This window comes from Xiphophorus hellerii, chromosome 12 (assembly GCF_003331165.1).
Source record: "Xiphophorus hellerii strain 12219 chromosome 12, Xiphophorus_hellerii-4.1, whole genome shotgun sequence".
In the NCBI taxonomy this organism is placed as follows: domain Eukaryota; kingdom Metazoa; phylum Chordata; class Actinopteri; order Cyprinodontiformes; family Poeciliidae; genus Xiphophorus; species Xiphophorus hellerii.
The window spans coordinates 33,301,874-33,446,052 of record NC_045683.1 but is presented as its reverse complement, the minus strand read 5'-3'; the positions used below and the strand labels follow the sequence as shown (position 1 = coordinate 33,446,052).

Below are 144,179 nucleotides of genomic sequence, written 5' to 3'. Positions count from 1 at the left end.
AATGTTAGTGCATTAACCTGAGAGAAAAAGATAATACAGGCTAATATTATTGCACCGCGTATGGCGGTGCACTAACCTGAGAACAATATTGAGGCTTTTATTTTGAAATTTTCAGTAAGATTCATTTTAAATGGCCAAACTAATCCAATGTGTAACAGTGGTTGGGTTAAATCAGTTATACCAGTGGTCCCCAACCACCGGGCCGCGGACCGGTACCGGGCCGCGTGACTAAAAAGGTTGGGGACCGCTGAGTTATACAATGCCCAAAATATTCTGCCATGTCTGTAGTTCTAACATTCTGCTCAGCCTCCTTCTGTAGTAACTCAGAGTTCCATCATTGTAGCTTTTAATTGCCACCTCAATCCTCCTGTGTAGTAAGTGAGAGTTCCAACATCTCTGTAGTTCTGACATTCAATCATGGACCGTACCACAGGGGCCGCGTTTCATTGGCTGATGCCCATTCTATTTTTAGCGTGGCTACCACGTGCGTGGCCGTCTCACAAACACACGCTTCCCGTTAGCCAAGTACAGCATAATGCCAGTACTGATACAACTTCTACACCTTGAAGCCTGTCTGCTACACAGTCTTACATTAGCTAAACAGATCAATATGCAATGTGTACTGTATCTGACATACACTAAAGATTTTATTTTAGCAGAAAAGGTTTTGGACTAAACCCATGTTACTCATGTTAGCCACTCTAGCACCAAGTACAGTGTATCAGGCCTAGACACACTCAAACATTTGCCAACAAACCACAGGAATCACCCACTGATTTCAAAAGTAGCCTACAAAACGATGAATGCCCGACTTACCCAGCCTTGCAAGAACAATAGGCATCAGTGATCTTGTCCGCAACTATATTGATGTAGAGGGTGTGTGGATCTGCCGTTTTCCTCATCGAGCGTAAGCATTTTGCTGTGATGTACACAATGTTGGAGGCATCACGTGGCTCAAACACCTTGATCTCATCCAAAAAAGATGACATGAACTTGTTAGTTCCTCTGTCCATTGTAGTAGCTGATACTGTATATTGTGAAAATCCAGTAGAAATGATGCACTAATCGAGTCAGAAATGCACTGCAGAGAATCAGTCGAAGTGGAAGATGCCATGTTTACTTAGAAACAACGCGCGCGAGGCTTTGTTTGTGAGACTTGTGGCCACGTGGGATTTTCTAGGTCAGTTGTGGGCGGAGCTTGGTAAGGTCCATTGTAGTTCTAAAGTGGAGCTCAGCTCTCAGCCAACTCAGTCGCGTGTGTGTGAGACAGAGAGCTGGAGAAAGATTTCTATTTTTGTGAGACACAAAGTCAGTTTTTCTGAAAAAAGCAGTCCGAACAACTCCTTCCCGTTCAGGAACCATGAGACGTATTCTAAAACCGTTTGAAGCATATTGGAGGGCTATTTCTCGTCTCCGCGATTCATATCTGTAGCTCTCTCTGAGAAAAAGATAACAAAGGCCTGAGAGGAATATTCAGGCTTTTATTTTGAAATTATCAGTAAGCTTTATTTTAAAGGGCTACACTAATCTTATGAGTAACAGTGTTTGGGTTAAATCAGTTATATACTGCCCAAAACAGCAAGTAGTTCTAAATGCCAGCTCAGTCCTCCTCTGTTTTAACTGAGTGTTCTGCCATAGTTAGAACTACAGTGATGGCGTATTTGTAGTCCTAAGCAGCAGCTCTCCCCTGCTCTGTGTTCTGTTGCTGTGGTAATTAATCCTCTCTGCCAACTGTGAGTGAGACACACAGTGGGAGACAGAATTCTATCTGTTTGAGCCAGCCAGTTTCACTAAAAAAAGCAGTCCGAACAACTCCTTCCCATTCGGGAACTGTGATATGTACTCGAAAACTGTTTGAAGCGTGTGAGAGGGCTATTTGTCATCTCCGATAGTACCGCGATTCATATCTGTACCTCACTCACAGTAATAGCAGTGATGAGAGAAAGATGGTGTACGCTGAACTCTGAAATGTTTCAGAAATGTATGGAAATCAATGGCTGAGAGCTTGAGCTTATCCTGTCGCATGACTTTGCTCTGAAGCACCTTGACAGAAAACCGTAAGCCCTAGATAAATTTCGAAAACATTTTACCGGAGCAGGCATGCGTATCACTGTCATGACCGACTTTGATACCAATAGAGCGATATTTGTGGGCATGAGGACGAGTTAAAAAATGTTTTGGGGTCAAAATAGCACTCCGTCTCTCACTCTAGTGGAGTGTCAGTTACACTCTAATTTTACGAAAAATCAAAAACTTAGGTGCGCTTAGAGACAAGTTGTGGACAAACCGTAATTCGTATCAATGTGCTGTCTTCACTTCTGAACAGAGCTTGGACATACTGTATCTACAAAGTGAAATTTGAATGGCATTTCTGCGTGAATTCATGACGACACAGAAAATCCTCAAAAATAGGTATTTTGAGGATTTTTTTTTTTCATCGCTCCATTAACTTACAATGGGATTTTGGGGCGTCATTTTTCGCAATTTATGTTGCCATGGTAACTCCGAATTTCACTAAAAGTCATAGCTCCCTTCTCGGCATCGAGCCGCACGTTTTGATGCCACTTTTGTGAGGGTGCATGCAGTGGTACGAGCCGCATTAATGGTGACGGAGGTGACTTCCATGTAATAGAACAATAGGTGCCTTCCATGCATTGCTATGGCAGGCCCCAAATACACTATTTTTGAGCTATGTCCCATCAGGTTTGTTTACTAGCTGAAGATCGCCTTCTTCTGCGCTTCCTGTGGGGTAACCTACAACATGAGGAACCACCTGCAGTGTACGAGTGGCAGGGGTTACCCCTCGGCACCACCTGATGTTGTGCCACATTTGCTCTGCAACTCCATGCCAAAGACCACAGTCAGCTAGGAGAAGAGGTGAGAACTTCCACAGACAGATGTTTTTATGTGGATAACTGTCTTCACAGTGTGCCAACAGCCACCAAGGCCAGAGAAGTAGTGGACTAACTAAGAGCTCTACTATCTTCGGCTGGATTTGTCCATCAGCAATGGGCCAGCAACGAGTCATGTGCCGTCAGTCACCTACCAGAAGATCGATCAGACAGAGCTGAGCTCTGGCTTGCAGAGAGTAAGATGGAGAGCTTGGCAGACATACTTGGCTATAAGGACTGTCCAGTCCAGTATGCAGCTCCTACCATGCGCACCATCTACAGCACAAGTGTCAAACTACAGTCCTGGAGGGCCGCTGCCCTGCAACTTTAAATGTGCCTCTGCTGCACCATACCTGAATAGAATAATTAGGCAAGACTCTTATCTACACAAGAAGGAGGTAATTAAGCAATTTCATTGCAGTGTTTTCTACCTGTGGCACATCTAAAAACTGCAGTACAGTGGCCCTTGACTGAGGACTGGAGTTCGACACCCCTGAAATGGTACTGGCCACTGAGTACGATCCATTGGGGTTCATACCATCACACACCACCAAAGCTAAGATGTTAGTCAGACGTCTGTTGGATAAGAATAGGGGCTGGGACGACCCCCAGAGTTTTTCAGCATTGCTTAATGTCCCCAATTATTTCCGATACTTCATTTCTTTTTGTAACTGCATAAATACAAACATGAACCGGATGTGAGCTTTTACTCTGAAAGGAACTAGTAAATTAGGGTGCCGTAACGTCTTGTGCCGTGGCTCAAAATCGAGTGGGGGCTGGCTTTACTGTCATCTTCGAAGAGGCGGCTAGCTTTACTGAAGTCATAAACGTCTATGGTCCTTCTCGCTTCCCAGTGATGCCATTTTTCTGCTAGTGTTGTTTATGGCGGTTTTCAAAAAAACTGAAGGTGCACATTACTGCTACTATCTGGTATGGAATGTGAACTGGGCATAGGAACCGGGGGGAGGGAGGGACGTGTCCCCCCCCCAATATTGGAGACAGTCGCATTTGTCCCAACCAATAATTTCACTGCAGTTGCGAAGAATTTTGAAATCTACCTCTTGCGTGCTTTTATATTCAAGGCGCACCACAGTGCCTTCAGCACAGCCTTCCTCCCTCCTCCCCCCTCTGAACGGCTCAGAGTGCTTAAAGGCAGAAGGAGGCAGCGGGAGTGAGAAACTCCGTATGAATGAGGTAAACAGTCTGTAGGGGATGTTGCCATGAATATCGCTTGTTTATAACATCTTGTCAGTTTACTTTCATATATAGAACTAAATCTTTTTGGTTAAGCCGTTTTAATTCTGGAATAGTCACATGTCTAAAGTTTTACTGCTAACTTTGTCTAAAAGTTAGCTACTCTAGCCACAATGTTTTATTTTATCAGAATGAACCTGAAACAACAGCAAAATGAGCCTTTTTATTATTTAAAGTGAGCAATGGCTACACAACACCTGATCATACTCGACCACTTAACATGTATATTATATTATATATTCGGCAGAATGGCAGTACTAGAATGATGTTGAAGAAATGTGAAGAAGCTCTGGTGAGGTCTTAATTTAGTTTATTGAAATATGTATTAACCGGTTTTAATTTTTAAATAAACTAAACTATTTTATTACGAGAAGGCATAGGAGAGCCAGGTGGAGTTTAAAGATATAAAAATTATATTAATTATAATAGAACCAGAAAGGACAACAGGTGAGGACTGAAGATAAAAGACAGTCAGGTTGATTTCTTTCAACGTTTCAATATTTTTTTCATTATTTCCACGCTATAAGGGTAATGGTTAGGAGACATGAAAAGAAAAGCGCTTGAGGAGAGGTTTAAAAATAAATGAGTGAAAAGTTTTGCTATCAGAAATGGGTTACACAGTAAATAGAGTTGAGATGTATAATAATATATACATCTGAAAATTGTTAAATTGCTTAAATTCTCATTCTGTATGATGAAAACATACTTTTTTAAAAATCTTTAGTTAATTCACATTCTGATACTGTACATTACGATAGTTTCTGTAAATACATGAGTCCATGCAGGGACATGAGAGTCAGAGGGAGGCAGAGACAGAAACACTAAGATATTTTAGATAAATATTTGTGGCTGAAAATGACAGGAAAAAAAAACATTTTGGATTTTTGCCTCAGTGTTTTTATGGCTCATGTTTGGTAAGTTATTGAATGCAGGGCTGGAAAGTGAGACTGGGTTATCAGTGAGGAGCTAAGGTGTCGGTTAGATGTGAAAAGTATCATTTTATTTTTTTTGTAGATCAAACTGTTGCACTGATGTAGAGAGTTGTTCAGGAAAAACAAAACTTGTTTTTTAAATTTTATTTTTGTTGTTCAAACTGCTGTATTGAGTTTAAAACTGCTGAGTCCTATTTTATGAGCTGTTTTAGAAAGAGGCAGAACCTGTTCAATTGCCATTTAACTTGCATCAATGTATTTTGACCAATAAAATATGTCAGAATCTGGTAGCTTGTGTGTGCTACCAGAGTATTTAGCTTGCTAGTTGTGAGGCAAATGATAAAGTGAGTGTTCAGTCCTGGAATGACAGTCATTATGCTATGTGGATGCATAACTAATCTGATTATTGGATTGTAAATAGTAACGTGTTGGAATGCTTGTTACTGAAACAAGGGGCCAGATTAGAGTAACGCGTTACTGACGTGTTGATGGCACAATTGTTTATGACATTTCTGCTCAACCTATTTACTGATCTGTCCCCCTCCATGACAGACTCATTCCTATGCCCTCGGAACTGGAGCTAATATGCTGTTCACATAGAATTTATGTCTAAAAATGGATTCTCTGTGTAAAGACAGCTTCTGTGTTTTAGTTAAAGAACTGAGAAAAACAGATCATATTAGGAGAAATCCTGAATGGATCAGGAGAGGAACCGCAGATCCGTCAGAACCTAAAGAACCAGACACCAGAGTCTCTTCATCCTCAATCATCTCCTGAGCCTGATATGGTACAGAACATTTTATGATTGATCAGTTTTTTTATTGAGCTTTTAGTAGACTACAATGGTTTGATTATTTGCTTAGAACGTTGAGTTTGGATGATACTTTACTTAATATGTAATAGCATTAGCCAAAATAATAAGCCCAGAACAAATCATGCTAATAGATTATCAGTACATACATATTTCCAACATTAAAAACGTTTGTTAGGACTTTCTTTGTGTTTTATTCAGAAATGTTTATATATTTTATGAATATGTAACGGTGACAAACAATCAAAAGAGATATTGAGATTGAGTCCGCAACATTTTAATTTAATAATTGTTACAAAGTAACTCCGTTAGCGGTCTCGTTTCTAACAGCCGTTAGAAAAAAAAGCATATTCACCACTGTTCCACAACCGTCGTTACCTAGCAACGGCGGAGTGATATTGACCCCCTCCGCAACCACGTCAACCTGCGACACCACTAGTAAATAACACACAACGAAACACAAAACAGTATTAATAAACACAAAACAGTATTAATTTACCTCGACTATTCCATCAAAATGGCCTGTATGCCACACTCTCCCCCTCATTAAAAAAAAAATGTCCTATGACATTTTAAAGACCTTTTACTGGAAGTGATGTTATAAGTAAGGTACTTAACATGACATTCATTACATACATACATTACATATTATTATAATAGTGTCCACCACTAACAGAGGATATTGTCACTTTAGATTACAAATGTCCAGTTACAAATACTTCTAAATATGTTCAGATCATCTCTCTAGTGTAACAGAACCTTAATTTCAGCCACAGTTTTTTTTTCTGATACCAGTCTTTTGTCTTGAAAGCACAGTCAATAAACTGTCTTTTGAGAATTCAAGTATAGTCTTTTTCTTTTGAATGTAGTTCTTAAACCTATATACAGTGTGTCTTTAACTCTGTACTTTAACACCTGGAACTACCCAGGGTCGCCAAAGTTCTTTACCGGTTGGGATCATACTCACAGGTAGTTCTTTAATGCCTAATTCCACCATGGTTGGCTCACCCAAAGCACAATAGGTCAGCATCCTCGGACGGCAACGCTCTCTCTTTGGGTAGCTGAATGCAGGTGGTGGAACAGCTGCATCCTCTTCTTCCTCAGAAGCTGTTTCTGCAGATGGCTCAGGGAGATCCTGGTGTAGCTCCATGTCTTGGCCTCCATCTTCTTCTTCTGGTATGTTGTTCATCCAATTAGCCTGAGATTCATTCACTTTCGGTGCGTTGTCTTGGTCAGGCAGGTCTGGTGTAAATGGTTCAGCATCTGGGTTTAAGCTGACAGCTCGGTGACCACTGTGCTGAGCAGGAGGAAACTGGCACACTAGCTCCATTTCTTCATCCCTCTCACTGTCTGAAGATTCTTCTCGTTGACAAAGATGACATGGAGATGTATTCGACTTAGTCTTTTTAGTCCTTTTTGTCATTTTTGAGTCTATTTCTGGGTTGTCGATTGGCAGACTGTCACAAGGGAGCAGGAGGTTCCTATGCAGCACACGTCTTTTGCCACCTCCTTCTGGTACTACTTCATATACTGGGCTGATATCACTTCTTCTCTTCGTGATGATGTGTACTTTATCTTCCCAAAAGGATCTGAGCTTACCAGGACCTCCTCTCTCTGATAAGTTGCGTACAAGAACACGCCCCCCCAGGCTGCAGGTCAGCTCCATAAACTCTTTTGTCATATCCTTTTTTTCCTCTGTTCGATTCACGGGTGGCAGTTTTGGTTGCGATCTTGTAGGCTTGCTGCATCCTGCTTTGCCAATCTTTGACATACTCAGCATAGCTTTGCTGTGTTTCATTTGGCTGTATGTTAAACAGGAGATCTATCGGCAGACGTGGGGATCGCCCATAGAGTAGATAATATGGAGCAAAGCCGGTGGTGTCACTGCGGGTGCAGTTATATGCGTGCACCATCTTACATAACGACTTTTTCCAGTCAGACTTTTGCGCACTTGTGAGCGTACGGAGCATAGACAGCAGGGTTCTGTTAAATCGCTCCACTTGTCCGTTACCCTGTGGGTGGTAGCAGGTAGTGTGGGACCCTCGCACGTGACAACACCTCTGCAGTTGAGCCATCAACTGGTTTTCAAATTCCTTCCCCATGTCGTGGTGGATTTTCTCCGGAAAGCCAAAGCGAAGGGCAAAGTCATCAAATAGCTTTTCCACAACTGTTTTTGCGGATTTGTTTTTTGTGGGGTAGGCCTGTGCAAAGCGAGTGTAGTGATCCATTATAACCAGAATATACTCATAGCCTTGCTTACAGGCCTCTAGATGCAGGAAATCAATTGAAACCAGTTCGAATGGACGTGTTGTCACAATTGGCATCAGTGGTGCTCTGGCTGCTCTCTGTGGTCGTTTTGACTTTAGACACTCACACACTTGGGTCACAAAATGTTCTGTGTCCTGCTGCATTCTGACCCAATAAAACCTGTCTCGGATCAGATTCAGAGTCCTTTCGACCCCCAGATGACCCATCTCTTTGTGTAATTCTTGAAACACTAACGGATAATGTTCTTTTGGCAAAACTAGCTGAGATGTATGTCCTGCTTTTCTGTATAAGATCCCATCATCGCTGATATACAGTTTTCGCCACTGCCTCAAGAGCACTCTAACATCTGCAGGCTCGGTTTTCACCACTCCTCTGGGGGGGAATTGATCTTGGCTTTTATAATGCATGACTCGCTTGATGAGAGGGTCTTTTTTTTGACTTTCTCTGATCTGTTCTGGTGTTAGTGGGGCAGGCAATGAAGGTGAAGAGGCATCCCTTACTAAGTCCAGTGTATTGATGTGAGCTGTGGTTATCCAGACAGATGGGGCATCTTGAAGCACAGTCACTCCCTGAATTGAAGCACTAATCACATCCTGAGTCACTTCTTCTGTACATTGCTGCAATAAGTCATTTATGTCCAGTGGCATGCGAGAGAGGCCATCTGCGTCTGTATTGTGTTTGCCTGGTCGATATTTAATGGTGAAATTGAAATCTGCAAGTTGGGCAACCCACCTGTGACCTGTGGCATTCAACTTGGCTGTGGTGAGAATGTAGGTCAGGGGGTTATTATCTGTATATACAGTGAAATGAGGTGCATGGTACAAATAATCTCTAAACCTTTCACATATTGCCCACTTGAGTGCTAGAAATTCCAATTTTCCTGAATGCATGTGATAATTTTTCTCAGGTGGGGTCAGTGTTCTAGATCCATACCCGATGACAACCATTTTGTTATTCTGTCTCTGATACAGAACTGCTCCCAACCCTTCCTGGGAAGCATCAACATGCAGAATAAATGGTTGGGTGAGATCTGGATACCCAAGGATGGGAGGCTCTGTGAGTTTGTCAATAAGTGTGTTTATTGTCTCTTGATGGTTCTGTGTCCAGTGAATGGGAGTGTTTGATGGGAGGTTACCTTTATTTCTTGCAGTGTTGATGTTCCGTCTGTCTTTTTGCTTTCCTGATGGTGGATTTTCAGGTTGATTTTCCGGTGGACTAGCCAGAAGCTGGTAGAGGGGCTTAGCTATTCTGGAGAAGTTTGGTATATATGTTCGATAATAGGAGAGAAATCCCAGCATTTTTCTCAGATCTCCTACAGTTGTGGGGGTTCTCTCCTTCAAAGCTTGAACTGGTGCCACTTCTGCTGGATCCATCGTGTAGCCCTCACCAGAGACAAGACGTCCCAGAAATCTCACTCTTCTTTTGAACACCTCACACTTCTTTGGGCTCAGCTTCACTCCATGCTTCTGGTATCTTTGCAACACAGTTCTCATGTGGTTGAGATGATCCTCAAAACTTGGGCTGTGAACTAAATTGTCATCCAGATAGGGCTGGTATATCACATCTCTTAAACCAATCAGACATTCCTCCATGCTTCTTTGGAACTCTGCTGGGGCAGCACTCAAACCGAAGGGGATTCTGATCCACTGGTACAAACCCCATGGTGTTATGAAAGCAGTTAAGGGCTGACTTTTTTCATCCAGAAACCCTTGATGGTATGCCTTCCCCTGATCTAATACAGAGAACCAGGAGCTGCCAGTTAGAGAATCAAGCATGTCTTGGATTCGGGGAATAGGGTGGCGGTCAGGGACAGATTTTTTGTTTAATTCCTGGTAGTCACAGCACAACCTCAGACCCCCATCTTTCTTTCTCACACATACCACTGGTGATGCATATGGAGAACGTGACTGAGTTATCCAGCCTCTATTCAGTAGATCTTGAAGGTATTCTTTAACTTCCTGATGTAATGGCTTGGGAACTGACATATATGTTTTCTTCACTGGAGTGGTGTCATGCAGAGTGATTTGAAGTTTCAAAGAGGGAATTAAACCTATGTCATCTTCATCATAGGCGAATGCATGACACTCTTCTCTCAGGATCTGTCTCACAGTCTGTCTTTGGCTTTCCGTTAAGTGGCTGAGGTCAACTGGAGGATCCCACTGTGTTGGCTTCCGTTTTTCTGCTTTGCTGTTGATAATCAGGGACTGAGCTGCAGCTGGCTTTGTTCTGGGTGAAGGGTCATCTTGTTGTTCACCAACAGTGATGTTCAACTGTTGTGCATTTACAGTATAAGCTGTCTTTACTGCTTCTAGGTGCCCCAGGACTGCACGCTGATGTAGAGTAACATTATACTTATTGGTGTTGGAAATTGGGATTGATACGAATCCTGAGCTTTTTGTAGGAACTGTCATGAGACCCTCCTGAACACTGACACCTTCTGGCAGCACCGAGTCCTCCGAGGGAACAAAAAGAAGATCCTCTCCTCTGAACTGAGTTCCAGTATTAACATGGATGATGGTGATTTGTTCAGCTGCTAATTTGATTCGACTTCTCCCTGTGTGCACAAGACCCACATCAACCTGACTATCTGATGTCTGAATTAGTTTGACAATTGTCTGTGCAGTTTGGACAGTGACAGCAAAGGCTCCACACACATTTTGGATGACTTCAGGTTTCCTGTGTTTAAGTGTGTTGTCTCCTAGCACTTCCTCTATAACATTGTAGCCAATTATTGGTTGTTGTGCCACACTGGAGTCACTTGACACAAGTACTAGTACCAACAGGGGTTCTGCTGAGAGTGAATCTTTGCCCAGTCTAAATTCCACTTCCACCCAGCCCAGAAAAGGAATTTGTGTCTGATTTGCTGCAAGCCCAATAAGTGTATCCACCTCCAGTAGTTCATTCAGAGGTCTAACTCGCTGGTGTGGTAAGTGTAATTGTCTCCATTCTTCATTAATGAGACATGCCTGGGCACCAGTGTCCCATAATGCTTCTACTGGAGTGGCATCCATCCAACAATGAACAATGCATCTCTTACCTATGAGGTTCAGAAGTTTCTGTCTGCTCCGTGGATTCATGTAGTGAGCTGTTGGGATAGATGAAAGTTCTGTATGGGAGCCTGGTTTGTTTGTGGTGGGACTGAGTGTTTTGTGTGGGGCTACTGAGGGTCCCGGCCCAGCAGCCCTGTCCAGTTTCCCTGCTGTCCCCTGTTCTGACGGCAGCCTCTGGCAAGGTGTCCTCCTTGACCACACTTATAACAGTGAGTGCACATCTCCCCTGACTGTGCTTCTAGACAGGCTGGGCAACCTCTGGGTTTGCGGTAGCTGTGTGTGGTAGCTCTCTCTGTCTGATGTTTCTTAGTAATCTCCACTGTTTCCAACACCAGTTTCTTTAGTTCTAACATTTCAGCCTTCAGTCCTTCGATGAGTTTAGTTGTTCCTGCTTCCTGTTCTGTGTTTCGATTTTTCTTGGCCCCTCTCAGTACATCTTTGGTCATTACTGTGTCCCCTATCTCACTTGTGGTTGCAGCTTCTTCCATGGAAGGAGGTTGAAACTCATGTATGCCTCCTTCAGCTCTCAGTTCATTTATTTTTGGGAACCTACTCACTGCACTTTTTCTCAGTTTTTTTTGTCTTTCTTGCTCTAAGTTTGCAGCTTCACTCACCCGCTCAATTAGGACCTCATCTGATACTGCAGGATTAGTCAGGTAAGGTTTTAGTTGGAATTTTACTGCATCGCTTAGCAGTCCTGTGTCTATGGAACGCAGAAATTTCCTTTGTATCAGTTCTGGGCTGAATTGTTCGCTTTCATCCTCTTCTTTTGATTTCCAGAGCATTTTTTCTTTCAGTTCTATAGCTCTAAATAAGAAATTCTGTGCAGATTCTTTTGGATCTTGTGAGATGTTCATCAGCTGATGAAGGAGGTCAGAGGAAGAGTCCACTTTAAAATGGCTTTTTAGGATAATTTTCAGAGTGGACAGTGTCAGTCCTCTTTTGATTTCCAGCATCTCTCTCAGGTGAAGCCCTGGGCTTATGGCCTGTACGACTGCTTCCAGGATCTCAGTCTCTGAATATCCTTTCCTCTGCCCAGATTCAATTTGGTTGATCAGGCTCGTATAGGACAATTTATCCCTCTGACCAGCTTCTCCAATCTGCCCACAAATCCGAAACTCCCGCCTGAGGGTCACTTCTGGTATGTGAGGTGATGGAGCACAGTGTGGTTCAGTCTCCTCCATATGCATTGTCATGCTCAGTTTCTTCTCTAAAACCCCAATTTCCTCCTCTATGCGCTGTCGGGCTTTGTTATGTTCTTCCTGGAATTCCTTATACTTGACTTTTAGTGAGTTTAATTCACCTTCGTCAGCTTGTGTCTGTTCTGGTGTTCTGGGATCATCCAACGTCCAAGATTCCATGAAGGTGATTAAATTCTGGAGAAACTGTTGAAACGATTCAGGTTCTTCCTCATTTCCGATATCGTCCAGTGTTGTCTCTGCTAGTCTGATGAGGGAACGCCGAGTTTGGCCAGTAAACCCTCCTGGAAACAAACTAAAATTAGCTCTGACTTCTCTAGCATCAGCAGCGTTCTGCTCACTTCGTCTTGAAGCTGCTCCATCGGTAGTTTCTCCTCCGTCTTCGGTTCGTCTCGTTTGGATTAGTTACTTTTAGCTGAAACTCCTCCTGGCTGGCTCGCCAAAAATGTAACGGTGACAAACAATCAAAAGAGATATTGAGATTGAGTCCGCAACATTTTAATTTAATAATTGTTACAAAGTAACTCCGTTAGCGGTCTCGTTTCTAACAGCCGTTAGAAAAAAAAGCACATTCACCACCGTTCCACAACCGTCGTTACCTAGCAACGGCGGAGTGATATTGACCCCTTCCGCAACCACGTCAACCTGCGACACCACTAGTAAATAACACACAACGAAACACAAAACAGTATTAATAAATACAAAACAGTATTAATTTACCTCGACTATTCCATCAAAATGGCCTGTATGCCACAAATACATTGGTCAGTGGTCATTTAATGTATTATTTCATTAATATTTTATTAACGTGGTTTACCTGTTTGGATAACCTGACTTCCTATCAATGAAGAAAAAACATGCTAACCAAAAATGAACCAGACACAGACCTGCAGCTCAGGGGCGGTTCTGGGATTAGGACAGGGATTAAGTTTAGTACTGACGATAAGTGAAATTTTATCCATAACCTCCTTCCAAAAATTCTGAACCTCAGGACATTCCCAAAAGCAGTGAATCAAATTGCCTTTATCTCCACATTTAGCACATGTATCCGGAATGTTGGAATTAAATTTATTTAGTAATATTGGAGTAACATATGTTCTCATCAACCATTTGTATTGGATTAACTTAAATTGAGTATTAATAGTGTGTCTGTGCCTTCAGACAGGCCCTCTGCCATTCCTCTACTGATGTATTACATTTCAAGTCTTCACACCAGGCCATTCTTTTGTGTTCTGAGGATGTCTGGGAGCTGTCTTTGAGGATGTTATAAAAGCGGGATATTAGGCCCTTTTTCAAAGGGTAATTTGTTGCCAGTTCTTCTATAGAAGTAAGAGTAGGTAATGTTAGAGACTTTTGAGTACCCAAGACAAAACTAAGATTTGCATAAACTTAAAAAAATGTTTAGTTGGAATGTCAAATTTCTGTGTCAAATCTTCAAAACTCATCATAATCCCTTTATCAAATAAATCTGAAATTTTGCATAAACTTTTAGCATACCATGTTTTAAAACCCATGTCTTTCCTACCTGGTTCAAATGTCATATTGCCCCAGATTGGGGAGAATTGGGATAGTGTTGGTATTTCATTTTTGAATTTATGTACATCATACCATACTTGTATAGTGTTTTTAACAAATAGGCTTGAAGTATTTTTTAATAACTCTTTGCATTTCCTTGAGTATAGATATGAATTTAGGGATAAGAGAATGGTGTTTTTATTTTCTATATTTACCCACGACAGAACAGTTGCTGAAAACCAGCAGGATGCACTAGAGAGCTGAGCAGCAAAATAACACCATTTGAAATTTGGAACACCTCCTCTGTCATATGGAAATATAATAATGATAAACGTAATCTGGTTCCAAATTAAGTTATTTAGGATTGTTTGAATTTTTGTAAAAAAAAACCCCAAAAACGTAGGGAGGATTAAGAGGGATAGCCTGGAAAAGATATAGGAATTTAGGGAGTACGTTCATTTTGAGAATATTTATACGGCCAATCATAGATACAGCGAACCCTCGTTTTTCGCGGGGGTTACGTTCCAAAAAGAACCCGCGATAGGCGAAATCCGCGAAGTAGGAACCTTTATTTTTTTTACAATTATTATACAGTACAATGAAATACTCCATAATACTTTGAAACCAAAGAACAAAACCTTTTTACAGGCCCAAACATTTGTACATTGTACTGTAAAATAATTAACTGAAAGCGGATTCCCGTGCCCGAATTGCGGAGATCAGCACCGCCTCACCGCAACCTGAGTCATTGGATTAGAACGGGAGAAAATAAAAAATGATTATGAAAAAAAAAAAAAAAGTACAGTAGGACAAATAGTGACTCACGTGTATTTCACTGCTCTTCTGACTGAGCCGCTGCATCCTGACTCCGCTCTGTAGAGGTTTTTTTTCTTTTCTTCTAAAACCCGCGGTGCAGGTGTGTTTTTTCGAGAGAAGAACATAGTTATCGGTAGTTGTTGTCGCTCTTTTTTCTTCTGGGCAGAAGAATTCTTATAAACCGACATGCCACCATCGATTATGTTAAATTTGGCAAGCTGTTTTACGTATGTGTACATATTAAACCGCAACGTTGCTGACACACAGGTAGAGAAGAAGCGGAGAGACTGTTTAGCCAATCAGAATGCAGAACACAATGCACGATGCAAATCCGCGAAGCAGCGAGACCGTGAAAGGTGAACCGCGATATAGCGAAGGTTCACTGTATAGGCAAGGCAGACCATCTATCAAGTGATTCCATTATTGAATCAACCACCAGCGTGTAGTTTGCCTGAACCAGATCATCTATGTTTGGAGTAATTTTTATATCTAAGTAAGTAAGGCTGTCTTTTGCCACCTGAAATGTTGTGTGAATTGGTGGATTGTTTCTTTCAGGCCGTTTTTAAAATAGGATGGCGGATTTAGATTCTTTGAGTTTATAACCGGAAATATAACTAAACTTATTGATAGTTTTAAGTAGTTGGGGGGGATTGAGCAATTTAGATTGGACAACATTAAAATAATATAATTGGCAAATAGTCCAATTTTAGATTCAATATTTTTTATTCTGACACGATGTTCACTGCCTGGCCAATAAAAAAGTCGCCACCTGGATTTAACTAAGCAAATAGGTACAAGCCTCCTATTGGATAAGTACTGCATAGGCGATTATCTTTCAGCTGGCAACAAGTTATTTAACCCCAGCTGATGCAATGAGTAACTCCTCATTTCTTAAACAACCATGGCAAAAGACACATCCTGTGGTCGTGGAAAAGACGTTAGTCTGTTTAAGAAGGGTCAAATCATTGGCATGCATCAAGCAGAGAAAACATCTAAGGAGATTGCAGAAACTACTAGAATTGGGTTAAGAACTGTCCAACGCATCATTAAAAACTGGAAGGATGGTGGGGAACCATCGTCTTCCAGGATGAAATGTGGTCGGAAAAAAATCCTGAATGATCGTGATCGGCGATTACTTAAACGTTTGGTCAAATCAAATCGAAGAAAAACAACAGCAGAACTCAGGAGTATGTTTAATTGTGAACGCAAAAGCATTTCCACACGCACAATGCGAAGGGAACTCAAGGGGTTGGGATTGAACAGCTGTGTAGCCGTAAGAAAACCTCTAATCAGTAAGGCTAACCAGAAAAAAAGGCTTCAGTTTGCTAGGGAGCATAAAGATTGGACTCTGGAGGAATGGAAGAGGGTCATGTGGTCTGATGAGTCCAGATTTACCCTGTTCCAGAGTGATGGGCGCATCAGGGTAAGAAGAGAGGCAGGTGAAGTGATGCACCCATCATGCCTAGTACCTACTGTACAAGCCTGTGGGGGCAGTGCTATGATCTGGGGTTGCTGCAGTTGGTCAGGTCTAGGTTCAGCAACATTGTGTGCCCAAAGAATGAGGTCAGCTGACTACCTGAATATACTGAATGACCAGGTTATTCCATCAATGGATTTTGTCTTCCCAAATGGAACGGGCATATTCCAAGATGACAATGCCAGGATTCATCAGGCTCACATTGTGAAAGAGTGGTTCAGGGAGCATGAGACATCTTTTTCACACATGGATTGGCCACCACAGAGTCCAGACCTTAACCCCATTGAGAATCTTTGGAATGTGCTGGAGAAGGCTTTGCGCAGTGGTCAGACTCTCCCATCATCAATACAAGATCTTGGTGAAAGATTAATGCAACACTGGATGGAAATAAATCTTGTGACACTGCAGAAGCTTATTGAAACAATGCCACAGCGAATGCGGGCTGTAATCAAAGCTAAAGGCGGTCCAACAAAATATTAGAGAGTGTGACCATTTTTTGGTGGTGACTTTTTTTTTTGGCCAGGCAGTGTATGTTTTGATTATTCCTTATGGCAATAGCCAATGGCTCAATTCCCAGAATAAAGAGGAGGGGTGAGAGGGGACAGCCTTGACTTGTACCCCTAGCTAGATTAAATGATTTAGATACAATGATATTAGTTATAACTGAGGCAGAGGGTTTATTATAAATTATTTTAATCCATTTTATGAAATAACTACCGAAACCGAATTGAGAGAGAACTTTGTAGAGATAATTATGTTCCACTCTATCGAATGCTTTTTCTGCATGAAGTGAAAGCAAAGCTGTATCAGGATGTTCATATTTTGCATGAATTATATTCAGTACATGACGGATACTGTGGTGAGCTTGCCGCCCCTTTATAAATCCGTTCTGATCAGGGTCAGAAAGGGATGGTAAAAATTTCTCAAGTCTAATTGCTAGTACTTTAAATATTATTTTGGCATCAGAATTTATAAGTGAGATTGGTCGGAAGGATTTGCATCTAGTGGGAGATTTCCCAGGTTTAGGTAGAACTGTTATGATCGCATTTCGCAAGGAAGGAGGTAATTCTTTAATGATATAACTTTCCAATAGCATATCATAGAGGGGCTGCAGTAATTTGTTTTTAAATATTTTATATAGGTCCAAAGGAATCTCATCTGGACCAGGTGGTTTTCCTGATTTTAATTTATCTATTGCATTTGAGAGTTCATCTGCAGATATTGGCATATCCAGTTCTGATTTAGCTTTTCACTAAGTGTGGGGATGTTTATTAAGAAAAGGAGTCAAGTGATGCTTGTGGTATGTGGCCTTTAGACGTATAAAATTTTGAGTAATGATCTTTAAAGAGATCATTCATTTTTTTGAGGATCAGTAGTGTTTTCATTTGCAGTTGTAATTTCATTTATTGCCCTCTCATTCTGCAAAGTTTTAATGTGCCACGCTAGAAGTTTTCCTGCCCTCTCTCCCTGATCGTAGTAGGATTTTCAATCTGAACATCTCTGATGAAGCTTTGTTAGTAGATAGTTTGTCATATCTTGCTCTCAATATTAGCAGTTCTTGTTGCTTTTCTTTAGAACCCTTTAGATTTATCTCAAGCTCAGTCTCTTTTATTTGTTCAAGTTTTATTAGCATTATTTTTGGTGTAGCTTATCATCTGATCCCGTATAAAAGCCTTAAAAGCTTCCCATCTAATAGATGCTGTAGTCTCACATTTATTAAGGCTGAAATAATCATCAATATTTATCTCAATATATTTCAGAAATTTGGGCATTTGCAACCAGTGGGGTTTTAATCGCCAAATAGGATTATGTCTAAACGCAATTAAGGGTGAAAATTTAAACATGCATAGTGAGTGGTCGGAGATCAATATGCTTTTGTAGGCACAACTCTTAATTCTGGTAACCAAAGAGTTTGAAATTAGGAAATAATCTAATTTCCTAATAGCCGTATAACTATATAGCCGTATAATAGTTATACAGCTATTATGGGTAGTTGAGTGGCAAGAATATTTTTTCTTTGTTGGATTCTGTATTCCATATATCTCTTAAGTTTAGTTCAGACATAAAATGTTGTATAACCCGTCTACTTTTAGGGTGGGACAAATCTAAACCTGATGATGGGTCGCGATTAGGATCTAAAGTACAGTTAAAATCTCCACCAAAGATCACATCACTGTGGAAAGCTGTAATTATTGTAAAAATCAGGGTCATCTATATTAGGACCATACAGGTTAACCAAAATTAATTTAATTAATTCATCAGTGAGGCTTGGATTATTATTCTCATTGCATCTATTGCATGCCTGGAGTACAGCAGCTTTTCTCCTCCCGGAGCTGCTGGTTCAGAGCGAACGGTGGGGACAAGCACGGTGGGATTATTTATACAGGTGAGCAGATAGACAACACTGCGGGCGCCTTTAGATGCGTAGCTTCTTCTTCGTGTGAGAGGAGGGTGTGTGCGGAAGAAGAGCGAGAGAGCGATTGATCGTATATTTTTCTATCTTTGTTTTTTTCTTACTGTTTTTCACTGGGTGTTTATCTTACTTGTTTAATTGTGATTTTGTGTTAGTTTTTGTCACGTTTTAAGGGGTTTTATGGGTTCGGGTGTGGCCGTCAGGCCGGCGTCTGAGGACGCCATGGTGGTCGGTGGCGGGGCTTTCTCCACACTGACGCGGAAGAACGGCATCAAGGTGGGTGCTGGTTCTCCGTGCAGCGTGGAGGAGAACCAGCTGCACGGAGCTGGTGTTTTAAACGGAGGAAGTTTGTTTGGCCGTGGGTGAGGTGACTGGACATGGGCCAATCAAGTCGGCAGCTCGTATGAATGGAGCTGTCGTCTTGTTTGTTGAGAAAATTGAGCAGGCTCAACAGTTAGTGGAGGCTGTTGTTGCGCAACACCCCCCTCTTCTGTCTCTACTGTCTCACTCTCTGCTTCCTCTTCTGAGAGGGGAGATGTGCTACCAGCTCTCCTTCTAACGGGTTAATTGAGTTTCCTAAATCTGCTGGGATTTACCCTGTCCAGAACTGAAGTAAACTCTGTTTAAGCTGGTTTCGAGAAACGATTCGCCTGGTTTTCTGACGGCCTACATCCAGGTGTCCCACCCTTCTTCCCCCTGTGAATTAGCCAGACTGAGCAGCCTACAGCCAACTAGTTTCACAGAGCACACCTGTTAACGGTCGCTCGTTCTCTATTTTACAACTTGCATTTGTTATTGAACCAGGTAGGTTTTAGTGACTCGGGCGAGTCCCAAGGATGACGTTTTTTACATTTGGGCTACCAGCAACCTAAAAACATTTTAAACTTTTTCCTCTCCAGAATCAAACATCATAGCTATTTTACAACCATCAAAGAACTTTAAGGTGACTCATTAACTGAATGTCCACAACATCTTTTAGATTTTCTTTATGCTAAATATTTTATTAGTAAGGCATTTTTGCAAGGGTCAGTACAGCTTAATTCAGTAGCAGAAATAATCAAATAAGTAAAATCAATCATCTAGTCTATCTTTCCCTACTGCTGACACTGAGAACTAAAAAAGGGAACCTTTGAGAGAGACGGACGGAGTTTGGCGTTTCGAACCCCAGACCTGGCTTGATGATGAAGAAGGTGTTGCAGCAGGAGGAAGACGCCGATCGATGAAGGCCAGGATCTCCGCAGGTCTGATGAGCCTCCTCTCCGCATGGATGGTGAGGTTACACAGGACTTGGTGCTGGCAGGAAAAAAGGCACCAGTTCTTCTTCTTTGTCTTTGCCTTTGTCTTCATCTTTGTCTTTGGGGTCTGAACCCAGCCAATGAGAGAAGTGCGATTTGAAGCCACAGGTTGTGGGCCTGACGGGTTGGTCTCCATGAGAAGGACAGTCTTCAGCTCCGTGGCCCCGGCTCTTCTTCAGCTGCAGAGTTCTTTGTCCATCTCGATCTTGGCTCGAAGCTGCCCGGAGGATCCAACGAACGGTTCCTCTTTTGCACCCACCTTTTATAGGGTTTATCCACCTTTTGGTGCGTTTTCATTGGCTGTCTGCTTAGACAGATGATCTCATATCCATCACTGTCTTACAGACATCTCCTGATGTCTGTGCTAATGTCAGGGTTGCTCAACCTCCTATGTCCATTGCCTGCACGACCTTTTCTCTAAATAAGGCGTTGATCATCTCTGCTCTCCTGTTAGTTCCCCTTTTTCCCTTAACCGTTCACCTTTCACCTACTATCTACCTACAACATATCAGTGATGTTTAATTGCAGCTACACCTTTTACACCATTTCAAGTTCAATGTCAAAATCACATTTATATCACATTTATTTTCTTTAGCTTCTCTGATTTAGCATTCATTTATGATTTTATAACCAAAACTTATTAGTTACTCTTATTATGATCTTAATGTGAGTTATTACAGATGTTTTTCTGAAAAGAAACCAAGAATAATCCATGATTCTAATTATTTGATACCAAAATTACAGTTACTTGTTTTTCTTGTAAGTGTTCCCACAAATGTACGTGTAAATATTATTACAAGTAAACCAATATTAATATAAGTATTTTACTTTGAATCTTATCAAATTACTCAAATGTTTAGATTTCATTCTTTAAAACTTTCATGATTTAAAATAAGGAATAGTCTCAGCTATTTTTATAAATCTGCAGGCTGGAAACTTCCTCTTTTTCCAGGAAACCTGCTTTTCCTGTTTAATGACTCTCTCTGACTGACTATGATTTCTTATGATTAGATAGAAAAAAGTAGAATTAAAGCAAAGTTTGCATGAGACAAAAACAACACACACAACCAGATTTATTTTATTGACACTTAAGTCTACTGTTGGGCCTAGATGTCACTTGAGTGATTCATTTTAAAGATAACTTTATTTATTATTACTGTTAAACTAAAATCTCCAGCATGGGGAAGTGGGATGAGCTCGGATTTTCTTGACAAGGCAGGTGTTTCCGTGGACGGCTTGCTTTTACAGGTGTCGCCGCTCATGCTACCAGCAACAAAAATAACGCTGTCAAATTGCCATTTTTTATAAGTGACGAGTTTTTAGTAAGATAACTGTCTCGACATGGTAAGGTGGTGTCACCAATTAAAAAAGTTCCATCTGGGTGCAAATCACCATTGTTAAAACACGTTGTCAAACAAGCGTGACGAAGAACTCAACTTACGGTTTCATGTTAGAATGGATGACTTTGATTATGTTCTTTTTTGCAACATCGTCTATCATTAAGTGTTTAGAGTGCGGTCAGGAGGACCACATAATAAAAATGTGTCCCGGCCGGGCCGGCCCTGCCGGTGGGTAGGGTCCCCACCTAGTGAGGCTAGGGCAGCGGAGGAGTCCGCTGCTGCTGCGGGGGAACCTGCGGCCCCTGTGGGGGAGGCCTTGGGGGCTGCAGAAGAACCCGCGCTGATGGTGGAAGAGAAAGCTGCAAAAGAGCTGGTGAAAGGTATAGTTGAGAGTGAGAAAGTTTTGAAAATGAGTGAATGTGTGGGTATGGATGGGAACACAGTGTTGTGTGGTGATGGGGAGAATGGTAGTGAAAGTGAAATGGGAGAGAGGGACGGTGTGCAGGGAGAGCAGGAGGAAGTGAGGGGCGATGAGGAGCATTTAGTGGTTGGAGATCAGGGAGGGAAAGGATAGGTGGAGGTAGACGGACAGAATGAAGGAAAGAACAGTGTAGAAACGTATTTTGGAGCTGGAGTGGAGGGTGAGACAAAGAAGGTGATGGAGTTGGAGGCTTCAGCCCCGATAAAGAGGCAAAGCAAAAGGAAGAATGTGGTGGCTCCTCTCTGCAGCACGCTGGCTGCAGAGAGGAGGGAGGAGTCAGATAGCAGTGACAATGAGAGCTGGTTCTCTGACACCAGTGAGGCATCTGTGTCACAGACTAGTATTAAAGAACCTAGGTACCCTGTAGAATCTTACAGAACCTTTTTACAACAAACTAAAGGATTGAGAGGAGTAAAAATTGAAAGTTATTTTCCTGATTTGAGATTATTTTATTTCTCCTCAAGATATCACATCAGGAACAAGGAGGTATCAGGTTTAACAGATACGGAAGTTTTTAGACTAAAGAAAATAATGTCCAAAGCAAGAAAACAATTTTGAGTAAAATGATGCACAGTAGCATTATATAGCCTATATATTTTTTTTTTGTATAAGTTTTTGGTGTGATGTTTTTAGCTTCTTACCCAATATGGGTTCTTTTAAAATAGCATCATTGAATCTTAACGGGGTGAGGGAGGCTGAAAAACGTGCTTTGATTTATCAAACGTTGAACCAAAAAAGAATTGATTTATAATAATGTTTTGTGCACCATTTCTGCTCAGGGAGAACTACAATATAATAATAAGCTGCTAATGGAAATATTGTGTTTTTTGTAAGATCTTTGACCTGAGTATGTAACGTTTTTATTGTTGTCTTATTGTGTAATAAATGTTTTGTTAAAAATCAAAAATCTTCTTCTTGTTCTTGTTGTTGTTGTTCTTCTACTATTATTATGGCGGATGGCAAGCAACTTTGATGCGTAGCTTTACGGACGAACCGGAAAATAAATTTCATATCATCCCGGTCGCCACTAGTGGGTGGAGTTACATACCTGGTAGATGTGTTTCTGTGTGTGACGAATGAAGGTGCCAAATCCCTTCGCTATTATTGCTGAACACAAAGCTATAAATGTCTGGGCAAGGTGAGAGTTCATCTATTAAACTGACTGAAGATGAATACATAAACGCTGGAGTATAGAATTTTTTTATAAGCGTATTTGTGAGCTTGCCTCTTTATTGAATAGTATATAATTTCAGAATTTTGTATAACGTTTCTTCAGGTTAACTTGGAAAGTGATCTATTATTGTTGCACGTTAATTTTCTAAACTACATAAAAGTTATTGTTAGGAAAACTCAAATGTGAAAAATTGGACTGATGTTGATATGCAATAGTAATACTGCTGTTATGTTAGATTTACCTATGTTTTTTTTTATCCGATTACTCGATTAATCGTAAGAATAATCGATAGATTACTCGATTACTAAAATATTCATTTACGACAGCTATAGATAGGATCACATTTTCCATCTGCTAGGTCAGGGATCTGCAACCTGAGTCTCTAGAGACACAAGTGACTTTTTCATTTCATTGACTTAATATATTTATATACATCATCGTATATTGCTATGCTTTTTGTGTAATTCTTTTTTAAGTGTTCCCCATTAAACACACTGACTACAATGTCCCCTGTGGTAAATTTGGTCTAGAACCACCCTCTAAAGAAAACAGTAAAGACCATTATATAGATTTTTTTATAACCAGCTACAAGGGGGCAGACTTGTATCAGCAGCGCCTTTATTCAGATGGCAACTTGTAATGCAAAATATTATGCTTAGCGATTTTTTTGCAATGGGCAGTTTTAAATGGTAATGCAATACTTAATTAATTTAGAATTGTTTTTGTGATATTTATGAATGGAAATTGTGTACAGCATTGGCTTTATTTATTTGAATATTATTTTGTAGTTCAGTACAAAATGTATGTGTGCAAAATATTTGGATAAATAATGGGTTAGTCTGATCTTGGTACTTAACCTTGTTAATTACTCTTGTTGCTCTTTTTTGAAGTTTGATTAGTGACTGCTGTGTTGTTTTGTAATTAATTCCCCAGATCTCTCTGGACTCACTTAAATAAGGTAAAACTAAAGAACAGCACAGAATGTTAGGGTTAGGCTGTTTCTTTGCGAAGAAAAAGGTGCTTTGTCCTGAAACTATGCTTGGCCCACTTCATGAACTGTGAACTGAAATATCGAGGACTCAAGGTCTCCAAACATGGGTCGCGCTATCCCCTACGACACCATGGCATGACCCTCTTTTTTTTTTTTAATATATATATAAATTTTATTTTAAGTTTTCAAAGTTTAGAACATACAGATAAACAAACAGCATAGCATTTTAAGTGCAAAGCATAAAAGCAATGTTTTATGCTTTGCACAGGTCAAAGCATAAAACACTGCAGTTGACATATGGTGTACACACACAACAAATATATACATAGTCGCATACAAGAGTATACATACACACACTAGAGGGTGACTGAGGGGAGAGTTCATGGAAGAGTTTGTTCAGCTTAGTCTGGTCTTTGAAAAGTGTTCCAGGAAGGGATTCCAGTAACACAAAAAATGTCTTAGGAGCCTTTACGAAGTTTTTCCATCTGTATCATGGACATCATGTCCGTCACCCACAAGTGGAAGGAAGGAGGAACAGAGGACCTCCAGTCTCTCAAGATTAGTCTCTTGGCAACAATGAGTCCCAGTTCCAGTGGCTGCCTCATTGCGGCAGGTATAGTCCCCGGCACCTGAGGGCATCAGAAGATTATAAGTCCTTGTTCAGGTTGTAAGGGAGTCTTGTATGCCTTGGAGTACCAATCGAATATTTTCAATCAAAGACCAGTTAGTGAAGGGCAAGACCAAAAAGCATGAGACAGAGGGGTAAATTTTGTGCAATCTGACTTTTGAGTAGTGTAACCGATGTGTAATTTTAAACTGAATTAATTGATGCCTGCTGTTTATTGAGCAAGAACGGATTTTAGAAAGGCACCTGTTAAACAAAGGTCCAGGGATTGTTATCCCCAGCTTCTTTCCCCAGGCCTCCCTGATTTTTGTGGTGTGTGCCACAGTGCGGTCACCAAATAGATATATAATTCTTGTAATAAGATGCCTAGAGTCAGGGGGGTTCCCCAGGATGTCCAAAACGTTGTGCTCCAACAGAAGATTATCAAAGTTCTCAATCTTTGACTTAATGTAATGCCTGACCTACAGATATCAAAAGAAATGTGAATCAGGCAGATTGTATTTTTTTTCAATAGGCTGAATGATGCAAACTTGTTGCCAATATACATGTCCTTAATTGACACCAACCCCTTTTCCCTCCAGTTGTGATAAGCTTTGTCCTGCCAAGGAGGCAAAAAACTGTGGTTAAAACATAACGGCGTCTGTTCTGATGTACAGTATTTGGTAGTGCAAGGAAACTCCTGATCTGATTTAGGATTCTTACTACATGTTTTAACACAAACCTCAAATTTCGATAGGCTTCTGGTTTTTCAAGGCAGGCAAACAACATAGCTTGTAGGGAGGAACTATTCACCAGGTTGGATTCCATCTTGAGCCACAAAGGAGTATCGAACGCTGGGTTACCCGGGAACCCCTGCTGCCAGAGCATTAGTGCTCTGATGTTGGCAGCCCAATAATAGTGTTTAAATACAGGTAGGCCCAGCCCTCCCTCCTCCCTTGGTTTCTGTAAATGCACTTTAGAAATTCTAGCATTTTCCCCATTACATATGTAGGATGGAATGATTGAATATAAGTCTTTAAAGAAGACTGCTGTAAGATAAATAGGAAAATTTTGACATAAATACAAGAACCTAGGGAGGGAGATCATTTTAACTGAATTAATGCATCCAATCATTAACAGAGGCCAAGTTTTCCGGTACTCGATGTTTTGCTTTATTCCTGATATAAACTCTGCAAAGTTTAGTTTGAATATAAGTTTTGAGTCTTTGGGTATAGTAAGACCTAGATAGGTAAGATGGCTCTCAACCACTCTGAATGGGACTTTTTGTAAAAATCCAGATGGGTACGTATTGGAAAGAGGCATCAACTCACTCTTTGACCAATTGATTGTATACCCAGACATTTTACTGAAAGATATAATCAAGCTGAGGAGGAAGGGAACAGATTTTACTGTCATGTAAATATAATATCACATCATCGGCGTATAAACTAATAAGTGTTTCAACACCACCAACTTGAAGGCCTTCAACGTGCGGGTGCTCCCTTATTGCCACAGCAATTGCCACTGCAATAGAAAAAAGTGCTGGTGACAGCGGGGAGCCCTGCTGAACTGAGCGCTGCAGGCGAAATGGAGCTGATCGAGCATTATTTGTCAGGATGGAGCACATGGGTTCTTGATATATCAGTTTCACCCAGAAGATGAAAGTCTCGCCGAACCCAAACCTGCGCAATGATTCAAACATATACGGCCAATCGACCTGATCAAATGCTTTATGTGCATCAAGGGCCAGAATAAAGGCATTGGTATTTTTATGGTCAAGGTATAGAGTATTAAGTAATTGTCTTACATTGAAAAAAGACAATCTGCCTGGGATACTCCTGTTTGATCAAGATGGATAATAGATGCTAAGCATTTATTCAGTCTAGTGGCCAAAGTTTTTGTGATTATCTTGCAATCAACATTTTGCAGTGCAATTGGCCTAAAGCTAGCAGGACCGGTTTTATCCCTTCCCTTTTTAGGAAAAAGAGAAATGTTAGCCTTGTAAAGAGTCCCTGTCAGATTTATTCGGTTTAGTCAGCAGCAATCTAATTTTAACGATTGAAAGAAATTGTTAAAAATACATTGTGTTGCATTATTCTCTGAAGAATATAGCTTGGCGTAGCTCTCTGAATCTCAGCAATGTATAGTCAATGTCGGCAAGGTTGGTTAAGAGAATGCCAGTTTTTGACTTGATGCTATAAATTGATCTTGTGGCTTGGGCACCCTTAAGTTGTAGCGCTAACAGTTTACCAGGCTCATCTCCAAGCTCAAAATTCTTTTGTCGTAGTTTCCAAAGCAAGTTACTAACCTGGCCTCTCACAATTCCGTTATATTCATTTGCTTATAGTTGTCAGGTGATTCAGAGATTTGGTACTTTCTTCAAAGTCAAATTTCTTTTAAGTCATTTTTGATGTATACAACATTTTTATAACAACTAAATAGTTACTAGATTGTGCTATAAAATGGTACTGAGCCTGGAAAATACATAATACTGCCCCTTTAACACTTGAGTGTTTACGTATAAAGAATGAGCAGAGCAGTCAAGCACAAGTTAACAATGACAAATTTAATTTCCACAGAGCATGGCTGGCTTTGTTGAGTATCAATCGTATTAGAGACACATACAGAACACACAGCAGCAAGTGTCTGGGAAATGTCAACAAATCCCCAACATCCCCTCCCTAACAAGACAGCCCACTATTATGCAGTCAATTTTGTTCAAACAGTTACTGGGTTGGTAAGGGTTTTATTCCCAGTAGGCATGATGATGTGAACTTTACTCAGAGTCTGCACATCTGAATGCTTCAGGGAAATGGAGTGGTTTGTCTTTTGCAAAAGGGTTATTTTAAAATTATATCATCTGATAAGAGCAAATGTTGAGGATGGCAAAGAAAGTGCAGGAAGTCAGCAATACCATTCCTTTTTTTACATCCTGATATTTTTTAAAGAGTCCAAATAAGTTCTAAAGATAAAAGCTTAATGAATGCCCCCTTAAAGTCCACTATTATTCCAAATTCAATTTTTGAATGTTTCTGTACTTCCATTTGGGCAGGGCTGTGCAGAGACTTTTAAAGAGGTAGGGGCTCAAAGTTAAAAAGCGGCACATTGAACAAGATCTTAAAACACCATACATCAACATAGCAACAACCCATACTAATCAAGAATCTAATAATTAACTGGATCATATTATATCATTGTCATCATGTGTGGACAATGCAAAGCAAATGTAGTCTGTTTTTCCCGATGGGTATAATGTTGCTGAGGGGTTTCTTCTGCTGACAGAGCTGGAGAGCTGTGATGATCTGAGACTGTAGTTTTTAAACAGACCATAGGAGAGAAGGTTACTGGTTTGAAGTTATGAAATAAGCAAATTTCATAACTGCTGTTTTACTAAATAAACCCTAATAATATCTGACTGTTTAGCCTCTATAGAAACTTGGCTGCAGATTGCTCTAAAAATTGAAAAAGCTCAGAGGGATTAACTACATATAATTTTTCAATGCTATCACCTCAGATAGATCTACAATTGTAAGGTTGAGAGCTAAATTATTTTCATTAGATTTTGTCATTCTAGAAGATCTTGAGAAACATCCATGCATTTAAGCTCAGTTGATTACTGTGAGAGTGTCTTCATATTTCTGCCTAGAAAATATATCAAACTTCTACTGAAGGTCTATAGGCTACAATCTGATTATATCTGTATTCTTGGTATTTCAGCTGGGTTTTTTCACAAATACGTCACAGTAAATAATACCCAATAACAGATTGATTTTAAGCTGACCAATTAACGTGGGCCCTCTATCACAGAGTTCACTAAATCTATATTCAATCACTGCTAGTGATACTGATGTTCTTAGTAGGAAGAGGAGCTCTAAATCAGATTCTGCCTAAGACCCCATATTACCTTGGGCCTGCCCTGAGTTAGAGCTGCTCCCCTGCGCTGTGCACTTCTCTCCTGGATGCAAGAGAGGAGAGACCAATAGGGAGGTTTAATTTATGTGGCACTACTAGGGACAGACTATGAGGCTTTTCTGTTTTGTGACTGTTGAGCCACAGAGGCTGTTTTGGTTGCCGGGACTTTGAGGTGCGTTGTGGTGACAGACACAGTACCGTTTCTCTATATCAGGATATCTGATTCTGACCCACAGTGATGGGACCGACTCAGGCTGCCTGCAGCGAACTGGGCATTTAGTCCAGCACTGGGGCAGCCTGATAAAATTAAAGTCAGAAGTTTTCTTTGCAGCCAAATCATCTGTGTTGGGGGGATTGGAGGGGGCTTTCCAGCTATTACAAGGACAATTACAAAAATAAACAGAAACAGTTTTTCTAACTTCCACACCAGACCTACGGTTTTATTCACAAACAAGTGTATGTTGGAAAAAAAATATTCTTGCCCATAATTTGATAGTTAGAGTTCCGCCCCCCTCTTTCTCACCATGGCCCTGGTGTCTTAGCAACATATAGAGGCAAGGGCACTGAGAATCGGTTCAGTCATTATTAGACCAAGGGGAGCGAGACTCATTTATTTAGCTGAATTGTTATTTTTAGCTAAATACTATTTTTGAAGCCTGTTTGTGCCCCTCTAGATAAAAACTAAAATAAAAATCAATAAATTATTGAAAGAGAAAAAAAGGAGACTCAAAATGGGCACTTAGAGCATCAAAGGGGCAGGGGCTCAGTAATCAACAACCTTTTTGATCAATTAAACTACCTCACTTTCAGGCCCAACTCCTTTCTAATTACCTGAAGCCAACTGTTGGAGAATGGAATATCATAACCATAAATGCCACAAAAAATATCAATTGACTATACCCGCTCATCCCTGTAGGGTCGCCAGGGAAAAGGTTTATATTACTTCTGAAATCAGCTAGTATGTTTTGTTCTCTTATGTTTTTATTGTGGGGCCACTGCTTTCTATAGAGTATACTCTGATAGAAAATTTAAGTAGATATCAAAATTTTCTGAAGTTTGAATAAAGCACTGACCTTTGTTTAATAACTACTACCTATCAAACTCTTACCTCTGACTTTATTGTCTAAAATCCAAGCCTCTTGCTGATTCTGCTCGTCAGATGATCATGTTTTATCTCTTTCCTTCTTGTTTATCATTGTTGCTATGAGCCACTAGACCAGTAGGGCTGTATACATCCAGCATGCATTGGGTGAGCAGTGAGGCATACCCTGCAACAGCTCACTAGTCCATCACAGGGTAACACAGAGCACATATGAGAGAGCAATTCAAAGTAGCTAATTAACCTAAGAGAGATGATGGTTTCTACAATTAGAAAACTCTCATGAATGCCAAACACAAGTGCTTTCTCTCAGCAGGGCTTTTTGCTCTTCTACATTTTCACTCTGTTTTATACCAGCTGTCTCTTGTACCTTTTGATAGTTTGATTGCATGACAGTGTTTTCTCTTGTTTATGTTTGTCTTTCTCTGTATCTTCTGTCAGGTATCTCTGGCTCCAGAGCAGCATGTGTACTCTGCAGTAACTGGCCCGAGAACTGTTTATTGGTTTTTGTTGTCTCTTTTTCTTTCATCCAGTTTGTTTTTCCTCTTAGTGTCCTCTCATTTCAACGAGCAGAGGCAGATGTCTGTTTTCCCTTAGTTTGGCTTCATCAAGGATTTCCTTTGTTTTAAATTGATTTAACATCATTTGGTGAATATAAACAGGATTGCTGGGTTGATCAAAGCACAAAAGATTACAACAGCATGTCGTAACATACGCCTAGTGATTAATGACCATAGGTCTATTTTGCTGATTAGAGCTTGCAATATTAGTATTTTTTATAACTACAGAATCAAGACAAGAATTTGTCATATCTGCCTTATCAATGCTCAAATTTATGAACAAACATATCAAGGCATGTTGCGATAGGCAGAATGAAGGTAAAACTCTAAGGTATGTAAAGGACTTAGAGAAAGGAAGAGTAAAGCAAAGACGGAAGGAAGCCATTTTTCCCAAAGCTGAAAGAGGATGCATTCCATTGCAGCTTGACCATGAACAGTGTGAGATCTGATAAGTTTTTGACGTCAGGCAAATCAGCAGTTGATGGCTATGTGGATAATGTCCAAATCAGCATCATAACACGGTAGTGAGGAAATGACTGTACTCAGCTTTCTTTGTTAAAGCTGAGATTGAGTGACTTCCTTTTGTGATGTTTACAACAGTCTTACATCAGATATCCCCAAATTCTCTGGGGACGCCTCTTTCCTCTCATGCAACAGTACAAGTTCAACATTATTATCTATTTCTCCAAAGCTCAACATGGCTTGTTTTCAAGAAATGTTTCAGAAAAGTGCTGACAAGCACATTTGGAAGCTAATCACAGCTGTAGATTTATCACCTTAATTTTTTTTGTTTTTTCAATATATTGACTCAGAAAATCAACTAAGTTAATTGATAAAAGTAGAGAGTAACAAAGTGCATTTGAAATATTTTAGTAATGGTTACATAAAACATTGTGTCATGTTACTTAATTCTGTACCTTTATGACTTACAATGTTTATCGCAGGTCTTGCTACATGTCTTTCATTTGTCTTGGGTGAGTAGCTGAGCATTTAGCATAGCGTAGAATAAAACAGAAATGCTAAAACAGAATAAAACAGAAATGTTACGACAAAGTTGGTCCTAGAGGGCCAGGATCCGGCACGTTTTAGTTCTCTCCCTGGTGGTAGTAACAACCGTTTCAGCATGTCAATGTTCTTCTTAGGCCTTCTAATGAGCCATCATTGAATCCAGGTGCATTAAACCAGGGAGAGAACTAAAACGTGCAAGTTGCCGGCCCTTAAGGACCGACTTTGGGCACCCCTGCTCTAAACGTTTCTCACTGTGCTTGTGCCGAAGTGGCAAATACATTAGTTCAGTGGAAATCGGTGGCATATCTCAGCACTTCCTTATAATATTCCACAATTATTTTTAGACATATTGTGCATTTTTGAGCGGTAAAGGAGTCTAAGTGGTCTGATAAACGACCATTGGGTGGTGGAATGGTTCGCTGGCTGGAAAAATAGGCAGGCAAATCAAGAAGCAAGACAGAGCGTCCCGGTGGTCTGCCCTCAGAAGTAAGTAGAAGCTAATGCAGGCTTTGCTGTCCGATTATAATGAGACATGGAGTAATTATAAATAATTTCAGATTACGTTTTATATGGCTGGTATTTTGATACTCTGCCCTCCTCATATGTTTCTGTTAGCGGGAGCTAATGTTTATGTGAGCTATTATAATAGTTGTAAAAAGGATCAATAACGTCACACTGGAATCAGAATCTGTGTCAGTTTATTCCTATAAGACAGTGTGGGACACACTCAACCACCGGGTATGGTACACACAGTCACAGTCAGATCCCAGCAGCTCAGTTAGGCAGCTTCTCCCTTTTTATATTAACAACAAATGGAATAAAGAAAAATAAAATCATGTACAAATCAGTATCAATGAAATATGTTAATACATAAAGCAAATTAATATAAATAAAAATCAAAAATATAATACAAAACTTAAAATTCTTTCTTTATGTAAAAGAATGCATAAAGGACCTATTCTGTAATTAAATTAAAAGTAATGAGAAATTAAAAGTAATTAAATGAAAAGATATAAAACTACGACAGAAAACTGTGTATTCATCACATACCTATAAGACACAGTGTGGGACACACTCAATCACCGGGTATGGTACACACAGTCACAGTCAGATACCTGCGGCCCAACAAACACATTTTGGAGGGAAAACTTCAGACAAACTTTATAAGAGTAACAGTTTAATTTTAACCAAACCCAAAGTTTTTAAAACACTTAAAGACACTTAACATTATATTTTTATGCGGCACAAAAACTGTGAGAACTATTTGTAACGTTATAAACATTACTGAGAGTGAGAGGTAGCATTAGCACACATCTTACCAGCAGCTCAGTTAGGCAGCTTTTGCCTGGCTGCTGCATCTACGTTACAGTACCTTACTTTGTGCAACACTAATAACCGTCCTCCCAGAACAATATTTACAGTAGGAACCAAAAATAAACGCAGTTTAAACAGAAATAGGCTGCAGCAGTGCAAAAGCGATAACTGACAGGTCAATTCAACAAAAAGGTGTTTTGAGAAAGTTCATAAGAAAAATAAAAAATAAATAAATAAAATTAACTCATCTACACTATGCTACTTTAGCTGTCCCCAGCTAAGTCCGTGTATTTTTAATGTCACACTCAGCACAGTGCGAGTCTTTCATCCATAAAAATTCTCTGGGTGGTTCTTACAGTATCCGTTTTGCCCAACAGGTTCCAATCAAATTCCTAAATCATGTTTCTGACTGATATTTGTATTTATAGTTTGTGAGATATTCTGATTTGCCTTTTACTTTATTCACTAAGTGAATATAATTAAGTGAAATAAATTGCCTTTCGATTCTAATTTATTGAATTTCTATGTGTATAAATAACATTTTATATTTATCTCTACACAGGACGAAACGGCTGACTGATGGTGGTCTGGTGTTATTTTACTTACTGGAGGATCAGAAGCTTTCAGATCTCAACACACTGATCCTCTAACGGGATCCTCAGATCCAGGCATTGATTTCTGGTTTCCTGCAACATTTAGATACGTTCTGGTCCAACACAACTGAATTAAATGGCTGCTTAGAGGAGTCAAGTTCTCCAGAGTCGTGCTAATGACCTCTGACCTCATGATTTGACTCAGGTGCGTTAAAGAAGAGACATCTAAAGGGTGGAGGACACTGACCCTCCTGAACTGGAGCTAAAGCCCTGCTGTACAATTTTCACTCAATTATAATCACATTTACTTATATACAGTGGAAACTTTACCTGTGTTGAGGTAGACGAGGAGTATTCACAGTGTTTTTACTTTAAAACCTTTTTGGTTTCCATTTGTTGAAAGTGAATTACAAACATTTACCCATAGTTTGACCACTGCTTTATGGCAGAAAAAAGTTTGATGTCACAAATATATGATTTTAATAGAGGCATCATTCGATTTATAATGTAGAAAGAAGATGACAAAAGTGTTTCCTGAATTAACTTTAATGTTCACCTCATTGCAGAAAGGACAGATTAAATATTTAAGATTGCAACAAATCTGTTGAATCTTTAACAAAATAGGTTCAGATCAACATGGGTGGTTTCACAGCAACCTAAAGTTAACAATGAAATGTCTTAAAACTTACATAGATGTTCAAATATTTACTATAATCAATTAACAAAAGAAAACACCATAAAGCTGTGTATTCAAAGACAACCAAGGACAGTCTGTACAGATTAAGAATAAACCATAATGTCTACCAACAGAGCACGTTAACTACTGTAGTTGTTTGAAAGGCGTCTTGGTCCAGTTGACGGCTCAATTTGAAGCTTGAGGTTTTGGTGTTGAAACTCCCAGACTCTCAGCTGTTGCAGATTGTCTGAAGATGCAGAGAAAAGAACAAATAGTTAGTGTTAGAAAAAATGTGTTGATTTTCCTGAACAGCTGATGCACTGACAAACCTGACTTTGACAGAACATTACTGAACCTGAAAATTATTTGAATCATCACAATGTATGTAGAAATCTTTCTTTTTATGTTGATCAAATGTTTATGCATTAAATGTTTTGCTGAGGAGGCTATTTTTGCAGTGGTGCTTTAAATAAATGCATAAAATATAAATTTTTTTTAAGTATGTGTTTATTAGCTGTTAATTGTGTCAAACTAGAAATTTACTGCTTATGAAAATCTAAACCATCTGAGTACATTTTACCATCTGCATTAATCAACTTGAAATGAAGACAAACAGGAACAGCAGGTTTGCAGATGAGGTATATATTTGTTTAAGGGGCGATGAAATGGAGTCTCTGTGGATTTCAGAGATCGAGACACAAACACAATTTAATCTGAAGATTCTGTAGGATGTGTGAATAGGTCTGTCACGATGAAAAATTTTACTGTATGATAAATTGTTCCAGAAGTTCTCAAATGATAATATTGTTCTTTTGAGACCATTTTTTAAGTAATAAAATGGTAAGGACAAAATAATAATGCAAGAACACACTCTCAAAGGTCATTAAACTTTAAATTCAACACTGGAACTGGAAGACATTTTTAATATCCAAAATAAATATGTTGGGTCTATTTTAGTTCCCAACCTGCAAGGAATCAACCAGAGACACAAGTTACTCTTCTGCCGAAGAGGAGAGAGAAGCCAGACACTGAGAACCGCAGTCAAACAACTGTCTGGGATCAACTCCCCCAGCTCTCACCTCTCAGCTGCTTTTTATTACAGCCTGTCCCTCATTCAATGTCCATGTTGTCCACAAATGAAACAAGCGTCAAATAGTTCAGTTTGTTATCTTTGTCTCTGAAGCACATTATCCTTCCCTTCTCCACGCTGATGTCAGGGAGTAGATCAGCGGAGGTTGTAAGAGTTCAGTTGCATCCAAACACAGGGACGTAGTCTTGATTGCTGTCATTGGCTGGTGATGAGGGAGGGACATCATCTGGTCCATGGCAGGACAGGTTTGAGTTGAGATCAAACGGTGCGGTGCGTCTGACCTCTGCGTCAGAGGTCAGACACACCGCAGCGAAGCTCAGACAGAGGAAAAGGAAGGAAGCAAATAGAAGTCAATTAGGGTTCGTCTTTCTTTCTGTGTTTTTTAATTTTTTTTTATAAATGTGTCTTTTCTCTCGTTATTGTATAGTTTCAGCCACTTTAGCCAGCCAGGCAGTGAGCTGCGTGTCAGCCCACTGCACAGGCTGTGTCCACTTTCACTTCCTCCTCCCTTTTTTGCATGTTTCTCAGTGCCATGTGCATATTCCATTAGCTCCTGAACGGTGGAGGCGTTAAATGTCACTAGATGTTTTCTGATCCATTTAGTGATAGGTGGGTGGAAATCTGACATTAGCATATTTTTAAGTTGTTGTTTGTAAGGGGAGTTATTTCGGTCATCATATGGGATGCCGCTGTGGAATCTATATTCTTTTTCAAAGCGGATTTTGAAATCATCTACATCCTCCCCGGACTTTTGTTTTACTGAGCCAAGGTGGGAATAATCCGAGTGTCTAGCATATACTTCCTTAACCCTTTGCTGTAATCCATCCTACTGATTTTGTTGTTCACTACACATGGGACCCTGGTGTGGGAGTACCTTCGTTGGGTCACGGGAGGAGTGTCCAGTATAATTGCCCCGGACTTTTGCCCAGTCTTTCCCTAAGGAAGATTGCAAGGTTTGGCCAAATTCATGAGACGGGCCTTGTGTCGCCTGTTTTTTTTCTTTTTTGGCAGGCCAGCCTGTTGGCATAACCCCTGATGCCTCGGGAGCGTCCTCCCTTGGGTCTACGTCAGAGGTTGGGGATGGGGGTCGTTGTGCACGCGCTCGAGTTCGGGGTTGAGTTTCGTTATCTTCCGATCTGACAAACATAGCTTCTGTTTTTTGACCTGATTTATTTTTAGTGCGCGCAGTTTGTTTATTTTGTGCTTGTGTTAGATAGCTACGTACAACTTTTAATTTTTTGTACTTTCAATTTTTTCTGTTGTCTGGTACCAGTCTTTGAACTAGCGCTTGTTTTCAACCTACACACCACGTTTTTCCATTGTCCTATTTTCAACACGCCAGTTACACCATACTTCTTAAGACCTCCCTCCTTGCCTTGTGAAGAACCCATTTTTCAGTGTTTTAGCCCCGTTCTTTACACACCTTGGGTGGTCTATACGGAACGGGAATATGAGAGCGGGGTGACGGTCAAGTTCTTATTGTGGCAATTCTCACTTCGACTCAACAGTTAATTGAGTGGAGTATTGACGACAACAAGCCGTCACTTACTTTCCCACTGCTTTTAGGCTTCACCCTTTTAAAGCTTTCCCTTCGTAGCTCCAATACTTAACCAGTTGCTTTCTTTACTTATAGGTGAAAAAAGAGTAAAAATACCCACTATCTACCTATTAGATAGTTGCTTTCTTTACTTAAAGGTGAAAAAAGAGTAAAAATACCCACTATCTACCTTTTAGTTAGTTGCTATCTTTACTTATAGGTGAAAAAAGAGTAAAAATACCCACTATCTACCTTTTAGTTAGTTGCTATCTTTACTTATAGGTGAAAAAAGAGTAAAAATACCCACTATCTACCTATTAGATAGTTGCTTTCTTTACTTAAAGGTGAAAAAAGAGTAAAAATACCCACTATCTACCTTTTAGTTAGTTGCTATCTTTACTTAAAGGTGAAAAAAAGAGTAAAAATACCCACTATCTACCTTTTTAGATAGTTGCTTTCCCTTGACGTTTAAACGGTGGACTCAAACCTCCCGTACCATTCACTTACTTGGTTGATCCCTGCTCTGTCCCGGTTTGGATCCTGTCAATCTGCTGTTGCCGGAAGGAGGTGACCTAAGACGCTAGCCCAGCGAGCAAGTTACACGCCGGGACTTTCAGACCCTGACTACCGGCAGATTTCACCGCGTCGTACTCCCTCCGTCAGCGGGCGGGTATATTGGGATCCCGGACGAGCCCCCAAGATGTTGTGTCTGTTTTAGTTCCCAACCTGCAAGGAATCAACCAGAGACACAAGTTACTCTTCTGCCGAAGAGGGGAGAGAAGCCAGACACTGAGAACCGCAGTCAAACAACTGTCTGGGATCAACTCCCCCAGCTCTCACCTGCTTTTTATTATCACGTCAAGGAAAAGAGGGTTGGGTTTCTTCACATAGTCACACAGATAGTTTCGTCAGAGGATGTTCTGGGACACTCTTACAATACACAAAGCTGACTCGTCTAAGACAGGCAGTTTGATAACACCAGAAGAGTGAGTGAGCATTTCTAATCTCCAAATAAACATTGATAAAACAAGAAGAGTGTGTAGCATTTCTAATCTTCAAGCAAACATCCAAAGAACAGTTAATAATGTACCATAAAAGAAAAGGGGTCAAAGAAGAAACACAAAAGAATAATAATATGAAAACATATAAACTCATAATTTAAATAAACTTAGATAATAATTTTTCCAACAAAAAAAAACAACTAATGAATTTTGAAGTCTTTGTAAACAAAATTGCTTTTCAAAATAAGGGCTAGTCGAGACCAAAGTACCAAACTGAAGGCTTTTATCATCCAGTTTTTGGTAGAAAGAAAGAAAAAAAGAGAAACGATAAATCAGGTCAATGGAAATGATTGAGTTTGTTTTAATTTATCATCTGATTAATTGATTATTGTGACAGGCCTATGTGTGAACATTAGACTAAATCCTTAAATATGTTGAGAAGTCAACATAAATGAAGTACCTTTCAGTTTGTTCTGGTGAATAAAGTCTAGCACCAGATGATGTTCCTGCAGGTCCAGGTCTACCTTCAATACAGCTGAAGCAAGAAAATACGGTTTCAGTGATAGTGACCAACATCCAACTGCCATAATCTCCTGAAGATGCTTGCTGACTTCGGCATGATAAAACTAGATCAACCTGGGTTAAAGTTAAGACTGAAGATAGACTCACACTGTGCTGAGTGTGACACTAAAAATACATGGATTTAGCTGCGAACAGCTGAAGTAGCATAGCTCACATAAACATTAGCTCCTGCTAACAGAAACATATGAGGAGGGCAGAGTATCAAAATACCAGCCATATAAAACGTAATCTGAAATTATTTATAATTACTCCATGTCTCATTATAATCGGAGAGCAAAGCCTGCATTAGCTTCTACTTACTTCTGAGAGCAGACCATCAAGAAGTTTTGCTTCTTGATTTGCCTGCCTATTTTTCCGGCCAGCGAACCATTTCGCCATCCAGTGGTCGTTTATCAGACCACTTAGTCTCCTGTACCGCTCAAAAATGCACAATATGTGAATAAATAATTTTGGGATATTTTTGGGAAGTGCTAGGGTTTCCGTTTTCCACCGAACTAACGTATTTGCCACTTCGGCCACAGTGAGAAACGTTTAGAGCAGTGGTTCTTAACCTTTTTAGAGGTACACCAGTTTCATATGCGCATTCACTGAACCCTTCTTTAGTGATAAGTAAAATATTTGTTTTTCAAATTTAAGACATAGGTATATGTTGGGGTTTTTTTTACTGGTGCACAAAATGAGCCATGCATGAACGTCACCTTGCTCAAAGAACAAAACCAACAATGCATGAACTCACAACAAATTACGGTATTACTTTATCCTCCCCCCCAAAAAATATTTCGGCCCCATAAAAGAATTTAAGCCCCCAAAAATATTTTTTTTACTATTATGCTAATTAAAAATAAAATTGGATTTTTTGAAGAATTTAAAAAATTTTTAATAACTTAATTTTTTAAATTATTTTAAATGTAGTTTGTTTTTTGTCATTTTGAATCCACAAAATACTTTTTTTGGGGCCAGAATAAAGCATTGACCAAATTTACATACCTGCAAATCAGTGTGACTTCTGCTGTTGTTTTTGGGAGACTGTCAGGATCTGTGTTTTCTGTGTTCATTTAGAGTTTTTTGTGTCCTTGAGTCTCTTCGTTGTCCTTGTCCTCCCCTTGATTGTTCCCAGGTGTGTCTCGTTCTGTCATTACCCTCCCATGTATTTAACTCCACCTGTGTTCCTTGTTCCTCGTCGGGTCCTCGTCAATGTCTCGTCTATTCGTCGTCAGTGTGTCCATGTGCCTGCTGCTCGTTGTTTGGACTGTGCTCCCATCATTAAATTCACCATTTACCTTACCTGGGTCTGCTGCGTCTGCCTCACCATCCCCTACACCCCACCGTTCCATGACAGAGAACAGTTCAGATAGGCGTTGCTTACCTTGGCAAGTGCTACTCTCATGTCATCTTCACAGCAAAATCTGTTCATTTTCTTCTGTTTTTGCTCGACATATTTAGTATGGATTAAAATATTAAGAAAGAAACCACACGACGTACAACTACGACAGCCGTTGAATACTGCGGTCACTATATTTTCCGCAGCACTGATTGGCCAAGCAATGTAATATGATCCTCTGCGGCAAGTGATGGCCAAGCGGGGCGTGTCATCACGACTTTACACAAGTGTGTCTTTACCTCCGCGGCAGAGGCTCCTCCGAACCCTTGAGACCGACTCATTGAACCCCTAGGGTTCGATAGAACCCAGGTTAAGAACCACCGGTTTAGAGGATAAAAACACTAGATTGAGTAAAACTCAGATGACCCAGCTTTCTACTAGCATTTAAACGCACCATCTACACACAAATCTGGGAGCTCCCGAAGCGTGAAATGAGTCTCAAAAATACTCGTGCACTCGTAACCGGATCTGTGTGTAAATGCAGTTTTGTGTGTGTGTGTACCAGGTGACCTGTGCGTACTTTTTCAACATTTGTAGTTGTAAGAGAAGGTTTAATTTATTTTTAAGGCTTACAAATCATGTCTCACAGACACAACGATCCAAAGCTACACACAAAGATGCTTACAGGAGTTACAAATCCAGTATTACACACACACAAATATTTTTACAAACGCACAGATATTTTTACACATGCACACAGATATTTTGAGACTATTTTCACTCCATAGAAGACGAGATAACAACGAGCAACAGGTAGCAAATATATCTCGTTTTCTCAACAACCATTAAACATAGCAATTAAGACAATGTGCTAATGGTGAACAACATTTCGGGGTGCAAGTGGCTCTTTGCACCTCAGCTTCCACGTTCGGGGAAAAGCGGCTCAATCGTTTCCGATCTATTGAAAAAGGCACTTTACACTGGGTGTTTGCAGGGCTTGTCCAAGGTAACAGCTAATGATGTACATCGATCCGAAGCCCCGACAAGTAAGCTGGAGAAAGGTTTTAAGATGTTCACCTCAGATACGAAGATATGAAGGTGAGTTTTACTTTCTTTAAACTTTGTGGCTAACATTAGCTTTAGCTTATGCTAGACATTTTTCTTGTAAAAATGTGCTATTTAAGTATCTAAACATTTTTCATCCATTCTAACGGACAATGTTTTTACCTTGTTTTCAAGTATATTACGTGCGTTTATTGTCGTTAGTGTCAGAGACCAAGTAACGGGGATTTTACGGTTCAGGCTTTTTGCTTCGGAAGCCTGAGGAACAACAAGCCCATAGCTTAACAGTAGAGCAGCTCTGGTGTCGGAGTTCTAGTTCAGCTGACGGTTCAGGTTCAGAGTTGTTGCTTTCAGAAAAATATGGCCGTGTTCCTTAAGGTTTCCGTGTTACTTCGCTTTATTAGTTTTGCATGCTTCTTGTGAAGCAGGACGGTGTTTACAGCAGTGTGTACAGGCGGATCAGTTGTTCTGCTGTCTGGCTCTGGTCTGCTCTCTCGTTCCCGTACACTCGCTCTTTCAGGCTGAATACAGAAGTGATTCCATGGAAATAACACAGGAGGCTCCTTTACCTTCTTCTTTAGGCTGAAGAAGTTGATCCGGAGTAAAGTGAAGGCTGCAAACTTTGCTGTGTGGCGTTAGCTTTAACTGGTAGCGACGATAATTCAAGACCGCTTGGAAATCCATGAAAACTTAAAAGCCCATTATATTTGGAAGACAGCAATGTTCATAGTATTGTTTTATTTGCGTCTGAAATAAGACTTTGTCTTTTCTAGCTGTCACGGTAACTCAAAAAAAGAGAGCCGCATTTGCGCATGCTGTTATGACGTCAGCACGGCAGGTGCAAAGAGCCCATTCAGCAGGGGGGAATGTAACAGTGTTTAGATTAGGTTAGGTCAGTGCAATGGGGAAATAGCGCCACCCTCTCTGTGTGGCTGGTTATAGGTTGCTGGCCCCTGTACTCAGTGCCAGTCTGAGAAAGCTGCACGAGAGGTGAGTTGCATTCTTCAGCACACAGTATAGAAAAGTGTTAGCAACACATAAAACATATTTTTTATTAACTTAGACAGATAGTGTGTAATGACTATTTACTAGATGTGTGCCTGGCACCAATTTTTGTATTTTTAGTTTTGTTAATATTATAAAACACTTCATGTGCTAAGTTATAAGCTAACAGAATGCTCTGTTGTAGTGTGCTGAATGAAGCTGAGCCGTTGCACTAATTCGAACCCCGATATGTTCTCATTCAGGAAATAAACTGCCTGATCACCCAGATACTCCTTGTCTTAATTAAAAAACTACACAACGCAGAGTCGAGGGGTTACTTAGGCCGGCCTGGTACAGTGGAGTGAAGCAGAACCCAGTTACACATGGATACTTTTGACTTTTACTCCACTGCATTTTACAGTAAATATCTTTCTACTAAACTACATTTCTACAAAACCGTCACGTTACTCGCATTGCGCTTTTTTTCCGTTAAATGTTAAGTTCAGGGACGCTGTAAAATCCAAGCAATAACGTGACTTACTAATTACGTGTGTCTGTTACCCACCGCCTCCTCTTTTCACTCGCACGCGGAGCTCCAAGACATGCGCAGTGGTTTTCTCTGAGCGGGAGAAGATGTCTGTCTAATCGTCAGTAGTAGAATACCGCTACATAAATCATAAGATTTCACGACATGTAAAATCAGCAGCGCTTCGCTTTCACAGACGGTGAGGACTTCGTCCAACGTTTAGCGTCACTTGTAAAGGAGGCTTAACGAAAGGTAAGTTATGTGGACGTGATGTTAGCAAAGCTAGCTGTACAGAGACACATATGTTGCATCTGCAATGAAAAAAAGTTGTCACTCATGCGCTGAATGGACCTTACCAAGCTCCACCCACAACCGACCCACGTGACCGCAAGTCTCACAAACAAAGCCTCGCAGGGTTGTTTCTATGTAAACTGGACTCGATTAGTGCATAATTTCTACCGGATTTTCACAATATATCAGCTACTACAATGGACAGAGGAACTAACAAGTTCATATCATCATCTGGGAGGAGGTTACTGGTTTCTCAGTCACAAGCTGGTTGCAAACCTGAGGCCAGCAGGTGTCAGTCAGTTATGATAGATCTGAAATTTGGTTTGATGACTGAAATATGAGAAGCTACAGACTGATAGGAGGAACCAAAGAGCTCTGTAAAGGTAAAGGCAAATCTTCTGAAGTTGGGATATAATTAATTTAATTTCACATAATTACCAGGGTAGAACCCATTTGTTGTGTATGAAATATATTTGTTCTATTTGATGTTTGAATGACGCATACTCACAAACGAATGAGGTAATTAGTCCAACGTTTAGAAACTACAGCGGCTGTAATGCGCCACAGCAAAGGTAAAATAACCCGAACAGGTGATCAACTCAAAACCACTCCTACCTTTTTACTCTCTCTCTCTCTTTGTAGTTTAAGCACACCTGTTACCGTGGCAATTGCCTACGCCCCGCAAGACGAGCAAAGATTACGTTAAAAACATAACATTCAGTCCGTTACGATATCAAGTTTCCAGGCTTGATATTTATTTCTCGATTATTAATCAACGCTTTCATGAACTCAGCGATGGTTGATTGACTAGCTGTACTTGGTGCTAGAGTGGCTAACACGAGTAACAGTTTAGTCCAAAGCCTTTTCTGCTAAAATAAAATCTTTAGTGTATGTCAGATACAGTACACATTGCATATTGATCTGTTTAGCTAACGTAAGACTGTGTAGCAGACATGCTTCAGGGTGTAGAAGTTGTATCAGTACTGCCATTATGCTGTACTTAGCTAACGGGAAGCGTGTGTTTGTGAGATGGCTACGCACGTGACCACGTAGAATGGGCATCAGCCAATGAAAGCGGCCCCTCTGGTAAGGTCCATTATTGTGCGGAGGTGTTGACTGAGGTGTCGCATATATGGGACAAGCTGTGACCAAAGTCTGCTATATAGTGATATAACAGTCATGAACGATCCAATTCTTCTGGACGAATCTTTACTAGGTTCTATAGGACTGAAGCCTCACTGAGAGCCGTTTTTTGTTCTTTTGATGCTCTGCATACACTGCAGTCGCTATTAATATTTAATTAAAATATATATAGATTTATTTAATTGGGGAATAAAACAAGAACGTAAGAACGCAGAGCATGTTCATTGCTCTTTGATTGTTTTCATCACCTGTCATGGTGGCAAGACAGGGTGAGAACACTCATGGTCAGTGTTGTATAGTAACGAAGTAAAAATACTTCACTACTTTACTTAAGTATATTTTGGAGTACTTCATACTTTCCTCGAGTATGAACATGTTTGATGACTTTCACTTTTACTTCACTATATTTCCGAACTTAATCGCATACTTTTACTCCGATATATTTTCAATGTGTGGTTTAGTTACTCGTTACAAAAAAGCGAGAGAGAGAAACGCAAGTGTTTTGACCCCACCTACTGATTGACTGCAACAAAGTCGGTAGCCTGCTTGCCTGGGCTTGTTCATCACCTCCAATAGGATACACCTGTTTCGCTTCTCCCATTAAACACAAAGCAAGTCTCGCAATCAGCAGCAGCCACATGGAGGAGGAGACGGAGACCACAACACGGTCCAGGGGAACCACCAGCTGGTGATGAGAGCCCATGGCCTTATTTAAACACAATACACTCTTTCGTGGGTGTTAAAGATTCGTCGTACCGCATGCAGTGTATGTTATTCCTGCCCGAAGATGTGGAAATTCTATCTTACAAAAACTCCCCGTCCAACTTGAAGAAACACATCGAGGTAACTTCTTATGAAATGGTTATAATCCTCCTGTTTCAGTAACTATAGCTTGGTCACTAGGCACTATTGTGAAATCTTGAGCATAACGTTACCTGTATAAATGAACTTTGTTTGGCATTGTTTCAGTTCCACACGTGGTATATTTAGCTTAGGCCTAATGTTGACTGTAGCAGGCTACCTAGACTCCTCTGTTCAAGGGGGGACGGAAGCCATAGCGATAGCAATTTAGACTGAATTGAACAAATATAGGAAAGGCATGCAAGTTCAAAACCACAAACCATTAACATGTGCTACTCTTTAAAACTGGAACAATTTATTAGCAGGTTTAATTTTGCCTGCACATGGTTGTGTACATTATTTTAAGTGTATTTGACAAGTTTACCAAAATATGAAAAATGTCATTCAAACTGCATTTGCCTTGTTTTACTTTTTACTTATACTTTTCATTACATTACTTGAGTACATCCATTTTTACAGCAATTTCCATACTTAAGTACAAGACGTTTCAGATACTTTAAGACTTTAACTCAAGTAACATTTCAGTCAGTGACTTGGACTTTTACCAAAGTCATATTTTGGAGAGGTACCTATACTTTTACTTGACTCTGAGATTTCAGTACTTTATACAACACTGCTCATGGTGCTCCTTCAGCGTGGTTACTTCTTGCTTGTTGCGCCTTGGAAAGTGTTCATAGTTGAGCATTGTTTACCGTTAATGCATTGCCTTAATTGCTATGTTTAATGGTGCAGACAATTGTGGTTTCTGACATGGGCAACCGCCCAGGGCGTTATCTATTGGCAGGAGACTTCTGCGGATTGTGGCAGAGAGATGGAAGCAAAGCAGAATGTAGAATTTGAATTGAGAATGATACTGGTTAAATTTATTTCAGCTCTAAGTATTTAATATCTAGGTGTTTTTATGGGAATGTGGATTTTTCAGATCAATTTGAGAAGCAATTTTGATAGGTACACTTCATTTTATTGTGTCATGTAGCGCGGGGTGCTGGTCTTGGTCTTGACTTGGTCTCGGGTTAGGTGGTCTTGACTACAACACTGCTACATGGCTCCTTGGTTGCATGTCCTCCCCCATCCACATTCTTTTCATCCTCTTTCTGTTGGATTTCTTTCAAAATAAATGCCTCTAGTGGCAAAAAAAGTGAAGTTCATGCTATATTAGGACAGGAGACAAGATGTTTCCATCCCTGAAATTATGATGCATAGAATCACAAATCTAAGTCTAAACTATGTTATAGAGAGTAAACACAATAACAACATGCTTTTGTCTGTGGCATTGTTCGTTAAAATGGCACATCACTGATGTAGTAAAATTAAATGTGATAGGTACACTTAATGATATTGTATTAGCGATTAGGTAATGCATTCAGTAAGTACTTTTACTTTAATACTTAAGTATTTACAAAAGCCAGTACTTTTTTTACTTTTACTCAAGTAAAAATTTTAATGTTGTACTTTTACTTTTACTAGAGTACATTTTTGTCTGTGTATTTGTACTTTTACTTAAGTGCATTTTTTTGAGTACTTTCTCCACCACTGGGAAACACCCAGAGACGGTGACATGACATCCTGCTGCTATATGATCGGCTGGGCAGAACCTATAAAAGGAAGCCAGAATCCACTATTAGTCAGAGCACTTGACAGACTCCTTTGACTCTGTATTTCTCTTGTCACCTTGCAAAGTTTTAATAAATTTCTTATTTCTTCTCATCCAGACTCTTGTTAAAGAAATTTCTTCCATGACAGTCTGTAAAAGATTTGAGACTGGGGTGTAGGTTCACCCTAAGCATAAAGCCAGGGCTATAGAATTGTTTAAAACAAAACATATGCATGTGTTAGAATGGTCCAGTCAAAGTCCAGACCTAAACTCAATCGACAATCTGTGGAAAGATCTGAAAACTTCTGTCCACTAACATTCTTCATCTAATCTGACTGACCTGGAACTTATTTTCAAAAAGAATGCGCAAAGCTGGGAGAGAAAAACCCTGAAAGACTTTCTGCTGTATTAGCAGCAAAAGGTGGTTCCACAAAGTATTGACTCAGGAGCACTGAAAACATTTGCATACCACACTTTTCAGTTTTTTATTTGTAAAAACTGTCTTGAATCATGTATAAGTTTATGAACTATATTTATGTTTGTAATTGTAATGTGACAAAATATGGAAAGGTTCAAGGGGTATGAATACTTTTGCAAACCACAAAGAAAAACCGAGTAATTTACACACAATAATCAGTTATATACAAAACGCTATATTTGATTACTTGTACCATTCCTCCATCATTTAGCCTTTTTTCACCACATTTTTGAGTCACAAATTTATTATGTGTGACTCAAAAATAACTCTTCAGAGAGGTTTGTTAGGGCTGGGGTTTAGGTGACTGGGGTCATTTTAACTGTAAGTGAATCATAGTTTAACAGGAGCAACCGGAGAACACTCAAACAAGCTTTGGAGAATCAATAAATGCCACTCTCTGAAATTGAAGCTAATAACACTCATACTGTGAGACCACACAACTACTGCATAATTTTCTCTTTGTACAAACCACAATTTCCTAAATTTTTATTTCTAGAATGGCAATTTTTGTGCTGCTGTATCTGTAGTTTAGGGCATCTGTCTAACTGTTGGATCAGCAAAGCAAAAAAAAAAAAAAAGAAAAGAAAAGAAAAAAGCAAAAGAAAAGAAATTACTTGTTCCTTGCTTGGTGACATTGGGTCGGTTGTGGGCGGAGCTTGGTAAGGTCCATAAAGTAACCAAGTTAGTTCCAATACAGTTTTAGTATAAGCAAATAAATAAATATAGACATTTTGTAGTTTGAAACAGGCAGTGTAATTTTAATTTAATAAACAGTCAGTTGAAGAGAATAAATCTGTGTATTATAAAATATATTTCAGGAGCAATACACCAGAATAAGAGAGAGAAAGAAATTCTAATAATATCATAAACTGAAAACCTGAGCAATGGAAAACACACACATACACAAAAGGAAAACCTTTTTTCATAGAGCACTCTTCAGTACACAAACTTTATCTTTGTGTGTTTAAGGACAGTCTAAGGTGACTGTGGTGTGTACCTGTTAAAACAGTCCCAGGTTCTAAGAAGTAAATCTGTCCTAAATACAGCAAGAAATGTCAAATTGCAGCGGATATGGAATCACTGAAAAATACAGTAAAAACTTTATCCACATTCACATATATAATCTTCTGTCAGGACTCATCCTTAATGTGAATTAAGCTGCTGAGAAGTTTGATCTTATGGAGTCCTCTCGTAACTGATGGTGCTTCATGGATTCAGGCTCTTCAACACGTGTACGCCGCTGAATAGTTATCCTGTAGTTTTTTCTGCAGAACCAGGCAAAACAAATTTGATTATTTATTATGTTTCTATGCTGGTTTAAACATGATGTAATGAAATGCTTTAAAAAAATGTCAAGCTAAAGCCACAAGGTAAAAGAGGTTTTTGCTTCAGTTGGTTTTCTTTGTTTGAGATGCCACTGCCCACAGAGTGTTTAAAAATAAAGTGGTGCAATGCTGTCCTTTTATAAATTCAACACAAGGTGTGTAACTTGGCTGCTTTGTGCTTAGCACAAAATATGAAGACATAATTTAAAAAGTTGAAATACTGTGCTTTCATTCTGTCTACACAAAAGCTTTTAATAGTAAATATTGCTTTAAATTCCATGGCATTGCAAAGTGTTGCAGTTTTCATTCTAGTCAATGAGAGCATTTGCACTATGTCCGAAATTATGTAGTGTATTTTTGTAGGACGACAGAGCAAGTGTGGAGTCGCTCTTCAATGATTATACTGCTCCAACAAGAAGATGCAGAAGCACAGTATCCGTATTTTCAAAGTAATTCACCAAAACAGACTAGATTTACTTGAAATACTAGCTATATTAAAGAAAATATGGGTATATTTATACATATTTATTGCGGTCAGCATGTATAACATGTTATAGCTGTGTATGCTCAAAGCCTGTGCTATCCAGCTCTTCATGTTGAAGACGTCCAGCATGTCGTCAACATCAGCCTGCATCTACAGAGGGTTCCTGTGATGTGGAAAACATCCTGTATTGTTCTGGTACCAAAGACCTGTGACTCCAAGGTCTACTGGCCTGTGGCGCTGACGTCCCACATCATGAAGACCCTGGAGAAACTCATCTTGGAGCAGCTCCGGCCTCCAAGATGTTGGTCCAACCACACTTGGACCTCTTGCAGTTTGCCTACCAGCCCAAACTTGGAGTTGAGGATGCCATCATCTTCTTCTGATCCGCGCATACGCTCACCTGGACCAGCCGGCGAGCACTGTGAGAATTATGTTTTTTGACTTCTCCAGTTCATTCAACACCATCCGTCCGACTCTACTGGGTAAGAAACTGACGGCGATGCAGGTGGATTCCCCCTGGTATCCTGTATTGTGGACTATCTAACTGGCACACCACAGTTCGTGCATGGCGCCTATGGCACTGTGTGTCGGACAGTGTTGTCAGCAACACAGGGGCATCACAAGGACTGTCCTCTCTCCCTTCCTCTTCACGCTCTATACATCCAACTTCAGCTATTGCACTGAAACCTGTCATCTCCAGAAGTTCTCAGATGACTCAGATGTGGTTGGTTGTATTAGTGAGGGTGATGAGGTTGAATACAGGGCTGCTGTGGACAACTTTGTCATATGGTGACAAATATGCTGTGTACAAGAAGGGCCAAAGTCGCCACTACTTTCTGAGGCGGGTGAGGTCCTTCAACATCTGCTGGACCTTGCTCAGGATGTTTAATGAATCCGTGGTTACCATTGCCATCCTGTACGCTGTGGTGTGCTGGGGCAGCAGGCTGAAAGTGGAGAACACCAACAGACTGAACAGACTGATCACCAAGGCCAGCGGCGTGGTTGGAGTGCAGCTGGACTCTCTTACTGTGGTGTCAGTGACTGTTGTGAGAGAAGGATTCAGGTCATCTTGGACGACTAGTCTCATCCATTTCATGATGCACTGACTGGTTACAGGAGCACCTTCAGCCAGAGACTTATTTTACCAAAGTGCACCACAGAGCGACACAGAAAATCCTTTCTGCCTGTTGCCATTAGGCTTTACAATGCCCAAGTCTGAGCTATTTATTATTTATTGAATAATAAATAATCTATAATTCTTTTTATTTATTTTTTCCCCAAGATGGCGGCGCACGCAGTTGCAGCGGCTCATTGCTCTCTCGGTCGGTGCTATGTTTGGCTGCTTGTGTACGTGTTGATTTGTGTTCCGTACTCGTCATGTCGGACAAACAAAATATACAGTCGGGACGATCTCCTGATGATCGGTGCCCGCTACGAACTAGATGTTACAGCTGATTTTCAATGCTTGTTCAATATTCCGGGGGACATAGCGAGGAGCCCCGGCGCACCGTGGATTACCATCACAGCAGGGAGGAAGCGTCGGCGGCGTAGAGAGAGAAGGCAGAAGCGGGGCTGCAGGGCCGGCGTGCTAGCTAGGCTACGGAGGCAACCACACAAACCACCGCTCCCCAGCCTGTTTCTCTCGAACGCCAGATCCCTTGCAAACAAGATGGATGAACTGAGACTACAGGCTGCATCTCACAGTGCAGTGAAGGACAGCTGTATTCTTCTGATCACGGAGACCTGGCTGCCTCCAGACGTAGCGGACTCTGCCATCGAGCTAGCAGGCTACACAGTACAGCGCCACGACAGAACGAAAGACTCCGGTAAGAGCAGAGGAGGGGGGCTCTGTGTGTACGTGAACAACACCTGGTGTACTAACACAGCGACTGTCATCAGCCATTGCTCCCCAGACCTGGGGTATGTGACTGTTAGATGTAGACCAATATACCTCCCCAGAGAGTTCACCGTAGTCATGGTAACCGCTGTTTACATACCACCGGATGCTAATGCTAAAACAGCTATTGGACTTTTGCATGGCAGCATTAGCCATCTGCAGAGCATCTATCCAGATGCTGTGCACATCATAGCGGGGGACTTCAACCATGCAAATTCTTCAACCTCAACCTCCCCAAATTCCACCAGCATGTAAAGTGTGCTACAAGAGAGGCTAACACTCTGGACAAAGTCTACTCCAACATCAAGCTAGGCTACAGGGCTAGACCACTTCCTCACCTGGGTCAGTCCGATCACCTGTCCCTGCATTTAATTCCTGCTTATGCCCCCCTCAGGAAAACTGCTCCAACCATCACCAAAACCATCAAATCCTGGCCCGAGGATGCGACACAGCAGCTGCAGGACTGTTTCGACAGGACAAACTGGGATGTTTTTGAACATCAGGACCTGGAGGTTTTTACAGACAGTGTACTGTGCTATATCAAGAACTGTATTGACACTGTAGCTGTGGATAAACGCATCCGGGTATTCCCAAACCAGAAGCCCTGGATGACTCAGGAGGTCCAGCGACTGCTAAAGACCAGGAATACCGCCTTCAGGTCTGGGGACAGGACCGTCTACAGTACAGCCCGAGCTAACTTGAAGAGCGGCATCAGAATGACCAAATCTGACTACAGGAGGAGGATAGAGGGCTACCTTGACAGCAACAACAGCAGGCAGGTGTGGCAGGGAATCCAGCATCTCACCAACTACAGGACCAACCTCGCAGCTGCGGAAGGCGACGCCACACTGGCTGAGAAGCTGAACCTCTTCTTTGCCCGCTTTGAGGTGAAGCCAACAGAGGCAGCCACACTACACCAAGTGACCCACAACACCACACTCCTCGTTGTAGAGGAGCACGAGGTGAGGCGCACACTGTGGGCTGTCAACCCAAGGAAGGCTGCTGGACCTGATGGCGTCCCTGGACGTGTCCTGAAAGACTGCGCCGATCAGCTGGCTGGAGTCTTCACCAGGATCTTCAACCAGTCCCTAGCCCTGTCTACAGTCCCATCCTGCCTGAAATCTTCCACCATAGTCCCCATACCCAAGAAACCTCACATCTCTTGCCTCAACAACTACCGGCCAGTGGCACTAACCCCTGTGGTGACGAAGTGTTTTGAAAAACTGGTCCGGGGTCACATCACAGCACTTCTCCCTCCTGGCTTTGACCCCCACCAGTTCGCCTACAGAGCCAACAGATCCACAGAGGACGCTGTGATCACAGCCCTCCATGCTGCTCTGTCACATCTGGAGCAGCAGGGGAGCTATGTGCGGATGCTCTTTGTAGACTACAGCTCTGCTTTTAATACTATCCTCCCTCACAGACTGGTGGACAAATTGGGGGACCTGGGCCTCCCTCACTCCACCTGCATGTGGATTCTGAGCTTACTGACCAACCGACAGCAGAGAGTTAGGGTGACAAAACATACATCCACTGCCCTCAGCCTTAGTACTGGCTCTCCACAGGGCTGTGTGCTGAGCCCCCTGCTCTATTGTCTGTACACATATGACTGCATCTCTGCCCACCATCATCATCAAGTTTGCTGATGACACCACAGTGGTGGGGCTCATCTCAGGAGGCGACGAGTCCGCCTACAGGGGTGAGGTGGAGCGGCTGTTAATGTGGTGCAGGGAGAACAATCTGCTCCTCAACAACTCAAAGACAAAAGAACTCATAATAGATTACAGGAGGAATAAAACGGACATTACACCACTAACCATTGGGGGAAAATGTGTGGAGAGGGTAGCTGATTTCCGTTTCCTCGGGGTCCACATTGAGCAGGGCCTCACATGGAACATGAACACCTTCGAGCTGATAAAAAAGGCCCAGCAAAGACTGAACTTCCTGAGGGTTCTCAGGAGGAACAACATCAAGGAGAAGCTGCTGGTGTCTTTCTGCAAGTGCTCCATAGAGAGCATACTGACTTATTGTATCTGCGTATGGTTTAACAGCAGCACTACGGCTCAAAGGAAAGCTCTCCAAAGGGTTGTGAATACAGCCCAAAAAATCATTGGCTGCCCTCTCCCCTCACGGGATGACCTGCACAGCGACCACTGTCTAAGAAAAGCACAACACATCACAAAGGACACTTCTCACCCCGGACATTCTCTGTTCACACTGCTGCCTTCAGGCAGAAGATACAGAGTAATCAGAACAAGAACCAACCGTCTCAGAGACAGTTTCTACCCGATAGTAAATACAAAACTAAATGCAATCAAAAACAACCATTAATCATCATGAATGATGTATGTGAGAATGTGGGTGTTCTTATTTATTAGGTTTTTTTGTTTTTTTCCCCCAGTTATTTGTTAATTCTTACATTGTGTGTGAATTGTGAGACAGTTGCTTTTTGTTTTTAAGCATATGCACTGACTGATGGCACCTTTTAAATTTCATTGTTCTTGTGACAATGACAATAAAGATCTATCTATCTATCTATCTATCTATCTATCTATCTATCTATCTATCTATCTATCTATCTATCTATCTATCTATTCAATTTTTTATTGAATAATAAATAATCTATAAATGTTCATGCTTGTTATTTATTTATATTTAGTCATATTTAACTATCTCATCATTTTTAGTTATATATATATATATATATATATATATATATATATATAAAATAAACTTTGTCTCATATGGTTATATTTGTATTACTGATATTTAATACCTCAGATGGAGTAGCTTGTCAATGAATAAGCAATTTCCCCTTGGGGATTAATAAAGTTTATTCTATGTATACACCTGCGATGGACTGGCGACCTGTCCAGGGTGTAGCCCGCCTCTCGCCTGAAATGTTTCGCTCTAGATAGGCACCAGCACCCCTCACGACCCTACTAGGGACAAGGGTGTAAAGAAAATGGATGGATTTATACACACAAAACATGATGATTTAATTCTGATACCTACATGTATAAGTCAAGTGTCATATGAAGTGGGAGAGCAATGGATGGAAAATATTAATTTTGGACGTTGTGAACTATTATTATATGTATTTACAATAATAGTAAATACATACTTTACTGCGTGATCTCTCATTTCCCGCACATGTGACTTGATACACCTTTGCGGTTCACAGTGGAGCAGAGCACAGCCCGATGCAGTGTAAATTAGGGTAACAGTGGCCAAACACTGCAATACTCTTTGAAAACTATTATCTATTTTTATTTTGCCCTCCAGAAAAAATTAACTTGAACAATGTGATATTCCCTGTAGTCAAAATGAATGCTATTTGTGACCAAAATAAGTAGAAATGATCATATTTTATTTGTGCTAAATATGCTAAATATGAATTTCATTTTATATGTGTAGCCCTGTGGTAAACTGAGGTTACTGTAATGACTGTATGTTAAGGTTAATAGAAATCTTACATAGTTCAAGACAGGACACAAAGATATAAAAGCAAACTTTTATTTACTATTGCATAGCATTGGTGAAAGCTATGGATTTCATATTCTTGTTTCTGAAAGAAATACACTAGTATTTTTCTTTACTTTAATATCTAAATAATATAAAAGGTAAAGGTAGCTATTAAGTAATTTGCTTACTTAGTAATTAAAACTGTATTGTTTGTAAATCGACTAAGAGCATTATTTTACGTAAACATCGCAATTGAAAGAAGCATTAGTGTGATGTAAGACGCACTGTATATTTTATTTGATTTTGCCATTTGATTGGTCACTGAGACAGTCAGGAGGGAGGAAGAAGGAGAGGAGAAACGTGATGTGCAGAATGGAGGGTGAGACGAGCGGACAAGGAGTGAAAAAATACTGTAAATACTAACACTTTACTTAGTAAGTCATTACTCTAATCTGACCCCTCGTTTTTTTAGTACCAAGGACTCTCAGGGGTTACTTTCTATAATCCAATAATCAGATTAAAGTGACTTATCCAAGTCACTTTGCATTGCTATATTTGTCATTTTACTTAGATTTTGATGTATTTTATTTGTCAAAATACATCTAACTATTGGTCAAACCTGCATTTACATACGTAGGTTGACTGGCAATTTAACTGGTTTTACCTTTTTCTAAAACCTTAAATTAAAAACAGCTAGTAAAATTTGACTCAGTAGTTTTAAATTGAATACAGTAGTTTGACCAACAAAAACAAAGTCTAAAAAACAAGTTTTGTTCTTCTTGAACTCTTCTTGATTTTCCTGTGTTTATTTAGTTTCTGTGTTCTGTTGAGTTTTCATGTTGTCCCGTCTACCCCTGATTCCTCCCAGCTGTGTCTTCTGTGTATTTAAATCCACCTGTGTCTCTTGTTTCCTTGTCTTGTCTATTCTGCCGTTTGTTTCCAGTTGCCTTCTGCTCACCTGTGCTGCCTGGATTGTGTGCTTTATTCATCATTAAATCATGTCATTCTACAAACCTGGGTCTACTGCGTCTACCTTACCACTCTACCACTGCCAAATCGTGACAATAACTCAGCGCCACCTCACTTTCCAGCCCTGAATTCAATAACTTGCCATGCATGAGCCATGTCTCTCAAAAGGTTGAAAAACTCTGACTGGGGCAAAAGAGTTTTTTTTCTCCTTTCATTTTCAGCCACAAACTTTTCAATTAAAATATCTACTGTTATGTGCTCCTGTCTCACCTTCTGGTCTTCTCCCATTGCTCCCTCACTTTGACTCTCCGCATCAAGTGGATAGCATAACATTAATATATTTACAACAGACGCTACATGTAGCAGTGTACAATATCACAATATGAACTAACTAAAGATAAAATAAGTATCATACTTGAGAATTTTAACAACTGATTTGCAGATGTATACATTATACATCTCATACAATATCAACTCTATTTACTGCATAACCTGCTCCTTACAGTAAAAGTTTTCACTAATTTATTTTAAAACCACTCTTCAAGCTCTGTACCATCCTTTCATTTTCATGTCTCCTATTTGCTGCTCCTAAACTTACAAAATGTAAAATGACTTCAGAGATGAACAGCTAAGGCATAGACATTAATACGTAGATGCCTTATTGAGTGGGTCGGCTTGTTCCTGTGATATGTCACAGCGTCCACCATATTGAATGTGGCACATCTGCCAGTAAGCTAATACAAATAAACAAACCGAACCTCATGAAGCACCTTTTGTTGGGAACTGGGGTTTTGGGATCTGTGAGGGGTTTCCATATCCTTTCAAACCAGTTCATGGTGCCACAGTCTTCACAAAACTTGACCTCCAGTAAGCACCCTCTCTTCGTCCTCCAGGGGGATGAATAGAAGACTGCTTTTAAAACTCCTATTGGACATTTTGAATACTTCGTTATGCCCTTCGGCCTTTGCAACGCCCCAACCTTCTTTCAAGCCCCTGTAAATGACGTTCTATGTGATTTTCTGAATGTTTTTGTGTTTGTTTACCTGGACAACATTTTCATATACGTATTCTAAGTCCCAGTCAGAACATAAGGAACACATCTGCCAACATTTCCTCGAAAACAGACTATATGTCAATGCAGAGAAGTTCGAGTTCCACAAACCTTCTGTCACCTTTTTGGGTTACATCCTTGAGGGTAGACAGGTGCGACCTACCCCAGATAAGGTCCAAGAAGTTCTCCACTGGCCCATTCCTCAAACCCTCAATGTTGAATTTATTATTATTTAAGTTCATTTAAATAATGAGTTTGTCTGAAAGGTTATGCTTTCATATTATTCTTTCATGTTTTTTCTGTTCTTTGGCCCCTTTTCTTTAATGGTACATTATTAACTTCTTTGGATGTTTGCTTGGAGATTAGAAACGCTACACACTCTTCTTGTTTTATCAATGTTTGCTCGAAGATTAGAAACGCTTACTCACTCTTCTTGTGTTATCAAACTACCTGATTTAAACTGGTCAGCCTTGTGCCTTTGAAAGGATGTTCTGGGACATCCTGTGGTAGAAGTCTCTGACAAAACTGCCTGTGTGACTATGTGAAGAAAAGCAATTTATGCCTCTGGTTGATTCCTTGCAGGTTGGGAACAAAAATACTCAAGCAGCTCCAAAGATTTTCAGGATTCACCAACTTCTACTGCCGATTCATCTGACATTACAGTCAGACAGCAGCACCATTAACTGCCCTTACCTCCACCAAGATCCTTTTCACATGGACTGCCAAAGCTGATGCTGCCTTTCTCAGTCTCAAGATCTGGTTCTCCCAATCACCCATCGTCATCCAGCTCGACTCCAGTAAACACTTTATTGTGGAAGTTGATGCTTATTTCTTCCCTAAACCAGTTATTTTCATAATAAAATTGTTTTGTTCTTATTTACAATGTAACTGGTTAATACATATTTCGCTAAGCTAATTCAAGACCTCTCCTGAGCTTCTTCAGTCTCTCAGTCTCATTGTGATGAAATAACAAAACACGTTAGTGAAGACCTGAGCTGGAATGCTAACTCCACTTGAGTCTGTTGTGCCTGAAGAAGGCACAACAGAGGCAATAAAGGGCAATAAAGTCAAGGACAAACAGACTAAAAAACAGTTTCTAACCAAGAGCTGTTGTACTGAATACAGCCAATTTATTTATTTATGTATTTGTTTGTTTTCCTTAACATCCCAGTTGTTTCTGTGTTTTTCTACTATATTCTTGAGATATACTTATTATTTTATTCAATTATTTAACTTACCTTCGACAGTTGCTATTTTTAAATTTTTGTTGTGCACAATGACAATAAAAGATTCCTCGAAAACAGACTATATGTTGGTTGACAGCATCTTCAGATAGCTTAAAAACTATCTGTGATTCCTTAAATATCACCCAGTTAATTAACTACCCCACCCGACCTAATAACAAATGTCCTCTAAAATCATGTCTCCTAGACTTAATTATGATAAACGCTCCGCATAAATATATGGGGATAGAAGTTTTTGCAAATGACCTTAGTGATCATTGTGCAGTAGGTACAGTTAGAAACCTTAAGTTACTAAAACCCAAGCCACATATCTTGTTCAAAAGAGATCTAAAACACTTAAATGAACAAGCTTTTGTTCATGATTTGCTACTTTTTAACTGGAATAGGGTTTCTCTTTTTGATAATGTAGACCTTGCTTGGCAGTATTTTTATGAAGAGTTTTCAAGACTAATAAATAAACATGCTCCTAAACGTAAAATTAGGGTGAAGGGGAGAAATAATCCTTGGTTTTCACCAGCTATTGGGACTCTGCTTAATCAAAGAGATGCAGCCTGGGCTAGGGCAAGAAAAAACAATGCTGAGGAGAGCTGGCTTTGGTTTAGGAAATTGAGGAATAAATGTACCTCATTAATCAAGAAAGCTAAGTCAGACTATTTCCTTGTCGAAATTACAAAAAATTTAAATGATCCAAAGAAATTTTGGAAATCAGTTAAATCAGCTACTGAGCAAGCACCACTGAGTGACTTTCCAAATTTTGTTTGGAAAAAAAGTAAAATGGTGTCTGATAAATTAGAAATTTTAAATTATTTTAATGAGCATTTTATTTCTGTAGGATCTCTATTTGATGATTTAAATTCATTTACCCAAAATGTAAATACTGATTAACTGTTTTTGAATAATGAGTGTAACTCCACCATTCTTAACTTTTTCCCTATTTGTACAGCTGAGGTTCTCAGAGAACTGAAAAACATAGACACCAGAAAATCAGCGGGGCCAGATAATCTGGATCCTTTTTTTTGTAAAATTGGCTGCAGAGTTTATAGCAGAGCCATTATCTCATATTTTTAATCTAAGTCTAATCTCTAATAAAATCCCTAGTGTATGGAAATCAACATTTGTTTTGCCTCTATTCAAAGGTGGGGAATCATCACAGGTAAACAATTACAGACCAATCTCTAAACTATGTATCCTAGCAAAAAATTTTGAAAAAGTAGTTGCAAATCAATTGAAGAATTTTTTAGATTCTAATTGTGTTTTACAAAATGTACAGTCTGGTTTTAGAAAAAAACATAGCACTGTTACTGCCACGTTAAAGGTTTGTAATGATCTTATCCAGGCTCTTGATAACAAAAAACATTGTGTTGCTTTGTTTATTGATTTATCAAAGGCATTTGACACAGTAACACAAGCTTTTAATTGAAATTCTACACAGGATTGGGCTCTCACATCAAGCTACCATGTGGGTAGCTGATTATTTGTCAAACAGATCCCAGAGAGTTCAATTCTCTGGTGTCACTTCTTCTACTCTCACTATTTTAAATGGCGTACCTCAAGGCTCAGTTCTGGGTCCGCTTTTATTCTCTATTTATATAAATAACTTGTGTGACAATCTGTCAAATGCTTTTTACCATTTTTATGCTGACGATTTAATAATATACTGCTATTCTGCATCACTATCGCAGGCAATACAGTATTTGCAGTCTGCTTTTAATGTAGTTCAAACACGTTTACAAACTCTGAAGTTGGTTTTGAATGTGGACAAGACAAAAGCAATGATTTTCTCACATGCTAGAAAACTACCAGAAACTTCTCTATTGCTTACCACTGCTGTAGGAGCACAAATCGAGTTTGTCAGTAATTATAAATATCTTGGTTTTATTCTAGATAATGAACTCTCTTTTAAAAATCACATAGCAAATCTACTACGGACATTGAAAATGAAAATTGGGTTTTATTATCGAAATGGATCTTGTTTTACACTCAAAGCTAGAAGAAAATTGGTAGCAGCGACATTCCTGCCACTTTTGGATTATGGAGATGTTTTATATATGAATGCTTCGACCAAATGTCTTCAATCATTAAATACTGTGTATCATTGCGCTTTAAGATTTATAACCGGTAGTAGACGTCTGACACATCATTGTGATTTGTACGCAAAAGCTGAATGGCCTCCTTTAAGTGAACGGAGAAACAATCATTTAATGATCCTGATGTATAAATCTTTACTCGGTCTAACCCCAGCATATTTATCCACTCTCCTACATAGAACTGTCAGTTCTCGTTCTCTTCGCTCCAATAACATTATTCTTCTGCATGTCCCACGCTTTCGAACTGAAAAAGGGAAGCAGGCATTCAGTGTGTTTTGCCCCCACATCGTGGAATCAGTTGCAGTCTGAACTTAAGATGTCGGAAATGATTTCACTGGACTTATTTCGAGCAGTTCTTAAAGATAGGCAACAAGATTCTATGAAACAGTGTCATTGTTTTTAAATTGTTTTTATTGTTTTATACTTGTGCATATGTATTAATTGTTTTTATCTTGTAACCAGGTTGCTATGTATTGCAAATTTTTTGCCCAGGTCCCTCTTGAAAATGAGATCTAGATCTCAATGGGGTTTACCTGATTAAATAAAGGATTAATAAATAAAAAAAATAAAAAGGAATTCTGATTCTGGTAGAGTCAGAATCTCTCTTCTGGTAAACAGTTGTAGCACGCTGACAACATTCTGGCTACTGTTAAGACAGCAAAGAAAATGATGGGTAACCATGGCAACTAGTGACAGTTTAAATGCAGGCTGGCTCTTTTAGACGTCAGGTTGCTCATGCATCCACCATATTTACAAACAAATAATCCCTCTGTATTTTATGGATAATCTTGTTTTTCAACATACTTTCAACACTTTTGGGACTTTGATGGAGTAGGAAGCCATCTGTTCTCTATATTTGCTTTGTCTATTGATCTTGAAGATTTTTAGTTTTAGGGAATGAGAACAGGCGTGCTTGCTCACTGGGGTAATTAGTGATTACTTCACCGCCAGATGTCCCGTTAGCACAACACAGAGGTAAGTTTAAAACATTTCAAACCATGTTTGAATTTAGCATTTAACTTCTAACTCTGTGAATTATTTACATTTATACTGACAATTTATGCAGAGTTCCAACATCTTGTCAGTGACACTTTAAAGTTTAACCTGGACATCATCGTTGTCAAAATAATATTGGCGGATGAACTTGTTAGCGATCCTTGTGTTGAACATCCAAACATATACTATGCTTCAAAGCCACATGTTGTGCATAAATACGAAATGATCTTGTCTTAGCTGTTTCCAGTTAAAACCCAATCCTTATCAGACGGGTATTCATAAACAATAACCGAGAAAACTATCCAGCCATCCATTTTCTGTACACCCTTGTCCCTAGTGGGGTCGGGAGGGGTGCTGGTGCCTATCTCCAGCTGACGTTCCAGGCGAGAGGCGGGGTCACCTGGATAGGTCAGCAGTCTGTCACAAATAACTGCCGATGGCATGTATTAATTGCTATTCATAGCCAAACCAAAACTTGTCACACATTAACTTGTTGATTTGAAGGAAGACAAATATTCTTCGGTTACTACAGTGATAAAAAAAGCTGGGGCAGCTGGCAGAGCTGAAGTATTGTTACCTGAAAAAGTAGAATGCTATCAGCATTAGAGCTCCAAGAACAGCTCCAACCGTGACTCCAGTTAAGGCTGATACTCCCAGTCCACCTAATCATGAGAAGTTGAGAAAAACGCAAACATACACATTATCAAGTCAATGAAGCTGAAAGTTCTATGAGTTCTTCAAACAGGAAAATATGTTTACATGAATGATTTTCCACTTCTTTTTCTTTTTTTGGGACTTCCTTTCTTCTTTTCAGAGTGAAACGATCAGTGTTGAAGGCAGGCAACAGCTGAAAAGTTTTATTTTCCCCAAAGTAGTTGACTACCACCTGTAAATCAGATATCTATATTACTTTCACAAACCTTTACAATCTTTTATATCTAAGGACTGATACAAGGTACTTTACTTTTTAGGGAACTTTTAATATTTTAATTACCTCATAGCTACCTGCTTCAATGTTGGTCATAGCCATCAAAGAGAAATCGCCGACTCTATCACCATTGACATCTATGGATACCTGGCCAGCAATTCCTATTCATCACCATAAAAAAATAAATCATATGAAATACCTTAGTGTTAAAATTAACTAAAATATTGCTGTTCATGATGCTCCAAAACTTTTAATTACTTCAAAATATATGTCATGGTTTTTGGAATGCTTTTTGCTCACACCCAGGTGTGTTCCTTAAAAACTTAAGGAAACCAGATGGGAAAGATTAATAAAGTTTATTATAAAATAGAAAAGAATAATGGCTTCTACATCTTGTCTGAGGTTCAGGAAATGGTGTAACTGGAGAACTGAAAGTGAAGCAGGGAGAAGGTGAATATCTGGGTGGAGTCTGATAATAAATCTTGTGAATAATATTCTTTGTGACAGAGGGAGGTGAGTGGAGCTTGATTTGAGTGGGAGCATCCAGAAGCTGGGAGTTAACGGTTCCATGGAGTGGTCTTCAAGGAGCTGCAGGGTGATTGATTGTTTGAGGGTGGACAGGTATCTAGAAGCCGATGAGGAGTGAGAGGAGCGGAGCTTTGCCAGACGAGGAACAGAAGCCAGAGGATTTATAACAGTAACCACAGACTATGGAAGATCTGGAATTGGGTGAGGGTGCAGAGGCTCCGTTTGATGGTGGGGATTGGTGCTATTGCAGACAGAACACGACAGAATCTCTCTTGTCATGTCGTTGCACAATGTGAGCCAGCAGAAGATCCTTTTTGCATGCCACTTTGTTGCGTCAACACCTAGCTGTCCTTTATGTATGTCTTTGTGCAGAGAATGTGGAATAACAGCTTTCTGGCCTTTCATTATGATGCCATTTTCCACAATTAGCTCATCTCTGTAGGGAAAGAATGGGTGCAGAGCAGGCTCCAATTGTTTCTCTTTGTTTGGCCATCCTTTCTGTATGACGACGGCTAGGCGCTTTAAGCATGTTGTCAGTTGCCATGTGTTCCCTGAGTTCTTACAGTTGGGCTGTTGAAATGTAGCTCACCAACATGACATCGAAGGTTTCATCTTCAAATGGATTCTGCGGGGTGTAAGGGTTCGGAGCGCTCGATAGTGTGTCATCTAAATACATTTGCTTCCCCTTTTTTGTACACTAACCTGATGTCATAGCTCTGTAGTCTGAGAAGCATCCTCTGAAGACGGGCTGGTGAGGTGTGAATGGGCTTTTTTAGGATGCTGAGCAGGGGCTTATGGTCTGTTTCCATAATGACTTCCTTTCCATAGACATAGTCTTTGAACTTAGTACATGGGAACACAACAGCAAGTAGCTCTTTTTCTACCTGAGCGTACCGTCTCTGTGTCCGTCAGAACACGTGATGCAATAGGTTTTCCATTTTGCATGCAGGTAGCTCCTAGACCAAAACAGGATGCATTGCATGTCAAAGTGACAGGCTCGGCACCATTATAATAAGCAAGAACAGGTGGGCTGGTCAGGCATTATTTGAGATGGTTGAAAGGTGTTTGATGTTGGGAAAACCAGCACCATGCAGTGTCCTTGTGGGTCAATATCTACAGAGGGGCTGCAATGTCACTGAAGCTGGGAATGTACTAGGCAATTCATTCCCATACCAAGGAAACGTTGGCATGGGAATGCAGTGACGTTTTCTTGGCAACGTCACTGCCAAGGAAACGTTGGGACAGACATGTTGGTGATGGCAGTGATCTTTGCAGGATCAGCGTTGAGACCTTCCTTTGTAAAGATGTGACCGACGTAGTGCACTTCACTCAAACAAAACTTGCGTTTGTTTATATTTAGTCTCAAGTTAACTTGTCTGGCACGTTCCAGTACTTTGCTGAGTCAGCCAGGTTGCGACCACCGATAATGATGTCAGTCACAATGACTGAACAGGGAAGCCCAGTAAACAGCTGTTACATGGATCGCTAGAAAACTTTGCTGGCTGAGTTAATTCCAAAATGTAGTCAGCAGTGATGATTTGTTTGTCATTTTGGCACTTGCCAAAATGAATTTTTGGCATCCAGCACAGAAAACACGGTTGCTCCAGACATGTTTGCAAATGTTCTTCAACGCTCCGCATGGGATAGTGAGGGTGTTTTAAGGCCATGTTGAGGTCTTTGAGGGTTATGCAGAGCCTGATTTCTTGTTAGTCCTGTTTGTGCACCACAACCAGTGAGGAAACACAGTCAGTGGGCTCTGTGACTGGCATTATTACACCTATGTTTTCCAACCAGTTGAGTTCATCTTTAACTGTATCCTGCATCACCAAAAGGATGTGGTGCGCTGGTCTCACAATATTTGTCACATCTGGATTTAATGTCATGGCATATGTTACAGGGAGCTATCCCAATTCATCACTGAATAAATCTTTGTATTGTGAGATGACTTTATTTTTGAAGGTATTGTCACTCTGCATCAACATGATGAACTTCAGGACTTAGTTTGACATTTTCCATGTCTGTGCATGCTTGAAAACCAAGTAGTGGTTGTACATCCTTGTCTACTATAAAGAAGTTCAGTGAATGATGTCGATCTTTGAAATTGCATAGCAGTGTGACCAGACCGCTAGTTTGAATCCTGTTACCACCATATGCAACCAGGTTAGGTGGATCTCCGCAGCTGGTACGTTGCTCCCCATGTGTTACTCTCTTAAATGTGTGGAGGGATAACACGTTGCATTTTGCTCCTATGTCAACTTTAAATTCAATGAAAGCAGAATTAGTGTGGATGGTGGCACCTTCCTGCTTTGTATCAACTTTTGGTGTGATGCTGTCAACGTCAAAGCATAGAAAGTGTCACCTACAGTTGACTGTTCAATGGCAACTTCATGTACTGGCTGTCTGTATGTCTTCTTGTAGGGATTTTGAGGTTTGCTTTTGCAGCAGTTTTTGCAATGGTTAATTTTCCTGCACTAATGGCACTGCTGTCTGAATGCCAGGCATTTTTCTCTTTTTGCAATGTGAGAGCCTTTGCAATTATTGCAGTCAGCTATAATATGTGACTGGGGCCTAGGTTGTTGTTGCTGTTTGAAGGTAGATGGAAGAGGTCTGCGGAGGAGGCTGGAGGAGTATTTTACAGGATCAACCGCGTTAGCTTAGCTAGCTAATGTTTTGATTCCCTCCTCTGTCATTTCATGAATGTGACAGATTGAAACAGCTTTTACCAGAGTTAAATCACTGTCTCTTAATAAAGCCTTTCTGAGAGAGTCACTTGAGATGCCACAAACTATCCTGTCGCAGATGAGATGGTCAGTAAGTTCAATGAAATTGCAGGTTTTAGCTTTTATTTTTAAATTGCTGATAAAAGACTCAATGCTCTCATCCTGTCTTTGATTTCTGGATGAAACTTGTGCCTCTCCATTGTTCTGTTGCATAAGGGGTTGCAAATTTCACAGAATTTCCATTTCAAACAGTCTGATTCTGCTGGTATGATGATGGCTCTATCCTCATCATGTAACAGCAGCAGAGTAGACAAACAAGCGCTCCCGCTCGATGCCATCTGGACCCATAATGTTGAAAAGAATATACTGTAAGCTGGCTTGTCATGGTGTGCAGCAGCAATAAAAATGCTGTACTCCCGTTCGAAAATGCGACAGTTTTCTGCCACATTCTCATTGAAAACCACAGGCTCCGGTCTGTGAAAACCATCATATCCAGGACATGTGCGCTCCAGGCAGCAGGCATAGACTGACGATGCAGGGCGAAAGAAAAAAAATCCGATGGAAGAGCAGAAATAAGGAGGAAAAAAGCCTTTGAGTGACAGTTTTACAATTTTTTCTGACACCATATAAATGCTTGCTCATTGTAATAAAAAGTAAGACAGACAGCCGGGAGAGAATTCACTGAAAAGGTGTCTTTAGTGATAAGCTGTTAGTTACAGAGCTAACAGCTTGCACATACCAAGTACCTCAGACCGAGGCGTTCCATGCATACTTGTACGGCAACTGCTGTAGGACAAAATAATCATTTCACAAATGATCTACTGATAATAAATGTCTGTGCTCCAACATTATTTGTGGGTTATAATTGCAAAATAAGCGAAATGGCATGCCAGCACTCCTAAGCATGACCGCACTTTAAGCCACCATCTTGAAAATTGACAAGAATACTTTTTGAGGAGCATCTGATAAAGAGGAAATACTATTCTTCTTTTGTGAAGAACCATATTTTGTACGATTCTTCACAAAATACCTACAACAATTGTCAAATGGCTAAAAATGGAAATTGCAAAGTCATTTATCCATGGAGGAGGATGGCCTGCAAAAAGATGCGATTCTCTCTCCATGACTCTTTTGTTACCTTTGCTTAAGGGTTTGATATGCATACTGAAGCAGGTTCGGTGTCGCCAGGGGATTTCCAGGTGGCCTGTGTATGTAAAGTGTGTGCAAATACCAATGTCCCCCAGCCACATGGCCACGCATCGACTGTTCAGCGTCAGATGAAGTATGGGAGAGCCTTAAGTCAGGTCTTCACACTTTTTGCACATTAACCAGAACACAGAAGTCGCTCCATCATTATGTCTTCTGAGGTGGAATATGAAGTAGTGTTTTACAACAGGTTTGGTTTACATACTATACCAAAGCAAAAAAAAAAGTTCATTCTTTCCATTGTGTTTAGTGAAGGTGAGCCTCATGCTACTTAGATAACACTATCTGGAGCCAGTGCACTCATTCAATGCCTACTACCTGCCATCAAGTGAAACATGATGTATCTTAGAAGATGATTCACTTTCCATAGAATTATTTAATATATATTGGATTTCATTTATATGAACACATTTTAACAGCTTCATAGTGATTGCACTTAAATAATCATTAAAATCAGCCCCTGTGTCTTTCTTAGGAATGCAACATTCACTAAATAAGATGTTATGCTGTTTCATATAAGTTGCAAACAAAAATGAGAGTAAAAGAACGACAATCAGTACTGTTAGTGTAGATTCCCTGTCATTAAGGGCATGATAATCATAATAGCTTAAATAGAAGGCAACTGGAAAAATAACCTCACATGTAAAATTCTTTTTCACTTCTGATCATGGCTAGAAGGCTCTTAAGAAATACTCAATCATAGCAATCATAATTCACAAGTGTGGATTTGCAAGTAGGAAAAAAGTCTCAAACACACTGCCAAGGAAACTCTTACTTGGTTTCAGAGAAAGAAAGTAAAATTTCTAGAATTGCCCAATCAAATTGCCTGACAAATATTTAATTGAAAAACTATAGAAAGACCTAAAGATCAGTGTGCAAATTCCTACATCCCAGGTGACTTGCAAAACATCAGAAGAACACTGTTAAAATAGAATTATGTATAAACTTATCAGCTTTATTGAAAGTTTAAGAGTAGTGTGCTTTACCTTCAAAAGTTCTGTTCCACATGTGTGAGGTTATCTCAGTACCGTTTGTCTTTGAGTATCCATTCTTCATGCCTTCATGTAACGCAATGGAATATAGCACCATGGCATCATGGAATCCTTCAACAAACATGTTAACCTGACAGGATAGAAGATGTGCTAAGTCAAAAACAGGAGATTACCTAAATAGATTAGTTTAAGACTTTATTTCAAATACTTAACTGCACTGGAAGTAAATACAGTAAAAATTGAAAATACAGCAATTATTATTGCAATTAGTGGAGCTCCTGGATTTTGTTCTGAGTTTATATTTGTCATCCATGTATGAACCTGTAAGAGTTGTTACTGCTGGGTAAGACAACAGCAAAGATCAAATAAGTTTCCATTTAACCAAGAACAAACATAACCTTAGCCTTCCTTTTAATGGAACCCTAACTGAAGACAGGAACCTGATGAATAATGTAAAGACACACAAAACAAGCACTCCAAATTATATTAGCCCACATGGGTGTTGGCCATATAATTCATGAAATCATGAAAAGGTTTATGTAGATCAGCAATTTCATTGAAAAAGTTAAACTTGTACACTATTTTCATTCATTACACACAGACTGATATATTTCAAATGTTTATTTTGTTTAAACCTCAAGTCCTAAACAGAGCCATAGGCATAACTTCCTGAAGGACTGGTGTGGACATGTTCCCACCAACTCTGGCATGAAAGAGACAGTCCCCACCAATATTTCCTGCCCCTTTCTTTCTTTATATACTTGCATCTGTGTCCGGCAGCAGCTGCTCGCTGTATTCGAAGCATTAACAGCCAGGTAATGCTTTTTAAAATTCCTTTGTAAAACGTAAATGGCAAGTCCGCTCATTGATCTTGTGGATTGGACATCACGTGACTTATTGAGCAAGCCCTGGCAGTGAGCCACATGCGCTGTTGCTTTGCATTGAGTCAGGAATATTGGTGGTTGGGGAAATGACACAATCAAGTAAAGAATCTGAGAAGGGAATGCAAAGTTTTGATATTAATTGTCAACACTAGCAAGATAGCAAGGTCCAAAGAGATCACACTTCACAGGTCAGTAAAAACCTTTATTGTGGTGTATACAATATACATATTTCACACCCGAATGTATACTTTTATTGTGAAGGGGAGAAGGTGAGGTTAGAAGACACCAACGGTTGTACTTCATTCTATTTTTGGTGTGGATTGGAAGACATTGAGAATAAAACAAGACTCAAATTATATTTTTGTCTTTTTCTGCTGACTTCCACATTCGTGTTCAGTCTATCCGCTCACCTGTACAAATACTTCCGCAGCACTCTTCCTGCCTTTCGCTCTGAACCAGCAGTTCCCAGAGGAGAAAGGATGCCATACTCCAGTCATCGCGCCAGTCATTTTAAGGATGCTTATTGGTCTCCCGAAAACAATGAAAACCCAGGCATTATCATCAATAAATAAAATCCCCATGGGCCGAACTTGAAAATTGAACATTATGCCGCTAACACTCAGCATTCGTCAACAACTCAGAGGCGGAAGTCAGAGCTCTGCGCAATGCAAGTAATGACCCGGCTGGAACACGGTGCGCAAAATAATAAAACATAAATTAATGAAGCTTCGAGGTAGGTAAATTTTTCTCGAGGAATTTTAATAATTGAGGTACTCAAATCATTCGAGGAATCTTTTCAGCCCTACATATTTATATTTCATATTCGTATTTTGTATGCATTTAAAGAACTGCATATAATTAAAATAAGCAAGAATATCTCTTATATCCATTTTATTTTAAGACATAAAGGGTTAATGTTGATTATTATTACTGAACTAATTAAATCCAAATTCAGTATCTCCGAAAATTAGAATATTATTTAAGAACAAAACAAAAAAAAGTTTAGTTTTTTTTAAAATGTTGGCCAACTGAAAAGTACTGCTTTTCACAGTATGGTAAAATGGTAAATGGACTGAACTTATATAGCGCTTTTCCAGTCATTTTTTGACCACTCAAAGCGCTTTACACTAGAGTCACATTCACCCAGTCGCGCTCACAAACACGCACACATTTATACACCGATACGCAGATCGGTAGGCAATTTTGGGGTTAAGTGCCTTGCCCAGAGGCACATCGACATGTGGCAGGAGGAAGCTGGAATCGAACCTACAACCTTCCGATCGCAAGATGACTACTCTACCAAAGAGCCACAGTCGCCCCCACAGTATGAGCATATACAGCACTCAGTAATTAGTTGGGCCCAGTGTTGTATAGTAACGAAGTAAAAACACTTCACTACTTTACTTAAGTATATTTTGGAGTACTTCATACTTTCCTCGAGTATGAAAATTTTTGATAACTTTCACTTTTACTTCACTATATTTCCGAACTTAATTGCATACTTTTACTCCGATATATTTTCAATGTGTGGTTTAGTTACTCGTTACAAAAAAGCGAGAGAGAGAAACGCAAGTGTTTTGACCCCACCTACTGATTAGCAAGTAGCAAGTAGGCTACCGAACAAAGTCGGTAGCCTACTTGCCTGGGCTTGTTCATCACCACCAATAGGATACACCTGTTTCGCTTCTCCCATTAAACACAAAGCAAGTCTCGCAATCAGCAGCAGCCACATGGAGGAGGAGACGGAGACCACAACGACTGCAACTACGTCGGACACGGCTCCAGGGGAACCACCAGCTGGTGATGAGAGCCCATGGCCTTATTTAAACACAATACACTCTTTCGTGGGTGTTAAAGATTCGTCGTACCGCATGCAGTGTATGTTATTCCTGCCCGAAGATGTGGAAATTCTATCTTACAAAAACTCCCCGTCCAACTTGAAGAAACACATCGAGGTAACTTCTTATGAAATGGTTATAATCCTCCTGTTTCAGTAACTATAGCTTGGTCACTAGGCACTATTGTGAAATCTTGAGCATAACGTTACCTGTATAAATTAACTTTGTTTGGCATTGTTTCAGTTCCACACGTGGTATATTTAGCTTAGGCCTAATGTTGACTGTAGCAGGCTACCTAGACTCCTCTGTTTAAGGGGGGACAGAAGCCATAGCGATAGCAATTTAGACTAAATTTAACGAATATAGGAAAGGCATGCAAGTTCAAAACCAGGTTTACAGATGCCAATAAGCTGCATTTCCCTCCCAATTTTTTTTTTCTTTTGCATAATGACCAGTTGTGTGCACCACCTACTGACTGTAGGATTGACTGATTCACTGATTTGTGAAGTAGAGTAATCGTAACAGCTCTTTTTCTTCATGTTGGCCGCATTTTCTGTACTATTTATTTTTCTCATTTTCAGCACTGACCTTACTTGAAGGGAAAACTTAAGGCTTACAAAAACTTTGTATTTTCTGTCCTGGAGGGTATACTAAGAAGCTGGTTCAGTTGTAAAGCAGGTTAAGTTAACCTTGTGCTATAGGTAAAGCACCTAATTTTCTTAACTAAATGATGCCTGCAGGTATATCTATTAGCAGGTTTAATTTTGCCTGCACTTGGTTGTGTACATTATTTTAAGTGTATTTGACAAGTTTACCAAAATATAAAAAATGTCATTCAAACTACATTTGCCTTGTTTTACTTTTTACTTGTACTTTTTATTACATTACTTGAGTACATCCATTTTTACAGCAATTTCCATACTTAAGTACAAAACGTTTCAGATACTTTAAGACTTTAACTCAAGTAACATTTCAGTCAGTGACTTGGACTTTTACCAAAGTCATATTTTGGAGAGGTACCTATACTTTTACTTGACTCTGAGATTTCAGTACTTTATACAACACTGGTTGGGCCTCCTTTTCCCCAGATTACTGCAGCAATGCAGCATGACATGGAGTCCATCAGTCTGTGGCACTGCTAAGGTGTTATGAGAGCCCAGGTTGCTCTGATAGTGACCTTCAGCTCTTCTGAATTGTTAAATCTGGAGTATCACATCTTCCTCTTCACAATACCCCATAGATTTCTTATAGGGTTAAGGTCATACGAGTTTGCTAGCTAATTAGCCCTTTCATGTATGAATTATGATCCAGTAAGTCAAGATTTTTTTTCCCAAAGTATTTCTGATTTTCCCAGGGCATAAAAATAAAGTAGGAAAAAAAAAATTGTAAATTACTTTTATTTTTTTTAGGATTTGTCTAAGTGTCTACTTAGGTGGACAACATGCGCTTACGTCTTTTCAATAAAATGCTGTATATTATAATGTGAATATATTTTGACATTAATTAACAGAATACATAAATATAGAACATTGTATTCAATTCTCATTCTAGTCTAATGTTCCTTACTATCTGATCCCTTAAGTCATTCAACCGCTTGATCTCATTTTAGTCTTATTTTTGCTCCTTCTCAAGCATTAAGATTTTATTATGGACATTTTTAATTTTATAAAACTAACATTGAATATAACACTTCAGCCATTCTGTTGTTTTCTGTAACATAACAGTACTGTATCTTCAGTTTCAGACTAATAAAAAGCAAGGCTATCTTGTATGGAAACACGCAAAGCACCCAGGTTGCAAACAACACATTGGATGCAGATGTATTTAGTTTTATCTGTGGGCTGGATCATTGCATGTTGATATTTTTGGTTGCAGTGAGGAAGGGCCAGTGTTCTCCAGACTTCGTGGGTCTCATGGGGTGTCTTAGACCAGTGGTGTCCAAAATCAGTCATGGAGTTGGCATCCTGCATATGTTAGTTCTCTCCCTGGTTCAACACACCTGGATCAAATGGTGGCTCATTAGAAGACCTCAGGAGAAATGCTGAGGAGGAAGTTACTACCACCAGGCAGAGAACTAGAACATGCAGGATGCCAGCCCTCAAGGGCCAACTTTGGACACCACTGCCTTAGACACCCGTCTGCGTTTCAACGATGATGGGATGTCACTGGTACTGTTGAGCGTGTCTGAATGGAATCCTCATTTATTAGCACACAAGCTACAGATTCCTTGAAATGTAAAAGATTCACCTTCTCCAAGAAGTGAAAAAACACTTAGTGTGATGTTAAGAAGAAGACCTGGGTCTGATGATCAATACATTCTTGACCTTGGGTATCTGAGGTATGACATGATTTCATATTTATTACTAGAAATGTCTTCACTTACTAATCTGTTAAGGCCAGAATTTATTTTCTTTTTTTAAAATGCATACAGGTTTGCATTCTGTAGGTTCTGCATTTCCAATTATTTCATGTCCTTCAACATCTTGATTTACCATAGTGATCAAAGGTTCTTCATCATCGTCATCTCCACTGTAGCTACAGCTACAATTGGCCAGTAATGTATAAAAACTTTACTTCTTAATTGTTACAATGGACATCAAGTTAAGAACTAACATATTTCTGTTTATTTACAGTCAAAATATTTGCTGGAAATATTACATATTGTAGATCTATAGTCAGAGTATTGATATCAATACCTGTCAAAATATTGTCACTGATGCATGACGTCCACTTTAGTGGACTGGTGACAGGTTGTTATTTAGAAAATACATCAGTAGTATAAATGTTTAGGGGTTTCTTGATGTCACAATAATTTTTTTTACCTACAAGAGTTTTCCACAGTAGGAGGGGGGACTGGATATTCCCGAGTTAGTCTGATATGCTTCCGTCTGCCATATCGGATTTAACAAAAAATTCTTGCACTTGCAATAGATGGACAGTAGTTGGCAGTGTATTGCCTGATGCACTAGTGTCCACTTTAGTGGTATGCATTTATAAAATAAAACTCCACAAGATACACAAGAAAATGGCTTTTAGATAGCTGTCCACTGTAGTGACCGCGATGCATGAAAGGGTTAAGAACATGGATACCATGGTCCTTAAACCAGGTACTGGTAGCCTCAGCACTGTGTGCGGGTGCCAAGTCCTGTTGGAAAGTGACATTTCCATCTCCATAAAGTTGGTCAGCAGCAGGAAGCATGAAGTGCTCTAAAACGTCCTGGAAGATGGGTGTATTGACCTTGGATCTCACTTTTTTCCTATCATATCTTTTCCTTCCTTTCACCTCTCTATGAATGTCTTTGGACATAGAGCTCTGAACAGTCAGCCTCTTTAGCAATGACCTTTTGTGACTTGACCACCTTGTGCAATGTGTTAATGGTCATTTTTTGGACAACTGTCAAGTCAGCAGTTTCCCCATGATTTTGTAGCCTACGGAACTAGGCACTGAGGGACCATTTAAAGGCCTTTGAAGGTGTTTTGAATTAATTAGCACTCGGTGTCTTCAATATTGAACCTTTTCACAATATTCAAATTTTCTAATATAAAATTTGGGTTTTTCATTAGTTGTCAATAATAATCATCAACATTAAACAAAATTAACATTTGAAATAAATCAGTCTGTGTGTAATGAATGAATATAACATACATGAATATGACATACAAATTTCCCTTTTTCAATGGAATAACTGATTTAAATAAACTTTTATGATATTTTAATTTTATGGCCAGTATTCAGTATATTGAAGTATTCCGTATCTGTTTATATCAAACACTAAGCATATTAAAATGATTAGAAAAATAACAAATTAAATATATGTAATTAAATAAACTTTAAGTATTCTGGAACAAGATATAAAGTCTCCAATGTCATTTCAGGATATGCAATCTTGATTTACTCCCCAACCTCAGTGAGTATTGGATAAGTATGATTGAGTTAAATGATCTAACATGATTGCCCGCTTCAACAATTATTGAGTTAGGTCATTACAGTTACAAGATGAGTGAGTGAGGGTGTGTGTGTGTGTAGGCGGGTGTGCGTGTGTGTGTGTGTGTACATTTTTAATCCCAGAGAGAAATTCTTTCAGTGCTTAAAAACCTTTCAGTGCTTTTTATCAACAACGGTATAATGCAATGAGGCAGATTCTGCTGGAGGTTATCATCTTCTCTGCCACTACATGCATTTTCAGCAAACTCAACAAATCAATACAATAAACTGTACACTGCTCCTTAAAGATGAGATTGCTGCAGGGTCAAATCAGTGACTCAATACAATAATCTGGGCTTCCTTAGATAGATAATGAACTGGACTTGACTGAACTTCAACTTCTAATTTAGTAAATTCAATTTAGTAAATTCAATGAAACTGCTGCTCTTTGCTGCAGCAGAGAATCAGAAAAGTACTCCCCATTATTCACCAAGACAAAAGTTTTGGCTCTCTGCTTGTGACATACTGTACCTCTTTAATGCATTCCAAGAAAACTTCCCCCAGGTTCATCAAGCCCTATGAAATCATTTCCACAGATGCTCATCTAACTCTCCATGCCACTATTAGCATTCACTCAACGTTCCTTGTTTCTCAGATCAAACCAGTCCATCCTTGGATGATGTTTTCAACAATTCATTGGTTGCCATCCATCTGACTTCTGGCTGCCTCCACTCTCCTCTTTGTCATCTTTATCTATTATCTATTAAATAATTTATTTATCTATTTATTTAGAGATTTGTCTTCCTGGGTACTTTTCTAAGTCCATGCTCCAGTCTTCTCATTTCAAGCATCCAGCATCTTCTGTCACTCTTCTCCAAGCCTCATTGCACCATCTGATCAACCATGAAGCCAAAGCCCTCCGATTCCATTTACTCCTCCCTGGCTTTCATCTATCTTTTCACCTCGATTTCACTTTCAGCTTGATTTCTCAGCGAAGAGAGGGAGAAGTTGTGAACGATTATGTAGATTTTCTGTGCTGTTCTAGAATTGTGCTCTGCCTGTAGTTTTAGCAATGGCAGCAGAGGAAGTGAACAAATCCTTTCAGTTTGTGTTGGCCACACTTCTAAATACTGAATTAACATTAACAGCTGCCTTGTTCAGCTCAGCATTTTTCTCCTCACTTTGGGGGATGGCTCTTTACAACGCAGGCAATTTCTGGTAAGCTTCATAGCATCAAACCAATGCAATACATACTGTACGTCTCATAGGTAATAATTGAACATAGTCCACGCCTCCAACAAGCAATCATTTCTCAAGAGCCAAGGATCCAGACTTTCTGTCTGAAGCAAACCGAAGAACAAGGGCCTGGTTTTGACCAGGACAGAATTAACAACAGTAATGGCAACATAACTGTTTGCTAATAGCAACTTGAAGTGTGACATTTTGGAACAACTAATTTTGTGCCTAATAGTATTTAAATTGTATTATAGTACAATTTAAAGTGTACCAAGTGTACTTTCATGTACTTTTTTGGAACAATTTAAGTTATACATAGTATACTTTAAGTATATAGTTTTTTATGTAATATAAACGTGCCTGATTAGTATATTTTGAGTGTACTATTTTTGTGATTGAATTACATTTAAAATATATTTAGAATATATTGTAAGTATATTGGCATTACATATTTCATATTTTAGTAGTGCAACCACAGTATTCTACAACTATACTTTTGTATTATAATTGCTAATGAAATACACTTTTTAGTTACTGTCAAGAAAACTGGCATGGGGTGTGAGATCTTTCCGGGTGCATGCAGAAAAGGTGCACGAAGGCCTGAGAGAAAATAAGCAGTCTTGTGGTTTGATTAAAAGTTAATTAAGTTGAATATGTATGAATACAATTGGTAACATGAATATAAGTAATCACTCAATAACTTTCTGCAAAGTATCTCTGATTAATGATCTGTGATGATTTAACTATGTAATGATTATGGTTGATGATTTATAATAAGTGAGAGATGTGATTAATTGTTAATGAATATCAAGTTGTGATGATTTGAAATCAATTCAAATGGGTTTAACACAGGTTGAATGTGTTTAATAAGTCGTAATAGATACTATAGTGAGTTATAGAAAAGAGAGGAATGCAGTACGTTAAAGTCAGCATGATGGGTGAAGCCCTGCTGACAGGAAGTGTCGCAAGCTGGGGAGAGACGGGACTTTCCAGAAAAACAAAGCAGAAGTTAAATAAAAAAATAGTAAACCAAGGTCCCACACACACAGATGGGGGAGACAAAGCAGAAGTTCAGAAAAAAAATAGTAAAGCAAACTCCACATACACACAAATGGACGTGAAAAGTATAAAAGAAGCCTGAAAAGAGGAAGCGATCGTTCTTGATCCGCGGCGTCGAAGGAGAGACAACATAGATAAGCAGATTGAGAGACAGCAGAGGTCCGCAGCTCGGAACCACGGGAAAGTCAAGACCCCGCGCCGCCAAGAAAAGGACAAGATCCGATTGCCACAGCCCCGGTTCCTGATTCTACCGTCGACCCTGCCTCCACCCAACAATCGCTAACGCTGCAACAGACTTGGAGAAAAGACAAAGGTCCCGGAGGGATAAAAGAGCTGGGTTTTCGAAGGATTTGGACCCGCACTGCTTTGCATCTATTCTAAGGAGGATTTTTCCATCTAAGGACAAAGACTCTGACCAAGACACGGGATATTTCTGTTGCCAAAGACCCATCTCCAACTGGGTGTGAGTTGAATCTGCTCCCTAAAAATCTATCTTAGAACCTGCGACATAAGGTAGGGAAAGGAGACAGGGTAGTATGATTGTACATGTAAATTCTATTACACTGTTTTTGAATTATATACAATTGATTATTGATTTGTATGTCGCATATCCCTGCTTAAGCGTGCTTAATAAATTCATACTATAAAATTCTAATGAGGTTGGTGGACATTGGAATTAATTGAGTCATTTGACTATTTTTCAGTTCTTTTAATTAAGGTAAAACTAATGTACATGATTCCAGTAAATAGGAGGCTTCATAATTTCCTTTGGTGAGAGTAAATAATGACCCTGGGACTTACATCTAAGTCACTAAATTTAATCTAGTCGGTTCCAAGAGCGAGTTATACATTAGAAAGCGAGCTACCGTTAACAGGAGCGGTTATTGGGATTATGCAGCTGCGAGGGCTACTCAGCTGATTGTTTCTTAACTGCAAAGGGTCGTAGCTTCTGGATCGAAGGTAGTTAGAGCTAGACGAATCGCTTTCGCTACCAGTTTAAATAGATTGTCTCTTATGGATCTCTCTCAGGGTAATACTCAGGTCCTAGAGACTTTCCGGACCTGTTAGACAGAGAACTGGTCAGTAGTCAGCCCAAGAGAGTTGTGAGGAAAGGGCGGGGCTGGCTATTGCGCAATAACAGACATTACTTAATGTCTTTTATTATTCTGCTTTGCCACTTTGTACATTACATGCTTCATACACACTACAGTACTGCAAACATATTAGGCTAAAAGAAAACAGAAGGATCAACTACAACACACTTTCCAACTAAAACAAATTACATTGTGTATTCAATATATTGACATTTTTCAAGAGTACATTGCCAACATACTATCACAGAATTGTACAAATTGTCAGTATATTCAAAGTTTATAGACAACATGCTTAAGAAAATTAGCACAATAAAACAATAGGTACACTTTAGAGGAAATGTGAAAATGATTCACTAAGGAGTATTGTTTTAATTTAATGTCACAGTATTCCAGTATTACGCCAGACAAACTGACATTTCTCCTTCCTAAGAACAGTGAGGATCAGCAGAACATTCCCATTCACTGGACCACTGCACTTTACAGAAACCTACAAAAAAGTACAATAGAGCAATTAAACAGAGAAAGCACTTGTATTTTAAAGAGTACAGAAAAACGGCAAAGAATGCAACAAAGAGCACAAAGTATGACTTACAATTTTAAGATGTTGTGGACTCGCTATGTATGTTTCTTCATCACAACTGATAATGATTGGGGGTCTTCTTTGCCTGTTTATGTTAAAAGTAGATAAATAGTCAGCAATATCATAAAATCAGTTGATGTTGGGAAGTTATGAAGTTGTTTTAAGTTATGAAGTTGTTTTAAGTGGATTTAAGGGAGACAAACTACCTTACAATCTTACCATCCATGATCTGAACACTCTGATCCTTGCATGGTGGTGAGGGGGGCTGGTGGTGCCCATCTCTAGCAGTCATCAGATGAGAGGCGGGGTTCACCCTGGACAGGTCACCAGTCCATCACAGGGCCCTGAAAGATAACAATGAATAAAATGTATGAACGAGAAATGGTAGATTAACGAGGGGAATAAATTCTGTCCAATTACTTTTTAAATCAAATCATGTTTATTAAGAACTTAGCGTTGGTTACATACCAGTTTTTGCTGTTAAAAATGTGGCCAGCTGCTCAGTGTAAAAAAACAAAGAGCCTTCCACCATGAAGACGATGTGGAGGTTCATCCTCAGAACTGGTTGGTGATCTGGTGGAGCCAGAGCCTCTTCTGAGACAGGAAAGTCTTTAGGTTTTCTAATTCTTGTTCACTGGCTTCCTCTTTCATCTTAATTTGCTTAGACTGCAAAAATATGTTGAAGATAAAAACAATGATGAGTTATAACAGCCTCACAATATCAAAGTCTCTTTCGCATAATGAGCTTAATTAAAACCAGGTTGAGTTTATGAAGAAGACTATATCAAGTTGCAACAAACAGCCTCCATGCAGTTATAACATGAAGTTGAATGATTGTTATAATAATAATCATAAAAATTACAATAAAACTGACAAAAGATCTATTTCTGAAACCAACATAAGTTTCTTTATATATGTACTGCACTGTTTATAATTAAACGAAGATAATTAGCATTTTTAAGCAAACTTACCACCAGCTAGCAACAACTTAGCAGCCTTTGTCCCTTCGGGTTTCTTTCGGGTTTCTTTCGGGTTCCTTTTGTGACCCACATTTCATTTCCATCCAGTTCTTGTCCGGTTGTGTTGTCGTCTAACTTGGACTAGGACGTCACGAGCTTGAGTTTACCAAAACTACTAACTGCTATCAAGGTCCTCTCTAATTTTAAGGCAATATTATGTCAGTAAAAATTATGAATTTGAACACCATCTGTTACCTTCACTGGCTTCGTGGCTGTTCTTTTTATGATGCTTGTCAAAAAAACTGAAAGTGTGCATTACCGCCACCATCTGGTCTGGAGTGTGAACTGGAGCTAATGCCGTTCACTAATAGATCTTACATTATACATCTGAAAATCAATTGGGTAAAGACAGCTTCTGTGTTTTAGTTAAACTGAAAACAACAGATCATATTCGGAGAGATGTAAAACTGAAGATACTTGCAACATTTAGTGTTAAGGACAAGTATTGTTTTTGTTTGTAGAACCTCTGTCACTAAACTGTCAATGTTTGATATTTTGAGGCATGAACACATTATTTACTTTGGTGAACAACATTACATCAAGTTCCACTATAAGGATTATTATTTTTTTATTCCTTGATATTTGAACAAAAATAGTAAAAGATCATTAGGGCACCTAAAAAGGCATACTTTATTAGCCTAAAGTATATACTGAGGGGTAATTTAAAACATACTAAAATTTCAGTGTATTTAGTTGTTTACTCTTCAAGTAAGCGTTAAGTGAATTTGAAAAAATTCTATTTTGAGCATATATTTTAAAATATACACAAAATTTCTTTAAAACCCATATTGTTTCACTTGAGCAAATACATATTTTGTTCCCTTAAAGTATACTTTTATTTCATATATTTCTTAAAAGTGTATTTTGATACAATTATATTTAAGGGTGTTTAAAGTTATGTCAAAATTGGTACAAGCATGCTTTTAGTATACTTTGTATATATTTATAGATAGTACACTTAATACTTAGTATACTTTAAAGGTACTTTCACAAATGTAAGTATATTTGAAATATATTAAAGTATATAATTTTTTCAGTAGGGTAAATAAAACCTATTATGATTGTTATTATAGCTTCAATGTATATTACCCCATAATACCCCAAGGTCATCCAAGTTTCAATGTAGATAACATAATAAGTACATGATCAATGAAACAAAGTCAAAGTTATCAATACATTTGTGCTACCAATCAAAAGATGACATGGAGTTACAATAGCTTGAAGAAATGCGTAGAAAGATCCCAAAGATGTTAAGAAAAGGAATCTCTCAATGTGATGGCTACAGTTATAGCCATACAGATGGAGTAATGTTCAATCATACAACTTGAGTAATAGGGTTAAATAAAAGAAACCCTAACCCTTTTTTTAAGTTCAACTTGTTCCTGACTGTCCTTTTTACTGCTCGGTCATCTGCCTCATTTCATCACCCTTAGACTGCATGCTATAGAACAGAGGCCAAAGACTAGTGAGCCACGATTAAAAAAAGCAAAGATCTTGGAGTATATCAGGAAGATGAATCCCAATAATCAATTTCTAAATTATTATCTTAAGTAGTAGAAACCTAATTGCCAAAAATGAGGACAAGGGGTAATCATCATTAAAATAATAAAACATTTTTACAAATTTTGTCATGACATGAGCATCAGTTGTATGTAAAAGAATGTGAACAATTGTTTTATTTGCAACAGGCAGAGATACATACATTTCCACAGTCATTGCAGTCGTGAAGGCCAAGTCCCTCTATGGATCTTTTCATCTCCATGGAGAAGTTCTCATACTCTGGCTTGACTGTTCTGAGTAGTGTCACTGTGTTTAGGGAGGCATAGGCTTGTCTGGCATCGTCGTCAAACTCATCCTCCCTCTTCCAAGAGCCATTGCCTGGAATGTTTAATGTTTAATTAATCACATTTTAATTGAAAACTCCCCCCTTTTGCAAAATTATTAGATAATTTGCAAAAATAATAATAATTTTGTAATTAAATTCTGAGCTCTTTTTTTTTTAAGTCAAGATGAGCTATTGGACATTGAACCCGTATGTCAGAAAGACATAGCTCAACAACAAATATATTTATTATTTTTAATCTATTATTTAAAGTTATTAAACCATCAGATTGGCACAAATTGCTACTATAATCTATGAAGCTTTCAAAGTGTTTCAGGAACCCCTGATCATTTATGGAACTCCTACTACTTCTTTAGAAACGTGGACTGTGGATGCTGACATTAGTATTTGGGACGTCTGTGCTGCAACATATTTAGCATTGAGATACTACTTAAGAATTGAATAGCCTTGGCCATTGGCCAACTCATTTTTGCACTACTTGGACACAACAGTAGTCTAGTCCAGGATTCCATTAGATCGTTTTTTTTATTTGAGGAAATAAAATAAAGCCCATGTAGAGGCTATGCTCTACTATTTTTGTGTCTTTTTTGATTTCTATTAAACCTCTTTGTAAAAATACAGAAGTGTATTGCTGTCACAAAGGAAAAAGAATATCAAACACTATCATGTTATAATGTGTATAAATGTGATACTGTACAAACATGACAATGTATTTTACAAAAGTGATAAGTATATTGTAGAATGCGCTGATTGAAGATTTTTTGAAAAACACAGAATACTGATATATCACGAAATATAACAAGAAATTCTCTGAGTTGGCAACAGTGGGGTGACTACTGTTAACTACAAAGGTGCAGACATGACCTGGTGTGCCAGTCTGTCAGTCAAACCTCTGTCATGGGAAAGCAGAAGAGGACAGTAGTTGATTTTTAGATCTTTGCTGACGTAGATTAGATCAGGGGATAAGATTGGCTTCACGTGTAAGATTCAGCTGATCACCCATCTCTCAAAATTAAGGAAATTGGCGTCAATAAGTCGGCTAGCCAATAAATCTGTGCACCCCTAGTATATTTTATAAAAGTGATAATTATTTTTAGGCATGTGCATGGTGCACATGATTTCTTTTTTCAATATTTTATTAATTTTTTTATTTTATCTTTAATTTTGCCTCCATGTTTTTAAGATACATGAGGCAAGGGCCTCCATGGTGAGAAGGAGGGGGATGGAACTACACCCTCTAACTATCAAATTATGGACAATTTCTTTTTTTTCAAAATACCCTTGTTTGTGAATATAAATGTAGGTCTGATGTTGAAGTTATAAAAATCGTTTTTATTTATTTTTGTAATTGTTCTTGTAATAGCAGGAGAAAGCCCCATCCTTGCCCCCCAACACAGAAATGGTTTAGCTGCAGAGAAAACGTCTGACATTCGCTACAGGCAGCTTGAGTCGGTCAAGTTCTCTTTTGTATAGGCTTCACCTATATATAAGTGGGTTTATCCCTTGTGCGTGCAGCGCAGCGCTGGAAAAATCTTAGTCCATGCCCACCTAATGGGTGGGTACCACCCCGGTCTGTATAAATAACTGTCAGACCGGATCCCATTTTTTTTCTTCAGTATAGCGATAGCAACTGTCTTAAGACCGAAGATGTCTTCTAATGGTATCATCTGTTGTCGCCCGTCTTTTCAGACAGGGTACATCATGTCTTCGATGGACACCAGACCTGCGAGGGATGCCTGGGACCCCAGTACGCCAACCTCACCCTAACGCCTCAGTCCTCTTGCCGCTCCTGTGCTCTCCTCCCGCTGAAGGAGAGGAGGCAGAGACTAGCCTTTCTCAAGGCTGGAGCTAGGAGGGATGATGGGCCCACCGAGTCAGGTCACCTTTCATGAGGTGATGCTGGCTGCATTGAGCAGGAATTGAAAGATTACGCCAGCAGAGAGGATGGTGGAGAGGGCGACAGCAACGAGGATGGCGGCAAGAACAACAGCTGTTCCAATGCTGCCTCCCAGCTGGGAAGCACTGCCATGGAAGAGAGGTGGCTGAGTGGGTGCTCAGTAAACACTGGGCTCTGTATGTCCAACTCTACCCCGCTCCCAGCTTTGGGCTCGCTCCTCCTCGAGCTACCTAGCTTGATCAAGGAGGTGGCTAGAGCTAAGGGGCTTCCCGTCCCCCAGCATCCTCCATCATGTTCAAACGATCTGGCGGGACGGTTTGGCTCCACCTCAAGTCGTCACCTGCACCCCATCTGGGCTCAGTTTCCTGCCATAAAGACGTACTTAGCTGAGATAGCAGCTGACCCCGTGAAGGTGAGGGCGCCTGTCTCCACCTATGCACCTATCACCAGGGTGGAGAGGTTCACGGAGCGGCGTTTTCCCTCTGTTCCCCCTGTGGATCTGGGCCTCGTTGACATGCTTGGGGCCAAGACATACAATTAGACCAGCGGCCTGTGCCCCCTTCTAAGCATGATCAACTGATTACCAGGTTCTCTGACCGGGTCCATCAGTGCTCCTATCAGATAACGGCAGCCAGAAATAATGCTGCTATGTTGGCATACGGCATCTCCAAGAGAGTGGAGGAAGCCGCCTTGCCAGAGGAGCTGAAGGACTCTCTCTGTAAGGTGGCTGACGCCATACTCAATCTGTGCACCACCTCATTGGTTTGTTCCTCACGGATTGCTGCCTGGGCCACTCTGATCCAGGGGACCACCTGGCTCTGCCTATCACCATCAATGGCTGAGAAGCTCCAGAAGGACCTGGAGTCCATCCTGGACTGGCCAGCCGCTGGGACCATGGAGCAGACAAGCTAGGAAATTACTAGCTGGGGGGAATGTGTGTGATAATGTGAAATGTTTTGAAATAAAACACAAACATTTCACTGAGAACAAAATTCTTTCAAGTTCCAACTCGCCTGTCAGATCAGCTGATCTCACAGCATTTCCCACACCGGCTCTAAACAGCTGTTTAGGAGGTGCCACAGCTCGGCGGTTTAAACACAGATTTTTTACTGTCTCAGTGGCAGTGGATAAGTCTGCCTCTTAGTCTGCCTAGTCTGAATCTAGGAGTGAATTCTGTGAACTGTCAGAGCCTACTGGGATTGCGACTGCCGCTTCGCACTCATCTCACCTTGTGAGTGGTGAAGGCTCATCATCTGTCCGGCCGCGGTCCATGCCAAAACTGCGTCTCAAGTACCTTGACTCTCCCTCAGGAAGCGCACAGGTTCGCCCTCGCTCTGCATGAGCAGCATGGAGGCTAACAGCCAGCCCTTTCTGCCTGAGCCCCCCCAGAGATTCTCCGAGGCAGGGGATGGCGGTAGGGGCTCTAACATGGCTGGAGTCCATGCAGACCATAGCACCTCACATAAATGCATGCCCACTTTCAGAATGGTACTCAGAGTGGCGGTGGACATGTTCCCTGGAGAGGTGGATGGGTCAACAGGGGTTACACACTGCAGTTTGGAACCAGCCCTCCTCCATTCAGGGGGATTGTTAAGATGGTCCTATCATCTCCAGAGCAGAACGCGATGGGGAGGAACATGTCTGTCTCAGGTGGTGGGAGCACAGTGGCCAGACCACATGTCTCTTGACATAAACGTTCTGGAGCTCCTCAACGTTGCTGATGGTGACTCAACACTTTGCTCTCTACAACAGAGTGGCAACAGCCTACATAAATCGCCAGGGAGGCATGCGCTCCACTCAGTTGTTAGACAGTGCCAGACAGCTGCTGTGTTATGTGTGAGTATACCTGCTCTCCATCAGAGCAGTATACATCCCTGACGTCTTGAACAGGAAAGCGGACATCATGTCCAGGGGCGGTTCTCGCCATGGGGATTAGAGACTCCATCCTGAGCTGATCGCTCAAATATGGAGCAGATTCAGCAGAGAGGCAGTGGACCTGTTCAGCACACGAGAGAATGCACAGTGCCAGCTGTGGTTCTTCCTGAACCCAAGGGAGGATCCACCATTAGTAGTGGACGCCTTCGCCCACAGCCCGTGGCCAAAAATGCTCCTTCATGCGTTTCCCCCATTTCTATTGATTCCACGGCTCCTGGACCGAGTTCCAGAGGAACAGCTGTCCTCTGGAACTGCGCTGGTGGCAACCGAGCGCAAAAACATGCCGCGGTTTCCCAGCCTGCAGCAGCTGCTGTCAGGTCGATCGTGGAAGCTGCCATGGAGGGAGGATGCACTCCTCCAGGCCAGGGGACCGATCAGGAGCCACCCAGAGATAGATGTCCCAGTGTCTCTGGGTCTGGTGGCTAAACAGACGCGCCTAGAGAAGCTCGGTCTCCCCCAGAACGTAGTGTGCACAATTCAGGGCGAACAAGCCGCTTCTTCCACAACATTATATACATCAAAGTGGTCAGCCTTTCAACGCTGGTGCGTGGGAGAGGGCGTGGAGCCTATTTCATGTCTTCTAGGCTGCGTGCTGTCATTTCTCCCTCAGCTGACAGAAATTTAGCTTTCAGCACCATTAAGACTGTCAAGAGAAGTGGAGTTTTGATGACTACACTGAGCCCTCTGTGACAACTGAGGATGAAGAATCTGCATCTTCACATCCCAGACGAACATCTTCTCTTTCCAGGGGATGAGGACGGCGAACTGCAGGAGGGTGATGGACTCCCAGCATGTGAAAGGTCTGACCTCGTGGAGGGGGTGTCAAGAAAATCCGAGCTCATCCCACTTCCCCATGCTGGAGATTTTAGTTTAACAGTAATAATAAATAAAGTTATCTTTAAAATGAATCACTCAAGTGACATCTAGGCCCAACAGTAGACTTAAGTGTCAATAAAATAAATCTGGTTGTGTGTGTTGTTTTTGTCTCATGCAAACTTTGCTTTAATTCTACTTTTTTCTATCTAATCATAAGAAATCATAGTCAGTCAGAGAGAGTCATTAAACAGGAAAAGCAGGTTTCCTGGAAAAAGAGGAAGTAAGTTTCCAGCCTGCAGATATATAAAAATAGCTGAGACTATTCCTTATTTTAAAGCATGAAAGTTTAAAGAATGAAATCTAAACATTTTGAGTAATTTGATAAGATTCAAAGTAAAATACTTATATTAATAATGGTTTACTTGTAATAATATTTACACGTACATTTGTGAGAACACTTACAAGAAAAACAAGTAACTGTAATTTTGGTATCAAATAATTAGAATCATGGATTATTCTTGGTTTCTTTTCAGAAAAACATCTGTAATAACTCACATTAAGATTATAATAAGTATAATTAATAAGTTATGGTTATAAAATCATAAATGAATGCTAAATCAGAGAAGCTAAAGAAAATAAATGTGATATAAATGTGATTTTGACATTAAACTTGAAATGGTGTAAAAAAGGTGTAACTGCAATTAAACATCACTGATATGTTGGAGGTAGATGGTAGGTGAAAGGTGAAAGGAAGGGAAAAAGGGGAACTAACAGGAGAGCAGAGCTGACCAATGCCTTATTTGGAAACAGGTTGTTGAACAACGTAAACGTTTCAGGGAAAAGGTCATGCAGGCAAGAGACATAGGAGGTTGAGCAACCCTGAGACATTAGCACAGACATCAGGAAATGTCTGTAAGACAGTGATGGATATGAGATCATCTGTCTAAGCAGACAGCCAATGAAAACGCACCAAAAGGTGGATAAACCCTATAAAAGGTGGGTGCAAAAGAGGAACCGTTCGTTGGATCCTCCGGGCAGCTTCGAGCCAAGATCGAGATGGACAAAGAACTCTGCAGCTGAAGAAGAGCCGGGGCCACAGAGCCGAAGACTGTGCTGCTCATGGGGACCAACCCGTCAGCCCCGCAACTTGTGGCTTCGAATCGCACTTCTCTCATCGGCTGGGTTCAGACCCCAAAGACAAAGATGAAGACAAAGACAAAGAAGAAGAACTGGTGCCTTTTTTCCTGCCAGCACCAAGTCCTGTGTGACCTCACCATCCATGCGGAGAAGAAGCTCATCAGACCTACAGAGATCCCGGCCTTCGCCGATCAACATCTTCCTCCTGCTGCAACACCTTCTTCATCATCAGGCCAGGTCTGGGGTTCGAAACGCCAAACTCCGTCCGTCTCTCTCAAAGGTTCCCTTTTTTAGTTCTCAGTGTCAGCAGTAGGGAAAGATAGACTAGATGATTGATTTTACTTATTTGATTATTTCTGCTACTGAATTAAGCTGTACTGACCCTTGCAAAAATGCCTTACTAATAAAATATTTAGCATAAAGAAAATCTAAAAGATGTTGTGGACATTCAGTTAATGAGTCACCTTAAAGTTCTTTGATGGTTGTAAAATAGCTGTGATGTTTGATTCTGGAGAGGAAAAAGTGGAAAATGTTTTTAGGTTGCTGGTAGCCCAAATGTAAAACATCATCCTTGGGACTCGCCCGAGTCACTAAAACCTACCTGGTTCAATAACAAATGCAAGTTGTAAAATAGAGAACGAGCGACCGTTAACAGGTGTGCTCTGTGAAACTAGTTGGCTGTAGGCTGCTCAGTCTGGCTAATTCACAGGGGGAAGAAGGGTGGGACACCTGGATGTAGGCCGTCAAAAATCAGGTGAATCGTTTCTCGAAACCAGCTTAAACAGAGTTTACTTCAGTTCTGGACAGGGTAAATCCCAGCAGATTTAGGAAACTCAATTAACCCGTTAGAAGGAGAGCTGGTAGCACATCTCCCCTCTCAGAAGAGGAAGTACGAGAGTGAGAGAGTAGAGACAGAAAGGAGGAGGGGGGTGTTGCGCAACAACAAGACTTATGCTGCAACTATTTCCTCCTGCATGAGGGTTTGGTGACAGAATGGTCTTCAACCACCCACTGATGAAATGGTTTCGGAGAGGTGTACTCTATAAGATTTGACAGAGCATGCTCTGGTTGAAGCTTTTAGATCAGGCTCCCCTTAAGTTCCTGTCTTTTAAAACTGCTCTGCTGTTGGCCCTCACATCTGTTAAGAGAGTGAGCGATTTATCCGCACTCTCTGTTGCTCCCTCTTGCCTCAGAATACGAGCCGATGGTAGCTTGGCAGTGCTGCGTCCCAACCCTGTTTTTACTCCTAAAAGCATCACAAGCTTGTTCAGATCAAGGGAGATATCTTTGGAGGTCTTTTACCCTCCTCCTCATAACTTTGAGGAGGGAGCTGCATCTCATCTCCTCTGCCCCGTGCGCATGCTCTCATGTTACATGGCGTGCACTTCTGCACTGCGTTGTTCTCAGCGTTTCAGAGACAACGCTGTGGGGCATGCTTTCTCACTGGTTGTGTGAGGCTATCTCACAGGCTTATACTTCCTCTGGACTGGATCCTCCAGATAATCCACATTCTCTATTCTGCATTCTCCATTCTGTTCTCAGAGTTATGACAGAATGATTACTTTCATTACGTTTTAATATTTGTTTCACCCTTGTGTGTTACACACCCAGTTGGCCAACAGTATCGGCTATGTCTACCTGTCCTGCTGCGGCTGTTGCTTCATATTTGGTGTTGTAGCTTGTGCATCAGATTTATGGTTGTACCAGCTTTTTATGAAAAAAGTGATTAATTGCGTTAACATTTTTAACATGTTAAAATCTATGTAATTAATTAATCAAAATTAATGCAGCAAAGTCCCAACCCTTGGGCAATCCTTATTATTTTCACCAAGCCACTTCCAAGCATATTACTCCTCGGGGTACAGATGTAAAACAGGTTTTAGAACAAGGTCATTTTAGTGTTGATTGTTCATAGTTTCTTACTTAATAATTCTGTGACTTGATATTAACCACCAGCAGAAAACTTGTATGTCAACACCTACACGCAGTGCTATTAAAAACTATTTGCCCCATATAGATTTCTTCTTTTTCTCACCGCTGTTTCAAGGTCAGTTAATTTAAACATCAGACAAAATGACCTGAGTAAATTATGAAGAGATAATTATCTTGTTATGTGGAGATAATAAATTTCTGTGCAAGGTTTGCATGTTCTCTTTGCATGCTGCAGGGTTTTTCTCTGCATATCCCACTTTTCTCCTACAGTCCAAAGTTACCCGAAATTGCTCTTAGGTGTGAGTGTGAATGGTTGTTGTCCTGTGTTTTTGTGTTGGTCTGTGATGGGCTGGTGGCCTGTCCAAGCACGGTGTACTGTACCTCACCAAACCCTGCTATAGACAGCAGAAACATTAAATTTTTTAAATTAATGTGTGTTTAATAGGGTGCTGTGATAGCACAGGGGTAAAGCACAACCCACATATGGAGGTCTTAGTAATTGACGAGTAATCTTCACAGGTTCGAGTCCCTGCCTGTGACCTTTGCTTCTCCCTCTCTCATTACCCATTTTCCTGTCGATTCACTATCAAATAAAGGGCGCTAGAGCCAATAAGACCTTTAGAAAATGTGTGTTTGAGATTCCATTACGTTTCCTTCAGTTGTTTTCAAGAATGCTGGCAGTAACAGTTTTAAAAAGTTGCGTCTTCTAAAGAACTAAAATATTTGCTGCTTTATATGAGATCTCATTATGCAAAGGTGTGATTGTGACTAAGCTTCCTCTGATCATATAAGTAGTCCTGGAGTTGCTTTCGTTCAATCAGTATCTGCAGCTTTTCTTATGAGTGACTTGGTTTTAAGCCAGTTTTCCATCATTATTTTTAAGACAATCATTTAGTAAGCTAGCAAATAAACGTTTGTTTACATGCAGTACTACATGTAAAGGGGGGCGCCCGCTGACCACCAGGAATAGCAATGGAGCACAGGTAATCCTTTTTTGACATCACCTGTTCCTTTATGGAGAATTTTTTCTGTCATAATCCAAGATCAGACATTTTCAGTCTGAAAGCAGGATTTCAGATAATTTGTTCTCAAAACTTTTAATACTTTTGCTCACATTTTTATTTTGAAAGCAAAACTTGTAAGATTGTACTCAAAACTTCTCCTCACGCTCATACTTAGTTTTTGTTCGGACTCTCTGCTCGCTTGAGAAACATTCTGATATTTTTCTGGTAGTTAGAGGAACATCAGAGACATGTGCATCTAGTACTCCAATGCCTGTTAGAGAACAAACTAGTTGTCAAAGCAGAGAAGTGCGAGTTTCATGCTACATGTATCAACTTCCTGGGTTATGTCCTTGAGAGTGGGCAGGTGAAGGCAAGTCTGGGCTTCGCAAATTTCTACCGCCACTTTATAAAAAACTTCAGCCAAGCCGTCGCTCCTGTCACACAACTCCCCTCTCCTAAACAATGGTTTCAATGGTCACCCCAGGCAGATAAGGCATTCGAACTCCTCAACCTGAAGTTTTCTTAAGCTCCTATTCTATCTTAACCAGACCCCAAAGTCCAGTTTATTGTGGAAGTGGACGTCTCCGTAATAACACAGGCCTACCAGTTTTCAAGAGGTTTACCACCATTTTCACCATAGTCGACCAGTTTTCCAAGGCTTGTCATCTTGTCCCTCTCAAAACGTTACCATTGTGACTGCACAGCTTCTCTTGAAATACGTTTTCCAGGTGCATGGCATCCCCCGGGAAATCCTGTCTGACAGGCCCCTAATTCACATCCAGAGTCTGGAAGGCTTTATCCAATGCTCTCGGTGCCAAGGTGGCACTCAGCTCTGGGTTCCACCCACAAACTAATGGGCAGACTGAGAATGAACCAGGAATTAGTCTACTCTGCGCTGCATCAGTGCATCCAACCCACACAAAGTCAGTTGAGTCTGGTGGCCAACCCAGACTCAACTGATCTGGGTTTAATATGCCCACAACACACATATGTCTGTTGCCATCGGTCTGTCCCCTTTCGAGGCCTCCCTGGCATATCAACCACCACTCTTTCCTTCAGAGGAAAGGGAGACGATTGTCACTTCAGTCCAACATTTCATCCGCAGATGTAAACATACCTCGAACCATCTCTGCTGCCCTCAACCAAATGTGTGAACAGAATCAATAACTGATTAACCGTAAAAGAGTCCCGGCCTCAGAATACAATCCTTGTCAGAAGGCTCTCTACCAAATATATCCGTCTGAAAGGATCCTGCAAAAAACTGTCCCTCAGGTTCATCGGTCCATTTGAGATTCAGTCTGTCCTCAGCCCTGTTTCTGCCGTCTCATTCTCCCAGACAGTCTGCAGATCTGTCCTGTTTTTCACATCTCGTTACTCAAGCCTGTGTCAAGAAGTCCCCTGTGTCCTCCCGCTGAACCTCCCAAGACCCCTACTTCTTCAGCAGAATGCAAGATCAATCATCCAAAACAACATTCAAGAAAATGTATCCTACATGTAAGGATCTTCAAATCTAATGCTGTCTTTCTCCCAGAAGTCACTGGTCCTGCTCAACATCCACATTTCCTGAATTGCACATTTCCCTTCTTGTACTTTCCAGTAGTCTTGGTTTGATTCTGCATGTGGGTTAAACGGCTTCCCAAAACAGTTTATTTCATTTGAAGCTGTATTTCAGGGTTATAGTTTAGTTTACAAAATCAAGTTTATAAATCAGTTTTGTGTTCCACAACTAATATTAGCTGTGGTAATTAAGTTCAGAATATTTAAATTGTACCAGGTTTCTTTTTTATTGGAAATAACTTTAAGGTTTTTGATTAGTAGACATTAAATTTTGATAATGAGCCAAACCTAACAGACTGAATGGAGTGGGTTAATGTTAGTCAACATGTTGGTATTACCTCACATGCAATTCACAACATTTTAGCTAATATTACATTTTAGCTATATTTATTTATTACATGGGTTTTATCACAATGCATAGAGTATGTTATACATCAAGATTCTAGTGATAGCTGTCAGTATTTTAGCTAGCTTTAGCTTTTGAGCTAGTTTTAGTTTCTACATAGGTTTTTTTATTCTGCATGGAATATGTTGCTGTAGGTCAACATGCTAGTGCTTGTCTAGAATAGATGGTATCAATTGGCATTTTAGCTCATTTTCGCTTTTACATGTTTTTTTTCCAGACAGCATGGAATATGTTATTGTAGGTTAATGTGCTAGTGCTAACCTAGATCCTGTCATTGGTAGGTTAGCCAGCTTTACCTTTGTAGCTAATTTTAGCTTTTACATGGGCTGTTCTCCTCCATGGGCTGCCACCTTATCGTGGTGGAGGGGTTTGAGTGTCCCAATGATCCTAGGAGCTATGCTGTCTGGGGCTTCATGCCCCTGGTAGGGTCACCCAAGGCAGACAGGTCCTAGGTGAGGGACCAGACAAAGAGCAGCCCAAAGACCCCAATGATGAAGGAAAACTTTGGACTTGGTGTTCCCTCGCCCGGACGCGGGTCACCGGGGCCCCACTCTGGAGCCAGGCCTGGAGGGGGGGCACGATGGCGAGCGTCTGGTGGCCGGGCTTTTACCCATGGAGCCCGGCCGGGCTCAGCCCGAAGAGGAAACATGGGCCCCCCCTCCCATGGGCCCACCACCCGTGGGAGGGGCCAAAGGGGTCGGGTGCAGTGTGGGATGGGTGGCAGCAGAGGGAGGGGACCCTGGCGGTCCGATCCTCGGTTGCAGAAACTGGCTCTTGGGACGTGGAATGTCACCTCTCTGGTGGGGAAGGAGCCGGAGCTAGTGCGTGAGGTCGAGAGGTTCCGGCTAGAAATAGTCGGTCTCACCTCGACGCACGGCTCTGGTTCTGGAACCAGTCTCCTTGAGAGGGGCTGGACATACTTCCACTCTGGAGTTGCCCAAGGTGAGAGGCGTCGGGCAGGAGTGGGCATACTTGTTGCTCCCCATCTCGGCGCCTGTACGTTGGGGTTTACCCCGGTGAACGAGAGGGTAGCATCCCTCCGCCTACGGGTGGGGGGACGGGTTCTGACTGTCGTTTGTGCTTACGGGCCGAACGACAGTTCAGATTACCCACCCTTTTTGGAGTCCTTAGAGGGGGTACTGGAGAGTGCTCCTCCTGGGGACTCCCTTGTTCTGCTGGGGGACTTCAACGCTCACGTGGGCAATGACAGTGAGACCTGGAGGGGCGTGGTTGGGAGGAACGGCCCGCCCGACCTGAACTCGAGCGGTGTTCTGTTGCTGGACTTCTGTGCTCGCCATGGATTGTCCATAACGAACACCATGTTCAAGCATAAGGGTGTCCATATGTGCACTTGGCACCAGGACACCCTAGGCCGCAGTTCGATGATCGACTTTGTCATCGTTTCATCGGATCTGCGGCCGTATGTCTTGGACACTCGGGTGAAGAGAGGTGCGGAGCTGTCCACTGACCACTACCTGGTGGTGAGTTGGCTCCGGTGGTGGGGGCGAAAGCCGGTCAGACCTGGCAGGCCCAAACGTGTTGTGAGGGTCTGCTGGGAACGTCTGGCGGAATCCCCTGTGAGACGGAGCTTTAACTCCCATCTCCGGCAAAACTTCGAACACGTCCCGGGGGAGGTGGGGGACATGGAGTCTGAGTGGACCGTGTTCCGTGCCTCCATTGTCGAGGCGGCCGATCGGAGCTGTGGCCGCAAGGTTGTCGGTGCCTGTCGCGGCGGCAACCCTCGAACCCGCTGGTGGACACCTTCGGTGAGGGATGCCGTCAGGCTGAAGAAGGAGTCCTATCGGGCCTTTTTGGCCTGTGGGACTCCGGAAGCAGCTGATGGGTACCGGCGGGCGAAGCGGCATGCGGCTCGGGCGGTTGCTGAGGCAAAAACCCGGGCGTGGGAGGAGTTTGGAGAGGCCATGGAGAAAGACTTCCGTACGGCTTCGAGGCGATTCTGGTCCGCCATCCGGCGTCTCAGGGGGGGGAAGCGGTGCAGCACCAACACTGTTTATAGTGGGGATGGTGTGCTGCTGACCTCTACTCGGGACGTTGTGGGCCGGTGGGCAGAGTACTTCGAAGACCTCCTCAATCCCACCAACATGCCTTCCACTGAGGAAGCGGAGCCTGGGGACTCTGGGTTGGGCTCTCCAATCTCTGGGGACGAGGTCGCCGAGGTGGTTAAAAAGCTCCTCGGTGGCAGGGCCCCGGGGGTGGATGAGATCCGCCCGGAGTTTCTTAAGGCTCTGGATGTTGTAGGGTTGTGTTGGTTGACGAGACTCTGCAATGTCGCATGGACATCGGGGGCAGTTCCCCTGGATTGGCAGACTGGGGTGGTGGTCCCCCTGTTCAAAAAGGGGGACCGGAGGGTGTGCTCCAATTATAGAGGGGTCACACTCTTAAGCCTCCCTGGCAAGGTCTATTCAGGGGTCCTGGAGAGGAGGGTCCGTCGGATAGTCGAACCTCGGATTCAGGAAGAGCAGTGTGGTTTTCGTCCTGGTCGTGGAACGCTGGACCAGCTCTACACCCTCGGCAGGGTCCTGGAGGGTGCATGGGAGTTCGCCCAACCAGTCTACATGTGTTTTGTGGACCTGGAGAAGGCGTTCGACCGTGTCCCTCGGGGAGCCCTGTGGGGGGTTCTCCGGGAGTATGGGGTACCGGGCCCTTTGATACGGGCTGTCAGGTCCCTGTATGACCGGTGTCAGAGTCTGGTCCGCATTGCCGGCAGTAAGTCGGGCTCGTTTCCGGTGAGAGTTGGACTCCGCCAGGGCTGCCCTTTGTCACCGATTCTGTTCATCACTTTCATGGACAGAATTTCTAGGCGCAGCCAAGGTGTTGAGGGGATCCGATTTGGTGGCCTTAGGATCTCATCTCTGCTTTTTGCAGACGATGTGGTCCTTTTGGCTTCATCAGATCGTGATCTGCAGCTCTCGCTGGAGCGGTTCGCAGCCGAGTGTGACGCGGCCGGGATGAGGATCAGTGCCTCCAAATCCGAGGCCATTGTCTTGACCCGGAAAAGGGTAGAGTGCCTTCTCCGGGTCAGGGGGGGTGTCCTGCCCCAAGTGGAGGAGTTTAAGTATCTCGGGATCTTGTTCACGAATGGGGGAAGAAGGGAGCGGGAGATCGACAGGCGGATTGGCGCAGCGTCTGCTGTCAAGCGGGCGCTGTACCGGTCCGTCGTGGTGAAGAGAGAGCTGAGCCAAAAAGCGAAGCTCTCGATTTACCGGTCGATCTACGTTCCCACCCTCATCTATGGTCATGAGCTTTGGGTCATGACCGAAAGAACGAGATCGCGGATACAAGCGGCCGAAATGGGTTTTCTCCGTAGGGTGGCTGGGCTCTCCCTTAGAGATAGGGTGAGAAGCTCAGTCATCCGGGAGGGACTCAGAGTAGAGCCGCTGCTCCTTCACATCGAGAGGAGCCAGTTGAGGTGGCTCGGGCATCTGGTCAGGATGCCTCCTAGACGCCTCCCTGGTGAGGTGTTCCGGGCACGTCCCACCGGGAGGAGGCCCCGGGGAAGACCCAGGACACGCTGGAGGGACTATGTCTCTCGGCTGGCCTGGGAACGCCTCGGGATTCCCCCGGAGGAGCTAGAAGAAGTGGCTGGGGAGAGGGAAGTCTGGGCCTCCCTTCTGAAGCTGCTACCCCCGCGACCCGACCTCGGATAAGCGGAAGAAGATGGATGGATGGATGGATGGATGGACATGGGCTGTTTCACACTGCATGGGCCAACTTTCTAGTGATAACCTCCATGCTATTATTTGTATATCAGCTAGCTTTAGCTTTGTGACTCATTTTACCTCATAAACTGCAGAAACCTCACAGTTTAGCTTTGAAAGCAGTATTATGCACCGGTTTCTAACAGTCTTTGTGTGGGACATTTGCATTGTCTGAAAGTTTTTACTTTTCTTCAACAGTTTTTCTGTGTTTTGCCGGCTTTTGCTTTCTTCTACTGCTTCTGCCCATTTTGTACATTTCTGCAAGTCTTCTGCAGTTTACTTCAAATTTTTCTGCAATTTTCACCCACAAAATTCAGCTTATTGCATTAACACTGCAGTAAGCTGGAGACGCTTCTATCCCTCTGTTTTTCAACTTATAACCTCTTGTCACATAATATTCCTACAGAGCTTTTACTAACAAATAACTGTTTGATGGGAAAATGGTAAAAAGAGGGAGACTACAGCAGAGGATAAAACATATGAGCCCAAATAAAAGGCAAAAGCATCTAGAACAAGCTTAGTGGGCTTTAGATGTAAACACATTTTCAAAATGAGAAAAATTTGCTGTCTTGCCTTCACAAAATCATGGCTTACAGACCAGGTTTAGGATGAGCAGTAGGCTCCAGTTGGATTTGAAAATCCACTGCATTCACAAAGCAACCTGAAGTGAACCATTTCCTTTTTTTTTGTTTGTTTGGTTTTTTTGCCAAATTTTATTTTTTTGGTGTGGTCATCACACTTCCAAATATATGGAACTTGTATGCGATCTCCAGTGAAAACTGCAAACTACCTGAAAGTGTCCCACACGCGCAGTAGAGGGCGCAATAACGTCACACATAGTTTGTGTTTTGTCAGCTGCCATAATAAAAAGTGCTCTGTAAGGATTTATTTTTTTCTGTGTATTCATTTAGGTTTCTGTGTCTATTGAGTCTCCGTGTTGTCCTGTCTACCCCTTCATTGTTTCAAGCTGTGTCTTGTTTCCCTGATACCCAAGAAACCTCACATCTCTTGCCTCAACAACTACCGGCCAGTGGCACTAACCCCTGTGGTGACGAAGTGTTTTGAAAAACTGGTCCGGGGTCACATCACAGCACTTCTCCCTCCTGGCTTTGACCACCACCAGTTCACCCACAGAGCCAACAGATCCACAGAGGACGCTGTGACCACGGCCCTCCATGCTGCTCTGTCACATCTGGAGCAGCAGGGGAGCTATGTGCGGATCCTCTTTGTAGACTACAGCTCTGCTTTTAATACCATCCTCCCTCACAGACTGGTGGACAAATTGGGGGAACTGGGCCTCCCTCACTCCATCTGCATGTGGATTCTGAGCTTCCTGACCAACCGACAGCAGAGAGTTAGGGTGACAAAACATACATCCACTGCCCTCAGCCTTAGTACTGGCTCTCCACAGGGCTGTGTGCTGAGCTCCCTGCTCTATTGTCTGTACACATACGACTGCTCCTCTGCCCACCACAGCAACACCATCATCAAGTTTGCTGATGACACCACAGTAGTGGGGCTCATCTCAGGAGGCGACGGTGTCTGCCTACAGGGGAGAGGTGGAGCGGCTGTTGCAGTGGTCCAGGGAGAACAATCTGCTCCTCAACAACTCAAAGACAAAAGAACTCATAATAGATTACAGGAGGAATAAAACGGACATTACACCACTAACCATTGGGGGAAAATGTGTGGAGAGGGTAGCTGATTTCCGTTTCCTCGGGGTCCACATTGAGCAGGGCCTCACATGGAACATGAACACCTTCGAGCTGATAAAAAAGGCCCAGCAAAGACTGTACTTCCTGAGGGTTCTCAGGAGGAACAACATCAAGGAGAAGCTGCTGGTGTCCTTCTACAAGTGCTCCATAGAGAGCATACTGACCTACTGTATCTGCATATGGTTTAACAGCAATACTCTAGACTTGGCCTACACCAACATCAAAGAAGCATTCAGAGCAGCCCCCCGCCCCCACCTTGGCTCTTCAGACCACCTATCTGTTATGCTAATTCCTGCATACAAGCCCCTGCTGATCAGAACAAAACCTATAGTAAAGCAGGTAAGAATGTGGACTGAGGGGGCCATGGAGGCACTTCAGGACTGTTTTGAGTGCTCTGACTGGGAGATGTTCAAGGCAGCAGCCACTTACAACAACCAGATCAACATCGATGAGTACGCCATGACTGTGTCAGCCTACATCAACAAGTGCACAGAGGACGTCAGCATCACTAAGAACATTATCACCCGGGCCAACCAACAACCCTGGATGACTAAGGAGGTACGGAAAATGCTAAAAGCACGGAACTCAGCCTTCAAGTCTGGCGACAAGGAGGCACTGAGGACAGCGAGAGCCAACTTGAACCGTGCTATCAGGTTAGCAAAACGAACCCACAGTCAGAAAATACAGGAGTTCTTCCACGACACCAGCAACACCAGGAGTATGTGGCAAGGCATAAAGGCGATCACAGATTACAATCCATCCTCCCCCCCAGTGGGTGAAATTGATGCTGACTTTCTAAATGGACTCAATAACTTCTTTGGGAGGTTCGAGGCACTGAACAGTACTCCGGCAAAGAAAACTGTTCCCCACCAGGAAGAGGAGGCACTCTGCCTGGACACGGCCGATGTGTTGAAGACTCTGAAAAGAGTCAACCCACGGAAGGGCCCAGGCCCCGACAACATACCTGGGCGGGTGTTCAGGGAATGCGCAGGTCAGCTGGCTGGTGTCCTAACAGACATTTTTAACACCTCACTGGACCAAGCCACAGTGCCAGCCTGTCTCAAAACTGCCTCCATCATTCCGGTGCCAAAGAAACCTCAAGTCACCTCTTTCAACGATTACCGGCCTGTGGCACTGACTCCCATCATGATGAAGTGCTTTGAAAGGCTGGTAAAAGAACACATCGTCTCCAGACTCCCCCCCACATTCGACCCGTTCCAGTTTGCCTACCGCCGAAACCGCTCCACTGAGTACGCCATCTCCTCCACCCTACACCTGAGCCTGGCTCACCTGGAGGAGAAGAACACTCATGTGCGGATGTTGTTCCTGGACTTCAGCTCAGCGTTCAACACAATCATCCCACAGCATCTGGCAGGAAAACTGGGACACCTGGGCTTCAGCACCCCCCTGCGCAACTGGCTGCTAGACTTCCTCACCGACAGACCTCAGTCAGTCCGGATCGGACAACACACCTCCGATGTCATCACCCTCAGCACAGGCTCCCCTCAGGGCTGCGTCCTGAGCCCTCTGCTGTTCACTCTGATGACACACGACTGCGCCCCCAGGTTCGCCACCAATCACATCGTGAAGTTCGCGGACGACACAACGGTGGTGGGCCTCATCAGAGACGACAACGACCTGGACTACAGAGAGGAGGTGGAGCAGCTGGTGGACTGGTGCAGAGACAACAGCCTGATCCTGAACGTTGACAAGACGAAGGAGATGATCGTCGACTTCAGGAAGAACCGGCCCAGCCACGCTCCACTGCTCATCAACAGCTCGGCTGTGGAGGTGGTCAGCAGCACCAAATTCCTGGGGGTGCACATCACAAACAACCTCACCTGGACTGTGAACACCACGTCTCTGGTCAAGAGGGCACAGAAACGCTTGTATTTCCTGCGGAGGATGAGAAGAGCACACCTGCCCCCGCCCATCCTCAAGACGTTCTACAGAAGCACCATAGAGAGCATTCTGACCAGCTGCCTCTCTGTGTGGTGTGGAGGCTGCAGCGCCTCCGACTGGAAGAATGTGAGGAGAGTGGTGCGGACAGCAGAGAGAATCATCGGGGCCCCCCTTCCCTCCATTCAGGACATTTCATCCCAGCGCTGCGTGTCCCGAGGCCGAAACATCGTCAGTGACCCCTCACATCCCCACCATGGACTGTTCTCCCTGCTGCCCTCTGGAAAGAGGTTCCGCAGCATCCGGTGCAGGTCCACCAGGTTCCGAAACAGCTTTTTCCCACTTGCCATCAGACTGCTGAACTCTTAACTGGACTGCACTCAAAATCTGGTCTCCACTTCATACCTTGCACATGTACATAGCTAAATAACTTCTATTTTACTGTCATTCCTGCACTTTATATTTTATATTCATATTTATATTCATATTTTATACTGTATTTTATTTTATTCTGGAGTAACCTCACAACATTGGAACCTCAAAACACTGTCCTGAGCCGTATGCAACGAAATTTCGTTCTGTATACACCCTGTGCATGCAAAATGACAATAAAGTCAGTCTAAGTCTAAGTCTAACAGCAGCACTACTGCTCAAAGGAAAGCTCTCCAAAGGGTTGTGAATACAGTCCAAAAAATCATTAGCTGCCCTCTCCCCTCACTGGGGAGAGGGCAGCGCAGCGACCACTGTCTAAGAAAAGCACATCACAAAGGACACTTCTCACCCCGGACATTCTCTGTTCACACTGCTGCCTTCAGGCAGAAGATACAGAGCAATCAGAACAAGAACCAACCGTCTCAGAGACAGTTTCTACCCGATAGCAATAACAAAACTAAATGCAATCGAAAACAACCATTAATCATCATGAATGATGTATGTGAGAATGTGGCTGTTCTTATTTATTAGTTTTTTTTTTGTTTGTTTTTTTTACCAGTTATTTGTTAATTCTTACATTGTGTGTGAATTGTGAGACAGTTATTTTTTGTTTTTAAGCATATGCACTGACTGGTGGCGCCTTTTGAATTTCGTTGTTCTTGTGACAATGACAATAAAGATTTATCTTAATCTATCTTAATCTTAATCTTACCCTCTGTGTATTTAATCCCACCTGTGTTCCTTGTAGAGTCCTTGTCTAGTTGTCTTGTCAAGTCAGTTGTCAGATGTCTATTAAGTTAACAGTTGCTACCAGTTTTGAGCCTTAGCCTTCCGCTCACGCTGTGCTGCCTGGATTTTAGATTATTAGATTTCTGACTTCATTAAATCATAATTTTCTTCATTTCAACTTGGGTCCACAGCGTCTTCCTCACCATCCCTAACCGCAAATCATGACACAAGGACCCGACCAAGAGTAACACGGTGAGGTTCGCTAAGAAATACAATTACAACATGGATCCAGTAGAACCAACTTCAGAAGAGGACTTTAATGAATTAAAGTCCACCAGTGTCTTCCTCACCACTGCTTTTTATTTTGTAATCAAACAGATGCAGATGTTCTACAGAAAACACTTGTTAAATTCTAAGGTAACAATGTTGTTCTCTCTCACCTTCATGGAAGGGAGACTTTTCCACTTTTTCATGGCGTAGCGTGATAATAAGCAGGATTTAAGTTTTGTTGGCGATTATCCTAATAGTCACGCTGATCTGGATTTTTCTTTTACCAACTGTTTTTTAAAGGGTGCAGCCAGGTCAGCAAAGTGGTGCTGATGTATTACATAGTCAAGCTTTGTAATAATAAAAAAAGTTTGAAATAACATAATATCACTGTTGTAGTTTTTTAATCTGATGTCCATGTTACTTCTTGGATGTAATTTGTCATTTTAAATGATCACATGAAGTAGATCTAAGAAAAAAAGACAAAATGTATCCCATGGTACAGACATGTGCACTCTACCCTTTTATCCTCCAGTAAGGTCATAAACATTAATACTAATTGTTAACTTTTTAAACAACTAATTTAAAGAGAAACATGATGTGAACTCACCATACGAAGAGGCATTGAAGAGATTAACATTAAAAAACATATAACTGCCATTGGTCAGCTGCTGCTTGTGTGCTGCAAGCATGATTTCTCGAATCCTGTCTGCTCCAGCGCACATGATCACCACTGGGGAAAAATCACAGTCACAATTTAGTCAAAATTTTTGCAAGAACACTACAATACACAAATAGTAATTGTTCATGAGAAAACATTCTTTTGAAAGAACATTATCATAGAAAATTTACAAAGCACTTGTGTAGATGCACCGTTTAGGTCAGGGGTGGGCAACTCCAGGCCTCGAGGGCCGGTCTCCTGCAACTTTTAGATGTAGCTCTACTTCAACACACCTGAGTCAAATAATGAGGTCATTTGCAGGACTCTGGAGAACTTGACTGCACTTAAGAGGTGATTAAGCTATTGGACTCAACTGTGTTGGACCAGGGAGATATCTAAGAGTTGCAGGACACTGACCCTCGAGGATCAGAATTGCCCACCCCTGGTGTAGGTGAAGAATGTGGCAGAATAGCTCACAAATATAACATCTGGATGATGAAATGGAAAGTACATGAATTGAACCACTCCTCTAATTATAATGATCACTCATTCAAACACTCTTACCCGAAAGGCAACTTGGGGTTTAGTGCCTTGTCTAAGGGCACATAATTATTGCTGGGAAAGCTGGAATCAAACTCACAACACTTAAGATTGCCAGACTACTGGTCTGTGCAAGGGGTCTCAAACTCCAGGCCTCGAGGGCCGCAGTCCTGCAGTTTTTAGATGTGCCACAGGTACAAAACACTGGAATGAAATGGCTTAATGACCTCCTTCTTGTGTAGATCAGTTTTCCAGAGCCTTAATAACCTAATTATTCTGTTCAGGTGTGGTGCAGCAGAGGCACATCTAAAAGTTGCAGGACTGCGGCCCTCGAGGACTGGAGTTTGAGACCCCTGAACTACATAATTTCTGAGTTGTATGCAGACACATTATAGCAGGGGTCTCAAACTCCAGTCCTCGAGGGCCACTGTCCTGCAGTTTTTAGATGTGCCACAGGTACAAAACGCTGGAATGAAATGGCTTAATTACCTCCTCCTTGTGTAGATCAGTTCTCCAGAGCCTTGCTAATGACCTAATTATTCTATTCAGGTGTGGTGCAGCAGAGGCACATCTAAACGTTGCAGGACAGTGGCCCTCGAGGACTGGAGTTTGAGACCCCTGCTTTATAGGCACCCTCACTCCCTGAAATTTTCAGTGTGCAGGTGAATAAATATGAATTAATCATGCATTTTTAAAATACAAGACTTCTATTTCAGCTTTTTATTTCATGTGATTACATGTAGGTAATAGGCTCCATCAAAAATAATAAAAAAGGATAACAATATAATAAAATGCAACGGTAGCAGCAGCCAGTGCTCAATACAACTTCTGTAGTGGAAAAGTGAAATTATATCTTTTTTTTTTACTTTATTAATGTCAATGTATTAATGTAAAATAGAAAACATATGGTATGATACATTCCATTAATGAAAGGAAAATAAAATCACGGAGCTAGCAAAAAAGAAAACAGAGAGCATTGTGTTGCAAAGAATGAGTATTATTAACTGTATGTGTATGAGAGTTTGTGAGCAAAAATGGTAATATGAATGACATCAGTATATAGAGCAATAAAAACAAACAAACAAACCAACAAAAACAAAAATATTAATACTAGCAATAATAACACAACAATGAATTATGAAAGACAGGTAAATATAGACATAAGACGGATGGAATTGATAAATTAATTCTACTGAGTGAAATTTGTTATATTGCATATAGGAATTACATGAAATGAGAAGGGAGAAATGATGCCGAAAAAGAGCGAAGCAGGCGGACACAATGATCGTAATACATAAATCACTTTATTTAAAGTATATATCAGAATCATATAAGGTCTGTTTTATTTTCCATTGAAATGTGTCCAATGTATAAATTTTTCTAATGTGTTACACTGATGGCGGTCCTTATTTTCCAGTTCATAGGAATTTTTTTTCTTAGCAATGGCTAAAGCTACAAGTAGTTGTTTAGTATTTGGAACATCATTAATAGGGTTGGTGGTGTCTCCCAATAAACAAAGAGAAGCTGATAATGGGATGAGACAGACAAACCTACTGGAGAGGAATGTAGTTACTATTATCCAAATTTGTTGAACAGGTTTGCAAACAATAAAGCATGAAACTATGTATCAGAGATATTTTGTGAAGAATTTCTGCACAATTCAGACTGAGCCAAACCCATTTTATGCATTCTTTGAGTTGTATAGTGGATTCTGTGAAGTACTTTATATTGAATGAGCTGAAGATTAGCGTTTTTGTCATATATGAGATATTATTGCAAATTTTAATCCAGGATTCACAGTCTGGGTTTTTATTCAGATCTATTTGCCATTTTAAAGTAGGTATGGATATTGATGAATCAATCCTATTTAAAATTCTGTAGATCAATTGAGTTTTCTTTCTAGATGCAATTTTAAATAGTTCCATAATTTGTGTATTCTGTAATGAGTTGTTCCAGGTCATATTTACTTTGCATTAGATATTTTAATTGAAGATATTCTAAAAAATGAGTAGCATCAAGTTTATATTGTTTAGTTAATTCTGAAAATGACAGGAATTTCCATCCATCCATTTTCTGTTCACCCTTTGTCCCTAATGGGGTCGGGACCTATCTCCAGCTACGAGAGGTGGGGTCACCCTGGACAGGTCGCCAGTCTGTCGCAGGGCAACACAGAGACATACAGGACAAACAACCATGCACACACACACTCACACCTAGGGAGAATTTTAGAGAGACCAATTAACCTGACAGTCATGTTTTTGGACTGTGGGAGGAAGCCGGAGAGAACCCACGCATGCACAGGGAGAACATGCAAACTCCATGCAGAAAGACCCCGGCCGGGAATCGAACCCAGGACCTTCTTGCTGCAAGGCAACAGTGCTACCAACTGCGCCACTGTGCAGGAATTTATTATATTTAAAAATATGTTCAAAATGTGTCACGTCTTTAGAGACCCACAAGCTAAAACAAAAAAAAGGAGTTTTTTTTAATCTATTGTAAGATCTGGATTGTTCCAAAGTGGTGTGTATTTCGAGGTGGTAAAATTTGAGTTGATAATATCATTGAATTTCTACCAAACAAAGAGTGGCTTTAATAGTTGGTGATTTAAAGCAACCATGTTTCTTAATCGCTTGACTAATGAATGGTAAATCCGATAGTTGCATTTTCCCACAAAATGATTGTTCTAATTCATTTAAATCATCGTGTTGCTGGTTTTGGTTCCACTTAATTTTGTAGTGTAGCTGATTGGCTAAATAATAGTAATAAAAATTTGGTGCATGTAACTCTCCATATTGTTTTGAATTTTGTAAAGTTGATAACTTTATTCTTGGTGGCTTGTTTTTCCAATAAAATTTGGAGATTATACTATCTAAAGATGTAAACCGTTCTTTAGTTGGTAACATACACTGTGTTCCAAATTATGCAAATTGGATTTAAGTGTCATAAAGATACATTTTTTTGTTGTGCTATTAAATTTATAGACAGTATTATGTGTCAGGGCTCTTTGAATCACTATAATTAATTTCAGAGAGCTGGTTGATTAGTTTGTCTGGTGAGCTCAATTAAAGGAAATCTACTTAAGAAGGATGTTCCACATTATTAAGCAGGCCACAGGTTTCAAGCAATATGAGAAAGAGAAAGGATCTCTCTGATGCTGAAAATCATCAGATAGTGTAGTGCCGTATGACAAGGAAAACATTAGATATTTAACGAAAACTGAAGAGTTATCGAACTGTGAAGAGATTTGTGGCTGATTCAGAACAAAGATGGGATTGTACAGATAAAGGCATAATGAGGAAAGTTTCTGTTAGACAAATTCATTGGATTAAGAGAGCAGCTGTTAAAATGTCCGTACAAAGCAGCAAACAGTTATTTGAAGCTGCTGGTGCCTCTGGAACCTCAAGGTGGAGGATCCTCCAGAGGCTTGCGGCGCATGAACCTACTATTGGGCCACCACTAACCAGTGCTCACAAGCAGAAACGGTCCCAGTGGGCCCAGCCCTACATGAAGATTAATTTTTAAACAGACTTGTTCACTGATGACTGCTGTGCAACCCTAGATGGTCCAGATGGACACACTAGTGGATTAATGGTGGATGGGCACCACGTCCCAACACGGCTGTGACATCAGACTTAGACTTAGACTTAGACTGACTTTATTATCATTTTGCATGCACAGGGTGTATACAGAACGAAATTTCGTTGCATACGACTCAGAACAATGTTTTGAGGTTCCAATGTTATGAGGTTACTCCAGAATAAAATAAAATGCAATATAAATATAAATATAAAATATAAAGTGCAGGAATGACAGTAAAATAGAAGTTATTTAGCTATGTACATGTGCAAGGTATGAAGTGGAGACCAGATTTTGAGTGCAGTCCAGTTAAGAGTTCAGCAGTCTGATGGCAAGTGGGAAAAAGCTGTTTCGGAACCTGGTGGACCTGCACCGGATGCTGCGGAACCTCTTTCCAGAGGGCAGCAGGGAGAACAGTCCATGGTGGGGATGTGAGGGGTCACTGACGATGTTTCGGCCTCGGGACACGCAGCGCTGGGATGAAATGTCCTGAATGGAGGGAAGGGGGGCCCCGATGATTCTCTCTGCTGTCCGCACCACTCTCCTCACATTCTTCCAGTCGGAGGCGCTGCAGCCTCCACACCACACAGAGAGGCAGCTGGTCAGAATGCTCTCTATGGTGCTTCTGTAGAACGTCTTGAGGATGGGCGGGGGCAGGTGTGCTCTTCTCATCCTCCGCAGGAAATACAAGCGTTTCTGTGCCCTCTTGACCAGAGACGTGGTGTTCACAGTCCAGGTGAGGTTGTTTGTGATGTGCACCCCCAGGAATTTGGTGCTGCTGACCACCTCCACAGCCGAGCTGTTGATGAGCAGTGGAGCGTGGCTGGGCCGGTTCTTCCTGAAGTCGACGATCATCTCCTTCGTCTTGTCAACGTTCAGGATCAGGCTGTTGTCTCTGCACCAGTCCACCAGCTGCTCCACCTCCTCTCTGTAGTCCAGGTCGTTGTCGTCTCTGATGAGGCCCACCACCGTTGTGTCGTCCGCGAACTTCACGATGTGATTGGTGGCGAACCTGGGGGCGCAGTCGTGTGTCATCAGAGTGAACAGCAGAGGGCTCAGGACGCAGCCCTGAGGGGAGCCTGTGCTGAGGGTGATGACATCGGAGGTGTGTTGTCCGATCCGGACTGACTGAGGTCTGTCGGTGAGGAAGTCTAGCAGCCAGTTGCGCAGGGGGGTGCTGAAGCCCAGGTGTCCCAGTTTTCCTGCCAGATGCTGTGGGATGATTGTGTTGAACGCTGAGCTGAAGTCCAGGAACAACATCCGCACATGAGTGTTCTTCTCCTCCAGGTGAGCCAGGCTCAGGTGTAGGGTGGAGGAGATGGCGTACTCAGTGGAGCGGTTTCGGCGGTAGGCAAACTGGAACGGGTCGAATGTGGGGGGGAGTCTGGAGACGATGTGTTCTTTTACCAGCCTTTCAAAGCACTTCATCATGATGGGAGTCAGTGCCACAGGCCGGTAATCGTTGAAAGAGGTGACTTGAGGTTTCTTTGGCACCGGAATGATGGAGGCAGTTTTGAGACAGGCTGGCACTGTGGCTTGGTCCAGTGAGGTGTTAAAAATGTCTGTTAGGACACCAGCCAGCTGACCTGCGCATTCCCTGAACACCCGCCCAGGTATGTTGTCGGGGCCTGGGCCCTTCCGTGGGTTGACTCTTTTCAGAGTCTTCAACACATCGGCCGTGTCCAGGCAGAGTGCCTCCTCTTCCTGGTGGGGAACAGTTTTCTTTGCCGGAGTACAAGGAGGTGGTGGAGTCATGCTTTGGGCTGAAATCATTGGGAGAGAGAGAGAGAGCTGGTCGGCCCCTTCAAAGTCCCCGAAGGTGTGAAAATGACTTCAGCAAAGTATATGGACTTTCTGACTGATCACTTTCTTTCATGGTTCAAAACGAATAGCCTACCTTCCGTAGCAAAATCATCGTCATGCATGACAATGCACTATCTCATGCTGCAAGGAATATCACTGTGTCATTGGCTGCTATAGGCATAAAAAGAGAGAAACTCATAGTGTGGTCACCATCTTCCTCTGACCTCAACCCTATTGAGAACTTTTGGAGTTTCCTCAAGCAGAAGATCTGAGGGTGGAATGCAGTTCATATCAAAACAGCAGCTCTGGGAAGGTATTCTGACATCCTGCAAAGAAATTCAAGCAGAAACTTTCCACAAACTCACAAGTTCAATGGATGTAAGAATTGTGCAGGTGATATCAAAGAAGGGGTCCTATGTTAACATGTAACTCGGTCTGTTAAGATGCTTTTGATTGAAATAGCTTTTGATTTTAGTACATGTGACCATGTATTGCTGCACATTCAAAGAATGACCGTTTGCAGTTCTTTATAATCCATAAAATGTTTAGAAAATCTGCTGTGCATAATAATTTGGAACGGTGCATTTTGAGTTTTTGATTAAAAAAACAAAACAAAAAACACTGTTCTTATGGGGAGCTTTGTTCAGTAAAATTTTATTTATACTGTAATAGTTCATGACTTGAAAATTATACTGATCATCATTTGCATTGACCATTTAAGAAAATCTGAGAAAATATCACTAGCATAATAATTTGGAACACGGTGTAGAAAATAGATAATTAATTTGGGGAAGTATTTTCATTTTAGTAGTCGCTACTCAACCAGCAAGTGAAAGGGGTAAATTTATCCATTGTTTCAAGTTGTTTTGTATTGATTCTTGAAGTATTATGAAATTAAGATTAAACAAATCTGACAATTTAGGAGATAATTTAATCCCAAGGTATGTAATATAAGTTGTGCATAAAGCAATACGTATAGTTTGGATCGTCTCATCCCATTTTAAATTATTTAAAGCACAGGTGTCTCAAACTCCTCAAGGGTCGCTGTCCTGCAGTATTTAGATGTGCCACAGGTACAAAACACTGGAATGAAATGGCTTAATTACCTCCTCCTTGCATAGTTCTCCAGAGCCTTGCTAATGACCTAATTATTCTGTTCAGGTGTGGCGCAGCACAGGCACATCTGAAAGTTGCAGGACAGCGGCCCTCGAGGACTGGAGTTTGCCCCCCCCCAATTTAAAGGAAGAACTTCAGATTTATTCAAATTTATTGAGTAATTGGATATTTTTGAGAATTGATTAATCAATCTGATTGTTTCAGTCATTGAAGAATATGGATTCTGCAGTAGTAAGGATATCATCAGCATATAAACAAATTTTATGTTCTGTTGCGTTAATTGGAATACCTTTAATATGAGAAATTTGACGAATTGCTGCTGCAAGGGATTCAATGAAAATGGAAAACAAGGATGGAGAAAGTGGACAACTCTGTCTTGTGCCTCTTTGTAAAATGAAATTCTTTGAAATTATATTGTTGGTAGTAACAGTCGCTGCTGGTGATGTATAGAATAACTTAGTCCAGTGAATAAAAGAATCTCCAAATCTAATCCTTCTTAATACTGAAAACAAAAATGACTAATTCACTTTATCAAATGCTTTTTCAGCATTCAAAGTTACAATGGCTGAGTCTTGTTTATTTGTTAAAGCATTTAAGTTCAACAATCTCTGTATATTATATGAGTGTCTATTTTGAATGAAACCAGTTTGATCTGGATGAATGAAGGATGAGATGCCTTAGTGATAATTTTCTTATCTGTATTTATTAGTGAGAGTGTTTAAAAAAAGAGTTAAGTTCTTCTTGGGAAGGATTTTTTCCTGAGAACAGTTTGGTATAAAAATCTTGAAAAACATCATTTATTTCTTCTATCGACTGGGTCTCTGCTGAATCTTTAATAACAGAAATATATATATATTTTTTTGTTCTTTTTCAGTTGATTGGCCAAATATTTACCAGACTTATTACTACAGTGAAAGTTGTCTTGTTTAAGTTTCTGGAATAAAAAATTAGCTGTCTTGTTTATGAGCGTATTTAGTTCATATCTTAGCCGACGTATTTTCTCTTCAGTTTGTTCTGTTGAAATGATTATTTCCTCTAAAGTCTTAATTTCTGTCTAGCTGAGTTTGTTTTTCACTTTCCTCCCTTTTCTTATGGACTCCATATGCTATGATTCTGCCTCTTAATACAACTTTATTGCAGTATTTGGTGACTCATTTATCTTGAGGAAGGACGCCCATTTCTTTTTTATATATTTATCAAACTCTTGGTCTTCCAATAGTAATAGATTAAGGCGCCATCTACTGAAACACTTGGGAGGTTGTTTTTCTACATTCCAAGAGACAGATATGGGCGCATGATCACTGATCACAATCAAGTGTATATTAGTTTTTGTTATGTTTCCCATTAGGGAATTGCTTATTAGAAACGTATCAATCCATGAATAGGAATGATGGACAGAAGAGAAAAAAGTAAATTCTTGGGAGACTGGATGTAATGATCTCCAACCAAAGGCCAAATTCACTCATATATTGTTTAATTGTTTCTGATGATTTCAGGGTTGATCTATAATTAGATATTGTTTTCTTATCAAGGGATGGGTTTAATAGTGTATTAAAGTCTCCTTATTATTTGGGATAAGGAGTCTTATCCCAAATAAGACTCCTTATTTGGGAGTCTTGTTTGGACTCCCAAGTAAGGGATAATTAAATTATCCCTTACTTGGAGATGTGTTGTTCTTAGGCCAGAATTATAAGATGTTTTACTTCCTCTGGCATTGCACTTCTATGAAGCCGGCCTCCAACTCTTAAAATTTTATCTTTCAAAACAGGGTCCAACACATAGATAGAGCTCGTATGGCTCACTTTAGAGTTGTGTGACAGAGCTTCAATCTCATTCTGGAATCTTGGATGCTGACAGTACAAAATGATGTACAAAATGACTTGCAGCTAAAATCGCAACAAAAGGTGGAGCTACAAAGTATTAACGCAAGGCGGGCGAGTAATATTGCACGCCCCACTTTGCAGTTTTTATTTGTTCAAAAAGTTTAAAATATCCAATATATTTTGTCCCACCTCACGATTGTGTACCACTTGTTGTTGATTCTTCACAAAATAATAACAAATTTTAGATCTTTATGTTTGAAGCCTGAAAAGCGGCAAAAGGTTGAAAAGTTCAAGGGGGCCGAATATTTTTGCATGGAACTGTATATATACGTACTGTATATACTGTATATATATATAAAAAAAAATTCCCTTCTCACCCACCGCGGGTGGTTCTTATCCTCTGAGCTCGGGTCCTCTACCAGAGGCCTGGGAGCTTGAGGGTTCTGCGCAGTATCTTGGCTGTGCCAAGGACTGCACATTTCTGGACTGAGATGTCTGATGTTGTTCCTGGGATCTGTTGTAGCCATTGGTCCAGTTTGGGGGTGACTGCCCCGAGGGCCCCGATGACCACAGGCACCACTGTGGTCTTCACCTTCCAGGCCCTCTCCAGTTCCTCCCTGAGGCCCTGGTATTTCTCTAGTTTCTCGTGCTCCTTTTTCCTGATGTTGCAGTCGCTTGGTATTGCTACATCTACCACAACGGCTTTCCTCTGTTGTTTATCCACTACGACAATGTCTGGTTGGTTCGCCATTACCATTTTGTCTGTCTGGATCTGGAAGTCCCACAGGATCTTAGCTCTGGCGTTCTCCGCCACCTTTGGGGGTGTTTCCCACTTTGATCTCGGGGTTTCCAGTCCATATTCTGCACAGATGTTTCTGTACACTATGCCTGCAACTTGGTTATGTCGTTCCATGTACGCTTTCCCTGCCAGTATCTTGCACCCTGCTGTTATGTGCTGGACTGTCTCAGGGGCCTCCTTGCACAACCTACACCTTGGGTCTTGTCTGGTGTGGTAGATCTGGGCCTCTATTGCTCTGGTGTTTAGGGCCTGTTCCTGGGCGGCCAGGATGAGGGCCTCTGTGCTGTCCTTGAGTCCAGCTTTTTCCAGCCATTGGTAGGATTTACTGATATCAGCCACTTGGGTTATTTGCTGGTGGTACATCCCATGTAGGGGCTTGTCCTGCCATGATGGCATCTCTGGCACCTCAACCTCCGTTCCCTGTTGTCTGAGATATTCACTGAGCACATTGTCTGTTGAGGCTTTGTCCCTGATGTATTTATGGATCTTAGTTGTTTCGTCCTGGACTGTGGTTCTCACACTCACTAGTCCTCTGCCTCCTTCCTTGCGGCTCGTGTATAGTCTCAGGGTGCTGGATTTGGGATGGAATCCTCCATGCATTGTTAGTAGTTTTCTAGTCTTAATATCAGTGGCTTTTATCTCCTCCTTTGGCCAGCTAATTATTCCAGCAGGGTATCTGATTACTGGCAGGGCATAGCTGTTTATTGCGCGGATTTTGTTCTTGCCATTGAGCTGGCTTCTCAGGACTTGCCTTATTCGTTGGAGGTATTTAGCTGTGACTCCTTTCCTTGTGACCTCATCGAGATTGCCATTTGCTTGTGGTATACCTAGGTACTTGTAACTGTCCTCTATGTCTGCTATTGTTCCTTCTGGGAGTGAGACCCCTTCTGTGCGGATGACCTTCCCCCTCTTTGTGATCAGCCGACCACACTTCTCTAGTCCGAATGACATCCCAATGTCCGTGCTGTAGATCCTGGTGGTGTGGATCAGTGAGTCGATGTCTCGCTCACTCTTGGCATACAGCTTGATGTCATCCATGTAGAGAAGGTGACTGATGTTGGCCCCATTTTTGAGTCGGTATCCGTAGCCAGTCTTGTTGATAATTTGGCTGAGGGGGTTCAGGCCTATGCATATATATATATATATATATATATATATATATATATATATATATATATATATATATATATACAGTACAGACCAAAGGTTTGGACACACTTTCTCATTGGATTCAATGAGAAAGTGTGTCCAAACTTTTGGTCTGTACTGAATACAGACCAAAAGTTTGGACACACAGTTGTGTCCAAACTTTTGGTCTATACTGTATGTACTGTATATATATTGTTACGACTGGCGTATATAGGTTACTTGTGCAAACATGAGTGTGCAGGTGCCTGGCTGACTCACAGAAGACTGTGGAGACATCCGATTGGTGGCCTGCCAGAGGTGACGAATATAAAAGACACTGTTGCAGACTTCCTGCCATGCATCCTCAGCTCATCTCAACCAGCCGCAATGTTTGTCGTTTCCTTATAAAAGTTTTTTGAGTTTGAAGGAGTGAGCTGTCGTTTATGTTTGCTTAGTTTTTTCATGTTTTTTTTCTTAATTAAGGAGGTAAGTTTTTGGTATTTGGTTGATTTAATTTCAAATATCTAAGTTTTGGTTAATATTCAGATAGTTTTCTTTTGTTTTTGACACATAGGTCACTTTGAGGCCATGTACTCCATTTATCACTACTTTTAAAATAAATAATTGCTGACATTTTATTGTACATAAGTAATATTTCTCTTGATTTGTGCATAATTTTTAATCCAACTTGCATTACTCAGTGAGTTGTTTTTTTTTTACTCAGTGTATGGGTGGGGCATGTCCAGTGGGTGATCAGACAAAATTAGCAACAATCCTTGGACTGGGGACATGAAAAGGCCAACCCTAAATGTCAAATTTTGTCACAAATGCCTCAGACATAGCAAGTTGTGCGGGAGTGTGCCATTGGCATGTTGTATGCAGGGATGTTCACCAGAGCAGCAGCTGCACGGCTCAATGTCCGTTATCGGACCATAGGCCATTTAAGAGTTTGTTACCAACAGACTGGAAACAAACTCTTAAACAATATATTAAATACATTAAAAGTTTGTTTCCAACAGACTGGCACTACTGCAAATTGAGCTCTTCATCGTTGGCCACGTGTGATCACTCCATCACAACATCGCCACATTTGGCTCCTCCATCAGTAGGATCAGCTAAGACCAGCGACACACACAGCTGATAAGACTATTGGTCTGCACAATAGACGCATCACACCTCAGACTGTCCGTAACCGCCTACGAGAAGCCAACTTGGTCAAAATCTAATTCCTCAACTTGATCCTTATCATGATCAAAGGACTGTCAATCAATGGCAATATTAAGATCAGTAATTACTGAAAATATATTTTGAGTTTCTCTATATATTGCGTGACCCAAATGTTCATAAAACTCTTATATTTGACATGGGGCGTTTTATATTTTTGCTCTCTGTGTATACATATATATAAAATACTTACATATACTGTATATGTAAGTGACATAAGTGTGATGTAAGTAATTTAAATATTATTGAATATAATATTGAATATAAATAAATAACCAGCATGCACATGGAAATATGTTAAGTGTATAAATAACCTTTAAATGAGTTCAGAGGATATTTGATTTAAGTTACTCAGAGCTGCAGTATGTAACTTTTATAAAAAATATTTATTTACGTATTTGTTGAAACTGTTACCATGTTACAGTATGAGAGTATGGTATTAGACAGATCTATGGAAAAATCAAGCTGTCAGATGTTTAGATACGAGTTTGGTTCAGTGTCACTGATCTAATCTATGGCACACCTTCACAGAAAAATTATGGCTCTAAATAAGTTTTTATGAGTAACTCCACATGATAAAATTCCTCATAAATATTGATTTGTTGTAGTGGCTCTCAATACAAGTTATGTAAATGTGTTATTTAAATCATTATTATTTTTAAACCGTTTTTAGCTTTTCCATGTCCTTGATGACTGAGATCCTATAAATAGCAGGGTTTCCCCCAGAAAACTTTCTAAGTCCGGTGGTCAGGGCACCTAGGAGGTCCACTGGGGTTTTGTATTAAAAGATGTTAAGTTGACAGGAAACGTAAAATATTAGTGGGTAACTACAGTACAGACCAAAAGTTTGGACACACTTTTTAATTCAATGAGTTTCCTTTAATTTCATGACTATTGACATTGTAGATTCACACTGAAGGCATCAAAACTATGAATAACACATGTGTAAATATGCACTAAACAAAAAAGTGAAAAACAACTGAAAATACCCCTTATATTCTAGTTTCTTCAAAGTAGCAACCTTTTGCTGTGATTACTGCTTTGCACACACTCTGCATTTTCTTGATGAGCTTCAAGAGGTAGTCACCTGAAATGGTTTTCACTTCATAGGTGTGCCCTGTCAGGTTAATAAGTGGGATTTCTTGCCTTATAAATAGTCATGAAAATAAAGAAAACCCATTGAATTAGAAAGGTGTGTCCAAACTTTTGGTCTGTACTGTATGTTACTGGAAGACAGTGCCGACAATACTAAAATCCACAACTACAGAATCTTAAAAACAACAAATCAAACAAATACAATTAAAATAAATATTAATTATTTACACTTCTGTTAAATCCAAACTAAGTCATCAGTTAGTGGATCTAAAAACATGATGTAAAGCTGATCACATTTACAATCCTCCCAAGGCATAAATGAACTAAGAGAATATTTATGCTGCTAAATTTTATTTAATGGTTTCAGCATAGATAAATTAAAAGATTATAAATTGTTTAACATCTAAAATTTGAGATTTTAAGGAGCTGGCAAGTTTACTTTGTAAAAGATTTTTAGCTGTTCATTTATGCATCTTAGTAAACTACAATTACATTTGACTGAAAATTGTGCCAGCCACTTGTTCTGAGAGCTATTCAGGTAAAGCTGTTTTGTTTGAGTCTTTGGACTCCAGCCTCCCAGCTGGGCTCCTTATTTCACCTTCTCTGGTCCAGGTCACAAGGGGAACTGCTTATGTCCCCATTGTTAATGTGGGCGCCACAGATGTGGTTTTACACCCTCGTTCCTGCATTGGTACATTGAGTTCTGCCCATGTTGTCAGCTTACCTGTAGGTGTCCAAGCTGTACCATCAGATATGGCCCCTGTGGGAGAGCAAGTTGCTGCTGATTCAGTCCACAAGTAAATAGATGCACTGGATGTGACTGGACTGTCAGCTGAAAAGGTAAGCGCTTTACTTAAGGGTTATTGCTCAGTCTTTTCTGCACATGATGGCGATTTGGGGTGTACTAATTTAGGCACCTAGAACATCTTTTGGATGATACACCAGTTAAACAACGTTACAGATACATACCTCCTTCTGAGTACAAGGCTGCTAAAGAACATATTCACAAATTGCTTGAGGCACAAGTAATTAAGGAAAGCAGCAGCCCATATGCTCTTGTTGTGCTAGTTAAAAACAAGGATGGAACTTTTCGTATGTGTGTTGATTACAGGCACTTAAATGCTAAAACCAGAAAAGACGCCTTTCCCCTTCCTCTTATAGAGGAGTCCCTGGATGCACTAGGTGGTGCACGCTGGTTTTCCACGTTGGATTTGGTGAGTGGTGTTATAGAATTTTTTGTTAAGGAATGAGAATCTGTTTTAATAAGTAGAGAAAGATTAATCTTTGTCTTTAAGTTTCTTTATTCGAAGGCAAAAGCGTTTGAAGACCTATCTCACTAAGTGCAGTCAGGAGAAGAGCCCTGAACGACACACATCACATCATTATATAGTCACAGCAAGGCAAGGACCCACCCAAAGCCTAATCTTATCTCTATTTCCAGATGGACCACAGAGACAATCCTTACCCCCACCTCATGAACTATCCCTCACCTCTTGGAGGGGATGTTTAATGCCAGGAAAGAGAGCAGGAGAAACTTCTAATTCTTCTTTGTCAGTTACTCATGGGGGCAGGGTCAAACAAGGGTACAACTACATTTTCACACATGTCAGTCCTTTAAGACAATTTCCAGATCAAGCATTTTACTCAAGATGTCTTGAGGTCTCTATCACAGCTGTTGAAACATCTAAACATTATCTGGAAACTTCTTTAATGGAAAAAACACATCTTGCAGAAATTACAAAACACAGCAGATTAATCAGTAAATAAATGGTAAAGTACCATCAGTTCCATCAAAAATTAAATAAGGCTAAAAGCAAAATTTTTGCTTTTAGCCTTTAGAAATTTTCAGTAACAGAGATCAGTAACAGGCGGATCGGCCTAAAACTGCATTTTGAAGTCCATTTGGCCTCTTTGAATGGACTCGTATGCCCTTTTCACTCAGCATCTTCCAAAGGTTGATGCAGCGGCTATTTGGTGATCAGCAGTGCAAAAGTTTTATGTTGTACCTGGATGACATTGTTGTTTTTTCCTCCACAGTCCAACAACACCTGGAGAGGTTGGAGGTGGTTTTGAGTCGGCTTCAAGGTGAAAGCCTGAAGGTAAAGTTAAATAAATGTGCCTTCTTTAAGCCAGAGGTGCGTTATCTGGGGCATGTCATTTCTGCGGAGGGTGTTGCCACTGACCCCAGTAAGACGGAGGTAGTGACCAACTGGCAGCCCCCCACTACAGTTTCTGAGCTGTGATCATTTCTAGGGTTTGCTAGCTATTACCGCTGCTTTGTGGAGGGCTTTGCAATGCTAGCTGCTCCTCTTCACAGGTTGGTTGCAGAGCTAGGGGGCACCAGATCAAGGAGACAGCCAGACCAGAATGTCATACAGGGTTGGACATGGGACAGTCAACACAGTTTTGAAGAACTGAAAACCAGATTGACAAAGGCACCAGTGTTGGATTATGCAGATTTTCACTTCCCTTCATTTTGGAGGTAGATGCAAGTGGTTTGGGGGCTGTTCTCTCACAAGAGCAAGACGGCAAGGTGAGGCCCATAGCTTATGCAAGCTGTAGTTTAAGACCTACAGAATGCAACATGCTGAATTATAGTTCTATGAAACTGGAGGTTTTAGCTAAGTCATAGTCTAAATTTTTCAGACTATGACTGAAAAATTTCGGGATTACCTTTTGGGCCATAAATGTGTTGTCTTTACTGACAACAATCCATTGAGTCATTTGGCTTCGGCCAGTTTGGGAGCAACAGAGCCATGTTGGGCTGCCCAGCTGGCACTATTTGACTTTGAAATCAAATACTGTTCTGGCAGAGCCAACAAGAATGCTGATGCTGATGCTTTATCAAGACAGCATCCTGTTGGTGTACAAGATTTGGAAATTATGGTTCCTGGTACATCTCTTCCTGAGCCCTTCCTGAACAGTATCGGTTGCCTCCATTAGCTTGGATTCCTCCAGTAGATTTTCTACGGGGCCAATCATCAAACAGTAGAAGAAGTTGAGAACAATAACTTTGTTTTTGTGCTCATTTTTAAAAATATAGTCTCTCAGTAGTTTTAGCAATGGCACTGTTCAGTCTGTATTGGCCATGCTGCCAAATGTTGAATTAACATTAACAAACAACTTGTTCGACTCGGCACTTCTCTCTTCAGTGCAGGCAATTTCTGGTAAGCTTCATAGCATTTTACTGGTGCATTGCATAGACAAACATTAGAGATTGGGTAAAGTTTAAAACCTCGACGTCAACACCTCCAAGAAGCAATCGTTTCTCAATAGCTGAGAACCCAGACCCTCTGGAGAAAACAAATAGCGTAAGACAAAATTGGCTACTTTTGACCAAGCTAACATGACTTGATCTCTTCCAGTGATCAACTTGAATTCAACTGAATTCTATTCAGTTTATTTATCCAACGTTGTGAATATTTACAGTTGTCATTAGCTAAGACATGTTAATTTTAAGGTTGGTACCCGCTCTGCAGCGGGCATGGACGTGACGCATTTAAAAGGCTACTGTAACAAAACTGACAGCATGCTGAGTGTTCATTTCAACTCTGGAGGACAGCACGGACTTCAAACGTTATGAAAGCGGTGTTTTTATATTGGTTTTGTTTTTTATTTATTTCCAAATAAAACCAGAAATATGACCAATCATTTCACCACAATGTTGTGCTCATTGTGAATGTTTTGTGACCAGGAAATGCTTGAATGCAATATGACATCCATTTTTCCGATTTCCTCAAATGTACCACATTTCTAAAACAACCAATGAAAAGGTGTTGTCTGTATGCTGGGGCGGAGAGGGAGGGGAGTGAGACACTTGGTGCGAAAGGCTCTGGAGAGTTTTGGAGACAGGAAGAGAAAGGAGCGCAGTGACTTTTTGGATTTTACTAGGAGTGTTTCGGATGAGGCTGCACAGTGGCACAGTTGGTAGCACTGTTGCCTTGCAGCAAGAAGGTCCTGGGTTCGATTCCCGGCTGGGGTCTTTCTGCATGGAGTTTGCATGTTCTCCCTGTGCATGCGTGGGTTCTCTCTGGGTACTCCGGCTTCCTCCCACAGTCCAAAAAACATGACTGTCAGGTTAATTGGTCTCTTTAAATTCTCCCTAGGTGTGAGTGTGCGTGTGCATGGTTGTTTGTCCTGTATGTCTCTGTGTTGCCCTGTGACAGACTGGCGACCTGTCCAGGGTGTACCCCGCCTCTCGCCTGGAACGTAGCTGGAGATGGGCACCAGCAACCCTCCCGACCCCATTAGGGACAAAGGGTGAACAGAAAATGGATGGATGATTCGGATGAGTTTTTTAGACTATAGGTGTTAGAGTTCGTGAGTGTGTGTGTGTAGCTGAGTTAATTTTATTTATTTATTATTTTATGAACCTTCTCAAAACATTTTTATTTCTATTTTGTCGAATTAACATGTCTGCTGACATGGCTATTTCTGTTTTGACTGCTTTTATTTTTGGTTCCTAATGCAAATATTGTTTTGGGGGGAACGTTATTAGTGTTGCACAAAGCAATGTTCAGTGACGTAGCTGCAGCAGCCAGGCAGAAGCTGCCTAACTGAGCTGCTGGTAAGACGTGCGCTAAAGCTACCTCTCACTTTTAATAATGTTTATATTGCTAAAAATAGTTTTCACAGCTTTTGTTCTGAAAAAATATAATGTTAACTGTGCAAGTGTTTTTAAAAAACAACTTTGGTGGTGGTTAAAGTTAATTTGTTACGTTTATTAAGTTTGTATAAAGTTTCCCTCCAAAATGTGTTTGTTGGGCCGCAGGACTGTGACGGTGATGTGTGTGTATCATACCTGGTGCTGAGTGTGTCCCACTGTTTTATAGTCCATTTGTTAATATATTAAAAAAAGAAGGCAGAAGCTGCCTAACGGAGCTGCTGGACTGTGACGGTGATGCGTGTGTATCATACCTGGTGCTGAGTGTGTCCCACTGTTTTATAGGAATAAAAAAACCAACGCAGAGTACTATTCCTGTGTGATCCTTTCCACATCTGTTACATCTGGTGCCGTGACCCGGATCCATTGGTTAGCCGCTGCCGACCGCCGAGGGTTCAACTGTGTGCTAGTGAAGCCGATGTCATCAAGCTGGTCGACCTGTGGATCCTGTTCATTACTGTCGAGGTTACGATTGTTTTTCTGAATACAGAGACTTAAATCAATTACTCAAATCTCTATATTAGTTTGGTCAAAGCCATTTTTTTGTGAACTGTGGAACCCTTTAGGTTAACTTTTTTTTACATTACTGCTTTTGTACTGTGTGAAACATGGCAGGCAGAGGTCATAGTACCTTTAATATTTTCACACCAGTAGTTGGACGTGGCAGAGGGCTGTTAGCCCAGAGTAGTACTCAAGTGATTGATGAGGGTTCATCAGAAGCAGAGGGGATATTTGAAATTCCTCCGCTGGAGCCCCAGTTTTCCACCCCTGTAACTAATAATGAAAACACCATGCAACAGTTCGAGACCTCATTGGTGAAATAGGGAGCCAAATAGGTGAGGCCATTACCAGCCGTTTGTTACACAGTGGCTCTCACCCCACTCCAGAGAAGTCTCCACCATCACAGTGTGTGCAGAATGAGACATCCAACACCGTTGTTGATCTCACAAAAATTAGCCTGGTGGTGAAACCAGACATTAGAGAACCCCCTATCTATCGTGGTGATGGTGATGATAGGATCTCTGTTCATGAGTGGATAGAAATGATGGAGGTCTACCTGCGCAAGGAAGGATTCTCAGCTGAGGAAAAAACAGACGAAATCCTGAACCACCTGCTTGGCAAAGCAAAGAGCATTGTAAAGATTGGACTAAAGAGTAGCCCTTCTACCACACCTGTAAACCCTGAGGCAGTCTATAACATTCTGAGGCGCTATTTCAGTGACATTCCTGGGTCTTGCTTACCATTGGCTGATTTCTATGCTACTCAGCCAACAGCAAATGAGACACCAGTGGACTACTGGGTTAGACTTAACACAGCTGCTGAAAATGCTGACAGACACTTGAAAGATCAAGGAAGCAGCCTGAATAAAATGGATGCAGAGATAGCAATGATGTTTATCAGAAATTGTCCTGATCCGAGTCTTGCCCCACCACTAAGTGGACACTCACTGAGGTGCAGAAGGGCCATTGATGAACATCAAAGAGAGCAGCAAGTGAAGAGACCACAGGCAACTGCGGCAAAAGCAAAAGTTCTCCAGATTGCTACTGCAACAGCAGCACTTGACCACTCAGAGCCTGAAGTAGAACATAGGCAAGTGAACACTGTCTAAATTACTCCTGTCAGTTTTCCCAGCTCGAATGATCGTACTGCAGAGTCAGGTGCTCTGGAACGGGTGTTAACTATGCTTGAAAGAGTATTAGAACATACTGCCCAACCCGTTGGTGATACTCAGCTTCAGTTTTTCCCTCCCAGTCGGTCTTCTCCATGTCAAGTATGTGGCAACAGTAACCACTCTACAAGAACACACTGCATGAGAGAGAGAAGATGCCTGGCCTGTCTTGATATTGGACACCAGCGAAGAAACTGTCCAAAAATCACAGATTCTCAGCGAGTTGGCGGCTCAGCTGACCAGGGAAACTAAGCCACTCACACTTGGGAGGGCACTGTGTGAGTGAGTATGATGGGTCCCTCACCTCAAAAGAAGATATACAATCTGTGTATGCAGAAAGTTTGAAATCTGCTCCATCTAATACTTCTGTGCTGTTTCAAAACATATCCAGACTAGAAAAGGCTGACAGCCTCTTTTACACTGATGCACAGGTTGAGGATAAAGTGTCATTGCAAGCCCTTTTAGACACTGGCTCCATGGCCTGCACTATCAGTGCAGAAGCTGAACAACTTCTTAAGAATGCAGGGTTTGCGTCCCAACCTGACTCTAACCATAATGATATTGTTCTTGTAGGCTGTGGAGGAGTTCAAGTAAAACCCAAATGCACCCATGAATTGAAAATGGAAGTATATGGCTGTGTATTTAGTGTTCCAGCTCTAGTGGTCCCTGGGCAGAAAGATCAGCTAATTCTGGGCACAAATGTCATCAAACACCTTCTAAACCAGTTCAAACAGTCCCCTCACTTTTGGCAAGTCATGTGTAAACCAGAGTCTGCCCAAACACCAGAAGTAATACAGTTTCTTAGAATGCTGTCTGGTATTGAGAGATGGAGAGGTGATGTAATCCCAGATTTTATTGGAACAGCTGAACTGGTGCAGGCAGTCACTCTTCTCCCAAAGCAAGAACATTTGATTTGGGGCAGACTTCCTAAAAGTTCGCCTCTCTCCGAGGGCAGTGCCATTCTGGTTGAGCCACCAGCCAAAACACAGATCCATAAAAAAGACATTATTGTCTGTAGATCGGTGGCCTCCATGAATGGTGACAGGTGGGTCCCAGTGCGGATCCTAAACACCTCTGATAAGGCCGTCACATTAAAGCGTCGTACCAAAGTAGCAGAGGTGTCCACCTGTATAGCCCTTGAAGACCTGGATGTGACTCCTGAGCAGGTGTTAGATGCAAAAGTCAGTATTAACAGTCAGACAGTGAAGAATGACAAAACAATCAGCTCTGACTCTCCCTGCACCAGCTTCCGCAACACCCTGAGTGACTTAGGGCTGGAAGTTCTGAACACTGACTCTTGTGAGGTGTCTGATTATTGGAAGTCAGAACTGTTGCAGCTGATTCAGAAATATGAAGGCATCTTTTCAAGAGGCAAACTTGATTGTGGGCTGGCCAAAGATTTTGTCCATCGTATCCGCCTTTCAGATGATCGACCATTCAGGCTTCCATATCGACGTGTTCCACCAGGGCAATATCACAAGCTGCGGCAAGTTCTCACAGAAATGGAAGAACGGGAGATCATTCGCAAATCCAACAGTGAGTGGGCGTCTCCTGTAGTGCTGGTGTGGAAGAAGAATGGAGATCTAAGGGTCTGTGTGGACTATCGCTGGCTAAATGCTCGCACAGTTAAGGATGCTCACCCGCTGCCGCATCAATCAGACTGCTTGACAGCTTTGGGCGGCAGTGCCATATTCTGTGCCATGGATCTCACCTCTGGTTTTTATAACATTGCCATGGCTGAGGATGATAAAAAACTAACAGCCTTCACCACACCCATGGGGCTGTATGAGTTTAACAGGCTACCTCAGGGCCTCTGTAACAGTCCTGCTAACTTCATGCGCCTCATGATGAACATCTTTGGTGATCAGAACTTCTTGACGCTTCTTTGTTATTTGGACGATTTGCTTGTATGTGCTCCTGATGAGGCAGAAGCTCTGAGGAGGCTCAAGATTGTCTTCAGCAGGCTGCATGTCCATGGCTTGAAACTGGCCCCCAAGAAGTGCAAACTATTCAGGAGGAGTGTGAAGTTTTTGGGGCATGTTGTGGGTGAAAATGGTGTGTCAACCGATCCCAATAAAGTCCAAGCAGTTGTTGCTATGACAGAGTCTGATTTGATGATGGAGGATGGTGTCACACCTCACAAAAAAAGATTAAGTCATTTTTGGGGATGGTGATGTATTATCAGCAGTTTATACCAGACTGTTCACGCATTGCCAAACCATTGTTCAGTTTGACAACCGCACCCAAGGGAAGAAAAATGAATGGACGGGGTGCTGCAGCATTTAAGAAGTTACATCCAAATGACTGGAAAGAGGAACATCACTGTGCGCATTTGAAGAACTAAAAAATGCACTGTTGGAGACTGTGGTGCTCGCACACCCTGATTTCAGTCGCCCTTTCATTCTGTCTACAGATGCCTCTCAGGATGGGTTGGGGGCTGTTTTGTCTCAGGTCCAGGAGGGTGAAAGTAGAGCACGACCCATTGCCTTTGCCAGTAAAGCTCTAACGCGTGCTCAAAGTAACTACCCTGCTCATCGCCTTGAGTTTCTGGCGTTGAAGTGGGCTGTTTGCGATAAATTCAGTCACTGGCTAAAAGGGCATACTTTCACTGTCTGGACTGACAATAATCCCCTGACATACATCCTCACAAAACCCAAACTTGATGCATGTGAGCAACGGTGGGTTGCCAAGTTAGCACCATACAACTTCAGCATCAAATATATACAGGGGTTGGACAATGAAACTGAAACACCTGGTTTTAGACCACAATAACTTATTAGTATGGTTTAGGGCCTCCTTTTGCGGCCAATACAGCGTCAATTCATCTTGGGAATGACATATACAAGTCCTGCACAGTGGTCAGAGGGATTTTAAGCCATTCTTCTTGCAGGATAGTGGCCAGGTCACGACGTGATGCTGGTGGAGGAAAATGTTTCCTGACTCGCTCCTCCAAAACACCCCAAAGTGGCTCAATAATATTTAGATCTGGTGACTGTGCAGGCCATGGGAGATGTTCAACTTCACTTTCATGTTCATCAAACCAATCTTTCACCAGTCTTGCTGTGTGTATTGGTGCATTGTCATCCTGATACACGGCACCTCCTTCAGGATACAATGTTTGAACCATTGGATGCACATGGTCCTCCAGAATGGTTCGGTAGTCCTTGGCAGTGACGCGCCCATCTAGCACAAGTATGGGGCCAAGGGAATGCCACGATATGGCACCCCAAACCATCACTGATCCACCCCCATGCTTCACTCTGGGCATGCAACAGTCAGGGTGGTACGCTTCTTTGGGGCTTCTCCACACCGTAACTCTCCCGGATGTGGGGAAAACAGCAAAGGTGGACTCATCAGAGAACAATACATGTTTCACATTGTCCACAGCCCAAGATTTGCGCTCCTTGCACCATTGAAACTGACGTTTGGCATTGGCACGAGTGATCAAAGGTTTGGCTATAGCAGCCCGGTCGTGTATATTGACCCTGTGGAGCTCCTGACGGACCGTTTTGGTGGAAACAGGAGAGTTGAGGTGCACATTTAATTCTGCCGTGATTTGGGCAGCCGTGGTTTTATGTTTTTTGGATACAATCCGGGTTAGCACCCGAGCATCCCTTTCAGACAGCTTCCTCTTGCGTCCACAGTTAATCCTGTTGGATGTGGTTCGTCCTTCTTGGTGGTATGCTGACATTACCCTGGATACCATGGCTCTTGATACATCACAAAGACTTGCTGTCTTGGTCACAGATGCGCCAGCAAGACGTGCACCAACAATTTGTCCTCTTTTGAACTCTGGTATGTCACCCATAATGTTGTGTGCATTGCAATATTTTGAGCAAAACTGGGGTCTTACCCTGCTAATTGGACCTTCACACTCTGCTCTTATTGGTTCAATGTGCAATTAATGAAGATTGGCCACCAGGCTGGTCCAATTTAGCCATGAAACCTCCCACACTAAAATGAGAGGTGTTTCAGTTTCATTGTCCAACCCCTGTACCTGGCAGTAAAAACATAGTTGCTGATGCTCTCAGCAGAAAGCCCTTTGCCCAGGATCGTGTCTGTCAGCGGATTTTGAATGAGCCATATGCTGACCTTGTGGGGGAGTCGCAACAAGTTCAAGAAGCTTTAATTCAGGAAACATTCAGAATTGGTGTCAACCACCAAAACATTCATCATGCAGCCCCATTGAATGAGCTGGAAAATCAGTCCCTATCTGACTGTGAAGTGTCTGCAGTACTGGCCGGTCATATGGAGTGGGATGAAGGTTCCAAGCAGAGAGTGGTTTCATGGCTGGCCCTGGATCTGGAGAAGTTGACCCAGCCAGGTGAAGACCCTCTGCCTGTTTTTTCACTTCAAGAGCTTCATGATAGTCAAAGGAATGATCCTGTCCTGTCCCAAGTCATCCCATTTGTCAGCCGAGGGAGACGACCATCAAGACGAGAGAGAGCTGGGTTGCATCTGAAGGTGCTCAAAATCTTAAAACAGTGGGAAAAACTGAAGATGCACGATGACATCCTATACAGAGTTTGCAAAGACCCATTAACAGGGAAAAAGCAACATCAGTACATGACGCCCTCCTCTTTGATCAGCCAAGTTCTCAACGGTGTGCATGATAATGCTGGCCACCAGGGTCAGAGTAGAACTTTATACCTTTCAAGACAAAGGTTCTTTTGGATCGAAATGGAACGAGACGTCAGAGACTATGTAAAATGTTGTAAGCGTTGTGTTGTTAGTAAGACATTGGAGCCTGAGGGAAGAGCACAGCTCGAAAGCATCAAAACCACAGGCCCCTTGGAGCTAGTTTGTCTGGACTTCTGGTCTGCAGAAGACTCTAACGGGAAGAGTGTGGACGTGTTGGTGGTGACAGACCACTTCACTAAGATGGCTCATGCCTTCAAGTGTTCAGACCAGTCCGCAAAACAGGTCGCACGTCAGCTGTGGGATAAGTACTTTTGTGTATATGGCTTCCCGCAGAGAATACATTCGGACCAGGGTGCGAATTTTGAGAGCCAACTTATCCAAGAGCTACTCCAGATAGCAGGTGTTAAGAAGTCCAGAACAACACCCTACCATCCTATGGGGAATGGTCACACTGAAAGGTTTAACCGGACTCTAGGAAACATGATTAGATCATTGCCTCCCAGAGAAAAGCAGAAGTGGCCTCAGATGCTGCAAACACTAACCTTCGCTTACAACTGTACTGCTTATGAGTCGACCGGCTATGCCCCATTCTTCCTTATGTATGGTCGGGTTCCTAGATTGCCAGTGGATGTTATGTTCCACAGTGTGGAAAGAGACAACGAGATCACAGACTATGACAGTTATGTTAAAAGGATGAGAGATGACCTCAAGGAGGCTCTTCGTGTTGCTCAAGTTCATGTCAGCGCAAAACAACAGCGGCAGGCAGACCTCTACAATAAGGGTGTGAAAGGTGCTGCCATCGAAGAGGGTGATCAGGTCCTCTTGGCCAACAGAGGTGAACGTGGGCGCAGAAAACTTGCTGATAGGTGGGAGTCGACTCTGTACACAGTGATTTCGAAGGATTCAAGATGTCACACCTACCGCATTAGAAACCCTGACAACAGACATGAAAAAGTGGTTCACAGAAATTTGCTCTTGCAAGCCAGTTTCCTGCCAATACATGTGGATCATGACACAGAGCCTTCCTTCTCCAGTGTTGGTCAGGAGTCCCAAGAGAAGGAAGAGGGCGATTGAAGTCTGTTTTTGGAGGAACTTGAAATTCACAAATCCGAGCGCACTGCTAGCTGGGCTGCAGAGGTCACCCCATTGGAGAACTTCTCAGAAGTAGGGCACACAGCCCTTGATTCCCCTTCAGTTCCTCTTGCTGATCCTGAGCCCCCCATTGCTAAGCCGCTGACAAGTGACTACAATGGAGTATTAAGTGTTAAGACTGGATCAGATGGTTGTCTTGGAGAAGCAGCAGAGGGTCCATTCAGCGTTCCTCTGGCAGATAAGGACAATGGACAGAATGGCACTACTAGAGGACAACTGGACACAAGCAGCAGTCAGTCTCAAGATCAAGTCCCTGCAAGGAAAACTATTGTGAAAGTTGTTGACACTGACACACTGACAGTTGTCATTCTGTGTGTCAAGATAACAGTTATTTGGTAATCAAGTTGAGAATGTGTAGACGGCACATTCTAATGCAAAGTGGACATTAAAAGTCTGGCCAACTCCTTAATGTCACTTTCTATTGAAATATGGAAACCCTTGGTTGCATAGTGATTATCAGAGAAATATAGCTACGTTTAGCTGATGTTATCTTGTATGAGGCTTCTGATCTGACTTGTAACTGTTTTGAGAAGTTCAGGGGGGAGTATGTAGCTGAGTTAACTTTATTTATTTATTATTTTATGAACCTTCTCAAAACATTTTTATTTCTATTTTGTCGAATTAACATGTCTGCTGACATGGCTATTTCTGTTTTGACTGCTTTTATTTTTGGTTCCTAATGTAAATATTGTTTTGGGGGGAACGTTATTAGTGTTGCACAAAGCAATGTTCAGTGACTTAGCTGCAGCAGCCAGGCAGAAGCTGCCTAACGGAGCTGCTGGTAAGACGTGCGCTAAAGCTACCACTCACTTTTAATAATGTTTATATTGCTAAAAATAGTTTTCACAGCTTTTGTTCTGAAAAAATATGTTAACTGTGCAAGTGTTTTTAAAAAACAACTTTGGTGGTGGTTAAAGTTAATTTGTTACGTTTATTAAGTTTGTATAAAGTTTCCCTCCAAAATGTGTTTGTTGGGCCGCAGGACTGTGACGGTGATGTGTGTGTATCATACCTGGTGCTGAGTGTGTCCCACTGTTTTATAGTCCATTTGTTAATATATTAAAAAAAGAAGGCAGAAGCTGCCTAACGGAGCTGCTGGACTGTGACGGTGATGCGTGTGTATCATACCTGGTGCTGAGTGTGTCCCACTGTTTTATAGGAATAAAAAAACCAACGCAGAGTACTATTCCTGTGTGATCCTTTCCACATCTGTTACATGTGCAGTGTTTGTAGTAGTTTTGTTAGTCTGTTTGTCAAAATAAGGCGTCGCTACATGACTGCAGTACTTCTACGAGCCTGAGGAAAGAGGAGACGGCGCACCGGCGGACCATTCAGTTTGATTTTGACGATGAGGTTTGTTCTTTGTTTGTTTGCTTTTTTCTTTCTTTATTTGTTTATTTGGCATGGAATGTGTACAGTGAAATATTTTAACACTGCACCAGATTATTCAAGCTAAATTCCATCTCCAGGAAGATGATACTCCGTTTTCTTCAGGGAAGAGGAGAATGAAAAGGAGGAAGATGAGATCCCACCCTCTGTGACCGGGTGTGGCCCACTCCACAAAAAGCACCACAGAGTGCTCAGATCAAGATCCCCGTTGGCTAAGGCAGCAGAGACGGCAGCAGAGACGGCAGCAGAAACGCGCGATGGGCAGTGGAACACGGAAGAGGACGCTGACAGCCCCTGTTGGAAGACGTTTTCAGCCCAGGAGAACACCAGGTAAATCTTATGAAACCCTACAAACCAAATGGGACCTTTTTTTTTTTTGTTTTTCGCAGCTGAGGTTGCAGCAAAGTTTGTAGGGGCCACTGTGCCTTCTCCTTGACAGAAACTGTTGTGATGAGTGGCACAACTGATTTGTGTGCAGACCTATTGGGACACCCATTTTGTAGATAGTTGTAAGAAAAGAAAAAAACAAACACATGAGACATTGTGATGTTGGTGAAAATTTGTGGTGGAGACATTGTGACACATTTTGTAAATAGCTGTACAAAACGCCTGGGAAATTGCACACAAACATACATGTAAAACATGTATTTAAATTAGTTTTTTGATACATTTTTTACACATGTTTTTAAAATTTACATTATAAATTTTCATTATAGGTTAGATAAATAATTTGTTCAACATTTTTTGAATTTTATATTAAAAATATAAATATTTTTCTACTTGGATTTAGTTTTTTGTGTGATTTATTTTGGTCCACTGTGATAATACATTTTGTCAAAATGAAACAAACACTATAAAATCAGGAAGCTGAGGTTCTGATGAAAGTAATGATACCAAACAAGGCAAGGTAAATAGTTTTTAAGGTGAAAATATAAAGGTAAATTCAAAATTAGTCAAAAACAGCCATTTAGAACCCAGACCTCAGAGACAAACACCCTTGCCTGCTTGCCAGTCAATCACAGACATTTTATTTTTATGGCATCAGTTTACAACAAATGGCACCAAAACTCTTTAGGTGACAAACACATTAAATTTATAGGCAAAAATAAAGTGAATTCAATTGAAGCCACACACAACCCATATACAGTCATTTTCTGTGAGTTTAAAAAAATCTGCATTCTGATTAGATTAGTTTGTCAAGAGTTCTTTTAAAAAACAACAACTTCCAAGCAGGTATTAAATACTTAAGCATGTATTTCTGTATTTAAGATAGTTTTTTTTATTGGTTTGATGTAATATCCTAAATGTTTTGCATTAGCTGAAACAGAAAAAAGAATCATAATTAAAAGAAATACAAGCTTGAAAAAACATTTTCTGTCAAATTTATCCATGTGTTTCAGTTAGTGAATTGAGTAGATGAGTAGATAGATAGATAGATAGATAGATAGATAGATGTAAGCTCTTTGCTTATAGATTAAAAATAAACCAACAAACAAGTAACTGCACAAACTTAGGCCGCAATTGAACAAACAGTAACCAGAGTTCCTGTTAATAGGGAAGATTCAGAGTCTCACTGGAACATTCCTCATAACTCTGTCACTTAAACATGCTTCCTGAAATATCCCTCAAGTGAGTGGGACAAACTTCACCTCAGTCCTGCCAGCACTATAGCACCCTTTAATTACACTGGACTCTGCACACACTACTAGCTTGTGTGCTCTGCAGGTAGTTCCATGAGGCAGTGTTTACAGCCAGTAATATTTCAAAAAGTTTAAATTATCCTTTTGCTGCTGCTCTGATGTAAGTAAGAAATTAATTCAGAAATGGTGGGGCAAATGGTACTCTTTTAGACCGGGGAGAGATTCTTTCAACTTTTTGTACTTTGTTTTAAAGGTAACTTCTCCATACTTATCTAGCCCATATTCAGTGTCAACATTTCACACCAACTTTGTATTTTACATATTCACACAAACACATTTTTGCTTTTGATTCTAGCTATTCATATATCATATACTAGTAAGCACAATAGGATATACATTGGCAATAGTCTGACATGGCGCAAAGAATAAAATCCTCAATATTGCAATTGGGGATTGCAATATTGGAAAAATGATCCTTAGAACTACTGATTAACAGCTGTTCCTGATTCACCTGAATAACTACCATTAATGAAGAAAATGTCAGCAATTATTTACAATTTACAAGCTGAGCTACAAACTAAGGAAAATTTTTTAACCTAAGTAAAAAACTTGGAGAAAAAAGTAGAAAGACCATGGCTTTTCTCAGCATTGGGTAGTATTTAGTTACATTTACTCAATTATCTTTTTGAAAAAATTTACTTTTAGGAGTATTTTCATTGCACTGTACATTTTACTTTTACTTCAGCAATTTTATTATGAAGTATTGCGACTCTTACTTGAATAAAATTTCTGGATTCCCTACCCAGTGAATGAAAAACAAATATGTTTTAAACAACAATTCAAAAGACAAAGACACACCTGCAGTTTTTGCTAAAGTTTCCTAAGTTTCATATATAAAGAAACTGATTTGGGAAAATTTTCTTTTACCTGATTTTTTTTTTTTTTTACTTACATGAATTATGGTCATTTTGGTTTCAACACCAACATTTCCACTTAAATTTGCATTTTGGTCCATCTGATGACGTAATTTTTAAATGATTAAACAATTGATAATTTGATCAGTTACTCAGTACTTGAGTAGACTTTTCCCCAAATACTTTACTCTTACTTAAGTAATTTCATGGAAGGCTACTTTTTACTTTCACTCAAGTAAAAATATGTTGAATTAGTGTTACTCTTACTTGAGTACATTTTTTGGGTTCTCTACCCACCTCTGGTTTTCCTTCAGGTGCATATGCTGTTTTTGTCATTGCAGCACTGTTACTTATTTATTTTACTTTTTCCTCACAAGGAATAAAATTACCAGTTTCAACTAAAGGGTTATTTTATCCCCAAGAAGACCTGCAAATCTTTAAAACCCTTACAAAAACAATTTCTAATCTGCCTTTTTATTGGTTTTTAACAGATAAGGACAATGAATTTGGTGACCTCTTCCCAATATGCTATTCAGCATCCTCCGACACCATTCCGTCAGTTTACATGGCCTATCATTTCATGGCTGACTTGCTGTCGTTCCCAAACACTTCTATTTTCTGATTATACAGCTGACAGTTAACTGTGGAATACTTAGGAGCAAGGAAATTTCATGACTGGATCTGTTGCACAAGTGGCATCATTCATTCATTCATTCATTCATTCATTCCTCCAGGCATCCATACATACGTGCGTGCATGTGTATGCATGTGTGTACTAATAAAAGACAGATGCTATGAGTTTCCCTGGTACCAACCCGAGGGTTTAGAACTGCTATTCTGAGAAAGTAGTACACACTGACGCACAAAGTAACATATACTCAGACTTACAACAGCAAAGACAAATGACGTGGATTTGAGATAAGGGAGCTTCTGGTGGAGAACAGAAGAATAATTGTGTGTGGGTTTGTCTATGGAGTGTGTCTTGAAATGGATGTTTGTGCTGGAGTGTCTTGACCCATGCAGAATACTAATGTCTATTTAAGGAAGATGGTTACTTATTTAGATATTTTAAGAACAAAAATGATAAAGAAATTACTAATCAGTACACATGTCAAACAATGTCCCATGTCAAATCTTGGCTTAATGGCAACAGTATGCCAAAATGCTCTAGCACTTACTGTAGGTTTGCACTATTTTTGTGATATAGAATTCCATAATAAGCATTTTTTGATGCAAATATGGTCATGCTAAATGTAGTATTAAAATGTTTCTTAAGGTTTTGGGGCACTAGTTGCCTTTATTAATTTTATTAGCTGGATAAACATGAAACAAAATTATGACAGCTCTAGAGTGATTCCCAGATGACATAATTCTCAAATGTGCATCACATGAGATGCACATATTGGAAACATTTTTATTTAGAATATTTACATCTGAACTGAAATGCTCACATGTGAGCTAATGGGTTCATGAGGACATCATGTCATTATGTCAGCTAAGCTGCAGTATGTAACTTTTACAAAAATATGTGTATTACAACTGTTATTTGGTAGGTGGGTGGTGCTATGGTAGAAAATTTGTGTTTCAACTTATAACTCTAAAACTTGAAGTCCCATTAACAAAACTGATATCGGCAAGGTTTCCTAGAAAGATTTAGATGAGCTGCTGTGCAAAAGTCTTTGGCCTCGATTATTTATCACCGGAGAGCTATTATGCTAATAAGATTGCATTAGACAAAACCAATCTCGCTCCCTCGGATTAACTCTGACCAATCACTATATATGCTAAAGAAGAAACAAAAAAAATTATTGCAGTTGATTTTTAAACATCGCTTTGCATGTAGCTGCAATATTAAATTATTCATAATTCTATTTTGCCAAGTGGGATCTTTTTTTATTGTATAGTTTTCATTTTAGCAGACATTAACATCATAGATCAAATTACCACCCCTCCATTAAACACACAAAATCAGCAAATCATTAAACAAGAGCTACACAGTCAAGACAACATGGGATAAACACACCCCAAATTGAGCCACGTCTTTCCACAAGCATATCAAGAAAAAAAGGCACATGTACTACTAAGCATTGGCAGGTCAGTCGTCTTTTCGCTTAAGAAATTTTAGTACAGTGTCCCATATCTTCTCACACATTGACTCTGCCTTCATTGTAATAATTCAGTCTTTCCAGGTGCAGCGTATTTACCAGTTCCCCCAACCACAGATCAAATGTGGGCACAGAGTCCTTCTTCCAAAATCTCAAAATCAACCTTGAAGCAATCACCATGCTAAACAAAATAGCCATTTTCTCACTTTTATTGGCTAACAGCAAAGAATTAGAAGGCCCGATAACGGCAATAAGTGGTTCTAGGTTCCACTGTTTTCAAAAGCTGTTAAAAAATAGTGGAAGGTTTTCTTCCAAAATGGGTGAACCTGAACACATGACCAAAATGATTGCATCAAGTTGCCAATAGCAGCTTTACAACAATTACAAATTGGAGACATATTTGCATAGAAAGTGTTCAGCTTCTCCATCAAGTAGCAGAGCCTGGTTGGTTCTCAACCAGAAAGGATTGTATTGTTCCCATGCTTTCTTTATTTTTGTTGTGTCTACATGCATTTTGTTGAAGATCTTATAAAAATAATACACTGCCCCCTGATTGATAGAATTGAATTTATTTATTGCCTCTATAGTTTTGTGCTTGGTTAAAGCTTCAAAAATAAATTTTTCCTATCATAGTCCCAGGTCTGTAGAAAATGGAAAAAAACTTGACAGGGGAACATAAGATAAGATTTATTTGTCATTGTCATCAACAGATTACAACGAGATTGAGATTTGCTTGACTCGAGTTAAAAATGCAGGTTATGTATATATACATAATATACAATATACTGTACATACATAAAAAAGATAACGAAATAAATAGTACAAAATGAGAAATAAATAGACATCAGAAGATGGTTGCAGCGCCTGGAGGTGTCGCAACAGAATTTACATTTTTAACAAAGTGGTGTCAAGAGCAGAAGTTCTTATGCCTTTGAATTTAGTGCCATGATTGCCATCGGGTAAAAACTGTTTTTTAGGCGATTTGTCCTGGTTTTTATTGCTCTGTATCTCTTGCCTGATGGCAGCAGCTGGAAGAGACCATGGCCAGGGTGTGAAGAGTCATTTAAAATGTCTGTAACTTTCTTGTGGAGCCTGGAAGTGTAAATCTGTTCCATAGTGGGGAGGGGGCAGCCTATGGTTCTCTCTGCTGCCCTAACAACCCTCTGGAGCGCCTTCTTGTCCGCGGATGTGCTACTGCCGTACCAGACACACAGACTGTACGTGAGCACACTCTCTATGGAGCAGTGATAGAAGGCCTGCAGCAGGTCTGAGGGGAGACAGTTCTTCTTACATTCATAGCATAACTGTGCAAAAGATGCAAAGGTTCTGTCAATACATAAATCATCTATCATACAGATGCCCTTCATTCTCCACATCCGGAAGACGGCGTCACTGAGACCCAGAGCAAAAGAGTGATTTTCATAAATGGGAGCATCAAATAAACCTCTGGGGCTTTTATATATATCTGCTTCCAAATTCTTATAGTGCTGCCAATGACAAAACTATTATCATAAATTGATTTATTGACTTTAATGGGACTGTTAAGGAGGGCAGTCAGGGACATAATACAATAAGATAACCAAAGGTAACCAGGCAGAGCAGGAACCATGGAATGAGAGTGGACCTTTCTTCCATCATGCCAGAATGGATAAATGGGAAGCCCAGTAATATAGTTTGAAATCTGGTAAGGAGAATCCACCTTTTATTCTTGGTTTTCAGAAGGGTTCTTTGGAGATTATGACACTTTTATAGCTCCAAATAAAAATGCAATTTAAAAATAGTAAAGAAGTTGATTATCAGACTGTTTCGGCCCCAAATGAAATGCAAGTTTGATTATTTGGTAAAATTTTCAGACTTTTAGTGCAAATTACTACATTTTAGAAACCTTTTGAATTTTTGCCCATATACAAATTCATTTAACCAAAGAGAACCATCCTGCCAGTGTAGTCATCCCATTTGGCCCATGATGGAGCCAAATACACATTCTCTGGCCTAGAAATGTGTAAAATCGGACACAAACTGTTTTTCATTTCAGCTCAATGTGTGTTTAAACAAATTTCAATAAACTTTAATGGGTTTCATTGACAAGTACTTGATTGTGTCTCACCGCCACACCATTAGAATTTATTTATTCAGCTGTGTTTGCTGTTGGGGGAAAAAAATGCCTTATTGTCCCCATATTTTAGCCATAAACTGTTTATTAGTCCGTAGTATGATTTGGATACAAGCAGTGCTGCCTGGGTGTATAATATTATAATGACTTATTATTTTGGTTCTCTTTGGTGTTTTCTTGATTTATTGATTTTTTTTCTTTTAAAGAAACATGACATTTTTCAATATGTCAGAAACATCTTTCCACAATAGTGTAGTGTAGTTCAGGGATGTCAAACTCCAGTCCTCAAGGGTCGCTGTCCTGCAGTTTTTAGATGTGCCACAGGTACAAAACACTGGAATGAAATGGATTAATTACCTCCTTGTGTAGGTAAGTTCTCCAGAGCCTTGCTAATGAACTAATTATTCTATTCAGGTGTGGTGCAGCAGAGGCACATCCAAAAGCTGCAGGACACCGGCCCTTGAGGACTGGAGTATGACACTTGTGGTGTAGTTCAGTGGTCCCCAACCCCTGGGCTGCGGACTGGTACCGGTCCGTGGACCAATTGGTGCCGGGTCGCACAAGAAATAATTAAATATTTCTGTTTTATGACCGTCAAACAGTTTCTGTGGCACATGTGTATCTTATTTTGAAGGGATATGCAAACGTTACCATAGCGACCAGAGTCAGAGAGTGTTAGGGGAGTGGTCAAGACGAGAGGAGAGGGATTGTGAGTTTTAGGTCTGGTTCACACGGCACGATTTAAGAATTTTCGGCCGATTTTCCAAACATCTGTGACCACACACAACACGGCAGGAGCAAAACACCACACATGAACCGCCTCCACTCACAAACATCCCGATTCCAGAAGAAAATCCCATAAAAACCCCAACATACCATACGTGAATTTAGAGTAACAAACATGCCCGACAATGTAGAAACAATAGTGATAGTTTATGGACCCATTTTAAGCGATAAAAGATGTAACAAAAAGAAGAAAAAAAACGTTGGATAAAAGACTGCGGGAGCAGCCGCTCTATTTGCTGCACTATGCACTAAACCGGACTCTCAGTTGCGCAATGTCAACTGTTTGGGATTCCCCTCCGTTCTTACATCACCACACTTTCTGATTGGCTACCTGTCACATTCAACAGGCTGCATTCTTGGTCCCAGTCAGGGAAAACCCCACAGGCTGCGATAAAAGGGCCAAGACAATCAAACATGTTGAATATGCCCGATTTTAGATGGGAGCGGTCTGATGAACCACGCAATACACCACACAGACAGGATAATCGTACGATTATCACAAGCGACAATCTTAGAACTCGGAATGTTCTAAGATTGTCATTAGGGGAAAATCGGGGCAAAAAATTGTGTCATGTGACCTCCTCCCCACCCGTCTGCCCGGCCGCAGTAACATTGCCAAGCCTTGACCGGTCCGCGGTGATAAAAAGGTTGGGGATCACTGGTGTAGTTGCTATATTTCTGTAAACTTTTAGTTGTTGCTGTACTTACTGTTCCATTTATACATGTTTTACTGATGTCCATTACTTTAGCTCTTACAATTTGTATCACCACAACATACACTGCCTGGCCAAAAAAAAAGTCGCCACCTGGATTTAACTAAGCAAATAGGTACAAGCCTCCTATTGGATAAGTACTGCATAGGCCAGGGGTGTCAAACTCCAGTCCTCGAGGGCCGCTGTCCTGCAACTTTTAGATTTGCCTCTGCTGCACCACACCTGAATAGAATAATTAGGTCATTAGCAAGGCTCTGGAGAACTGATCTACACAAGGAGGAGGTAATTAAGCCATTTCATTCCAGCTTTTTGTACCTGTGACACATCTAAAAACTGCAGGACTGTGGCCCTCGAGGACTGGAGTTTGACACCTGTGGCATAGGCGATTATCTTTCAGCTGGCAACAAGTTATTTAACCCCAGCTGATGCAATGAGTAACTCCTCATTTCTTAAACAACCATGGCAAAAGACACATCCTGTGGTCGTGGAAAAGACGTTAGTCTGTTTAAGAAGGGTCAAATCATTGGCATGCATCAAGCAGAGAAAACATCTAAGGAGATTGCAGAAACTACTAGAATTGGGTTAAGAACTGTCCAACGCATCATTAAAAACTGGAAGGATGGTGGGGAACCATCGTCTTCCAGGAAGAAATGTGGTCGGAAAAAAATCCTGAATGATCGTGATCGGCGATTACTTAAACGTTTGGTCAAATGAAATCGAAGAAAAACAACAGCAGAACTCAGGAGTATGTTTAATTGTGAACGCAAAAGCATTTCCACACGCACAATGCGAAGGGAACTCAAGGGGTTGGGATTGAACAGGTGTGTAGCCGTAAGAAAACCTCTAATCAGTAAGGCTAACCAGAAAAAAAGGCTTCAGTTTGCTAGGGAGCATAAACATTGGACTCTGGAGGAATGGAAGAGGGTCATGTGGTCTGATGAGTCCAGATTTACCCTGTTCCAGAGTGATGGGCGCATCAGGGTAAGAAGAGAGGCAGGTGAAGTGATGCACCCATCATGCCTAGTGCCTACTGTACAAGCCTGTGGGGGCAGTGCTATGATCTGGGGTTGCTGCAGTTGGTCAGGTCTAGGTTCAGCAACATTGTGTGCCCAAAGAATGAGGTCAGCTGACTACCTGAATATACTGAATGACCAGGTTATTCCATCAATGGATTTTGTCTTCCCAAATGGAACGGGCATATTCCAAGATGACAATGCCAGGATTGTGAAAGAGTGGTTCAGGGAGCATGAGACATCTTTTTCACACATGGATTGGCCACCACAGAGTCCAGACCTTAACCCCATTGAGAATCTTTGGAATGTGCTGGAGAAGGCTTTGCGCAGTGGTCAGACTCTCCCATTATCAATACAAGATCTTGGTGAAAGATTAATGCAACACTGGATGGAAATAAATCTTGTGACACTGCAGAAGCTTATTGAAACAATGCCACAGCGAATGCGGGCTGTAATCAAAGCTAAAGGCGGTCCAACAAAATATTAGAGTGTGACCATTTTTTGGTGGCGACTTTTTTTTTGGCCAGGCAGTGTATATATATATATATATATATATATATATATATACACACAGTATATAGTATATATACAGTACTGTATATATTACATATTTGTTAAAACTGTCATGTTGTCACAGTATGGCATGAGAGATAATCTGTGAAAAATCTATTTCCTCTTCCTTCTCCTAGTGCTATTTAGAAACAACCAATCAGAGGCAGGAGAGTTTTAGTGCTGTCAATCACAATCTCATGTGGCTGCTCATCCTCCCTCCCCTCGCTCTGTGCTATTCTGTAGTTAGCGCAGCCTGTTGTGAATGTTCAGTCTAGTTAGCTTATCCTCCTGAGACCCAGCAATACATTTTTGTCCTCTGTGGAGGACATAGGTTTTTTTGTTCATAACTCTGAAACCATACATGCCACTGTGTTAAATCCTGTTGGTCCTTAGAGAGGACATCCTGGGCCTCAAAATGTGTTCATATTTGCCACAAGAGAGTCCCGATGTCCTCTCCAAAGGACATACTGTAATAAATAAATAATAACATGTTTTGAAACTTTTTCAATTGTAGTGATGTTCTTTCACTCCAAAGAGTCATGTAGTGAAAAAAAAAAAAATCAAAAACTATTTTTTTTTTCTGGGTCTCAGGAGGATATCTACCAATGACAGCAGATAAACATTTTTCCTGTAATAATAAGTTGTTTCTCCACCATTAGAATGAAGTTGATTGATACTGCTAAGAGTGTCCTACTGGTTCTGATTGGTTGTTTAGGCTGGAACGTTGCATTACTTTAGCCAGCAATAGTAGCTCAGGGAGGAGGTGGAGGAGATTGATTGTTTTCACAGATTATCTGTCTCATAACAAACTGGCACGACATGCTGACAACTTTAACAAATATGGAGAAAACATATTTTTTATTAAATCTATATTCTGCAGCTTGAATAAAATGCAACTACATAGCATTTTTGAAAAAACTGGATTGCTTCGTGTATATTTTGCACGTTGCCTATGACTGTTGCTCGTGTGGAGAGACATTTCACTAAGTTTTCTATTAAAACTAATAGAAAAAATTAACCAACCTATTTGCATACTGTATGCGGACTGTTGCATATAAAGTTCATGAGCAGTAAATATTGTGCTAGTTATCAGTCTTGGACCAAAGAAAGCAAGGCAGTTGCAAGCCTTTAAAATTTTGACGATTTCATGGGTCAAATAGACTCAAAAAACTGTAACACCAGCTGCGCGAGGGGGCCCCAATCTAATTTTTTGTCATGGGCCCCAAGGTTCCTGGCTGCACCTATACTCTATAGAATCTGGGGTTAAAATACGTAATCAACTGTTTCAACTGTAACACTGAAGTTAACAGTATAAACTGTTAACGTCATTGTAACAGTTCTGTTTTCATCTTTATCAACTGTTAACTTCAGAAAACCTGGTGGACCAACACCAGCAGGTGACATGGCACCCCAAATTATCAGTGTGTGAAAACTTCACACTGGACATAAAGCAACATGGATTCAGTGCTCTCAGCTCTTCCTTCACACCTTGGAACCTTGAATTCCAAATGAAATGCCAACTTGAACCTTTTCTGAAAAGAGGACTTTGGACCATTGAGCAACTGTCTAGTTCTTTTTCTCCTCAATTCAGGTAAGCTTCTTCTGATGTTTTCTCTGTGGCTTGACACAAGGAATTTGACATTTATTGCCCATAACGGCTTTTGATTCGCTGACTACCCTAGTTCACTCCTGGTGAAGCTCCCTCGAAGCTGAATGGACTTTTCTTGAGAATCCTCTCAAGGCTGCAGTTATCCCTGTTTCTGCTGCACCTTTTTATGCCACACTTTTTCCTTCCATTCAACTTTATATGAACATGATATAAAATTTGAACAATACTCTGATTTTCTGAGAGAATTTTGTTTTCATCTTTAAACCATAATTATCAATATTACATAACACAAAGACTAAAAATATTTCATGTTCACTTTTTGAAATTAACCTAAAATTTTCCCACAATATTCTAATGTTATGAGCTGTACTAGTGTTACAAAAACTGTTGCTTCAAATTACATCTCAAATAAAATATTTTTCCCACAGAGCTCCATGGCAACAGATTCTATTTTTAGAATATGACCTGTGGGCGATTTAATTGGTTCTCCAGGGCACCAAGTGGACTACCTGTAGGATATTACAGCTGTTTAAAAACAAAAAACAACAAAAAAACGGTTGCATTTTGTTGACAGTAGGAAGTTTGGGGGCTTTTAATTATATAATACTTCAACAAACATGTCTCGAATCTCTATAAAAGCTCATACAGATTCCTGGTTTCCTTGAGCTTTAAAACATAAAAGAGCATGACAGAGTCTGTCTGGTCCCCCTGATTTGATTTCTGCTGGCAGCAGTTTGTTTGATCTCAACACACAGGCAGAGGTTAGCTGAGATGATGTCTTATTAAATAATCATCATGGCTGTGCTATCATGGCTTTGTGCCACTGCTCCATGTTAATGATGTTGCACTGTGCTGCTCTACTGTGAGATTGACATCTTATAATGAAACACACTCTTTTTCTGGCTCCACACAGTTCTGTTCATAGTAAAAGGGGGCTGTAGTTTATTTCAGCAAATATTACATCAGAGTTTAAGCTGTTTGCTACCCAGGCTATCCAGTCTGAGATTTAAAGTTATTTAGGGTTTGTCCTATAGCAGTGTTCCTCAAACTTTTTCAGCCTGAGGACCATTTAACTCATTTAACAAACAGTCATGGACCACCTAACCTGAAATTGCCCCCATGACAGCACATCTTAGTATATCATGTAACCTACCCCTTTCTATCAATTGCCTATCAATAGCTGTTGAATTGTAAGCAGAACAGCATTCATTACCAAGCAAAGTGGTAAAAAACAAAGAACAGTTCTGACTAACTGAAGCGATTCCTACCACTAAGCATTCAAAGTAATCCAGTCGCTAGTGAAGGGCACATCAACACTCAGCAGCTATGTCTTAGCTTTCCCTGACGATATACTGTATATATTGTCCTGAAGTCGTTTTCTTTCCACTGGTACCTGCAGTTTTTTTTTTTTTTGAGTGACCCGGTTTTAAGCCAGTTTTCCATCATTATTCTCAAACAATCCTTTGGTAAGCTAGCATCACACATCATGGCAAATAAACTGTCGTTTACATGCAGTACCTCGTGGACCACAGTTTGAGAAAGACTGATTTAAAGTAACTACAAAATGACTGGAAGAATGTTGATTTGTAAATGACAGAAATATTGAGATGTTTAGCCATAATTAATAATTAACCAGAAACACCTCATCCCAACAGTGAAACTTGCTGCAAGGATGATGATTTGGTCTTGTTTTGCAACCACAGAACCTGGGCATCTTGCAGTCAGAGTCAACTTTCACTGTATACGCCTGTATTTCTAAGGCAGTCTAACAGCTAAATATTGGCTTTAGCTCTCTCAGCAACAGGTCAGTGACCGAGAACACAGCAGCTAATCTGCAACAGAATGGCTCGAAATAAAAATAATGAATGTTAGTATGGCTAAATAAAAGCCCTGATTGAAACACTTTGGGACCTCAGGAGTAAACTTGTAGATAAATCTCTGCAACTCTCAAAGAAATTAAACTATTTTGGGAAAGAAGTGCAGGGTAAAATGCCCTTTCAATAATGTGAGACTTATAAAACCAGATAGCACAAAATTTTTCAGACTGTTGCTTAAAGTGGTAACATACTGTAGACTGGTGAATAAGTCAGACTTAGTTTATTGTACCTGTTACATTTTCACTACCTCCATGTTGACTCCATTTTAAGAAACTAACTTAAGTTTAATTAGGTTTTGTTTGTTTATTTTTTTACCTTTTGGGGATTTTGAATATAAAATTTGTTAATGTGACATATATTTCCAAATAAAATAATAAATCGTCATTTCAATGTTGTCATTTTTAAAGTAATTGGTCAGATTATTTCAAACACTTTTCTTAACAGTTTGTATAAAGCAATAAAGCCGCTTTACCTTCCATGTCCTGAATATTCTTGAATTTTTCTTCTATATTGAAAGGGGTCTGTTCATGGATTATTTCAACTTCCACATTATAGTCGTCCATTAAATGGTAGACTCCCTCCAAAGTGAAGTAACAATCCCGCTCCTTCATGTCGTCTTCGATCAGCAGCAGTGCGCTCTTCCATGTGAAGTGCTCGAACATCGCTGTGAAGGTCTCTGCCATTTTAACGTAGGACGGGGCGATCCGAGTCAGGTGAGAGTACTCCGTCTCCTTGTTCTTGAAGGCGGTGGCCAAAGCACCTGCAGATATCACCGGGATTTTCCAGTGGGATGCCAGCCTCACCACACCTGCCGCCTCGTACTCACGTACTGGACCGAGGATAAGGTCCGGTTTCAGGCTACACGACCTGTCCGCCAGCGTGAACAAAGCGTGGTTGGCTGAGTCGGAGTTCTCAAAGTGGATGTTGAAGTGGAAACCTGGGTATTCTGCCTTCAGTCTGTCCTGTGCGTAACGGATCGCTGGTGCGACTCTTGGATGAGAAAACAGGAAAGAGCCATTTTGTGGCAAAAACACCAAAACCTCAATTTCTTCCGTGAAAGAGTTGGTGATAAGTGGATTGAAGATTACCAAAAAGAACAAAAAAGGCTCAATGAACGGTGCCATGGCGCCGCTTTGAAAGTTTAGCCTCAGACAAAAAACCAATCAGCGCTGGAGAGGTGTTCTCTAAACGCTTCCCTCTCCAAATGGGCTCCCCCTCAGCAGCGCACTGAGCTGCAGACAGCCCTGGTTAAATGTTTCCAGTGAGCAGGTAAAACCAGAACGCTTCTCAGATCTGGGTTTTGTTCTGCAGAATCAAAATGTGTCCCAGTGCCTAGTCCGGACAGATTCGTAGATCCGTTCAGCTCCAGCTCAGACACACGCGCTGCCTGGCTCCAGTCTGGAGTTTTGAAGCATCCTTTCAGGGATATTCCTGCGTCATGAAGCGCTGCCCACCTCCATCTTAAAGCTACACTGCTGCGTAGCTCACAATGAGCCACTTCAGCACAGCCCAACTTTCTGCAAGACTCTCTAGGCTGCAAACAGCTCATAAAATACTCAACTCTCCTCAAAGTAAGCGTAGGGTGGTCGTTTTAAAGAGCTGACATGAATACTGTATTTTTGTCATATTCTGTTTATAACATACAAAAGCATGTTAAACGCACTGAGATGACTGGAAAGAGGAATGAATAAAAGCCAAGATATTTTTAAAATCAGATATTCTGCAGTGAACTTAAATTTTTCATCTACAGAGGTGTCTTTGGCTGTTTCCACACCCATGTTCATTCTACAGTTCTTTGAGAAAGTATTTGGTCCCTTAATGATTTCTTATGGTTTTTTTTTCTGATGCACTGACATGTGTCAGATCACTTTATTTTAAATATGAGACAAAATCAACTTTAGAAAACAGAAAATATAAGCACACACTTTAAAAGGTTAATTTCACTTATTAACAAGAAAGGCTATCCAAACCAACCAGGACCTATTTGAAAAAGTAACCATTTTATTTTTAAATCATTAACAGTGACTAACCACATTTTTCAGAAGGTTGAGTTTAGTTTCACAAGCCAACCAGCAGTAGTCACTGTAATAGAACCTGTCTGCAACATAAAGTCAGAACAAAGTAATTCACAAAACAACTGAGTGGGTCTGTAAAATCTGTTTCAAATGTATGAACTCAAACTTTAAAAAACATTTGCTATCATTCATTATATAAAATCGTTTTGATTTTTTTGACAGATTTTACTTGAATCAGCAGATTCAACATGACAGCTGCATATTTCAATGCCTGCAGATGGATCCAGCTGAACTGACAGGTCTAAAGAAAAATAATAGGAACAGGACTGACGGGTGTGTCAATTTTAGATTTACAAAGTAGTTTACATTTATGAAGTTTTCACATAAATAATTAGAAGTGAAGAAAATATGTCAAATAACTGTTAATCTGCTTTTATACAGAATGAGAAATATTTCATTCTGTCTTGTAAAAACAATCTGTAAGTTATTTTACATTAAAAACTTTGCTTAATGTATACTATTTTTGTGTGTGAATGATGTTATTGTTAACTGTACAAAATCTGCTTTATCTTTCCTGTAAGCCTGGACATGAAATGGGAGGTCAGATAATAAGCTACAGCTGTACAAAAAGAAATGAGTAATAGTTATGATACACTTGCGCCCATCTCTAAAAATTATGGCCTACTTATTGTGGAGATAATATAGATAAGTTAACAGAATCTAAAGAAAGTTGTCATGGTGTGTATTTGTGCATTTGTGGACAAAAGCAGCAGGCAAGACTTAAAGTTCTGTTGTATGTTTGATGAAGAAAAATGAAATCAAGTAACCAATTTACAAAAAAATCCAAAATTCCAGAGAACAGGGAAATCCAACAACTGGGCCAAATAGGTCACATGAGGAGAGGCAAGTAAACCAGGGCATAAAGACAAGGGGAGGTGATGTAAGTGACAAGATGGACTGGCAAATTATATAGAAGAGCTTAAATACTGGGAGGTAGAGAGTGGAAACAATGGGGCTGGCTTGATGAGGAAAATGATTGCAGGTGTGAGTAGTTGGAGCAGGAGCTAGCTGAGGAGGCGGGAGAAGGTGGCACAGGGAAGTTAGGAGGATACACAGGGGAACACAAAAGAGTGAGGGAAAAAACACAAGGGAGCTGAAAATAAATCTAACACTAAAGAAACATTAAGACAAAAGAAAGATATAATAGGCTACCAAGAGACAAAGACAGGAAGAGAAACTATAGAAGAAGCAAACTGAAACAAGGCTGATCCAGCAATAATAGGAACTAAGGATCACAGAACTAGAAGAACTAGGAAATAACCTAACTGGAAACACCACCTGGGATGGACATAAAAGAATAACTAGATCTAGAGTGACAAAATAACAAAAAAAAAAATAGCTAGAAACACTATGAATGACTGAAACAAGAAAAATAAGAAGACAAATCTAACCAATATAAGTTACTCAAATAAACCCAAAAGCTGTTCATTATGTTTAGTCAGTTGAGATCAATAATTTGCAAGAAAGTAGTTTTGTGAAAGGAGCAAAGGTTTTCATTTCTTATTGGACAGTCACACTTCACTGATAAAAGTGTGAAAAATTATGAGGTGGTAAACCATGGAAGAGTATTAACATTTAGCACCAACTGATGTGAAAGATTATTATTTTAGATTAAATTATTTATTAGTAGTTTAGGTAGATTAGTCAGAAAATGTCATTTTTACATGGCCCTAATCCTCTTCTGTAAATATTTAGTTAAAATTTTGATAATCTAATAACATTGGCACATTATTGCAGGCATTTTCTACTTAGAAATAGATACATTTTTATTGCATATTTTGGATAATCATACTTTTCTGCATGCTTGTTCATGACATAATGGATTACAACTGGTATGCTGCTATTCAGAAAGAAAAAACTTACACAAAAAACAATAGGGTTTGAATGACTGGCAGAATGTTCTAGTCGCGTTTTGAGCATTTTTTTTAAGCCAGAGCAGATGCAGTGGTGCCCAAAGTCGGTCCTCGAAGCCTGGCATCCTGAATCCCTGATTTAACACACCTGGATCCAAAGATTGCTCATTAGAAAGACCTACAGAAGAACATTGACATGCTGAAAAGGTTACTATCACCAGGGAGAGAACTAAAATGTGCAGGATGCTGGCCTGTGAGGACCGACTTTGGGCACTTCTGGATTAAAAACTCTCAAGCTTGTGGAAAAATTGGGTGAACTAGCCTTCTTGCCATTTATTGAATCGGAAGCTGCATTTACAAACCACTAGCTTCATATATAAAACAAAGTCAGAGTATAAGGCTTTCTGTGTGAAGGTTACATGATCAAATTAATTGCATGCAACTTGCTTGAGTACTTGTGGAGGTGATCGGCTGATCTTGTGGCTTCCTTTAGTGTTGGCAAGTGGGTCAGAATGTTGTCCTTCACTTGGCTTGAGAGAAGCTGCAACTTTCTCATGAAAGCCGTCACTGCACTGTACATCTCATGCACAAAAAGGCCCTTGCACTGCAGTTTGACATTCAGTTGGTTCATGAGTGCAGTCACATCCACAGCCTGCCACCCAGTCTTCATCTGAAAGTTCTGGGATGTCATG

The 144,179-nt window shown here is 40.9% G+C and overlaps 1 protein-coding gene and 3 long non-coding RNA genes across 5 annotated transcripts; 1 reads left to right on the top strand and 3 right to left on the bottom strand.

Moving 5' to 3' along the window:
* Positions 1–31,771: 31,771 nt before the first annotated feature.
* LOC116729962 (uncharacterized) lies at positions 31,772–32,674 on the bottom strand. The gene is made up of 2 exons (XR_004341226.1): positions 32,141–32,674; positions 31,772–31,883 (listed from the first exon to the last, which is right to left on the bottom strand). It is a non-coding gene; the product is annotated as an uncharacterized LOC116729962 (long non-coding RNA).
* Positions 32,675–33,145: 471 nt separating this feature from the next.
* npr3 (natriuretic peptide receptor 3) lies at positions 33,146–140,992 on the bottom strand. 2 transcript variants are annotated; one of them, XM_032578880.1, is made up of 8 exons: positions 140,032–140,992; positions 99,569–99,691; positions 79,373–79,548; positions 66,030–66,165; positions 60,656–60,750; positions 60,421–60,547; positions 60,239–60,323; positions 33,146–33,920 (listed from the first exon to the last, which is right to left on the bottom strand). In XM_032578880.1, the coding sequence occupies exons 1-8, from the start codon at positions 140,681–140,683 to the stop codon at positions 33,860–33,862; spliced, it is 1,455 nt and encodes a 484-aa protein (XP_032434771.1). In that variant the 5' UTR covers positions 140,684–140,992; the 3' UTR covers positions 33,146–33,859. The 2 variants fall into 2 exon arrangements, with proteins under 2 accessions (XP_032434771.1, XP_032434770.1); XM_032578879.1 differs by lacking the exon at positions 33,146–33,920 and adding an exon at positions 46,922–47,408 and having other exon boundaries at positions 140,032–140,986.
* Positions 42,146–51,163, top strand: LOC116729961 (uncharacterized). Its single transcript, XR_004341225.1, has 3 exons — positions 42,146–42,157; positions 43,410–43,412; positions 50,771–51,163. It is a non-coding gene; the product is annotated as an uncharacterized LOC116729961 (long non-coding RNA).
* Positions 76,722–77,752, bottom strand: LOC116729958 (uncharacterized). Its single transcript, XR_004341222.1, has 4 exons — positions 77,623–77,752; positions 77,120–77,317; positions 76,858–76,995; positions 76,722–76,736 (listed from the first exon to the last, which is right to left on the bottom strand). It is a non-coding gene; the product is annotated as an uncharacterized LOC116729958 (long non-coding RNA).
* Positions 140,993–144,179: the final 3,187 nt, after the last annotated feature.

What these genes read in the sequence shown, in the direction of transcription:
- npr3 (XM_032578879.1), bottom strand. Translation starts at nt 140,683, where the DNA reads ATGGCACCGTTCATTGAGCCTTTTTTGTTCTTTTTGGTAATCTTCAAT. An exon ending in ACTGCAATGACTGTGGAAAT is followed by an intron (nt 66,166 to 79,372) that starts GTATGTATCTCT and finishes CTATCCTGTCAG; the next exon opens with GTTAACATGTTTGTTGAAGG. An exon ending in ATAGCATTCTACTTTTTCAG is followed by an intron (nt 47,409 to 60,238) that starts GTAACAATACTT and finishes CTGGTTCTGCAG; the next exon opens with AAAAAACTACAGGATAACTA.